The sequence below is a fragment of the Chionomys nivalis genome, chromosome 17, assembly GCF_950005125.1.
Source record: "Chionomys nivalis chromosome 17, mChiNiv1.1, whole genome shotgun sequence".
Lineage (NCBI taxonomy): Eukaryota > Metazoa > Chordata > Mammalia > Rodentia > Cricetidae > Chionomys > Chionomys nivalis.
Genome location: NC_080102.1, coordinates 60685881 through 60826808, shown reverse-complemented (window position 1 = coordinate 60826808; position 140928 = coordinate 60685881). Strand labels below are relative to the sequence as shown.

The following is a 140928-nucleotide window of genomic DNA, read 5'->3' as shown; positions in this document are numbered from 1 at the left end:
TTTTATTTATTATGTATACAATATTCTGTTTGTATGCCTGAAGGCCGGAAGAGGGCACCAGGCCTCTTTACAGATGGTTGTGAGCCACCATGTGGTTGCTGGGAATTGAACTCAGGACCTTTGGAAGAGCAGGCAATGCTCTTAACCGCTGAGCCATCTCTCCAGCCCCTATTTTCATTCTTCTACATGTTGATATCCAGTTATGCCAGCACCACTTGTTAAATAAGCTTTCTTTTTTTCTATTTGATAATTTTTGCTTCTTTGTCAAAAATCAGGTGTTCGAAGATGTGTGGATTGATATCCTGGTCTTCTATTCGGTTCCATTGGTCCTCCTGTCTGTTCTTATGCCAATATCAGGCTGTTTTCAGTACTGTAGCTCTGTAGTAGAGTTTAAAGTCAGGGATTGTGATGCCTCCAGAAGTTCTTTTATTTTACAGGATTGTTTTGGCTATTCTGTTTTTTTTGTTTGTTTGTTTTTCCATATGAAGTTGAGTACTGTTCTTTCGAGGTCTTTGAAGAATTTTGCTGGGATTTTGATGGGCATTGCATTGAATCTGTGCCCGGCTTAGTTTTTACAACAGTGTTTCTCACTGAACCTGCAGCTCAGAAATTTGGCTAGATTGGTGAGCCAGCGAACTCCAGGTACCCTCCTGACATGGCCTCCCCAGAGCTGGGATTACAGACATGCATATCCATGCCCAGCTTTTACAAGTGTGCTAGAAATCCAAACACAGGTCCCCATGTTTGTAAAGTAAGCCCTTCACTTCCCAGCCCACCTCTCTAGCTGCACATTGCACACTTTTAACTCCCAGGAATGTTTATGTGGGAAAAAAAGATCTAAGTCGGGATCAGAACTGAAACCTAGTAGTTAAAGCTTTGGGGTGATCTGTGCTAGTGCAATGTAGAAAGAGCTATCCAGGTATAGACACAGTCTGTGACCGACAGGGTTCCAGCTTGCAGCACATGTGTGGTACTTGGAGAGATTTAGCTTTCTTTCCCTTTTCCCCCTTTGAGCAGTCTTGCTATGTAACCAAGTTGCCCTCAAACTCGAGACAGTCCTGCATTAAACACAGCACAATTATAGTTGTGCATTCTTTCCTTAATAAAACTGCCCTTACCGCTCATCGCTGCAGCCAGGATACCCGCCCAGGCCAGGAGGTGTATTCAACACTACAGGTTATATTCCTGCAATGAATCCTGTTCACTGTGTCCCAAGCAAGAAGACAGTCAAGGTGGAGACTGTGCTCTGGGCTAATGGAACCGAGCTTAGTGGGTGGTAGCTGTACAAGGGAGGCTCTCTTTCTCTGATCTTCCCGTCCATGCTGAAGAAAGTCCGCAGAAACCGCTGCAGGGCACATCTTCCCCAAGCAGCTTCCATTCTGTAAACCGCCTGGAAACACAATGTCCACCAGATGGCGCTGGATCTCTGTGCTTCCTTTCTGACTTCCGGTTGAGTATTGAAAGTGCCAGCAAGATCACTGACCAAGGTGTGGAGGAACAGGATTTGCATCTACACACACACACACACACACACACACACACACACTACCACCACCACCAAACTTGGCAAGGAAAATGAAGAATGAGGATTTTTTGTTTTGTTTTTCAAGACAGGTTTTTTTTGGCTGTCCTGGAACTCACAGGCTGACTTCAAACTCAGAGACCTACCTGACTCTGCCTCCAAAGTGCTGGGATTAAAGGCATGTGCCAATACTGCCCAGCTCGGTTTTGCTTTTTGATAAAGGGTCTCACCATGTAACCATCTCATGGTCCTCCAGCCTCAGCGTTTTAGAGTGCTAACTGTTACAGGCATGGCATTCTTGCTGAGATCATTGTTTTTCTTTTCTTTCTTTTGAAACATGGTGTCACCATGTGGCTGAGGCTGACCTCCTGCCTCAGACTCTGGAAGGCGGGAATTTCATGTGTCAGTCACTATGCTCAACTCCTAGAGCCTTCATCCTCCTCTAAGGTGGGACAGGGTAAGGTACTGGGTGAGCACCAGGAGAGCGCTGGGGATGGAATGTGGGTTGGGTTGACAAGATGACCCTCCACGCGGCCCTTTTTTATCCCTAAATGCCTGTTTTGAGACAAGAAGAATTTTAAGTATTGAAATAAGAATAGAAAGATTCCCCACCCCCATCCCCCGGGAGGGACTAATCCAGAGCCTGTGTTTCTAGACGTTCTCCAGTCTACTGAGAGAGGGTGCAGACAGATGCCTGGGATTGTGGAGCTGAGACCTGGCCAAGGACCTGAGTGACAGCTTCATGAACTTGAGACCTTGGGTCACTCTAGGCTCCGGGTTTCATGATCTGTGGAAAACAGAGTAAGGGTACCTCTGCGTAGCGCTAAACCATGCAGATATTTCATGGAAGCATGAAATACCATGACGAGATCTATTATACTTTCTTACAAAGGGGAAAACAAACACCAACAGGTCAATTTGTTCAAAGTCAAAGGGCTAGTAAGTGATAAACTGTGGTTGGAGGGCAAAGTGTAACCAGAGCTGTTGCCAGCATTAAGGACTAACCACTACAGAACAGCTGCCTTGTTCCAGGGACCAGGCAAACTCCAAAAGTTCTTCCTGCTCAGCCCTTCCAGAATCTGAAGGTTTGGTCTACAAGGGCTAGTTCCAGGACAGGCTTCAAAGCTACAGAGAAACCCTGTCTTGAAAAAAAAAAAAAAAAAACAATAACCAAGATTCTGAAGGTTGGCAGCTCTCTGAAGGCTTGTAAAAGGGTCCACTTTTAACATTCAATTCAAAAGCTTCCTCAAAGTAGAAGAGAGCAACCACAGAGACTGCTGTTAGACATCAGAGTGACTTCCTAATCTTCGATTGCTGGGGGCTGGGGGAGGGGAAGATTTAGAGGACTCAGAGTCTGAAGACCAAAGGACTGAAATTTAGCAAGGAAACTAGCAGCTGTTTCACCCTTGGGGGGGCCCTCTGCGATCATATCCTCCCTTCCTAATTTCAATAAAGGCTGGGTTAGGAGAAAGAGAACAGAAAACAAGGCTTTCCTGAGGGTTTTCTCTTGGGGCACTCTTCGGATGAGAAGTCAGTGCCTGGATCCCCCCACTTCTATCTGTCAACCTCCCGCGCGAAGCCTCGCTCTATCCTGGCCTCTCTTTGTCCCTCTCCATCTGGGCGTCTCTCGGACAGACTGCAGTCTCAGGCCCGCCCGCGCGCCCGCCCGTCCCCGCCTCGCGCCTCCCCCACGGCCCCGCCCGCCTGCTCTCGCTCGCGCGCACACACTCTCTCTCCTTCGCTGTCTCTCGCAGGCAGATTTATGGTCAGCCCGGAGACTCTCATTGGCCGAGCGCTGACAGCTCTTGATTTAACGCCACCTCTCATTGGCTGTTCTTGACAGGTCGATTTACGAGTCGCGTTGCCATTGGCCCAGCGGCCTCGACCCTGATTTACAGCTTGGTGGGCGCCGAGGGGGGTGGGGCGCGCCTGGGAGCGAGGCCGCGCGCCCCTCCCCCGCGTCCTCGCGTGCCCGCCGCGCGTCCCCGCCGCGCCGCTTCGGAAGCCGCTCAACGAGGTACGAGAGCCGCTGGAGACCGGCGGGCCCGAGTTCGGCGGCGCGCAGCCCTGGGAGCTCTGTCGCGTTTGTTGCGCGGGACCCCTCCCACCCGCCTCCTAGATTTACGAGCTTAGACTCGGCCTTCAGGAATTAGGAATATTTATGCTTCTTTGGGAGTGAGGTTTGGAGGATGATAAATAAGGGGCCGCTGGAGTGCGATGGGGGCTCCTATTTCGGACACGGCCACTTTGCCAAGGACCCCAACAGCGGCTCCCTCTAATCTCAAGCCAGAGGGAGCTCCGGGGCTGTGGGTGGTGGGCTTTCGACACCTGCAAAAGAATTAGAATGGTTCGGCCCTTGAGAGCCCCCGCCGATGCCTGCTGAGTTTTGCAACTTATAGGATGGAAGGCAGATCAGGGAGGAACTTTGTGAGCATACTGTCGTTTTTGAAAGCCCTGGTGGGCAACTACATAAGACCGGGAGAAATCTGCCGTTACTTAACCTCTAAACTCAGTTGCCGAGAAATGAATGGGGGAGAGGAGCTAGCAAGCAGGTTTCTCGGGGTAGACATCTCCCTCATAGAAAAGGGATTTGAAATCTCCCACCGAGCCCACATCCTGGATCCTTGGGAAAGGAGGCTAGGAATGTGGCGCCCAATGCGTCTCCTAGGAGCCTCCGTCCCCAACCTATCCACCCCCATTGCTAGCTGAGAATTAAAAACACTCCTCGCCCTGGGCCTCCAGGAAATGGGCAGGGGGTGGGGTGGGGTGGGGGATCTGCCTAAGGATCCACATGCTTTCTCCAGTTCTCAACCCCTGGCCAGCAGCGTCTTGGCTCTAGGCGTGGGGAGGTAGCAGACAAAGGATAGGGGCCATGACATAAGGGGAGTCTACAGAGAACTGGGGAAGTCACCCTGTCCCCACCCATGACCGGGGTGACACTGGCCTCAGCAAGAATGGCCACAGCATGTATATGTATATATATATATATATATATATATATATATATATATATATATATATATATATATACCAACACCAACTTGCTGCCCCTGTCTTCCCGCAGTGAGATGGGGGAAAGAGGAGAAGGATGTAGACTGGCCCTTTAAGAGCTACTTAGGGTCAGAAAACCTGGCCTGCAGAGAGAGGAAGGAGCTGATGTCAGAAGACGGATGGGCAGCAAGATGGGGATTGATGCTAATGGGGGAGTTAAAGCTAAGTACCCAGACACTCAGAGGGCAAAACTGCAGATCTGTCTTCCTTATGCTCACCTCCCCCCAACACCAAGGTTGTAAATCTGCCTCCTCGATGGAGGGAAGTGGGGGGAGTAAGAAAAAAGACGGGATCTCCTCTCCTTTTTCCTGCCCCCTCCCAATTCTTTTGTTTTCTCCCATTCCATTACCCTTTCCAGTAAAATTTCCAAATTCTAGCTTTTCATCAGAAATAGACAATGATTGCTCCGTATAGAGGAGCTGGAGAGCAGAGCTCGAGTTTCCCCTCATTGGCTCTGGGTAGAAATGGGTTCCTGGGACTGAGGGGAGGCCAGTGCTCTTCCACTTTGCTCTCTGGTGTCTGTAAGGCAGGAAGCGGGGTGTTGGATTCCAGGAGCACCAAGAGTTTGGAGGGGTCTCCATGGGGAAAGTTAAGAATCCACCCACAGAAGATCAGCAGTCTGGATTCTCAGAACCCCTCATCACACTAGCCTCTCCTCCATACATCCTGTCTGCTGAGGAGACAATCCAAGGCCAACTGATGCTAACGGCAGCTTTTTCTGTGTGCCCTAAGAGGGAGGAACCCCAGGAGACAGAATGGTAAACCCTGAGCAGCCCTGCTCCCTTATCTTCAGCTGGAACCATGCCTTCTGTCTTTCAAGACCCCTACTTCCCTTCCTGCTGGTGACCTGACAGGCCTGCTCTGTGAGGGCCCTCTGTAAATTAGAAAGCATCCCTGATTTTCCTAACCTAAGAAACAACTAGAGGCCTGGTTGCCTCTGGTTTCCAGTCCTACTCAATACCCATAGGAGCATGACCCTGTGACATCTGTTTCCCTCTCAAAATTTCCTTTAGAGGCCAAAAAATGCCTCAGGGGCATCTTCTCTGTTTTCAGAGAAAAGGAAGCAGCAAGGTTGAGTTGAACACTAGGGTCATGGGCAGGAGCCAGAAAAGTCCAGGCTTCCAGCCTTTTCTAACAGCCCAGTGAACCCTCCCATGGCAGGGAGGTCAGTCCTTGCCTTCAGCCCTGCTCTGACTGCTTCTCTATACTGGTAATAAATCCTGTCTTTGTCTCCCCTTTGACCCAGGCCCCAGAGTCTGGGGGAGGGGACAGACGAGAAGAGTGGGAAGAGGAGATGGACAGGAGCGGCTGGTGGGCAGCCATGAGTGTGCAGTGAGGGCATGGGACCTTTTGATTGTTCTGCGGGTCCTGAACATTCCAGCAGGGTTGTATTCTAAGTGAGAAAGTTGGGGTTCCTGAAAAGGTGTGGAAGTACCTTCAGAATGGTCTCTGAAGCATCAAGAATACTGGGACATGGTGTGAGAAGCCTCAAAGAGAGAGGCTGCCGAAAGGATAATATTGTGGACACCATCCTTTTCAGCACCTCGGGCCCCCACATACATGTGTCATGTGCATATGTGCACACACGTGATTTATGACCTGCCAGCATAAAGCAGCCCAGGAGAGCTAGCTTGCCTTCTGGCCCCTCCCCAGCAGCCTCTTTGAGCTATCTTCTCTCTCCACCTCCATTCTTTCTCTGTTCTAGCCCTGCTTGCCTTCTTTGTACAGATTTCTCTCCCAGATTCCTGCTTTCACTTCTCTCCGCTTCTGCCTCTACTGCTTCTTTTTCCTTCTTATGTCCTTCTTCCCCTTTCCAGCCCCTGACACTGTCATCCTCCTGCCTCAGTTCCACCATGAACCCTGGTGCAACCCTGCAGAGAACTTTGGGTGTCAGGTTACAAGGATAGACGGGAGGAAAACAGACTGCATGGTTCCCAGCTTTAGTGGATGCTAGCGGGCTCTGCTCTGGGCAGGAAGTGGTAGAGCCAGGGTGCCTGGGAGGTAAGCAGAGAGAAGGAGGAGAGCTGAGAAGGACCTAGGGAGACCCAGGAAGACATAGGGAGAGGACACCAAAAGGGAAACACCAAAGAAAGAAGGCGGACCTGTGGGCTTATATGAAACACAGATGGAGACACGAGGCCTGGAGACCCAACCAGAGATGTGGAACTTCAAAGTCCACAACCCAGCTCCAGTCATGGTCTTTGGTCTACCTCAGCCCTCTGCATCTAGTTCTGGAACACAGGCTCCATTCTGTTAGTCTACTCCGTCCCGGTCCTCCCCTGCTGAGAATGACATCAGCTCTGGCTGACACACTCCTCAGTTCTGCTGCTGATTTCTTTCCCAGGGGTGTAGCAAGGGCGTCACCCTTTACCGATCCATCCCTTTTTCAGGCAGAGAGGGAGCCAGAGCTCCCCCAGCCCAGGGCCCTGCAGTCCTAGTGGGAGGAGGCTTCCTGGCTTTGGTGGAAAGAGGGGAGCATGGGCACCAGGCCTGAGAAGCCTGAAGGGGGCACTTGAGGAGGAGACTGTGGCAGTAAATCACCCTGTGGGGGGCTCCCTCTGCCTGGGCTCGGTGGGGTGCGGGCAGCGTGGGGAACCGCCACATCTGGCAGGCAGGTGTCTGGCACTGTTCAGACTGTAGTCTCTTTCCCAGCCAAAGGGGGAAAAGGGAGGAGGGCCTCCTAGAATTCCCTGGGGAAGGGGGAAAGGTTCACAAACAGGAGGGGGAGGCAAATCAGACAGTCCAGGCCCCTGCTGTGTCTGTTTTAGTCAGTGCTAAGGACGGGTTTGTAGAGCCCCAAAAGGAAGTTGCTGGCCAGAGGACTGGGTAGGCAGGGGCATCACAGCTCTTCCCCTGCGGCTTCCAGTACAGGGACCACACAGGGACAGCCCAGTACATCACTTTCTGTCTGTTGAGGGGCATCTTGGGCCCAGGTACTTCACAGTTGCAGAGCCCAAGTTCCAAGTTTTCATAGAGGAGGAAGGAATGTTCAAAGCACTGGCTTCATGCCCTGCAGAGAGGGTCTTCCCATTCTGCCTCCTTCCTCCTTCTCTTAGCCTCCACGGTCCAGGTTTGCAGGCCCATGTCAGAACAGTCGAGGTGACTGAGGAGACCCTTCAAATCTCAGTGGAGAGGAAGAGTCCCCACACTGCCTCCTCCTTAAAATCCTGCAGAGGAAGGGGGAAAGAAAACCAAAGCATTCTCGTGTCGCCGCAGCAACCATAAAACCCCCAGCTAAATCCATCTTGTGAGCTCACCGCCCCATTAAGATGCAGGGCCAGGCTCTACGCCAGCCCAGCCACATTCATTTGTGCGAATAAAGGTGGAAGAGGGGGAGGGGAGCGGGCTCTGGAGGGACGGGGAAATGGCGAGAAGAGGTTATTTACACCACCGTCCTGACCTTCTGGAGCAGCGCTGGCTCCGATAAATAACCCGCACAGTGCCTTTTCAGAGGAATGGGAGGTGCGGGAAGGGAGTAGGGGCTGGAGGAGAGCCCCCACGCAGGTGCGCGTCTCCGGGTTACTAATGGCTGAGGCGGGAGCAGGCAGCTGGCTTTGGGGGTGTGTGGGGAAGAACTCAGTTCCCCAAGTCTCCCACTGAGAAATTACCATCCCCACCCCACCCCTGGCGCCAATTTCCAGGCGAGGGGACCGAGAGATGCCAAGGAGGCAAACAGCCCCGTAAATTAGGGGCGGGAGTGCTGGGGAGTCTCTGAGGTAGGAAGAAATATTATAAGGAGAGGTGGAGGGGGGTTGGAGGTACAGGAATAGCTGCCAAAAAAGGGAGGAACAGAACCATCACACAAAGGCAGTTTGGAAGAGATTCGCTTTATTCCTCTGACGCACAGCAACGTACAAGGTGGACTTCGCCTGACTCCATTTCTTGCAGAGGCCGCCTCCAGTCTGCCCACTTCAGCCAAAGCACGGGGCAGAATGTTTGCAGGGGAACGTTTTTCTAAGACATTTTCACGGAGATGTGGGGTCAAGGGGCAACATTTCAACCAAGAACGGGAATCCAAGCCTTAGAAGAAAGGCAGGCACCAGCCCCTCGGTTGAGGGGAAGGCTGGGGCAGGGAGGGAGAGCTCAAGAGCAGACTGCAGAACCACGGCAGAGGAGTATGAGTGGGAGAGCTGAGAAGGAACATGGCAAGACCCAAGTCATGAAGGACTCTTTCTTCCTGGTTCTGTGTAGAAACTCTTCTGGTGGCCACCTCTGTTGTTTTAGTTCCAAGGTCTGGCTTTGCTCCAAGCTACCAGAGGCCACACCAGGCAAAGACCTCGAAGAGGTGTGGTACAGACCTAGAGTAGGCACAGCGGCCTTGTGAAGGGTAGATTATAGCAGAGACCGCACTGCCTGCACACTCACTCACGGACAGCGGTTAGATCACTGTCCCTTTGCAGCTCTGTTCCCAATCTCTTCAAGGCTGAGGGCAGGGCAGCAGGAAGGAGAGAAGCTGCGCAGCCCCTGCCACTCCAGACCCACTTGGGCTGAAGGAAGGAGTCCTCCCTTTGCTGGACATATGGGATGCTGGGATGAAGGCCCTTGGGGCACAGGGAGGGAAACACTCAGCACATTCTTTCTCCTGCTTTGATCTGAAGTACAGCTACAGAAAAGGGCCAGGAGAGAAAGTGGGGGTGGGAGAACCAGAGTAGTAGGAAGAGGGTGTCTCCCCTGCCTCATTCAGATCTGCCCTTGAGTGGGAAGGAAGTGGAGGACAAACAACTCCAGAAAGGATAGAGATGCAAGGGTCCATTGTGATCTCCAACATGACCCTAAGAGCATCTGCTGGGGGCCTGGATAAGAAGTCATAGCAGATGTGGGGTTTTGAGGCACAAGGAACTGGGCAAGAAACATCTTCATCGAAGGAGGGACCACTTGATCTGTTCTTTTGCTGACTGTAGCACCTGCAGAGACAAAGGCAGCACTGAGGAGGGCTTGCAAGCCACCGGGTGTGAGCAGGCTGAGGCTCTCCTTCCCCACACTTGCCTTCCCTCTCCTTAGAAGAACTGGGGATAGAAAACCCCAAGGGTGGAAGGACAGGAAGCTCTCTAAGGCCCTAGAGGATTGTCAGTTTGGGAAAGTCCCCCCGAATTCAAATCCACTGGGGGGATGAAGAGAGAAGAGGTATACCTGGGAGGAAAGAAGAAAAAGCTGGGGGTTATTGGACACAGTTATAAAAAGGAGATTACACATCCAGATGGTGAGGATTCCTACTGGGCAGACCCAGAACTCTTCCCTTGCAGCCCCAGGTAAGTAGACAGTCATCTGCAGTCAAGGCAGAAGGACGGGTCTGCAGTCTGCACAGGTAAGAATATGCATTTCCAGAACTCTCCCTTGCAGGCCCCAGGTCAGGTAGACAGTCTATCTGCAGTCAGTCTGCACAGTTCAGAATATGCATTTCCAGAACTCTTCCCTTGCAGCCCCCAGGTCAGTAGACAGTCATCTGCAGTCAAGGCAGAAGGACAGATCTGCAGTCTGCACAGTTCAGAATATGCATTTCCAGAACTCTTCTCTTGCAGCCCCCAGGTCAGGTAGACAGTCTATCTACAGTCAAGGCAGAAGGACGGGTCTGCAGTGTCTGCAGTCTGCACAGTTCAGAACATGCATTTCCAGCTCAGCCCTCATTAGAATAATAAGAGAAAGAGGAGTGTGTGCTCACAGGCACACAGACCATCTGCTTAAGGCAAGTCTCTGCCGGGGAATAAATCACTGCCTGAGGTATCTGGCAGGGAAGGTTTGAAGGGTACAGAAAGCGAGGCTGACAGACACGATCACAGTGAGAGAAGAGGGCACGGTTGAGGACACTGTGCTCCAGGACAAGAGGTAGCCAGGCCACCTCACTGATGTGAGGTCTCAATTCAGACTTGGCTGTTAGGCTCTGTAATAACATGTGGAAAGGAGGGAGGAAGAGAGTCATACCTGAGACACGGTCTGCTCTGTAAGGGGGACGTCCTCACCCTGTATGGAGATAAGCGTTTAGACTGGAGTCTGAAGCAAAAGCAAATACCCTAAACTTCTCAGCCCCTTCTTCCACAGACCGAGCCACACTTTTACTGGCCAGAGGGACTGTCAACACAAAGGGCCATTTTATCCATCCTCCACTGAGAGGCAGGGGACTTCTTAATAGGGTTAGTTCATTCCAAGTAATCAGCGGGATATCTGATCCTTACCTCCCTCAACTCTGGGGTGAGGACCTGCTTCCCAAGTCAGAGAAGACCTTCCATGAATATCAATATCAAAGGGGGGTGGGAATGAAGGGAGCCAGGGGTAGTTTAATGGATACCGCAAGGCCTCATGGGTAATGACGGCATGTTAATTTGAAGAAATAAACTGCTGCAACAGCAGCCTGAGAAGGGGAAGGGGGAGACAGTGTGTGTGGGGGGAACCCTCTCTCCTGCCACATAGAGACATATGTTAGAGGAGAAGATTAAACTATGCAAATAGAGCCCATGGCAGTTAAGGGAGAAGACTTCCCCTGGCAACTTTCACTCTGGAGGTCAGAGCTGGGACACTGGGAACTGGCAGTACTGCTCTGTTCAGACATTGCTGCACCAGTTCCCAGGTGGACTCTGTGCACACACACTATCGTCTCCCAGGTGGACTCTGTGCACACACACTATCGTCTCCCAGGTGGACTCTGTGTGCACTATCGTCTCCCAGGTGGACTCTGTGTGCACTATCGTCTCCCAGGTGGACTCTGTGCACATACACTATCGTCTCCCAGGTGGACTCTGTGTGCACTATCGTCTCCCTGAGCAGATAGGAAGCTTCCTGCCAGTATCTCAGATTCCTTTCTGCCGTCACGAGCGCCAAGGAGGGCTGAGGTGCTGGCAAATAAGAACTTCCTGGGGGTTCCATCAGACTAAGACAGGAAAGACACTCCAACGCCTTTGATGACTGGATCCATTCTCAAAGCCAACCTCATGCTCCTTTATAGTTTCAGAACTATGAATTTTAATGCTTCTTTTACTTTGTTCATTCGATATGTTTACATTAAAGTGGCCATCTTGTGCAAGACCATATAAAATGCTAGTTTCCATGTTAAAAAAACAAACAAGTTCCTTCGCTTCTCTGGTACACTGAGGTGGAAAGGCAGGAGAAGGATCCACACATGTGTAAGGATAGGAAAAGGTAGGATGTGTTTAGGAGCTGCACCCTCAGCTATACTCAGCAAGCTTAGCTTGAGAGAACCTGTGGAGAGAAGGGGTTGCACATTCCTGCTTACCCGCAAAGCCACCCGGTGCACCACTTGCTGGGGGTCGCTCTCTAGGATCACCCTACAAACACAGAGAAGATCACTGCTCGCTTGTCCTGTCCCAAAGGCAGGGATCACTGGCTGGTCAACCCACTTGACTTGGAACAGGGGCAGCCACTTCCCTTTCCCACTCTAAATCCAGGCAGGGCAGAGAACTCACCCTCCGTCTACAATTTCATCCACAGCCAAGAAGAGCCCCTCCATGTTCTCCAGCAGAGCTCTCTTTTCTACATTCTTCCTAAATCCCCAAAAGAGAAAAATCAGACTGTGTGTGAAAGGGATCCTGGGCCACTGTCTGAATATCAAGAAAGCGATTCCAAACAGCCAACTTCTGGCTCCTGGGCTGACTACCCAGAATGCTGCTGGTGGTGAGTATAGCTCAGTCTGGAGTGGGTGCAGAAGGTGGGAGGGGTAGGAAGCACTCAAGTGCTGACAAACTTGTGAAGTCTCTCTGCCTTCCCCCTCCCCCTAGGTCTGTTCAAGCCCTAAAACAAAGGCCAAAGAGGGTGAGGAACAGCCAGGGGCTGCATCCACCAGCCACAGATCCGGTGGTTTGTGCATGTGGCCTGTCACATCCGTCAGTGCGACTCTTTTCTCTAGATTACCCGAAATTAAGTCTATTCATCCACCTGGCTGGGAAATAAATCATCCCCCTTCCTGAGGAAACCTGAGCCTTTGGCCTGCTGGTTTGTGGGCTGAGAGCACCTGCTGTTCTCCTCCGGATGGATCTCTAAAATGCCTTCACTTAGGAGCTGCTGTGGGTGAGGTTCAGCACCTTGAATGTTTTCAGGGAAAGTATCTTACATTTCTTCTTGCTGTGTGCATGGGAACAGAAGGCTACTGGGGAGGTAAGTAGGGCCAAGAGAACAGTGGGGCCATTCTATGTACAGGGAGACTATAAAGGCAGTACTAATGGAGACTGGCAATGTTTCACCTGGGACACCTCCCTTGTCCTTCCCCGCCGGCAACTGCAGAGGACAAAGCCTAGAAAAGCACCTAGGGGCTCAGAACACTGTCAGAATCACTGGACATGTCAAGCGTAGACAAGGACACCATGGTGCATGCATGTACTCTCAACTACTCTGGAGACTGAAGCAGGCAATTACATGTTCAAGAGCTGCCTGGGGTACAGTGTTCTAAGATAACTTAGTAAAACCTTGTCTTAAATTAAAAGAAAACACAATAAAAGGTTTGGGTAAGTAGCCTCAGTGTAGAACAATTGCCTACCAAGTTCAATCATCAGTGAAGCCAAAGGAGAGACAGAGACTCCTCTCATTCCATAGGGGGATCGTGCTCACAAAGAGCAAGCACAGTTTCTCACACTGAACTAATTCCCCAGTGTGGCTCTCATTTCCCACGAATTCCAGGCCCTGAGGGAGAGGTACTTTCTCTTCCCAATGTAAACTGAGAACGCTGCTCACCTCAGCATCTGGCTCAAGGAGTCAAACAGGCAATTCAGAACAGCCATAAGCATCAACTGTTGAGAAAGGAGACAGAAGGTTCAAGGCCCTAAAACTGCTACCCCAAAGCAAACCCCTTCACTTGCTTCCTTAGCAACACACACAGGTTTTCACAACGACCAGAGACATAATGTGAGGTGCAAACACAACTGAATTAGCCTCTGGTTTCTCAGAGAAGTTAATTCTGCTAAACAATTCCACAAGTGGAGGTTTCTTTTCTTTTTTCATTCCTTCCTTCCTTCCTTTCTTTTTTTTGGGGGGGAGACAGGGTTTCTTTGTAAAGCCTTGGCTGTCCTGGAACTAGCTCTGTAGACCAGGCCAGCCTCAAAGTCACAGAGATCTGCCTGCCTGCTGGGATTAAAGGTATGCACCAACTGTGTTAAGTGAAGGTTTCTTTAAAACAGAAATTCAAACAGAACTTTGCTGACATAGTCCTCAATGTATCTTAGTTCTCTGTGTGTTTGCTTTTTATTAATTAAAGTTTTCTGTTTGTTTGTTTGTTTTATGAGACAGGGTTTCTCTGTAGCTTTGGAGCCTGTCTAGGAACTAGCTCTTGTAGGTAGACCAGGCTGGCCTCGAACTCACAGCGATCCGCCTGCCTCTGCCTCCTGAGTGCTGGGATTAAAAGCATGCCCAGCAAGATTTATTTTTATTTGTGTGTATGTGCCACAAATATACAGGTGCCCACAAAGACCAGAAGAGGGCACTGTACTCCACTTGAGCAGGAGTTACAGATGGTTGTCAGCTGCCCAACATAGAAACCAAATTCAGTTCTCTGAAAGAACAGCAAGCAATCTAACAGTAAGCAATATCTCCAGCTGTGTTTTCTTTTTGTGTAGTAGTGTCTCATATTGCTTAAGCTGGTCTTCAACTAGCTATATAACTGAGATGACCCTGAATTCCTGACTATACTTCCCAAGTATGTGCATTGTCATGCCTCTCAGCCTCTATGTCTCTTTGTTAGTTGATAGCATGGATGCTCATGTTTGTCTGCATCTGTATCTGTGTATCACACATGTGTAGGGCCCAAAGAGGCTAGAAGAAGGCACTGGATCCCCTGGTATTGGAGTCATAGGCAATGGTGAGTCACCATGTGGATGCTGGAAATCAAACCCAAGACCTCTGGAAGAACAGTCAGTGCTCTTAACAGTTGAGCCATCTCCTGCCCCTACCTCTATGTCTTTACTAAGCTACCCGATGGATCAGTAAGGAGAGAAATCATAAATCCAGCAAAAGCTGAAGCCAGAGGAAGGTGGTAGAAGGTCCTTTTAAAAAACTTATTTATTTATTCATATTTTATGTATGAGTGCCTTGCACATACACCTGCAGGCCAGAAGAGGGCACCAGACCTCATTATAGATGGTTATGAGCCACTATGTGGTTGCTGGGAATTGAACTCAGGACCTCTGGAAGAGCAGCCAGCACTCTTAACCACTGAGCCATCTCTCCAGTCTCCCACCTCACCCCAAGGTCCTTTTAAAAAATGATACTAGAAGCCGGGCGGTGGTGGCGCACGCCTTTAATCCCAGCACTTGGGAGGCAGAGGCAGGCGGATCTCTGTGAGTTCGAGACCAGCCTGGTCTACAAGAGCTAGTTCCAGGACAGGCTCCAAAACCACAGAGAAACCCTGTCTCGAAAAACAAACAAACAAAAAAAAATGATACTAGAGGCCGGGCGGTGGTGGCGCACGCCTTTAATCCCAGCACTTGGGAGGCAGAGGCAGGCGGATCTCTGTGAGTTCGAGACCAGCCTGGTCTACAGAGCTAGTTCCAGGACAGGCTCCAAAACCACAGAGAAACCCTGTCTCGAAAAACCAAAAAAAAATAAAAATAAAAATAAATAAATAAATAAATAAAAAATGATACTAGGGATCAAATTCAGGACTTCAAATTTGCTAAGCACATATTTCACTGCTAAACTGCATCTCCAGCCTCAACTTGGGCGCTTGAGTCAGAACTAGGTTTGAATCTCAGCTGATTCCACATCTGTTACCCAACAGAGTTTAAGCTCATAAAACAGCTACTTCTGTAGTTTGACAAATGCCAAATACAAGTAATTTTATGATTCGTTGTGATTTGCTTTTCTCATTGGTAAAACAAAAATAGTAATGCCTCCAACCCACAGAATGCTGCCAAGGTAAAACAATACACTTCCCAGAGTCTGTGCATAGCCCAGAGAGCTCAGCAGGACCTGGTTTCCCAAACTCTTTAACTATGATGGAAAATTACCTAGTGACTTACTTACCTGCCTACTCTCTCACCTGAAATAAACAGATTTCCTGCGCACAGGAAGGTTAGGACTGCACTCACAGTCCCTCTTAGAGTGTGAGACTTCATCCAATACGGCTTCACCGTGATCTAGAGTACACACACCCTTGACCACACCTTAAACAACACTGTGGGAACTTGACACACTGGCTCACGCCTGAATCTCAGCACTGGAGCTGAGACAGGAGAACTGCTGTGAGTCTGAAGTCAGTCTGAACTACAATGTGTGTCTCAAAACCAAACAAACAAAATCTAAAACAGTCACTGTGTAGGGAAGGATACTAAAAACATTCTAATTGGACATGGTGACTCATACCTATAATTCCAACACCTGGAAACAGATTTGAAAATAGCCTGTGTTAGACAGTAAGATTCTGCCCCCCCCCCCAAAAAAAAAGACCCGGGAAAACTCCCTTTCTGACTAATTCTTTGATTGGGTCACTTTGTATGCTGACATGGACCTCTAAAAGACTTCTTTTAAGTCTTTTAAAATGTCTCAAAGACCTTGCCAGACATCGGAGGAACGTGGCTCTACAAAGTCCAAAACTAATGGCTGTGTCCCATCTATGGTTTCAGAAGCAACATCAGAGGTAGCAAATGGGCAGGGATTCTCACCTCGTTTTCATAGGAGCTGCCAATCACATAGAAATAGAGATCGATGCTACTTTTATAGACCACTGTCAGCCCTTCCAACAGAGCAATTTCACCTTGGGAAGAAAGCAGAAACTGAATGGTGGGAGAAGAGGAGACAGAACAGGGTTCCCATGAACTCCTGGGGACAGCTGTGTGGGCCAAGGAAAGGTCAACTGTAATGACCTCCAGGCACTGAAGCTATCTATTGTTTATGGGGTTGGCAGAAGGGACACAGAAACTCAGGGGAGTCTAAACACATGTGCTCTAACTCTCCCTCCCTGTGTATGAGGCAGGGTACCAGCGATCCTTCGGAGGTGAAAATGCAGAGCGGTCACCTTTACAGGCTTCCATTTCCCTGCCCTAATGGATGCGGTACAATAAGCAGAGCTGCAGTTAAATTTGTCAGGTGAGGCTCATAAATCCAGGGACTAGACAGGTAGCTAACAGCCAAGCTTCTAGCACGGTATTCCCGCGTGAGGTACACTCACCTCCCCATTACATTTCCGAAGAGTTTATTATATGAGGGGAGGAAGAGAAAAGAAAGAGGAGAGGAGGCCGCATCATTTTATCTTTTTCTACAGTCCTGCTGACACCCCTTTCCCATGGTTCCCCCCAACACAGGGAATAGTGAAGGAGAATGACCTACTATCTGTCCGATGGGTCTTGTTGAAAATGTTCTTCTCAAAGGCCTTTTGCTCCTTGACACTGGGATAGGTGTCGTCATAGTACTGGTGGGAGGAAAGGAGACAGGGCTGGGTCAGCCCAGCTGCGCGCCCAGATGATTAGTGATTGTTCTGCTCGGGGTGGGAAAGGAATACTAAGAGAGAGGTCTGCAGAGGCAGGGAATGGGAGTGAGTGATGGAAGAAAAAGAGGGAGAGATGGAGGGAATGAGGGAGGAGGGAGAGAGAAGGGAGAGGGGGGGAAAAGGAAGAAAGGAAGGGAGAGAAAAGAAAAATGCTTGCTGCCAAGCTCCAACCTGAGTCTGATCTCCAGAGCCCACAGGTAGAGGAAGAGAGCTAACTCCTGAAAGACCTTCTCTGACTTTCTCTAATAAGCACACACCCCCACAAAAGAAACAAATGTGTAGGGGACTGTCCTGTAATCGGTCCCACTGTCCTAATGCCATCTCTAAGACCGAGGGCAAAGACCTAGCAGCTCTCCTAAGGACACGCCCATGACATACTTCCCAGGGGCTGCCCTGGTCAGGGCAGTGGAGGAATAAGCACACTAGATACAGGAGTGCATCCTCAGACTCCCCATCACTGCAGGAAGACCAGTCCTTTCTTTTGGGGGTGAATACAGGGGAGATGGTTTTGTTTTTCCAGACAGAGTAGAAACTCTGGCTGTCCTGGAACTAGCTTTGTACACCAGGCTGGGTTTGAACTCAGAGATCTGCCCATCTCTGTTTCCTGAGTACCCAAGTGCTAAGATTAAAGGTGTGTGCCACCACCACCTGTCTGGAGAAACCACTCTTTTACTGAGCAGCAGAGAAAGGTCATACAAATCTCTTCCACAGCAAGGCAAATCCATGCACTGTTCTCCTGCACATCTTGGCTGTTTCTGCCAGCTCAGAGAAGGGGGCAGTTAAGCACTTCACACAGCCCACTCCCAGGTACTCCTAGCAAGGGGCTGGAGATGCAGGCTGCTAAATCGCCTGCTCTTTCGGGGCTAATCCGTCGCAGTCAGCTGAAGACCTATGACAGGTCTGGCATTTAGTAACTGGATAACTGTTTCCAAAGGTGTCCTGCATAGTTACATCCAATTACAGAGAGGAACAGCTGGTGAATTCTAACTAATCTCCACCTGCTGATTGATTTATGCTCTGCTTGCCCAGAGTTAATACACCAGGGACAGAAGGTATTTCTACAGGAGGGGGAGAATGAAGGAGAGGGGTGTCCTTTCTCCTCTCAATCCATCCAAAGTTAGCAACACCTCACCGGGGCGTGCAGTGTGGTGAGGACACCACACCTAGGGCCACAAGTCAGAGACTGGAAGACTCCCGGGAAAAACTCAGGTTGCAAGACAAAGTAAGAGAGACAGGGACAGTCGGGACATAGACAGACAGCGCCTAACATTGAGAAACTGTTGTGTTTTAGAACTAAGGTACCAAAGTTCTTCCTGCTCTGATGAGGATGACAGAGGAAGGTCAAGGTCTGAGCACAGCTGGAAGCAAGCACTCCAAGGGATACAACATTGCCAACTTGGATTTATCTGGAATGGTCAAGGTAAGACGGAAGAATTCTCAAAATCATAATACTCTTGAAAGGAAATCTCACCTTAGCAAAGAGTCGATCTCCATCATTGTCCAGAATCAGGACGGCCTTGACAGTGTACAGGGAGGGCTCCTGAGGAAATATGAGCACAGCTTCAGTTTTGAGGGCTCCACCATTACTAGCAAGCCTAATAGCTTCCTTCCCTGGTCCCACTGGGGTCTATGCCCCCTACGGCCCCCGAGGATAACCAAGTGGAGGTAGACGAACTGAACTGAGGAAGGTGTCAATAGGAGGCTCCAAAGCCGACTCAGAGACAGCTCAGACTCACAGACTCACAGACAGCTCAGACTCGGAGACAGCTCAGACTCACAGACAGACAGCTCAGATTCACAGACAGCTCAGACTCACAGACAGCTCAGACTTGCAAGCTCTCATCAAGAAAGGTTACGCTGTTATTTCCAGGTCCTAAGGCCAAGTCACTTTCCAAATCACCCTCCTCCTTGCCTTCTGGGCACAGGTGGGCATGGAATGTGACCACGCCAACGAATGAGCACTGTTCATCTGAAAGAAGGTTGTGTACTTAGTCACTGCAGTCTCAAAGCAAGCCAAACACAGCAGAGAAAAGCATTTTGTACACACATGTGAATGCATGCACACACATACACACACCAGGTCTCCAAGACAGACATCATCCAAAAATTCACATATGTAACCTTTCCTCTGCTATATATGAACCATTACACTGAATCTGTTAGGATAAAAATCAACCTGAATCTTAAGTGTGGTAAACAGAAAAATATTTCAATGCCGGGTGGTGGTGGCACACGCCTTTAATCCCAGCACTCGGGAGGCAGAGGCAGGCGGATCTCTGTGAGTTCGAGACCAGTCTGGTCTACAAAAGCTAGTTCCAGGACAGGCTCCAAAGCCACAGAGAAACCCTGTCTTGAAAAACAAAACAAAAAAAAAAAAAAAAAAAGAAAAGAAAAAGAAAAATATTTCACAAGTCCAGGGTCCAGGAGGTAGCTATGGTAGCTAACAGGAGGGGAGTTTTCTCTCACTACCAAGAATAGAACTAAGGGCTTAGCGGTGTGGCTCAGTGCTACAGAGAATGTTTAGTATGCAGGGACCCCTGGGTTTAATCCTCAGCCCCTCCCCTCCAAAAAGAACAGCTGACACTGGCTCCCAGGGGCACCCCAGCCATAGCTGACACTGGCTCCCGCAGACACCCCAGCCGCAGCTGACACTGGCTCCCACGGGCACCCCAGCCGTAGCTGACACTGGCTCCCACGGGCACCCCAGCCGCAGCTGACACTGGCTCCCGCAGACACCCCAGCCGCAGCTGACACTGGCTCCCGCAGACACCCCAGCCGCAGCTGACACTGGCTCCCGCAGACACCCCAGCCGCAGCTGACACTGGCTCCCGCAGACACCCCAGCCGTGGCTGTGCCGACACTTCACACCTCTCTCAGCTGCAAACATGAAAGTCTGCTGCTCTCTCCTCTGTCCTCATAACTTTCAGAAGGGAAGAGTGAGAGGAGCTGGCACTGTTTACAGAAGGCCTCTGTCACTCACATTATTTGACAATCTCACCAATAAATACTACTTTCTGCTACTTCTTGTGCCAAGGCAAGACTGTCTGCTTTGCTTTCCTGATCGTCTAGACATGAGGCAGAAGAAGTATCCAGACACTGCAGCTCTGTAGAGGTAAAGTGAGGCTCTGGAGGGGTGGGGCTCCACAGAGAGACGCAACCTTAGCTTTAAGAGAATGGGAAGTAACCAGGCTTTTCTAACTTTTATTTATTATTATTATTATTATTATTATTATTATTATTATTATTGATAGGGTCTTTCAATGTGTAGCCCAGGCTGCCCTCGAGTCCACAAGATCCATCCGCCTCTGCATCCTAAGTGTCATCACTTATGTTATTATCTTATATGTACGTGTGTTTTCTACACGTATGTTTGTGCGCTATCTATAGGGCTGGTGACCTTGGAGGACAGAACAGGCCCTAAAACTGGGATTACAGGTGCCATGTGGGTGCTAGGAGTTGAACCCTGGTCCTCTAGAAAGGAAGCTAATGCCTTTTTAAAATTAATTAGTTAATTAATTTGATTTTTGGAGACAGTGCCTCACTATGTAGCCCTGGCTGTCCTGGAACTCTCTCTGTAGACCAGGCAGCTCTTAAACTCACAGAGACCCGCCTGCCTCCGCTCTGGAGTGCTGGGATTGAAGATGTGTGCTACCAGTGCCCAGCAGAAGCCAGTGCCTCTTAACTGCTGACCTCTCTCCAGCTCACTGACCTTGTCTTTTGAAAATGGGGTAAGAGGGCTGGAGAGATGGCTCAGTGGTTAAGAGCTCTAACCGTTCTTCTAGAGGATCGGGATTCAACTTCCGGCAACCACAGGGAAACTCACAACTGTTTGTAACTCTAAGAGCCAACACCCTCACACAGACCTACAATGCAGGCAAAACACTAATGAAAATAAATTTTTTTTTAATTTATTTATTTATTATGTGTACAACATTCTGCTTCCCACACACCAGAAGAGGGCACCAGATCTCATTACAGATGGTTGTGAGCCATCATGTGGTTGCTGGGAATTGAACTCAGGACCTCTGGAAGAGCAGTCAGTGCTCTTAACCTTTGAGCCATCTCTCCAGCCCCCTGAAAATAAATTTATAAAGAAAAAGAAAAGGAGATAAGAACTGGGCAGTGATGACACACACCTTTAGTCCAAGAAATCAGAAGAAACCCTATCAAAAATCAAAAGAAAGAGAATGACCTAAGAAATGAAATCTTTGTTTTCCTTTTTTTTTTTTTTGAGACAGGGTTTCTCTGTGTAACAGTCCTGGCTGGCTGTCCTGGAACTCACTCTGTAGACCAGACTGGCCTTGAACTCGAGATTTGCCTGTGTCTGCCTCTGGCCTGGATTAAAGGCGTGGGCCACCACTGCCTGGCCTGATTTAAACTCTTAAGGAGGCTAATTTTTATGAGGCCCTGTCTCAAAAAGCAAAAAGAAACAAAGCAAAGCATTCGCTGACCCTTGTGTTGTTCATCTCAAGTGTCCAGAGCAATACCTTGTATAGTCCTCAAAATTTGTTCAAGACTGAGAATAAAGTTTAAAAAGAAATCTCTTGGTGTGATGATGTACTATAGAACCAGATTTTACATCTAAGTGGATTTGTAGTGAGACCATTTGGGGTGCCATCACCAACTCATCCTCCCCTCTGACATACTTAAACCTGCTCACCCCATACATACTGCTCTCTGGAGTAATGGACAGGACACCTCCTCTGAACTGGGGAGCTGTGCTGCCTGGCAGAGGGAAGTCTCCTGAGTCTAGTCCGAGACGTCCGTCACAAACAGAAGTTGCTCTTCTAACTCCTAGTTCTACACAGAAAAAGCACCACACAGGGCAGGCTCTGTGCTATAGTAACTTAGCAGCTCAAGCACCAAAATTGAGCCCTCAATGGGAATGAGTTTCCTTAAGGACAAAAGTCCCAATAAAAGGAAATGGCTATGCCCCTCCATCCACACTCACGGCAACCATAGAGAGCTAGCTACCCACAAGTTGAAACTGGACCTTAATCTGGCACTGGTGACTGTTCTTGCAGCCAGAGTTTGGCATTTCAGGAAGAAATGGGAGCACACACCCCCACCCCAGCGCACGCCAAAATTCCTAATGGCCACCTGCCAAGTAGGAGAGCCAACGTTCTTGTGGCCAACACTGTCTAAGCACCTAAACAGCCATGCTGACAAATGAGAAACATAGCCCAGGGCTCTGCTCCCGGCTCTTGCCACTGGCTTCCTAGAAGATGTGATCAAAGAAACCTCAAAGCAGAAACCCAGAGTCTTCTTGGGCACAATAAAAGACAGGGTAAGGAGAAAGGAGAGACCAGCTTTCAGGCACCAACATTCTGGGAAGGGAGGGAAGGCAGGACAAAGGTCTGACCATTGCAGATTTGCAAAAGAAAAGTCACAAGGAAAGTTGAGGGCTTAGGCAGGAGCAATGCCAGCTCCTAACTTCTCCTGCCACCTCCTAACTCCAGCTGGGCCCTCTTCACCCTATGGCCTTTATCTCTTACAAGTGGGAAGCCTGAGAGTTCCCTTCATGTCATAAAGTCAGCCAGTTCAAAGGTGCCAGAAGCCATTGCTGATAATGTAATTTCACTCTAAGTTTTGCAAAGGGCACATTTATAAATAACTCCCAGATACTAAAAATGAGCTTCATTGGGCTGGAGAGACGGTTTATAGGTTAAAAGCACTGATTGCTCTTCCAGAGGTCCTGAGTTCAACTCCCAGCAACTGCATGGTGGCTCACAACCATCTGCAATGAGATCTGGTGCCCTCTTCTGGCCTGTGGGCATACATGTAGGCAGAACACTATATACACAATAAATAAAATCAAAAAAAAAAAAATGAGCTTACTCATGGACTGGGCTTTGACCTTGTAATACATTAAAATGCTGACTCCTGGAAAAGATCCTACAATTTTAGGATCATATTCAAAGGACTGAAAAGATCTATTTTTCCCTCTCACTTCCCAAATGGGCAGCTGCTAGAAAGCTTTCGAGACAAAGTTCTGTGATGCACTGACTTTCAGAGCCACAGCCTGAGTGTATAACAGAACTTCACCTCAAATGCTAATTGTGCTTGCAAATGATGGATGGGCAGACTGACTTGTGGGAGGAGTACCAAGGATAGATTTTCATATCTGCTTTTATTATCAAGAAAAATAGAAAGCTGTCCCCATCCCCAGGACAGCTGAAATGCCCTCCAACAAGCAACGAGGCTGCTGCAATAGCTCCCTGGTCTCAATCAAGGGCTCCAGAAACCTGATGGGAAAATGATGTCTGAGAGCCCCACAACCCACAGTGGGAAGGCTAGGGCGAGAGGAGCCCTTCCCAGTGCTGCCCTGACTTGCAGCTTCCTCGGGATTATAGCCCGAGCAAACAGTGCTGGAAAGGCAGCATTTTGCCTAAGGTGTGAGACCTTGTGTTTAACCACACACAAATCAAGAGACCTTGTGTTTAATTCACACACAAATCAAAACAAAGCAAAAAGGGGGGGGGGCAAAAAACAAAACAAAAAAACCCATCACCAAACTCTATTTGTGTGTATTTTGTATTTTAAGTAAAATTAATAGAAACAGGTTCAGAAAAGAAGACATGGGAAGCTGACTGACAGTAGTGGCTCATTCCTGTAGCCCTAGAACACAGGTGCTAGGAACAGGAGGAGCAAAAGTTTAAGGTCATCCACAGTTACTTAGCAAATTCTAGGACAGGCTGGGACAAATGACCTTGTCTCAAAACAAGTACAAAAACAACAAACTATGGAATTAAGTCTATTGAAAATATATACAGTAATAGTAAGGGAATACTTGAATAAGATCATTGTATTAACACCAAAAAATCTTGGAGGGACAATAGGTACGGCAGAGAAACAGAAAGTTTTAGAATTATGACTATTTGATGAATCAGAAGGAATGGCTCGGAGTTAAGAGCATTTGCTGCTCCTGCAGAGGGCTCAGATTCAGGTCTCAGCTCCCAGTTCCAGGGGTTTCTAACACCCTCTTCTGGCCTCTGAAGGTTACTGCATGCACATGATGTCCATATATGCATGAAGACAAAACATTTACACATATAAAATAAAACTTAGAACAAAATCTAGTTGCGATTCCTGGAAAGTTCTAAGTTCCCTATTTAACCAAGATATTCTTGGGGCCATGGTAAGGGGGAGAGCCTTGGCTCAGCAGTGGATCTGACCGGCTGAGAACTAGCCAAGTCGGACCATGGTGGAGCACATTTTCAGTCTCAGCACTCAAAAGGCAGAGGCAGGCCAATCTCTGTGAGTTCAAGACCAGTCTGGTCTACTGAGTTAGCTCCAGGACAGAGAAACCCTGTCTCTACAAAGCAAGTTCTAGGGCAGCCAGAAATGTTATACAGAGAAATCCTGTCTCGAAAAACAACAACAACAAAAACAAAAACAAACAGACAGAAGAAGAATCTTTTTAGGAACTGAGACTATAGCTTAGTGTAGTGTTTGCCTAGCACACATGAAGCCCTGGCTCATTCCCCAGCATGACATAAAACAAGGCATGGCACCACATCTGTTATCTCAGTGCTGCTCAAGGCGTGGAGGTAAGAAGATCACAAGTTCAAGATTATCAGCTATGGGGCTGGAGAGATGGCTCAGAGGTTAAGAGCATTGCCTGCTCTTCCAAAGGTCCTGAGTTCAATTCCCAGCAACCACATGGTGGCTCATAACCATCTGTAATGGGGTCTGGTGCTCTCTTCTGGCCAGCAGGCATATACACAGACAGAATATTAAATAATAAATAAATAAATATTTGTAAAAAAAAAAAAAGATTATCAGCTATAACAAGGTCACATGCCTCTAAGAAAACACTAAAATAAAAACAAAAAATGCGGCCGGGCGGTGGTGGCGCACGCCTTTAATCCCAGCACTCGGGAGGCAGAGGCAGGCGGATCTCTGTGAGTTCGAGACCAGCCTGGTCTACAAGAGCTAGTTCCAGGACAGGCTCCAAAACCACAGAGAAACCTTGTCTCGAAAAACCAAAAAAAAAAAAAAAAAAAAAAAAAAAAAAAAAAAAAAAATGCGGTCTGGGGTGGTAGCTCGGTTGGTGAAAATACTTGTCATGCAAGCATGGGGACACAAGCTTGAGCCCTAGGAGCCATATAAAAACCCAAGCACAGGGCTGGCAAAGATGAAAGGGTCCCCATTCACTAGCAAGCCAGCCTAGCCAAGCCAAAAAGGTCAGCAACAACAACAACCAGGTAGACAGCTGCTGAGGAATGGCCTCCTACATCCATGCACTCATATCTGTGTGTGCGCTCTCTCTCTCTCTCTCTCTCTCTCTCTCTCTCTCTCTCTCTCTCTCTCTCTCTCTCTCTCCTAGCCCAAGCCCATACAGACAGGAAGCACAGGCATGGGACAAAACTTCTGTGAAGAAGAGGAGCCAAAGTCTGAACTCTGAGTGAGAGTAACTGAGTTTCCCCCACCCTTCCTCAAAAGACTCAACTTCCTCAAAGAAGTGAAAGGCTGGGCCTAGATCAGCTAAGGTTAATGCCTTTTTTTCCATTAATTACACAGACCCTTGGATAAGCTGATAAAAATCTATGGACCTTGTTCTCATTGTAAAACCATGCCACACAGTTTATGATTTCAAGAAGTTCATAGACTAGGTTTAGAATTAAATGTTTTTTTTCCTCTGAAGACAAGATTATGTGAAGAGCCTAGTTTGGTGGCATACATCTTCAGTTCCAACATTCAGGTGGAAGAGGCAGTTTGAAGACAGCGTGGTCTACAGTGACCCGCCATAGCTACATAGGCAAAAAAGAAAGAAGTCGGGCGATGGTGGCGCACGCCTTTAATCCCAGCACTCGGGAGGCAGAGGCAGGCGGATCTCTGCGAGTTTGAGACCAGCCTGGTCTACAGAGCTAGTTCCAGGACAGGCTCCAAAGCCACAGAGAAACCCTGTCTCGAAAAACAAAAAACAAAAAACAAAAAAAAAAAAAAAGAAAGAAAGAAAAAAAAAAGACTGTGAAAAGGAAAAATTGAGAAAATGAGTGATTTCCCTTCAGCCAGTTAACAACTACAATAAAAATACGGGGGCCTTTCTAAGTTAATATGACCAAGGATCTCATTCAGCCTGCAGGGGATAAGTGAGGACCAGCACTATATAGCCTTCAATAGCCGGCTTCGATGTCTACACTGGGCAAGTTAATCAAGCCTTAAGCTCTTTGGGAATGCAGGGCACCAGGTCTTTGCTTTTCTTTCTTTTTCTTTCTTTTTTTTTTTTTAAATATTTATTTATTATGTATACAATATTTTGTCTGCGTGTATGCCTGAAGGCCAGAAGAGGGCACCAGACCTCATTACAGATGGTTGTGAGCCACCATGTGGTTGCTGGGAATTGAACTCAGGACCTTTGGAAGAGCAGACAATGCTCTTAACCACTGAGCCATCTCTCCAGCCCTTCTTTCTTTTTCTAAAAGACTGATTTATTTGACATGTCTGAGCAACAGCATTGTTAGAGAAGGCTGTGATCCACTGTCAGTGCTGGGAACCACGGTTCTCGGTATTATGGGTTCTCTGTAAAAGCAACCATGCTCTTAAGTGCTAAGCCATCTCTCTGAACTCCAGATATCATCTGAATGCTCAAAACAGCTGCAAAACTTCCTCCACAGGAGTCACAGTTCCTAACTCTTCACCATTACCAAGGCAAGAGTCACAAAAATGAGGTGGTCCCGTTGAACAGAGCAACAGGCCGGAGGACTACATCAGAACATCCTCCCACCCGAATTGGGCAATTCAGAAGCCCACACTTACATATTATTCAGCAAAGGAAAAATAATCAAATGGGGCATGAAACATCTTTTGTGTTCTTTCCAGTGCTAGGGATAGATGGAACCCAAGGCTGAGTATATGTTAGGAAAGTATTACATCATTGTACTATATCCCTAGGCCTTGGATAGTTTGAGACAGGGTCTCAGTGAATAGCCCAAGCTAGCCTGAATTTTGCAATCCTCCAGCTAAGCCTCCCAAGTAATAGAATAATGGGTATGTGTTCACGACTGGCTGGACATCTAAATTTAAGAGACTCTAAAGTCCTAAACTCTTTTTCTTTTCCTTCCTTCCTTTTTTGCTTGAGACAGAATTTCTCTGTATTAACAATCCTGGCTGTCCTAGAACTCTCTAGGTAGATCAGGCTATCCTCAACCTCTCAGAGATCCACCTGCCTCTGCTTTCTGAGTGCTGGGATTAAAAGTGTGCACCACCACCACCACCTGGCCAAGTCTTAACTTCTTAATGTGAATTTCTCTTCGCTTTCTTTTCTTTTCTTTCTTTTTTTTTTTTTTTTTTTTTTTGGTTTTTCGAGACAGGGTTTCTCTGTGGTTTTGGAGCCTGTCCCGGAACTAGCTCTTGTAGACAAGGCTGGTCTCGAACTCTCAGAGATCCGCCTGCCTCTGCCTCCCGAGTGCTGGGATTAAAGGCGTGCACCACCACCACCACCACCGCCTGGCTCTCTTCGTTTTCAAGGCAGGGCATCACTACAGCTTTCAGCCTGGCCGCAGACTCAGACCTGGGTCAGGAGTCCTTCTGTCTGGGCTTCGTTAGTGCCAGGAGTTACAAATCCATTTTTCGTGCATCCTTGGTTTATATCATGGTTAATCCTGCTACCCCCTTCCAGTTGCTCCTGGGAAAAGGGGTTAAGACTAGATGAGCAGCCTCTGAGTTCTTCAGTATAACACAACAGAAAAGATGGAAGCCAGGTTTGGTTGCACATATCCGTAACTCCTGCACGCAGAAGACCCCGCTCCCCAGCGCCCCACCATACACATACAACACAAGAGAGTGGAGGATAACTGGCTGACAGAACTTATTCAGACCAACTGGGTACAAATGGAATTATGTACACCGATTGTGAGGAAGAAGGGAAGGAAAAGCCAGTAAGAGACAGACTTTCTTTTCTTTGATTTATTTTGGGGTGAGGGTGGGTCTCATGTATTCCAGACTGCCTTCAAGTTCCTACATAGGTGAGAATGACCTTGACTTTCTCCCAATCTTCCTGTTCCTATCTACGGAGAATTAAGATTACAGGTGTGTACAGTCACGTCTATTTCAGGATGCTAGGTAAGCACTCTGCCAACTGAACCTACATCCCTAGCACCAAGACAAGTTTTTATCTGCAGCACATGAATTAAGTTCCACAAAAGGATTTCCTGAAGACACGACGGTGACAGAGGCCCATTTGGAGGCCCTCACAGTACACATAGATCTGGCCTCCCAGAGCACCTTCACGAGCTGTACTCCCTCTGTTATTCTAACATAAGTGCTTGTACAAGCACCGATGATGCCTGTTCCATCCTTATTGTCCCCTCTAGCTCCTCCTTCCTCTAGTTCTTCTGACAATACCCTGCCAATATCAAGCCAAGTCATACCAACGAATAAGAAACAGCAGGAAGAACCTAGACGAGAAGCCTAACCTGCCTTGAGGCTTCCTCACATAGATGGGCAGCTACACTCACAACCTCAGGCAGGACCTGGCTTTCCAGGGTCTGCTTTTCTTCGTGTAGAGGCCTCCTCCACCCCTTCTGACCACGTGATGGTTCCCCTAGACCTTTGATATAATTTATACCTTGCCAGGGACCAACTCTTTCCCACCACTGTGACGGAGAGGGAAAAAATATATAAATAAATATGTCGGAAATCTATAACGAGGTCTTCTTGGAGGGCAAGACATGGGGAGAGTTAGAAGCAGCGTCAATTACTCTTTAGGGGTTTTAGTTCAAGCCAAGGTCTGCTTCTAGCAATCAACCATTAAAACAAGCCGGCCAGAGTAACAGCACAGTTTATTCTGATCATTTAATTTGAAGTGTCAATAAATTAAACTTCAATCAATTAAACTAGGTGTGCAATAACCCAGATGGACACCCTGACACCAACATAATCACAATAAAAATTTTTATGGCTGCCAGGGACCTCACCGGGGGCAGTGCTGGCACTGCTCAAGCCCTGGCTGAGAAATATATCTCCACAGCACAGGAACAAGGAGATTGCTTCTCCTAACGAAATGGAGGGCCAACCACCAGCAAGGACACAGCTGGGAGAGGGGCACAGGGGACTGTCAGGAACGAGATGGGAGTGCTTTGGGGGCTTAATGTAATTGATACCTTTGCCCAAAGCAGGGGGAGGGGGCATTTAGGCCAAGTATCTCTGTTAGTGCCAAAAGAATTTAACAAAAGCCCCATTAAGATGATTCAGGAAGCAAGGGCCACGAGCCGGCATCGACCTGAGTCACTCCTGTGTTCCCAGCCCCTCCTCCAAACACAGGCACATGCCAGTGCACTCTGGTGGGCCTGATACTTGAATGGGACGTGGAAACCAGAATTTTGTCAGTTTTAGGATAAAATATTAAGGGGAGACAATGGACAGAATTGAAGTCTAATCTGTAAGACACTGGGCTGAAATTAAAACCTGGAAATAGGAAGAAAAAAATCGATGTACAAAGGTTTTAAGGATCTGAACTACTACAGTAATTCAGCTTTGAGGGTGAAAAAAAAGCAAAGGCCGAAGGAAAGCATAAGTTATTAACTTTAAGATTCCAAATTATAAATGGAGAATGGCAAGCAGACTCCTCTCCACTGAGAAGAGAGGGCAGAGATAGCAGCAGAGGAGGCTGAGGCCAGGACAGGCTGGGAGCTGAGAGACGAAGGACTGAAGGAAGATTAGACAAACTTGATCATGAGCTAAGGCAGAAATGACTCTTTTAAAAGATTTATTTTAGGGGGCTGGAGAGATGGCTCAGTGGTTAAGAGCATTGCCTGCTCTTCCAAAGGTCCTGAGTTCAATTCCCAGCAACCACATGGTGGCTCACAACCATCTGTAAAGAGGTCTGGCGCCCTCTTCTGGCCTTCAGGCATACACACAGACAGAATATTGTATACATAATAAATAAATAAATATTAAAAAAAAAAAAAGATTTATTTTATGTATATGGCTGGTTTTGCCTGCTGATGTGTGTATAACCCGCATGCCTGAAACCCAAAGTCAGAAGGTGTGTGTGTATGTATGTATGTATGTATATGTATGTGTGTATATATGTATGTGTATATGTATATATGTATGTGTATATGTATATATGTATGTGTATATGTGTATATGTATGTGTGTATGTATGTATGTATGTGTGTGTATGTATGTGTGTGTGTATACACACACATACACAGGAGGTTTGGGGGTTATTGTTTGGTTAGTTTTCTGAGACAAGATTTCTCTGTGTAGACCAGGATGGACTCAAACTCACAGAGATCCACCTGCTTGCCTCCCAAGTACTGGACCTAAAATAGGTACCCCCAAAGTACCAATAGGTATTTTATCCTCAACAAAAACTGTATACAACTGATCCTTAAAAGGAAATTCTGAAAAAGAAAAAAAAAAAAAAAAAAAAAAAAAAAAAAGGAAATTCTGCACAATGAAGAAGTCTAAGAACCTACAGAAACATCAGAGAGAAACTTGGTGAGAAACTAGGAGATTACAAATCCAAGCCCAGCTCTGGCTACATAATAAGAGTGTTTCAAAAAACAGAGATTTGTTCTGGGAGAACAAAGAAGCCAGAATAGAATGGAGCTTTTGTACCAGGCTGCACTGGAAAGTGCACTAGTGGCAAAGACTCAGTATGGTTTTCAAAGTAAAGGTAAGGACCAGGTGGTGGCACACACCTAGGCAGAGGCAGGCAGAGCTGTGAGTTCGAGGCCAGCCTGGTCTACTGAGTGAATTCCAGGACAGCCAAGGCTGTTATACAGAGAAACCCTGTCCCAGACAAAAAAAAAAAAAAAAAGTAAAGGTAAGGGGCATCCAAGCAAGTTAGCAAGGATCTGTTACTACATGTAGGGGTTAGTTCAGATAAAAGTGGAAGGATGAGAAAGAAGCAGGCTGAGAGACCACACAGCATAAGAGGGGCAGAGAAGGAAGAGAAATGACAGAGATTATCTGAATAACTTAACTCTCCCAGTGCTGGGGCCAAATATAGGGCCTTTTAAAGCCAGCTAGATCGCGTGCTCTGCCACTGCACTACACCCAGCCCAACAGAACCAACGGGAGTACCATCTTCCTTGCTCTTTTTGCTTGTTCTTCTTTTTCAAGATAGGATTTCTCTGTGTTTCTCTGTGTTGACCAAGCTGACCTGGAATTCGCTATGTAGACCAGGCTGTCTCAAACTCTAAGATCCACCTGCCTCTGCCTCCTGAGTGCTGAGTTAAAGGTGTGTGCCATCACCGCCCAGCACCTTCTTCATTCTTTAAGCTAGTTCTACTAAATTAATTTTGGTGGTTGGTTTTTGTTTGTTTGTTTTTTGAAACAGGGTTTCTATGTGTAATAGTCCTGGCTGCCCCAGAACTCACTCTGTAGACCAGGCTAACCGCAAACTCACAGACATCCTCCTGCTTCTACCTCCTGAATTAAAGGTGTGTGCCATCAATACCCGGCTAATTTTGGGTTTTGTTTGTTTGTTTGTTTGTTTGTTTGATTTTTCGAGACAGGGTTTCTCCATAGCTTTTTGGTTCCTGTCCTGGAACTAGCTCTTGTAGACCAGGCTGGCCTCGAACTCACAGAGATCCGCCTGCCTCTGCCTCCCGAGTGCTGGGATTAAAGGCGTGCGCCATCACTGCCCGGCTCTAATTTTGGTTTTATAAGACAAGATCTTATTCTGTAGCCCAGGCTGCCCTCAAACTAGCAGCAATACAGCCTCAGCCTCCTGAGTGCTGGGGTTATAGGTGTGAGCTACACACCTGATTTAAAAGGTTAAAAACATCCAAAGAGACCAATTCCACAGACTTTATCCACATCTGTTATCAGATTTAAAAATTCATTAACTGGGGCTGGAGAGATGGCTCAGCAGCTAAGAGCACTGGTTGCTCTTCCAAAGGTCCTGAGTTCAATTCCCGGCAACCACATGGTGGCTCACAACCATCTGTAATGAGGTCTGATGCCCTCTTCTGGCCTGCAGGCATACACATAAAAAGAATAGTGTATATATAATAAGCAAATAAATATTTTAAAAAAATTCATTAACTGACTGGTAGAGTAAGTACTTGAAGCTACTCAAGACAGTAAGCATTTTGCTTCGACTTGCCCAACTCACATAATGAGAGTAAATTTTCTTTGACATTTTAAAGAAGGGAAGTAAGAAAATACGTGCAGATGGGTCAGCGGTAAGTGCTTGCTGTACAAATGTGAAGGCAGACCCGGTGCTCTGCCTTAGTTGTGTGGCAAAGGTGATCCCAGCATGGTCTATATGAAACCCTCACTCACGTTGAGTGCTTGGAAAGTAGAGGGAGGTGAATCTCTGTGAGTTTGAGGCCAGTGAGGTCTACACAGTAAGTTCCAGAATAGCTGGGGTTCCAAGGAGGGAGGGAGAGCGAGAGAGAGACCCTGACTCACACAAAACAAAACAAACAAAATAAAAACCAATTTTTTTTTCTTTTAAAAAAGAAAGAAGGTAAAACTTGTTTTGTTTTCTTTTTCTGACAGGGTTTGACATGTATGCACACAAGGAATCTAAAGGAAAAGAGGAGCCAAGGAAGTCTCTATGGAAGCAATCCTGGAATTCAACTCAAGGAAAGACTCTGGAAGTTAAATTCCTACACTAACACACAGGCACAGGCAGGCAGACTAAGGCATCTCCAAACTGCCCACCAGTGCACGTGAAAGAAACGCTGTCTGATCCTATTTTAAAGGGGTTGTGTTCTATTTGTACGAGCAGAAAGATCAGACAAAGGAGCTAATGCTTTCCTGGAGCCACCACAATTCTCATGGAACCAGAGGAAGGTCCTACAGTTCCTAAAATCTGAAGGAGGAGGGAAAGGAGACAGAATAAGGAGTCAGAAAATATATTCCAAAATCAATACTAGCTAGCTCTAGCAGGCATTTCAGAACTTGGATGCAGTGCTGATTCTCAATCATGACAGAATTATATACTAAGGATTAACAAGAAGCAGAAAACATGAGGAAGATGACATGGAATTGTTAATTATCGTATCCTGACCACCACCAGGAGTATCTGAGGCTGAGAAAACATCTCTATTCTCTTGTTGCAACTTGAGGGGAATATGATGGTTTAGGGAAATTCAAGTAGGTGTGATTCACAATGCTAACCATCTGGGAGAACTTGAAAGAACCCATCCAGCACACTCAGAACTGTCCTAAGTCCCCGCCTGCTCTCTTCAACTTTGCCACCGACTCTGCCCTCTTCCCGGCAAGGCTTCCTCCTCCGAACCGTAGGCCACACTCGCATTCCTCGGGCAGCGGGAGCCTCGGCCCCCGAGGCCTGCCCGGAACTCCCCTCTCCCGGCCCCAACTGCTAAACCCCGCCTCCCGGACCCTCTGGACAGCGCGGCGGCGCCACCGGCCCTCCAGCTCCTACCAAAATCAGTGCCTCCATCTTGACCGCAGCTGCTGCCGACGTGGAGGCGCACAAGCGACGTCGCCTCTGATTGGCTCTCAGACTCACGCGGCCGCCCCAGAAAAGCAGCATTGGGTGAGGATGAACCAGGCTTCGCTTCATGACCAGTCGGCGTAGTCGCTCGTGTCCCGGACGCGAGCTGTCCAGCCAGAAGGAGCGGGTGTCTGATTGTCACCTGGAGTAGTCAATGAAAGGCCAAAACCTCACCACGGGAGAGGCGGGAGCACTGCGGGCGGCCTTGTTTCCATGGGGAACGGAGGAAGCGAGGGTTACTTTGCTATTGGTAGGAGGAGGCCACGTGATCCCGTCAGCCTCTAATCCGCACTCGCTGTAGGGGGTGCTATGGCTCTTTAGCCCTTAGCATCGGCCTTGCTGAAGAGTCCTTCCCTCCCGAACCCGGATTCTTAGCGCCTCCTTTAGGTCCTGCGGGATATCACAGCTGCTGTCGTTCCCTTGGGTCATCCCAACAACCTTCACCGTTGAGCTAATCAGCTATAGCCAGTCATTAACTCGACGAACCAAGGTCGACAGAATTATATCTGGATGTACACCGTGTCACATGCACACATAACCAATAAATATTTTAATGTAATATATATGTACATATATACATATATATATTAATTTCTGGGGCTTGGAAAAATGGCTCAGTAGTTAAGAGCTCATACTTTTTTTTTTTAAAGATTTATTTATTTATTATGTATACAACATTCCTTCGATATATACTTGCATGCCAGAAGAGGGCACCAGATCTCACTATAGATGTCTCTGAGCCACCATGTGGTTGCTGGGAATTGAACTCGTGCTCTTAACCTCTGAGCCATCTCTCCAACCCCAGCCCATACCCTTGTAGAAGATCTGAGTTTGTTTCCCAGCTCCCACTCAGTGCTCAGCTCCAGAGAATCTGCCGCCCACTTTCGGCCTGGAGGTGGAGGAGGGGATTGCATTTATATGTAAAATCCCAGCTACTCTTAATTTTTTTTCCAAATGAGAAATTAGGGAATTGGAGACCAGAGAGAATGGAAAGAATAAGGACCAAGGAAGAAAGAGATCTGAATGGAATATTCTGAGTGGGTAAACGAGAGGGGTTGTAGTTGGGCGTGGTGACACCACCTTTAATCCCAGGACTAGGGAGCCAGAGGCAGACAGATCTTTATGAGTTTGAAGATAGCCTGGTCTATCTACATAAAGAGTTCCAGATCAGACAGAACTACACAATGAGATAGTTGTTAAGAACACTGACTGGGCCGAGCAGTGGTGGCGCACGCCTTTAATCCCAGCACTTGGGAGGCAGAGGCAGCCAGATCTCTGTGAGTTCGAGGCCAGCCTGGTCTACAAGAGCTAGTTCCAGGACGGGCACCAAAGCTACAGAGAAACCCTGTCTCGGAAAAAAAAAAAAAAAAAAAAAAAAAGAACACTGACTGGTCTTCCAGAGGCCCTGGGTTCAATTCTCAGGTGTACATGGATTTGCGTGCTCGCTCAGAGAGAGAGCGACTGTGGTTTTCCAGTAGGGAAGAGCCCTTACAAAATAAGAAATATAAAAAGTTTTTTGAATGATGGGGATTTCATAAATAAAAGGAGTTGAAGAAATTTGGTTCTCCCATGCTTCAGTTCCCAGCCCTAGAAAAATCCAAAACCACTATTTTTTTTAAATATTCCTTTAGAAACTTCTAAAAGTGCATGCAAACTTACCAGAGCTTTTCTTTTTTTTCTTTTTCTATTATTTATTTATTTATTTATTTATTTATTTATTTATTTATTTATTGTTTTGAGACAGAGTTTCCCAGTAGCTATGGAGTCAGTCCTGGAACTCGCTCTGTAGACCAGGCTGGCCTCAAATTCACAGAGATCCACCTGCCTCTGCCTCCTGAGTGTTGGTTTTAAAAGCGTGTGCCACCATGCCCAACTTGTTTTTTTTACAGGGTCTCAGTAAGTAGCCCTTACTGACAGAATTTCCCCTTCCTCTGTCGCCCAAGGGTTGGGATCACAGGTGTGTGTCATCACAGCTTCACACTCAGCTAGGTTTAGCTTTTTCTACTGATGGACAGTTATCTAGTCTGAACACTAGCCTGTTGTGGATTGTTAGTTTAAAATGTGTTATGTTCATTTGTGCTGTGGAATCTTTGTTTAACGATGCAAAGATGTGCTGCACCCTTTCATGTCACATTTGTTTGACTCTGTAAAGCTGTGTAACTTTCTTTGCCTAAAATATGTGAGCCGTCTAATATAGAGATGAGTGGTCAATAGGTAGGCAGGAGAGAGAAATAGGTGGGGCTGGCATGCACAGAGAATGGGAGAAATCTAGGGACAAGGGAGGAACAAGAAAAGAGGGACAGGAGGATGCCAGGAACAAGTCAGCCATGGGGTGTAGTACAAATAATAAAAACCCAGAGACAAGCCGGGCGGTGGTGGCGCACGCCTTTAATCTCAGCACTCGGGAGGCAGAGGCAGGCGGATCTTTGTGAGTTCGAGACCAGCCTGGTCTACAGAGCTAGTTCCAGGACAGGCTCCAAAACCACAGAGAAACCCTGTCTCGAAAAAAAAAAAAAAAAAAAAAAACCAGAGACAGAAGTTTGGGTTCAACCTGAAGGTCAGAAAATCAAAACAGCCTGTTACTGGCTCTTATCTCTACCTCAGTCTGAAATGACGATCCTGTCTCCAGGAGTCTCAGAATGAGTCTGTGTCTGTGAGCTGTCTCCTCCCATTTTATAATCCTCTCTAGGGCTGGGATTAAAGGCTGCACCCCTGGGATTAAAGGCAAGCACCACCTGGTTTCTGTGGCAAACTAGTGTGGCTACTGGGATTAAAGGTGTGTGTCACCACTGCCTGGTCTGTACAGCTGTCCAGTAAGGCTGTTTTACTCTCTGATCTTCAGGCAAACTTTATTTATTAAAATGCAAATGAAATATCACTACTACTAGGAAAGAAATATGTATACAATAATGGTAAAAAGCCTACAGGAAAAACATAGTTAAAGAGAAATTGTGCCGTGGAATAATCCTTTTGCACACTGTGAATGTGCTGCTCTCGTAGTTAATAAACAGCTGATTGGCCCGTGGCTAGGCAGGGTTTTCAGGGCAGAGGAGACACCATGAGACATAGATTGGGCAGGATGGAAAGACATACATGAGATAAATGAGCCTTGGGACAGCTCATCGATGAACAGAAATGGGTTAATTTGAGTTAGAAGAGTTAGCTAAAAAGCAAGCCTAAGCTATCAGCCAAGCATTTATAAAAATTATTAAGTCTCTGTGTGACTATCTGGGGAGTGCTCAAGGGAATGCAGGGAAACTCTGCCTACAAAATAGGGTAATTTAAGTTAGAAAAGCTGGCTAGAAACAAACCAAGCTAATACCAGGCATTCATAAGTAAAACTAAGTCTGTGTATTTATTTGGGAGCTTGGTGGCAGGCCCTCAAGGAGTAAAAAAACCAACTATTTATTCTTATTATTCTATTGTTCTATTATTATTGTTGTTATTATATGGATTTTTGTCTAAATGCATGCTCATCTTATGTCAACTTGACACAAGCTAGAGTTATCTAAAATGAGAGAACCTCAGCAAATTGAGAAATTGCCAGTTTCAGCAACATGGCTAAAATGCACCAAGAAAGTCGTGATCATTGGGAAATATGGGGCCCACTCTGATCATTCCCTTCAGAAAAAATGGTGAAGAAAATTGAGATCAGCCAGCAAGCCAAGTACACTTGTTCCTTCTGTGGAAAGACCAAGATGAAGAGATGAGCCATCGGCATCTGTCTGTTCCCTGCATGGAAACTGTGCTGTCGGGCGTGGACCACAGCTCCTGCTGTCACAGTCAGGCTGAAGGAACTGAAGGACCAGTAGATGCACTGCCATTTCAGAGCTGCTTAGCCTGAAATAAATGGGTTAATTTACGAGAAGGGGGAAGGGAAGGAGAAAGGGAGGAAGGAGAGAGAGAGAGAGAGAGAGAGAGAGAGAGAGAGAGAGAGAGAGAGAGAGAGAGAGAGAGGAACCAGTTCATTGTGGGTGGTACCATCCCTGGGCTGGTGGTCCTGGGTTCTATAAGAAAGTAGGCTGAGCAAGCCATGCTGAGCAAGCCATAAAGCGGCACCCCTCCATGGCCTCTGCATCAGTTCCTGCCGCCAGGATCCTGCCCTATTTGAGTTCATGTCCTGACTTCCTTTGAACATCCTGCTGACCATAGATGTGGAAGTGAAAGCCAAATAAACCCTGTCCTCCCCAACTTGCCTTTTGGTCGTGGTGTTTCACTGCAGCAATAGTGACCCTAACTAAGACAGTATGTCTGTGCACCATTTGCATGCCCAGTGCCTGTGGTGGCCAGAAAAGGGTATCAGATCCCCTCAAACTCACAGAGATCTGCCTACCTCTGCCTCCCGAGTGTTGGGATTAAAGGCGTGCACCGCCACCACCAGGCTATTATTAGTTTTGAATGCTTGGCCTAGTTTAGGCTCATTTCTGGCTAGCTCTTTTAACTTAACCTGCTTCTCATTAGCTACTTTTTGCCTCAGGGCTTTTTACCTTTTTCTTTCTGTGTGTCTTACTTCCTCCAGTGTCTGTCTGTCTGGCAGCTGCCTGGCTTCTGGCCTTTGGTGTGTCCCTTTCTTTTTCTTCTTCTTCCTTTTTAAAAAATATTTATTTATTTATTATGTATACAATGTTCTGTCTGTGTATATATGCCTGCAGGCCAGAAGAGGGCACCAGACCCCATTACAGATGGTTGTGAGCCACCATGTGGTTGCCGGGAATTGAACTCAGGACCTTTGGAAGAGCAGGCAATGCTCTTAACCACCGAGTCATCTCTCCAGCCCTGTCCTGATGGAGGAAGGTCATTTGTCAATAAATAAACTGCCTTGGCCCATTTGATAGGCCATCCCTTAGGTGGGTGGAGTAGACAGAATAGAATGCTGGGAGGAAGAGGAAGTGAGCTCAGATGCAGGGCAGCTCCTCTCAGAGGCAGACGCGATGCAGCGAGCCGCCAGGTCAGACATGCTGAATCTTTCCCGGTAAGACTGGTGCTACACAGATTATTTGAGATGGGTTGATCGGGATATGAGAATTAGCCAGTAAGGGCTAGAGCTAAAGAGCCAAGCAGTGTTTGAAAGAATACAGTTTCCGTGTAATTATTTTGTATATAAAGCCAGCCGTGCAGGAGCCGGGCAGGACGAAAAGCAGGCCCGCAGCTCACACCACGCTGTCCCTCTCTTTTCTCTCATTTTCTTTCTTCTCTCTCCCGGGCCTAGAGTCCTCCTCCTATTTATTCTTTCTGCCCAACAGCCCCACTCATCCCTCTCCTTCCTAGCTGGCCAATCAGCTTTCTAATAAGACCAATCAGGTGCCTTAGGCAGGCAAGGTGAAACAGAAACACATCTTTACATAATTAAACACATGCAGCATAAACAAATATAACACAGCTTTACATGGTTTAAGTAATATTCCTTAGCATAAACAACCATAACACATCTTCACATAGTTAAATATTCTGCAATACTATTGTAAAAACTGTATAAGGAATATTTAAGAGAACACTGGGCTTTATGGTGCATGCTTATAATCCCAGTACTAGAGAGGCAGAGACTGGAGAATCATTGCAAGTTCAAGACCATCCAAGTCTATATAATGTTGTATAATATTATTTTAACTGTATAAAGGTGTGTTACATTTGTTTATGCTGCTTTAGTTTTATCATGTAAGGATGTAGTAAGGATGTAAAGATGTACTGCATTTGTTTTACCGTGCCTGCCTAAGGTCCAATAAAGAGCTGAATGGCTAATAGGTAGAGAAAGGATAGATATGGCTAAAAGGGGGAGAGAATAAATAGGAGGAAAAATCTAGGATCACAAAGAAGAGAAAGAACAACAAGAAAAGAAGGAGGTGGGAATGAGGGACATGCCCGGGATAGGAAGTCAGACAGACATAGAGAAGCAGTGAAAGTAAGGTGTGCAGAAGTAAGAAGGGCAATGACTTTGAGGCAAAAGGTAGATGAAGAGAAATGGGTTAATTTAGCCGGGCGGTGGTGGCGCACGCCTTTAATCCCAGCACTCGGGAGGCAGAGGCAGGCGGATCTCTGTGAGTTCGAGGCCAGCCTGGTCTACAAAGGGAGTTCCAGGACAGGCTCCAAAGCTACAGAGAAACCCTGTCTCGAAAAACCAAAAAAAAAAAAAAAAAAGAAAAAAAAAGAAATGGGTTAATTTAAGCTAAAAGAGCTAGCCAGAAATGAGCCTAAACTAAGCCAAGCAATCAAAACTAATAAATCTCTGTGTCATGATTTGGGAGCTAGTTGGTGGCCCAAAAGAAAAAGTCTGGTATAACATAATGGCAAGCCACAGCCTGTTTTTAAAAAAAAGGGAAAGAAAGAGGGTTGGGTGGCAGCTCAATTGGTAGAGAACTGGCCTAGCAGGGTGGAAGTCTTGGGTTTTTCCCCAGCATCACCTAAACAAGGAGTAATCCCATCACTCAGAGGAGTCAAGAGGATTAGAAGTTCAAGGTTATGCTCTATTATATAGTGATCTTGAGGCCATCCTCATCTACAGAATAAACTAACAGGACAGCTGGCTAGCTCAGTAGATAATGTAGATAATGGCATTTGAAACTAAGCCTGAAGACTTTGGTTTCAGTCTGAGAACCTATGAGGAGAATGAGAGGAACAAAGGAACAGAAAGAGGAAGGAAGAGTGAAAGGGAAAAAAGGAAGAAAGAAAACTTGGAGAAAGCCAGGAGTGATAGTGTCTCCTATAATCCTAGTACACAGGATGCTGAGGCAGGAGGAGCAAAACTTTAATGCTGTTCCTCTCCGAAAGGAAACAAAGTTTAAAAAAAAAATAATGTTGAGGAATTGATTTTATAGTACAGAAGATTCAAATAAAGAAATTGGAAAGATCCAAGCATTGGTATGAAGACCTGTGATCTCAGTACTTAGAGGAGCGTTGAAAGCTCAAGGCCAGCCTAGTCTTTGTATCCAGAGCTCCATAGCCAGACCCTTGGAAGGGGGGATGAGTTAGCTCAGTGTAGAGTACTTACCTAGCAAAGGCAAGGCGAGATCCCTAGATGTTGACAGATAGGTAATAGGTAGGTAGGGAGGTAGGTAGATGATAGATAGATAGATAGATAGATAGATAGATAGATAGATAGATAGATAGATAGATAGATAGATAGATAGATGGATGGATGGATGGATGGATGGATGGATGGATGGATGGATGGATGGACGGACAGACAGATAGGAAGATAGAGAGACAGATAAAGACAGCCAGGTAGAAGGAGAGACAAGAGGGGCCGATGTGTGTGAATATGTTCAAAAGTTCATTACATGGAACCAAAGAGAGTTCAGTGATTGAGATCACTTATTGCTCTTACAAAAGACCTGGGTTCAATTTTTAGAACCCACATGGCGTCTTATAACCTCTGTAACTCCAGTTCCAGGGGATCCTGGCATCCAAAGCCACCGCATACACACACACACACAATTGTGTTAACATTTGTGATAATTAGTTATATAATTGTCTACATGGTTTCACTGAATTACTTATATAATAAAATTTAGAAACTAAACAATAAGGAGGAAGAAGGGAAGCCTGTTGACCCAAATTCTATCCTCTGGTCCCACATAATGGAAAGAAAGAACCAACTCTTGAAAGTTGTCTTCTAAATTCCATATGTACACACATACACATGCATCATGCACATAACAAAGAAAAATGTAAACTGTGTAGTGGCTCATGCCTTTGCTGCCAGCACTCGAGAGTTCAAGGCCAGCCTGGTCTACATAATGTGTTCCAGGGCATCCAGAGCACAGGCTAGTAAGACCTTTGTCTGAAATATAAATAAATGTAATAAAAAAACAAAAGATTCTAGCAGTATCTTGTGAAGTTAACCGTGACTAGGGTTGGATGGCTCAGCAGTTAACAATATGTAATAGGGGTTGGGGAAATGACTCAACGGTTAAGAGCACTTACTATTCTTTCAGAGGACCCAAGTTCTGTTCCTAGTACCACGTGACTTCTCACAACTGGTTACTCCAGGAGGATCCCGTGCCCTCTGCCCTGGTACACACCTGGTACACATATATACAGGGAAAATACTCGTACATATAAGATGAAAATAAATAAACAGATAAAAGGGGGAAGTGAGTGTTGCTCTTCTAGAGGACTAGAGTTCTGTTCTCAACATTGTAAGGCAGTTGAGGACTGACTTTAACTCCAGATCCAGGGCTGTTCAGTATCAGATTCTTCCAGGAATAAAACCTTGGAAAGGTATTCACAATCGGTAGAGGTAAGAGGCAGAAAGTTCAATGGACAGTAGAAGAAAACCTCACCAAGAAAGAGAACTCAGTGGTACGGTACTTGCATCCCACACTTAAGGAGGACCTGGATTCATTCCCCAGGAAGGATGTGGAGCCAAGATAGACAGGGGATGCAAAGGGAAGAATAAATTATGAATAGTTTCACATACATGGTTTTGTTTAATTTTATTGCAGCCTTGTACTTAGAGTTTAGAAAATTTTAAAGAAAAAGATTAAAAATGAGATTGGTGGTGGCACACGCCTTTTATCCCAGCACCTGGGAGGTAGAGTAGGTGGATCTCTGTGAGTTTGAGGCCAGCCTGGTTTACAGACTGAGTTCCACAGCTAAAAAAATTATATCTTGTCTCACAAAAGCCAGAGAGAAAGAGAGAGAGAGAGAGAGAGAGAGAGAGAGAGAGAGAGCTCACAAGAGATGGGGGAGGGAGCAAAACAGTTCCCTGAGTAAAGGTAATTGTGGCTCAGCCTTATGACCTTTGTTTACTCCCTAGGACTCCCAAGAAGAAGAGAGCTGACTCCAGAAGTTTAGCATCTGACTTACACACACATGAACACACATGAATTCACACACTTCTTTGGAGAAAAGGTCTTTGTAGCACAGACTGTCTTGGAATTTGCTATGACAAGACAGGCTGGTCTTGAACTCACAGAGATCAACCTGACTCTGCTTCCTAAGTGCTGGGATTAAAGATGTACACCACCAAAATAAGTACACACACAAAAGATGTACACACAAAAAATAATGAGAGAAATAAAATAAAGTTATTGGGATAAATTTTTAAATATTGGCAAAATCCACATTAAAATTAACCAATTTAGGGGCTGGAGAAGGCTCAACAGTTAACAGCCCTGGCTGCTGTAGAGATGAATACTTTGCATTGGTATGGATCTTGGTTTATTGATGCAAATTTTTTTTTTTTTTTTTTTTTTTTTTGGTTTTTCGAGACAGGGTTTCTTTGTAGCTTTGGAGCCTGTCCTGGAATTCCCTTTGTAGGCCAGGCTGGCCTCAAACTCACAGAGATCCGCCTGCCTCTGCCTCCCGAGTGCTGGGATTAAAGGCGTGCGCCACCACCGTCCGGCTTATTGATGCAAATTTAAGGTCAATTTTGTTGTATATATATTTCTGCTCTTGATTAAGGTATTGTGTTTGTGCAGCTCATTTAAAAATGTAATGTAAGCTGGGTGGTGGTGGTGCACGCCTTTAATCCCAGCTTCATAAAAGAGTCTGCCAGACATTCTGCGGGACACAGAAGAAAGCAATCGATGGACTTTGCCATTACAAAGAAGAACAGATCTTTAAATTTCCTGCTTCATGGAAAAGTCTGCCAGATACTATGGGCCTGTAGGCTGAAGACAGGTGCCCCAATGTTACAGAAGAACTTTGGGGGACTGTCCAGGCAACGAGATGTTTCTGTCATTTCTAGAGTTTTGGAAGTTGCTTACAATGCACTTCCTGTTAACTCAGGTAATATTATATCCTTCTGGGGTCTTTGGTGATGTTGAAGAATAGATAAATAAGCCGGGCGGTGGTGGCGCACGCCTTTAATCCCAGCACTTGGGAGGCAGAGGCAGGCGGATCTCTGTGAGTTCGAGACCAGCCTGGTCTACAAGAGCTAGTTCCAGGACAGGCTCCAAAACCACAGAGAAACCCTGTCTCGAAAAAAAAAAAAAAATCAAAAAAAAAAAAAAAGGGCTGGAGAGATGGCTCAGTGGTTAAGAGAATTGCCCGCTCTTCCAAAGGTCCTGAGTTCAATTCCCAGCAACCATATGCCATATGGTGGTTCATAACCATCTGTAATGAGATCTGGTGCCCTCTTCTGGCCTGCAGGCATACACACAGATAGACTATTGTATACATAATAAGTAAATAAATAAATATTTTTAAAAAACAAAAAAAAGAATAGATAGATAATTATAGTTTTTCTTAATTATGATAAAAGATAAAGTAGAGTCGCCGGGCGGTGGTGGCGCACGCCTTTAATCCCAGCACTCAGGAGGCAGAGGCAGAGGCAGATGGATCTCTGGGAGTTCGAGGCCAGCCTGGTCTACAAGAGCTAGTTCCGGGACGGGCACCAAAGCTACAGAGAAACCCTGTCTCGAAAAACAAAAACAAAACAAAAAAAAGGATAAAGTAGATATAAATATTGTAACTGTAATTCTTGCTTGCTACCTGTTTTGTTATATGTAATATTACTATGCTAAAGTTAAAACCTTCCTTTTTATTTAAATACAAAAGGGAAATGGTATGGGAAGTCCTTTTGTCTATGTGTTGCTTTTATTACTTAATGAATAAAGAAGCTTCTTTTGGCCAATGGCTTAACAGAATATAGCCAGGCTGGAAAAGATATATATATAGAGAGAGTAGGCAGAGTCAGGGAGAAGTCATGGAGCCACCAGAAGAGAAAGATGCAAGCCGTCAGCTGGAACCTTGCTGGTAAGCCACGATCCTCATGGTAAAATATAAAATAATAGAAATTGGTTAATTTAAGATATAAGAACCAGCTAGCAATATGCTTAAGTGATTGACCAAGCAGTAATTTAAATAATAAGGTTTGTGAGTGATTACTTCGAGTCAGGGTAGGCAGAAAAGGATCTAGCGGCTTCTGTCAAAACTCCAGCACTCAGAGGGCAGAGGTAGACAGGTCTCTGATGTGGGATTCTCTCTGTATGCTGTGAATATGTTTTATTATCATTGGTTAATAAAGAAGCTGATTTGGCCTATGGCAGGGCAGAATATAGCAAGGCGGGAAACCCAAGCAGAGACAGAGGAAGAAAGAAGGCAGAGTCAGGTAAACACCCTCTAGCTGCCAAAGGAGAAATTTGTCAAAACCTTACCAGTAAACCACAGCCTCGTGGCAATACGCAGATTAACAGAAATGGGTTAATTTAAGATGTAAGAGCTAGCTAGGAATATGCCTGAGCCATTGGCCAAACAGTGTTGTAATTAATATAGGTTTTGTGTGATTATTCGGGTATGGGCAGCTGTAAGTCTTTGCTTACAGATCTCTGTGAGACTGAGGCCAGCCTGGTCTACAGAGCCGTTCTAGGACAGTCAGGGTTACACAGAGAAATCCTGTCTTGAAAAACCAAACCAAGAAACAAACAAACCCAAACTTTCTTTTACTTTTTTTTTTTTTTTTTTTTTTGGCTTTTCCAGATAGTGTTTCTCTGTGTCGCCTCTGCTGTCCTGGAACTCACTCTTAGACCAGGCTGGCCTCAAACTCAAAAGTGATCCACCTGCATTTGTCTCTCAAGTACTGGGATTAAAGGACCCTCACTCCTTCTTAGCACTATGTCTGCTTTCATGCCACCAATCCCACCATGATGATAATGGACTACAAGATACCCCAGTTAAATATTTTCCTTTATTAAGAGTTGCTGTGTTAGCCGGGCGGTGGTGGCACACGCCTTTAATCCCATCACTCAGGAGGCAGAGGCCGGCGGATATCTGTGAGTTCGAGGCCAGTCTGGTCCACAAGAGCTAGTTCCAGGACAGGCTCCAAAGCTACAGAGAAACCCTGTCTCGAAAAAACAAAACAAACAAAAAAGAGTTGCTGTGGTTGCTGGGCAGTGGTGACACAGGCCTTTAATTCTACCACTTGGGAGGCAGAGGCAGGCGGATCTCTTTGATTTTGAGGTCAGCCTGGAACTACAAAGTGAGTTCCAGGACAGCCAGTGCTGTTACACAGAAACCCTGTCTTAGAAAAACAAACAACACACAAACAAACAAATAAAAAAATAGTTGCTGTGGTCATAGTATCTATTCACAGCAATAGAAACCCTAACACAGACAAGAGGGAAGGGCTTATCTGGCTTACATATCTGAGGTCACAGTTCATTTAGAGATGTTAAGACAGGAACTCAGGGCAGGAATCTAAAGGCAGGAACTGAAGTAGACCACGGAGGACTGTTGCTTTCTAGTTTTCTCAGTCTGCTTTTTTATACAATGCAGGATCACCTCTTCTAGGGTACCATCACCCGTAATGGACTGGGCCCTCCTACATCAATCATCAATTAACAAAATGTCCTACAGGGACTGGAGAAATGGCTCACCAAGACAGGTTGTCTGTATATCTCTTACTATCCTAGAACTTGCTTTGTAGATCAAGATGGCCTGGAACTGAAAGGTCTGCCTGCTTTTGCCTGCTGAGTGCTGGGAATAAAGGCTGTGGTGCCACCATGCCTGGCTGAGCACTTGCTACTCTTACGAAGGACCCATGTAGCACAACTAATAAAAACCCATAGACAGATATAGGGGTTCAACCTGAAGGTCAGAAAAGCAAAACTGTCACCTCTACCTCAGTCCAAAATGGCTATCCTGACTCCCTCACTCCAGGAATCTCAAAATGAGACTGTACCTGAGAGCTGTCTCCTCCCGTCTTTTTTTTTTTTTTTTTTTTTTTTTTGTCGGGGAGTGTTTCGAGACAGGGTTTCTCTGTAGTTTTAGAGCCTGTCCTGGAACTAGCTCTTGTAGACAAGGCTGGCCTCGAACTCACAGAGATTCTCCTGCCTCTGCCTCCCAAGTACTGGGATTAAAGGCACGTGCCACCACTGCCTGGGAGACAGAGGCTGGGGGATCTCTGAGTTCAAGGCCGGCCTGGTCTACAGCGTGAGTTCCAGGACAGCCAGGGCTACACAGAGAAACCCTGTCTCAAAACAAACAAACAAAATAATCCTCCCATTTTATATTCCTCTCTAGTGCTGGGATTAAAGGCATGCACCACAGCCACCCAGTGTCTATGGCAAACTAGTGTGTGGCTACTGGGATTAAAGGTGTGTGTCAACAGCCTGGTCTGTAAGACTGATCAGTGTGGCTATTTTACTCTCTGATCTTCAGGCAAGCTTTATTTATTAAAATACAAATGAAATATTACCACATTTCCCTTTTTTGTCGAAAATAAAAAAGAAGGCTGTAACTATTATAAGAAAAATTATATACAATAAGTACAATGACTATGTACAATATATACAGGCAATAAATACATCAACAATGTGTAGTCCATTTGCATTTGATACATTCAGAGAAAATACTCCATATCTGTCCTATCTTATGAGTCCAAAGTCTTGTACCTAATTTACTTTCTGTCATAACTTGCTTTAGGTATCAGGTAAACAAGGAGAAGTAGAACTGTCTAGTGTTTAGGCAAGTTTTATTTATTAAAACACAAATAAAATATTACTACAGACCCAGGGTCAGTTCTTTTTATCCGTTCACCAATTGATAAACACTTGTGTTTATTGTACTTTTTGTTTTTGTTTTTCGAGACAGGGTTTCTCTGTAGCTTTGGTTCCTGTCCTGGAACTCGCCCTGTAGACCGGGCTGGCCTCGAACTCACAGAGATCCGCCTGCCTCTGCCTCCCGAGTCCTGGGCTTAAAGGCATGCGCCACCACTGCCCAGCTCGTGTTTATTGTACTTTTAATGTTTTTGAATAGTACCACTATGAACAATCATTATGAATCACAAGTATTTGCTTGTGCTCAGGGAAACAGCTCAGTGGTGGACTATTTACCCAGCGTGTGTAAATTCCTGGGCTTCAGTCCCAGACTTTAAAAAAAAAAAAATGAGAACATGATTTCAATAGATTGGGGGGCTGGGTGGTGGAGTGGCGCACGCCTTTAGTCCTGTTACTTAGGAGGCAAAGGCAGGCAGATCTCTGTGAGTTCAAGGCTAGCATGGTCTACAGAAGGAGTCTCAGGACCGTTACACAGAGAAACCCTGTCTTGGGGAAAGAGAGTCAATTTCCCAGCTCTTGGGGGCTAGAAGACAAGGCTCAGAGGTTATGAGATCTTCCAGAAGTCTTGAGTTCAATTCCCAGCAACCACATGGTTGCTCATATCCATATGTAATGAGATCTGGTGCCCTCTTCTGGTGAGTGTATAAATAATAAAGAAAGAAATCTTTCAAAAAATAAAAATAGATTTGGATCTATATTTAAAGGTAGTAATTCTGTATTCATCTTGGAAGATTTGTCAGAGTATTTTCCTATTGCCTGCACTATTTATTTATTTGTTTGTTTATTTATTTATTTACTTTATGTGTATATGTATGCCTTAGTGTATGTCTGTACCATGTGCATACCAGACCCTACAGAGGTCAGAAGAGGACACTGGATCCTTTGGAAATGGAATTACCAATAGTTGTGAACAGTCATGTGGGTGCTAAAAACTAAATTCAGGTCCTCTGCAAGAACTATAAGAACTCTCAATCACTAAACTGTCTCTCCAACTGCAATATTTATTTACTTGTTTATTTATAGATTATCCTGAACTAGTCTTGAATTAACTCTGTAGCTCAGGTTGGCTTTTGAATTTGTGACTTTTTTTTTATTTTTATTTTTGGTTTTTCGAGACAGGGTTTCTCTGTGGCTTTGGAGCCTGTCCTGGAACTAGCTCTGTAGACCAGGCTGGTCTCGAACTCACAGAGATCCGCCTGCCTCTGCCTCCCGAGTGCTGGGATTAAAGGCGTGCGCCACCACCGCCCGTCTATTTTTTGGTTTTTTTGAGACAGGGTTTCTCTGTAGCTTTGGAGCCTCTCCTGGAACTAGCTCTTGTAGACCAAGTTGGCCTCGAACTCACAAAGTCCGCCTGCCTTAACAGGGAGTACAGTTCAGATGATAGAATCCTTGTCTAACATGTGTGGTGCCCTGAGTTTGATGACAGAGACAGAGAGAGAAAGAGAGAGAGAGAAATCCTTCTGTCTCAGTCTCCCAAGAGCTGAAAGTACAATATGTAGTTCAAGGTTGACCATTTTACATCCCGTAGGAGAAGTTACGTGAGGTTTCCTGGTTTCTCCACATCTTCACCAACACTTGTCTCTGAGTTTTTGTTGTTTGTTTCTGCATTTTGTGCGCCCATCCTCATGGGGGATGAAGTGGTCTCTCATTTCCCACATGATAAATGCTTTAGCATCTTGTCTGCATTCTTGTTGTCTATCTGCATATCTTCCAGAAGAAATATCTGTACAAGTCTTTAGCCCATTTTTAGGTTATGTTGTATTTTTTTTTTTTTTTTTTTTGAGACTGGCTTTCTCTGTGTAACATCCCTGGCTGTCCTGGAACTCACTTTGTAGACCATGCTGGCCTTGGACTAACAGAGATTTGCCTCCTTCTGCCTCCTGAGTATTGGTATTAACCTTTTTTTAGTTTGTTTTGAAACAGGATTGACCTTGAACTCACAGAGATCTTTATCTCTCCTGTGCTGAGGTTGTAAGCATGCACCAGCAAGACCAGAAACTTATAGGAGATATTTATGTATTCCATATTTTAGATACTGAATCTTTGCCTGACATGTGAACTGCAAGTATTTTCTCCTATTTTATAGAGGCTATTATTATTTTGCTATGAGGTTTGCTATATTGCCCAGACAAGTTTCTAATTTCCAGTTTTTCTGCCAGCCTCTTGAACAGCTGGACTACACAGCAGGCGGTCGTAAGGTGGTGATTATGACCTCTGTGGGCAGAAAGGGTTGTCAGAGATGGGAAAGACAAAAAGACCATAGTGCTTCATCTCAGAGTCAGAGCAGTACAGTCAGGAAATACACAATACAAACAACAGAGTCAGAAAATGCTCCCTGAGGACATTTTCATGCAGAGTGCTCTGGATGGACTGAGGTCGGCCGTTTGTGGATGTGGAAGGTGATCTAACATGGTTCCAGGAAAGCATAATTCTGCCAATGTATCTGCAGCCCTAGCAACCTAATCTCTTAAAGGAAAATAGCTGGAGCCTAAATGCAACCAAGCTCTAACAAAATCAATTACATTAACATGACTGACGAGGATATAAACAGAAGCAATTACATTAAACTTGACAAGAACTGTAACCCAATCAACTGAACTGGGCCTAGTCTTCATAGAAAGGGGAGGCACGGTCTTCAAAGAGGCTTCCCCACCTTCATCTACTTTTCCAGTGATGTTTTGGGGAAAAGGCTCCCTGCGTGGCCAACATGAATGAATGTCTGATATCTTTACTAAAGTAACAGATGCAGGTCTATTACTCATGAAAATTAGAGCAAATTCTACCTGTTCACCAAGCAACCTTCTAATTACCGTATTTGCCTTCTGAAGTAGCCACCTATTATAATTAGACACTAGAATGTCCAGGACACTCACACTCTGAGTTTTATGTAGAAACATGTAAATCAACCATACGGCTTATACATCATGCTCTTTTAAGTTAGGTCAACATAAGTGAATTCTTCCAAGATGAATTAATTGACCCAAATTGGACTAAAATACTAAAATAGAATTTCTAAGTGAGATATTTATATAGTGTAAAGATATATTGCTGTAGGCTGGGCGATGGTGGCGCACGCCTTTAATCCCAGCACTTGGGAGGCAGAGGCAGGTGGATCTCTGTGAGTTCGAGACCAGCCTGGTCTACAGAGCTAGTTCCAGGACAGGCTCCAAAGCCACAGAGAAACCCTGTCTCGAAAAACCAAAAAAAAAAAAAAGATATATTGCTGTGATTGGTTCAATAAAGGACTGAACAAGTTGGGTGGTGGTGGTGCACACCTTAATCCTAGCACTTGGGAGGCAGAGGCAGGTGGATCTCTGTGAGTTTGAGGCCAGCCTGGTCTACATAGTGAGTTCCAGAACAGGCTCCAAAGCTACAGAGAAACCCTGTCATGAAAGCAAAAAAAAAAAAAAAAAAAAGCCTTTGGAATAAGCCTAAACTAAGGTAAGCTTTCATAATTAATAATAACTCTCTGTGTAGTTATTTGGGAGCTGACTGCCCAAAGAAAACTCCAGCTACAAATCAGTGTACTTCTGTCCACCCTGAGGGTGGAAGAGGTCTATTTCTTGTGTTCCAAGAGACAGTGAGAGATTTTTTTTTCTCACAATGGAGACTCAAAAAAGTAATTAGCAATGTCTGAACTACACAGTCACCTGGATGGGGCTCTACATAGTCAAATTTCACCTGCGCTTGCTCTGCCTCTGGAGATGGCCATCATGGACTGATCCCAAAGTCATGGCAAAATAGGGAGCAGCACAGTAATCACCAGTAATGCCAAGGGAGTGGACAGCTCCAGCTACTGCCATGGAGATGTGGGCATGCACCTTCCACAATGAGTGAGGCCATCTGAGCCTTGGGCTCCAGCAAGCTTCGCTGCCAAAGAAGCTGGCTTTGAGAAGTTAGTATAGTTAGCATCTTTCTTCTTAAAAAAAATATTTACTGGGGCTGAGAGATGGCTCAGAGGTTAAGAGCAGTGATTGTTCTTCCAGAGGTGCTGTGTTCAGTTCCCAGCAACCACATGGTGGCTCACAACCATCCATAATGAGATCTGGTGCCCTCTTCTGGCCTGCAGGGATACATGCAGGCAGGTGCTGTATACATAATTAATAAATAAATCTTAAAAAATAAAATAAAAAAATATGTATTTCCTTGCTTGTGTGTGTGTGATATGTACCACTCCAGCGCCATGGCGAGCATGTGAAGGTGGGAGGACGGTTTCCTGGCAGCAGCCTCCTTACTGGGCTGAGCCATCTCGCTAACCCTGACCTGAGGACTTTGTACATTTTCTCTGAGTTGTGGTAGTTGTCTCTTCAACACAGGGCTATTATGAAACTCAAGACCACAAAAAAGGAAGATTCCTCTGGTGCCTTAACCTGCTGAACCATCTTACTGGTCTCCCAACCTCCACTTAAAGGAAAGTTTATGGGGCCTGGAGAGATCACTCAGAAGTTAAGTGTGAAAGACTCTAACTTGAAAGTCAATGTTGGGGCTGGAGAGATGGCTCAGAGGTTAGGAGCATTGTTTGCTGTTCCAGAGGTCCTCAGTTCAATTCCCAGCAACCACATGGTAGCTCACAACCATCCATAATGACATCTGGTACCCCCCTCTGGCCTGCAAGTATACAGACAGGCAGAACACTGTATATGTAATTACAGTGTTATATATACACCATACATATAATTATATATACAGGACACTGTATATGTAAAAAATCTTAATAAAAAGAAAAAAGAAAGGAAAGAAAGTTGATGTAGTAGTTCACACCTTTAATCCCAGCATTCTATAGGCAGAGACAGTCCAGAGATCTGGACTACAGAGCAAGCTCCAGGATACACAGAGGAACCCTGTCTCGAAAAAGAGAAAATAAAAAACTACCCCCAAACCCTAGCTGGAGTCCCAGAACCATCATCAAGTTGCTCACAAACTGCCTATGACTCTAGCTCCAGGAGATCAGACCTCTCTGCCACACACCTGAACACACCCACACAGAGACCTCACACATACACAAGAAAATCTTTTAAATAAATAAATCTTTTAGACCGGGCAGTGGTGGTGCACACCTTTAATCCCAGCACTCGGGAGGCAGAGGCAGGTAGATCTCTGTGAGTTCGAGGTCAGCCTGGTCTACAAGAGCTAATTTACAGGCTCCAAAAGCTACAGAGAAACCCTGTCTTGAAAAACCAATAAATAATAAATAAATAAACAAATCTTTTAAAGTATTTCACATAGTGAATCACTGAATTTAACATAATGTGTGTGTTGTGGGTTGTGGTGGTGCACGCCTTTAATCCCAGCACTTGGGAGGCAGAGACAGAAGGATCTCTGTGAGTTTGAGGCCAGCCTGGTTCACAGAGTGAGTTTCAGGAGATCCAGAGCAGTTATACAAAGAAACCCTGTCTCAAAAACAAAAACAAAATCTGAAAAACCAAACAAAATGTGTGTGCGCGCGCACACGTGCGTGTGCATGTGTGTGTGCATGTGTATGGGTGTGTGTGTACATGCATTTGCGTGTGTGTGCGTGTGTGTGTGTGGTAGTACTAGGCAAGCATGCTGCCACTGAGTCACTCCCAAGCCCTCTTTTTACTGTTTATTTTAAGACAAGTTCTGCCCAGGCTAGCCTTACACCCAAACTATAGTCTAAGCAGACCTTGAACTTTCAGAATGACAGATGAATATATATACTGAAGCAGTCAGAAAATGTGTTGTGGAACTGGCACTTGACATGGGCTTTGGAGAGTAGATTAGGGGACCAACATTACTAGAATTTCCAGTAATAAACAATTTACATTGTCTCATCTGATCCCACACATCCTGTGACGGAAGTTCACAAGGAGAAACTGAAACTCAGGGAAGTTAAAATATCTGCCCAGGTTCACACTGCTGGGAGGTAAGCTGAGGCTCAAAGGCAAGGAGGGCATTCTGGGTTAGAGAAGCAGTAGGGGCAAAAATGGGAGGCTGGGATGCAGGATGCCTCTGAGAGGAATAAGTAAATAACTTGGCATCCAGTCATCCTTCCTGAGGGTGGCTCTCCCTAGGCAGTCCCACCCCCTGCAGAGGACTACAGCAGTGGGATATGGTAGCTCTGGGGTTCCTGGAAGGTGACTGAAGCCCATAACACCGGCCCTGTGCCCACTCTGTGGCTAGCATGAGCCCCTCCCAAAAGTGCTGGTATGGAAGAGCCATGGCCTGAGGCTAGTTCCTGGAAGTCTAGCTGCCAACGCTGTATCTGTGTTTCATCCAGAATCAGGCCACCTCTTAACTTCAGCTGTCCCGACAGTTCTTCACCAATGTGACCTCCAGATAGAGTGTTCTAAATTCCTGAAGCCCCAAAAGGATATGGCCTCCTGACAGCTAAGCATTCATTTCCTAATAGTAATAAACTGTTTGTTTGTTTGTTCGTTCATTCATTTTGGTTTTTCAACACAGAGTTTCTCAGTAGCTATTGAGCCAGTCCTGGAAATCATTCTGTAGACCAGGTTGGCCTCGAACGCAGAGATCTGCCTGCCTCCTAAGTGCTGGGATCAAAGGTATGTGCCACCACCACTCAGTCTAAAGTAGACTTTAATGACATCATCTGCATTTTTTCAGGTATGGAAGTGAGGCTCAGAAAAGTTGTGTTACCCAGGGCCATGCAGTCAATACTAAAAGCCAGGACTGAAACATAGGTAGTAAGACTCAAGATCCTAGGAGAAAAGCAAAGAGAAAGAAAAAAAAAATTAAGATGTCCTCCGCTGGGTGTGGGGACTGAAGTCTGCAGTCCTACCACCCAGGCAGCTGAGGCAGGTAAGGCCAGCTTAGGTTACAGAGTGAGTTCCAGGTCAGTCAGGGCTACACAGAGAAACCCTGTCTAGAAAATTAAGGGGGGAAAAGAAGAAAAAAAAAAAAAACAAGGGCTGGAGAGATGGCTCAGCGGTTAAGAGCACTGCCTGTTCTTCCAGAGGTCCTGAGTTCAATTCCCAGCAACTACATGGTGGCTCAAAACCATCTGAGATGGGGTCTGGTGCCCTCTTCTGGCCTGCAGGCATACATACAGACAGAATATTGGATACATAATAAATAAATATTTTTTTTTTAAATAAAGAAAGAAAACAAAAAGAAAAGAAAACTTGATCCTCATTACACTAGGCACTCTATTTCTCCTAGGTTTAGTTAGAATCAAGCTCCAACAACTATTTTTTTAAATGACTTACTTTTATTTTGTGAATATTGCTGTTTTGATTGCACATATGTTTGTGTGATGGGTTTGATCCCCTGCAACTGGAGTTACAGACAGTTGTGAGCTCTAATGGATGCTGGGAATAGAACCTGGGTCCTCTGAAAGAGCAGCCAGTACTTAACTGCTGAGCCATCTCTTCAGCCTCTCCTAGGGTTAGTTTTTTCTGGGATATTCTAACTCTAGGCTCTGCCAACAAGACACAGCCCTTAGATTCCAGAATCCGGGGAAACAGGAGTCCCGCTCAGATCCCTGCGAAGCTTCCGTTTCTTTTAGCCTCAGAGTAGCCCCCTTCCTCCTCCAGAGTCAGTCCTGAGAACTCTCTAAAATATGGGAAAATCCTATCGCCGTTCCAACTGGAACACAAGGAAAATGAGTCATGGCTCTGGATATCGGACTGCACTATGTAGCTTTAGTTTATACTACCCCCACTCCCGACTTTAGCGAGGGGAGCTGCAGTATTCCCTGGTCTCAGGCGTCCTCCACCACCTCCCCCATCCGGGGCAACCGCCCATCTCTGCTGTTTAGGATAACACCCAGTCCTCCCCTTGGCCCCCTGTGGCTGCCTCCCCTTTCCGTCTGTTGAGAGAGGAAGCCAGGGGGTAGCGGGTGCAATGCTGCCGGGCACTGATAAAAGGCCAGTCCTATCCCCGCCCTCTGGGGCCACTGCGGTCACACCAGTAGGCAAGCCTGGCGAGGCAGCCAGTTCCCTGTGGGACCCATGGCCCTCCCCTGGTTCCACCTCTACCCACCCCGCCCTGCTCACCCTTCTCGGGAAACTGGTTGCATAAGCCGGTGGTGTGTTTGGCAACATTGCTTGTGGCTTGACCTGATGCTGATGGTGGTGTGCACATACGTAGTGGGGGTGGGTTGGCCAGGAGTGACAAGTTAACCATTTAGGGGTGTGTGAACAACAAAAGTGAAAAATAGGAACATGGTACAGTTATACAGCCACTATTCTGTGTATTCTGTCTCTGCTTCCTTTGTTGAAGTGGAAGAATTTTGGAGACAGGAAAATCTTTTTTTTTTTCTTTTTTAAATAACTTATTTAAGTCTATGTACATTGGTATGAGAATGTCAGAGCCCCTGGAGCTGGAGTTACAGATAGTTGTGAGCTACCATTTGAGTGCTAGGAATTGAACCCTGATTATCTGGAAAGGCAGCCAGCTCTTGACCATTGAGCCATCTCTCCAGCCCCCTTGTTTTGTTTTTCAAAATAGGGTTTCTCCAAGTAGCCATGGCTGACCTGGAACTCACTCTGTAAACAAGGCTGGTCTCTAACTCACGGAGATCCTCCTGCTGCTGCCTCCTGAATGCAGGATTAAAATCATACATCATCACTGCCAGGCACGACAGGAGAATCTTCGTTATTCTTACTTAGAGAAGTCTATGCAGTCCACTCAGGTGGCACTCCCCAACACCTGCAGATTGTGAGTCTATGCAGTCCACTCAGGTGGCACTCCCCAACACCTGCAGATTGTGAGTCAGGCAAAAGAGACTTGGTGTAGCAGGCAGGACACTGATTGTGGACCAAGCAATCTGAGAGGAGAGGGCTTCCTGGGGTGACCTGGAGACGTAACACAACCCAGAAACCACAGAACAAGGCTCTGTCTAGAGAGGGTGTGAAATGAAGTGGAGGCTAGTGCTCAGTGGAGGCTCACTTAGCTCATTATAGCTGGCCACACTGCAACAAACAGATATTTCTAGGAGTCCCTACTGCCTGCAGGAGAGAATATACCCTCCCAAGTATTTTTTGTTTTTGTTTTTGTTTGTTTGTTTGGTTGGTTGGTTGGTTTTTCGAGACAGGGTTTCTCTGTGAAACATTCTTGGCTGTCCTGGAACTCACTCTGTAGATTAGGTTAGCCTCAAACTCACAGAGATCCACCTGCCTCTGCCTCCTAAGTGCTAGGATTAAAGGTGTGCGCCACCACAACCCCCTGACTCACCTTCCCAAATTTGATTCTCAGAGTGCCTTGCCCTTCAGTGAAAGTTCACAGGCTTCCTTATCCCAGACTCCAGGACCTAGGAAAATGCTTCCCACCAGGTAACCCCCCAGCCCCTAGGGTCTTCCCACCAGGTAACCCCCCAGCCCCTAGGGTCTTCCCACCAGGTAACCCCCCAGCCCCTAGGGTCTTCCCACCAGGTAACTCCCCAGCCCCTAGGGTCTTCAGGCTTCTCGTCTGATTGTCACCTGATGCCCACCCCAGAAAGCTCCAAGTATCTGTATGTTACGCCTCACTGCACCCACAACTTTGCCAGACACTCTTCCCCTTTCTCCACAGCCCAGACCCACTGGGAAAGCCTTCCCTAAATTTTACCAGAGAGAATTTATTTATTCTGTAGTGCTTCATATAGACTTTTTGTTTTGTGTTTGAGACAGGGTCTTGCTATGTAGTCCTGGCTGGCTTGGAACTCACTGTATAGATCAGGCTGGTCTGGAAACTGGCAACACCTCTCTGCCTTTGTTCCATGACTGCTGGGCATATAAACCCATGCCACCACACCCAGCAGTTTTTTCTTTAAACAGTCTTTCATTACGTGTTACATGCTGACCACTACTACGTAGCCCAGGTTGGCCTGGAAATCTGTCCTCCTGCCCCTGCCCCCGAGTGCTGGGTTTTAGGCATGTGCCATTGTATCCACTGGCTATAGATCTGTGTGAGAACATGGACCATGTTGGTCAATTTGTGCTTCTGGAGTAGAAAATAAATATTCATGAATGAATGAATGAAGGCTAAGGTTTATGTTGCCTATAGAGGTATCTAAAATGCCACCCTGCATTCACAGACTATCTGTGACCCAATATCATTATATAATCAACTGCATATTTGACCGTCACTACCTCTTATTTCCTATGAGGACTCAAATAAGTATGCATGTATGTGACCTAGATTCAGTCCCATACCAGTTCCTGAGCCCACATCCAGCACGCAGTGAAGTCATCGGTTTGCCTCCTGTTCCACAGGCCTGAATGCCCGCCGTCAGGGTGGAATGCAGATCCCTCAGCCTTGGGTCTGACTGGGCATGGACAATCTCAGCCATACTTGATGGGAGGCTCTTGTGAGAACAACATTGCCTCCTGACTTGCTTGACTGTGTTGCCAGATTGTGGAGGATTCTTGGGAGAAATGGAGTGGCCAAAAAAGAGGTGTTTGTAAAGGAAAAGAATTAAAGGGCTCCTAGCAGCTGCTGATGCTCCAGGTCAGAATAGTCTCATTATTCTAATAGCAAGCACAATCCTTTCAGAAGGAGCGGAGATAGCACTGTCTTGAGGTACACTCATCTGTTCCCTAATTATTTATTATTATTGTGTGTGTGTGTTTTTAGAGACAGGGTCCCATGCAGCCAAGGGTGGCCTTTAACTGCTGATCTCCTTCCTTCCATCTCCTAAGTACTAGGGTTATAGATCTTTTGTCAAACAACCAGCTTACTTCTGCTCTGTAAATGTTTCTAAATTAACTTGAATATCAGCGAGGAAAACGATTGATAAAAAGTGTAAACTGCACCAATCAGAACTGAAGTTAGACCAAAAAGGCGTGTTCCTTTGAGCGAAAGTCACTGAAGTGGGCACAGCGAGCATGCCTATAATTCCAGTACTTTGGACGTGAAGGCAGAACAATTAGGAGAGCAAAGTCCATTTTGTCCACAAAGCCAGTTTTGGGCTGGCCTTGGCTACCCCAGCTCAAAGACCCTATCACAGAACAGCTGAAAACTACTAACCCTGGGAGGAAGGCAGACTTTCCTTCTAGAGAGAACTACTTGTCTTATGACTTGGAGGCAGAAGGACGAGAGAATTTGGGGAGGATACACAAGCCTGAGACAAAGCTGTTGTGGATTTGGAGATGGATTTGATGTGTCCTGGACTGGAAGAAAGAAGGATCCCTTTTAGGGAGACTAATGATCACCCAACAGGACAGCCTCCCGCCTAAGGACCCCTCCCCCAAAACCTCCACAAACATTGGCATTAAATAAATAAATAAATGTGGCTGAAAAAGAAGCCTTTGTCCGAGAGCATCTGCGGCTCGGGAGAGGCAGGCTGCACATTAAAGGGTCCCTCTAGGGAGCCAGCAGTCCCTCATCCCCAAAATAACTCTCTTAGAGCCCAGGCTTTCTAGAAGTGAAGGTTGTTGCCCTAAGCAAACTGGACTCAGACACTTGGATCCTCACTGTCTGCTGCCCTCTGCCTTACTCAGTTTCCCTATCTGTCATTAAGAGCCACCACCTGGGAAAAGGAGGAGACTGATGACTGTATTAAACTTAGGGGTCACTTGTGAGTGGAGCCATCGGCTGGGAAGTCAGCCCGGACAGGGAGCGCTCAGTCCTAGACCTGTCGGAGACAGCCGGGAGTCTGTGAGCCCCGGGTGCCCCCGTGGCCCTAGAGAGGCGGAGGCGAGGGTGGGGGGGGGGCGGGGTGCAGGCAGAAACCACACCGGGCTCAAGTTTCCTCTCTTGGCCAGGAGGGGCAGAAGGAGAGGAGGGCCACGGGGAAAGGGAAGGGTTGGGGGAAGAACTGGAAGAACTGCTAACTCAGGCCGAGGGCTTCGGAGAGACCGCCGGTGTACCAGCTTCTACCGGGGCTAACCGGTGTTCCTTGCTCAGCCATGGCCCGGGGGCGGGGCTCGGCCCCTGGCGGCGCTCAGAGGCAGCGCTCAGCGCCCTGGAGGTGTCAGCTCTGACCCAGCCTCCCAGGGACAGTACCCGCAGCCTCACCTCCCTCCTGCCCGGCTTGGAATCCGCCACAGGTGCCTGAAAGGCGAGTAGGGGGAGGGAGCCCTCAGTGGCATCTGAGGAGGGAGGCTGGGCAGGTGGAGAAGATACAAGGCGGAACACTTAACTTTCTGTCTGAACGTTCCTAAGACATCTTCCTAGATTGGCGCTGGTGTAGGAAACTGATGATAACTTTGGATGGCTTTCTGTCTGTTTGGGATCCTTGAGGTGGGAGGTTGAGGTTAGGTCGAGGCACCCTGGAGGAGCAGCGGAGTAACTAGAAGGAATTCTTCCTCTGGCCTGTTGTCTGTCGAGGGGAGCTAGTAGGCTTCAGTAATATGGTGCCACCATGTCCCCCTCCCCACTGCATTCTGTAGCTCCAGCCATCTGAGATTTGCATTTGCGGCAAACATAGGAACTGTAGATATTGGATATGTGAACTTCTGAGAAGCCTTGCTACAGCAGAGGTGGGGTGGTTGCCTGAGAGGAGCTGAGTTCTTGCTGGTTGCTTCCCTTCCTCTCCAGTCCTGGGTCAGTGGAGGTAAGCTGGATCTGCCAAGAGGAGAGTGTCCAACCGAGTGTAGAAGCTTCTGTGGGAAGTCTTGGCTGTTTGTAGCTGCAGGTTGAGATGCTGTGGGAGACAGAGCTACCAGATCTGCTGGATGCAGCCTTTATCCATTGCTTCTAAAGAGCCAGAGTTTGAGTTCTAGGGATAAAGTCACAGGAGAGCAGAAATTTGTTCCCAGAATCATGTGAGCCATGTACGTGTCCAGGGGACTAAGCTTGCTTGGCTCAAATCGGTTTTTTCTTCGCTCCTCATTCTATTGATTTCTCGCTTTCACCTGTGTGCCTCTCCCTTTTGGGAAATATCCTCTAATCTTTGTAACTAGGTTGCTTACCTGCTAATTTACACACCAAATTTTACTCGTATCTCTCCAATCCTTGCATTGTGTTGTCATGAGGAGAGGAGGAGTAACATAAGAAGCCTCCATAAAGCACCCTGGGGCAAGCTCCCTATCAAAGAAGTGAAAAGTCCGGGGCTAGCAGTGAAAGGTAAAATGTCTTCCCCCCCCTCCTTCTCCAAATGATCCTGAATCCTTCATCAGAAAGTTTATATTCTGTGAAGTCCTAGGGATCATGATCTGGAGAATTCTAGGGATGTATCTTAGTGGTAGAGTGATGGCTGGGCATAGTCAAGATTCTGGAGTGATCTGGAGAGAGGCCAGGAGGAAGGGAAAGAGGAGGGGGAAGAAAGAGGAAGGTGGGTAGGACCACCAGGATGAAAGGGGAAGGATGGATGGAGGTTAGTTTCTGAGGTTGGTTCAAATTCTACCTGACCCACACTGCTGAAGACTAAAGAGATTAACCAGCCCAGTGGATTCAGTTATTGTACGACCTGAAGATGAGGGCTAAACTGTAAAACAAGAGCTGCTTTTGCTAAAAACAAGGGCCCCTTAAAGCCTAGCCCACATTCCTTGTCTCTTTTCAGTACCCTCTTTGCTGTTCTATTTGAACATGTTTGACTCCTGGTCTCTCCTAGTGGCTGCAAGTTTGCTGGTCCTCTGAAGGGCAGGCTTCCAAGACCCAAAGGGCCTGTGCCTGGTGCAAGTGATGGCCCAGTGATTTCCTCCAGCCTCTTCCTGCCCCCTCTACCCTCTCTCTGTTTTAGAAGCTCAAGTACAACTGGGCAGTGGTGGTGCACACCTTTAATCCCAGCACTCGGGAGGCAGAGGCAGGCAGATCTCTGGGAGTTTGAGGCCAGCCTGGTCTACAAGAGCTAGTTCCAGGACGGGCACCAAAGCTACAGAGAAACCCTGTCTCGAAAAAAAACAAAAAACAAAAAAAAAGAAGAAGAAGCCCAAGTACAGAGAGGAGAGCCACCTCCAGGTCTTCGTGGGAAAGGACTGATAGCTAGGTGCCCCCTGGAGTCTAGCCTTGTCTGGGGTCTGCAGTTAGGTGGAGACTATAGGGCATTTGCAGTTCCCTTCTAACTTTGTGTTCTCGCTTGCAAATTCTGTGTTTCTTGAGGCAAGATTGGCCTTTGTGTGAAAATGTCATGGACATTTGTTGAAATGCTTGTTCTTAGGTGTCTGCACATGAATTCAATTCCTGGATGACCTTCAGGAATGTTTCCACATACCCCAGGTGAATGTGCTGCACAGTAAGGTTTACGGCTTCGCTCGTATAGCAGCAAGTTTTCTAGTCCTGCCTTCATTTACCTGGACACTGTGACACAATTTGTCCAGGGTCATGCATCTTGGAGAGTAGAGAACCTTGCCTTCTGGGGCAAGATCTTTGTGTTGCTCCTCAGATTCAGACCCAGGCAGAAAGGAGAGACAGAGGGGTAGAGTGGGTGAGGAACTGTGAGGCCATAGTCGTGGTCCCTGCCCACCCCAAAGTCCTTCTTCATTCACCCTGTCTTTGGGCAATTTCCGCCAGAACCTGGGTGGGGAGGGTGGAGTTCCGGTGTTGAAATGGCATCCTGGCCTGGACAGACATAAACACCCCACCCATTCTACCCATTGGTCAAAGGCCTGTGCCTATACCAACTCCCATTTCTGAGGATGGCATTCTGGCAAGAGGGTGGAGGCTGAGCCTCAGGCAGATCAGCTGTGAAAAAGACACTTGGTAGTACCTCTATACATTTTGTGGTAGGTCAAGAGGGGTTTCTATAATGAAAAGCAGGAATGGGCTATTTATTCTTGTGGCGGGTGATGTAAAATTATACAACTCGAAGTCATCCAGCCCCAGCCTCTGTTCTTTATTTATACGGTGTGTAGTGTGGATGTGCATGCGTGGACATGCTGTGCCCTGAGAGATCAGGAGAACCTTGCCAAGTCTACTTGGAATCTACTGTTGGACACAGAAGGAATGGATTCAGAGAGAGATGGGTAATGGGGAGTATGGAGGTGGGGTGAAGAGAGGCGTGGACCAAGAGCAGATGATGAAAGCCAGGGTAAGAGTCGGAGGAGAACTGCCCCAGCAGCAAGGAATTCTTCCAGTTGTCTGACTCCCTGGCTTTACAATTGGGAGAACCGACCAGGAGCAGTAAGGTGACTTGCCCAACTACCACACTACTGCTTTGTAGCAGAACTGAAGCTAGAGCCCAGATTAAAAGAAGAGGGACTGAAGAATTGGCAGTACGTGAGAGCCCAAAAGGGTCTGAGATACCATGGGAACTTGCTGAGGTAGACTGCCCATAGAGGTATGGGTTGTGGACAGCTTGCATCTAGGGAACTAAAGGGGCCTAGAAAGCAGCAAGGGATATGATCAGGTTCTAACCTGCCACCTATCAGCTTAGGCCTCAGAGCCTGCCTCCTACCTCTTGCAAGGTCTTTGTGAAGCCCAGTTTGATATACTGTGCTTATAAAATGCCAACACAATTCTTGACAAGTGCTTGCTAAGTCTTTGCTGTGTGTTGACCTTGGAAGAGAAAGGAACCACGGTCATAAGGGGTGGGGCATGGTCAAATGACCTGGTTGGGATACAGGGTAGAGGTCTAGTTTCTCCTGGAGCCCATTCCTCCTCTGCCTCTGCTGCCCACTGCTGCCTGCTGCTGATAAACCTCTTATCTGGCCCAGGCAGGGGAGCCAAGAGTAAGGATGGGAGTAGAGGGCAGGGCTGCTATCACCAGCAGGCCTGGGCCTATCTAAGACAAGGGGAGGGGCTGTCTGCCTGTGCTTCCCACAACACAGGCCTTGGGGATCCCCAAGGCCTTGCTCACATCTTGGGAAGAAAGGAAAGGACTGAAATGCTTGGTATGGTTCCTCACTCTTCTACTCCCAGCACTCAGAAGGCAGAGACAGGTGGGTCTCTGTGAATTGGAGGCCAGCCTGGACTACAGAGCGAGTTCCAGGACAGCCAGGGTTACATAGTGAGACCCTGTTTCAAACAACAAAACTGAAGACCCAAAAGGAAGGCATGGGTGACTCTTGATGTTTTCGTCCAGAATGGAGAACTAAACCTCAGTCTCAAAACCTCAGAAGACTGGATCTTTATCTCTGAACAAGAACACCGTTTCTAGGGAGTAAGAGAAGGCATCATGTCTGAGAAAAAGTAAAGATGCCTACTGTGTACCCAGAGGGCTCTGGCCAGAGCAGGTGAGGTGGAGAGTATGCCACAGAAAAGAACTTTACAGTTGGGTGGTGGTAGCGCTGCCTTTAATCCCAGCACTCGGGAGGCTGTGAGTTCGAGGCTAGGATTCACTACAAAGTGAATTCCAGTAGAGTCAGGACTGTTTCACAGAGAAACTCTGTCTCAGAAAAAAAAAAAACAAAAAACACTTTGCAGTTTGTGGGATGGCTGATGGGCCTGCAGGAGTGGACTACTGACATTGCTGCTTTCTTTCGGAAATTCTGCACAGGGATAGAACAAACTTTTATTCTTTTTTTTTTTTTTTTTTTTTTTTTTTTGGTTTTTCGAGACAGGGTTTCTCTGTGGTTTTGGAGCCTGTCCTGGAACTAGCTCTGTAGACCAGGCTGGTCTCGAACTCACAGAGATCCACCTGCCTCTGCCTCCCAAGTGCTGGGATTAAAGGCATGCGCCACCACCGCCCGGCTAGAACAAACTTTTGATCTGGCAGAAGCAGCTCTAACTCTTTCTTCCTTCCACACAGGTTGCTGGAGCTCTTTGAACTTTGGGGGAACCAGGGCCAGCAGCTGGCACAGTAGGATGCCCCCGTGTCCTCCCCAGCAGAACAGGAACAGGTTGTCACAGCTGCCTGTTGGGGAGCTGGGTGAGATGGAATTGACTTGGCAAGAGATCATGTCCATTACTGAGCTGCAGGTGAGGATGGGGCAGGCAGTGCAGAAACAGAGAGTAGAGGGGGACAATGAGGAACATGGGGTGGGGTGTGAAGGGAAGGATCTGGCTGGGGGTGTGGGCTCATGCCCAGCGGCACTGTTCACCCTTCTACGCCGCCCTCTTCTCTGCCCCCCTCTCTATTTTCTTCTCGTCTGATCTGCCTCTCTTCCAGCACTGCCTGTCTTCCCTCGCTATCACCCCTCACCCTTAGCAACGAGCTCTTTTCCTCCAGGTAGCAGAACTTTAGTTAAAGGGCCTCAGAAAGGGGACTCAGACTATGCTGGGGTCCTCTCCTGAATGCTGGACAAAGGGATGTCTGTTGGTCTAACAACGACGCCTTTGTCCTCAGCTGGGCTTGGGGATAGCTCTCCTCCATAAGCTGGGGGCCTTGTTTGTAACATGTGTTCTTCTCACTGCACCTGGGCCTGGACAGAGGGCTAACCCCAACCTGGGCTCTGTGCCTGCCCCCACCTCCGGCCTGGTGTCCTCAGAATCTGCCCTAGACCCTCCTCCCACACACCAGCTCCCTCTGCTGGTCACCCAGAGAATGGTGCGGCCCTGAACTTGACCCTTTGACCCTAGATAACCACAGCAGAAAAGGGTTCTGAGGGTACATCCTGGATAACAATGGTTTCAACTTTCTGAAGAGAGTAAAGGACCAGGAGCTTTTTGGCCCAGTGAGGAGGCTCTGTAACACGCAGAGGTCTCTTCTGAGGTCTCACCACAGAGACTTTTATTCCTGCTGAAACTGCTCTTCCTCCTCACCCTCCCTACTTTTTCTTTTTTCTTTTTCTTTTTCCTGAGACTGGGTTTCTCTGTGTAACCCTTACTGTCCAGGAACTCATTCTGTAGAGCAGCATGGCCCTGAACTCGAGAGCTGGCTGCCTCTGCCTCTCTAAGTACTGAGATTAAAGATGTGTGCCACCATGCCTCGCTTCTTTTTCCCAGACAGGGACTCACTAGGTAGCCCTGGAGTTTGCTGTATATATATACCAGGATGGCCTTGAACTAAAGAGCTACACCTGCTCCTGCCCTCTGAGTGCTTGGATTAGGACCTCTTGATTTTATTTATTTTTATTTCATATGCATTTGTTTTGCATGCATGTGTGTCTGTGTGAAGGTGTTGGATCTCCTGAAAATGGAGTTATAGACGGGTATAAGCTGCCACCTCTTGCGGAGAAGCTACTGCTCTTAACCAATTAGCCAGCCCTTCAGCCCCACTCTTAATTTTTTTGAAACGGGGTCTTCACACAGCCCAGCCTGGTCTTGTACTTGCTATGTAGCCAAGACTGACCTTAACTCCTGACCCTCCTGTTTCCACATCTCAAATGGTGGTTTTCTAAGCCTGTGCCTCCATGCCAGCAAAGCTGTCCTGGAACTTGCTTTGTAGACCAGGGTATCCTGGGATTTGGAAGATTGACCTGCCTCTGCCTGAGTGCTGGGATTAACGGTGTGCACGACCACTACCATCACCCATCATCTCAGTTCATTTTCTAACCTTTTTTGTATCTTTCTTTGCAGGGTCTAAATGTTCCAAGTGAGCCATCCTTTGAGCCCCAAGTACCCACCCCATACTCTGGACCACTGCCACCTCCAACATACTGCCCCTGTTCAGTTCACCCAGATACAGGCTTCTCCCTACCCCCACCACCTTACGAGCTCCCAACATCCACTCCCCCTGTCCCAGACCTCCCATACTCATATGGCAACATGGCTATCCCAGTGTCAAAGCCCCTCACTCTTTCAGGCCTGCTGAACGAGCCCCTCCCAGACCCCTTAGCTCTTCTAGACATTGGGCTGCCAGTGGGGCCACCCAAGCCTCAAGAAGACCCAGAATCTGACTCGGGATTATCCCTCAACTACAGTGATGCAGAATCTCTTGAGCTAGAGGGCGCAGAGGCTGGCAGACGGAGGAATGAGTATGTGGACATGTACCCAGTGGAGTACCCTTACTCCCATATGCCCAGCTCCTTGGCCCACCCAAACTATACTTTGCCACCCACGGAGATACCCTTGGCCTTAGAGTCATCCTCTGGCCCTGTGCGGGCTAAGCCTACTGTCAGGGGGGAGGCGGGGAGTCGGGATGAGCGGCGGGCACTGGCCATGAAGATTCCCTTCCCTACGGACAAGATCGTTAACTTGCCTGTAGATGACTTTAATGAATTGTTGGCACAGTATCCGTTAACGGAGAGCCAGCTGGCTCTAGTACGGGACATTCGACGGCGGGGCAAGAACAAGGTGGCAGCCCAGAACTGTCGCAAGAGAAAACTGGAAACCATTGTGCAGTTAGAGCGGGAGCTGGAGCGGCTGGGCAGCGAGAGAGAGCGGCTTCTTAGAGCACGAGGAGAAGCCGACCGTACTCTGGAGGTCATGCGGCAACAGCTGGCAGAGCTGTACCACGACATTTTCCAGCATCTTCGGGATGAATCTGGCAACAGCTATTCACCGGAGGAATATGTACTCCAACAGGCTGCTGATGGGGCCATCTTTCTGGTACCCCGTGGGACAAAGACAGAGACTTCAGACTGAGTGGGCCTAGAGAAGACAACAATGGTGCTAGGCCCTCCCCTAGGTATTTCCCAACCTCAGGACCAGGAAGAGTTCTCCAGACCAAGAGGGCAGGTGTAACCTTAGCATTTGGATGTTCCAAGGTATGTTTGGTGAGGTTTACTTGGAAGCCAGGGAGTGTTGGCTTCCCAGGTCCCACCATGCCTCTACCTCTTGTCTAAGCTTTGGTCCATAAAAGAGCTGTGTGGAGATAAGGTTTCCATTGTGTCTTCCTTGAGGCCGCCAGAGCTATTAAGGAATCCTGAGCTCATTTGAAGCACAGAATGTGGGCATGAGCCACGAGACAATCTATCCACCCCCATTCACGCCTCCAACCAGACGCCATGGATGTTTTGAGGAACTCAGTCCTTGGTGGCCTCCAATTTACAAATGACAAGAGCTATCAAACAGGGCTGCATCTTCTGTGTAAAGGCTGTGCACTGAGCCTCCAGAATGCTAGGCAAGTGATGAGGTAATGCTTGGTGGAAACAAGAGCTATCCAACTCATGCCAGGGGCTCATTTCCACCCTTCTACATTTGAAACAGGGTCTCATTATGTAGACCAGGACAGCTACCAACTCTAAGTTCAATTTGCCTGTCTCCAAAGTGCTGAGATTGTGTACCATACCCAGCCCACCCCACCTTTTTAAAACATTGTGTATGATTGAATGCATGCATTGTATTCATGCAGAAACTTATGGAGGTCAGCAGAATTGGAGTGCTGGGAACTGTACAGGGTTAATTCTAACATGGGCAAGGTCCCACGAACACCTGTTTTGTGGAAAATGACCTTGAGCTCCCAATCTTCTTCGACCTTACAAGCTGCTGGCGTGCTACACAACTCCAGCTCAAGATCCACTTTGTCTTTCTTTTGGAAAAACTGTGCTCTCAGGATAAAGGCAGGGGGAGACTCTAGGCCAGGCAAAGATATTGTCTTAAACAAAGCTGGGCACTAGTGGCACACCTTTAATCCCAGCACTAGAAAGGTAGAGGCAGGCAGATGTATGCCTATCAAATCTAAAAGCACAATTTCTTTGGCTGTTTTCCCAATCACATTATTGGGATTATACTTGGAGGATTTTAGCCGTAGCCTGTTCATTTACTGCCTCTATCCTAAGAGGAAAAACAGAGAATGAGACCCAAGTGATGAAGGATACAGAAACCTTCGTGCTTGTAGACCTTAATGTGTTTCTAATCTGGGATTTTTGTGTCAACTTTTGGCCTAGCAATACTTCCTACGGAAGCTCACAAAAAGCAGTATATGAATGAGAATAGTGGCCCAAGCATATTATGCTCCCAGTCCTAGGAGGTAAAGGACTGCCATAAATCTCTACATGCATCTACATGTAATTATCTGTGAGTATGACTAAGGCCAGCCAAGGACAGTCTCCAGAAGTGCCCCCCCCAAGAAAAACCAAAATCCTATATGGATCTCTGGCTGCACATCAACTTCTATATCTACCACTGAGCACAACTATTATCTCTGCATTTCCCTTCATGCTTTGAGTTCTTCACAACAGAACTCCCTTACCCCACCCAAGCAGAGATGGGTCAATTTGTTCTTCTAGGTTCTCAGGGACATTTGGTGACCAGTCTACTCCCTCATACATGAACTCACAATGCATCAATACACATGCATCCAAAATGTAACTTAAGGGCCAAAGAAACCTGAGTTAGAAATGATTCAGACTTGTCCTGCTAAAAATTCAAGCTTATTTGGAATTTGCATAGAATACAGATCAAGCAACCCACCATAAATGCCACAGGGAAACAAAAAACAGTACCAAGGTAATTAACTGCTGTTTATTTAAAAACCAGAGGCATTCACAAAACTGAATGATTAGCAGCATAGTTAAAGTCCCAACTGCACGGCAGTGAAAATGAAGCACAGCGGCCCAGAGTAAAGGCTGTTCCTGTAAAGGAGGAGAGGTTATGTAGCTCAACACAACAGTGCTGGATTCCACTCATCTACCCACCCCCAGTCGATACTCTGTTGGTCTAATAACTGCCAGCCAAAGTAACCAGGTATCTCTTGGTTTTTAACTGCAGCTTGACTTAAGTTTTAGGTAGTAAATCACCAACCATAAAAACCTACCTTTTACGTAGGAACTTGAAGTCTTTCTAAAAATTTTACAACAGTGGTTAAACCTTGTAGCAGATTCCTTCCTAGAAAAGTAAACAAACTTTAGAACTAGTTTTTGTGAGGCCGATTCCCATCCTTAAGCTATTCCCCACCCCCTCCCCTTAATGATCCACCCATCCTCCCACCATTTTGGGGAAAAGGTGTCTAATATTACTTTGAGCCATTGCTTTAAGAAAATGGGTCAAAGGAAGGTTAAATAAAATTAAAGGGCCAAAATGTATTCACAAGAGAAATAAATGTGTTCATTTCCTCCAAGTAGGAGTAATATGGGCATTAATTAAAACAATTCATCTCCAGAAAAACCAAGTGCAGCTTAACTGGACTAGTTTGGCTCAATACATTAAGAAAAATCCAACAGAAAATTGGACTTTTACAACTATATGGATGTAAGTAAAATCTGTTCTTACCTACCAGCATAGCAATAAAACCTTTCCTTCTGGTTCTGCCTGCTAGTCCTAAGAGTCAGGTGTGTGCCTTACTCTCGTCTGCCTCCTTCCTTGCGATGATCACTCAAACTTCACTCCCTCCTAGCTTTCATGGAGGTGCCGTGGCCTGCCCCTGGCTTATCTGTACTCCACATACCACAAGTGTCTACTCTCAGCTGTAGATTTTCTGAGCTCGAAGCCATTCGCGCTATACTTGCTAGCAGTTCCTAGTAGCTGAACATCTCCTGGATCTTTAAAGGCATTGTCACGATTCCTGAGGTATCTGCAAACTCCCTCAATAGTTAAGGTTCCACCTGCTATTGCAAACTCAACCAGTATCATGGAACTACCACCCATGCTCCCCACCCCCACCCACCCCCTCCCCCCCCCAAATAATACACCATGAGATGGAATATACAAGTCCTATGGCAAACAAATCATCTATGCTGCCAGGTACAATGGCACTTAAAAGGGCACCAAATGGTAAGCTTGAAATAATCTATGCACAAATAACAATTTTTGGGCAATAACTGTTTTGAATTCATTTTCTATACAAATAGAAAACATTTCAGGATAACAGTGTGAAGGAAAACTGCTGTTAATACAAAAATACACAGAAATAACACCAATTATGTATTTCTAATTCAAATTTAAGTAACTAAAATTACCCATAGAAGACCTTGAGGCACACCCACCCACAACCCAATTGAACTGCAGTTTTCCTTCACTATATATAGCCTGCTCTTAAGGCAGTTAATAGCCCTTACTATAATCAGTTTTAAGATGCCCCAACACTTCTAATCTGTGGCCTTAACCAGCAATTGGTTTCTACTCTGGCAGAGCTTTGAACTTGCACTGTGATAACAAACAATCAACATTTACCAGGGGTATTGTGGGTAGGGAAAGTCCAAATCTCTGCCAGTCTCAAATCCATACAGTTGTCATTCCATTCAAGAGAATTAAATTCGTTTATTGATTACACATGATAACGGATGATACACAAGCTTCATTCCCATCTGTTATTTTATCTGATACCATTATTCAATTTTGATATTGCATAGGGTGTGCCAATAACCATTTTATAACCAAATTGTAACGTTGCTTGGATGATGATCCTTTTAATGGTGAAACTCAAAGTCACAATAACTGGCAGTTTAACCACACCAAGGTTTTTGAAGACAATGGCTTCCACACCCAAGCAATCATAAATAAATTCCAAATAGAATTTGGCACCACCCTGAAAGGAATTCTAACTTCACACTGTTGGGGAAGTTTACCAAGATGGCTTCAGAGTAGACTAACTTTACACAGCACATTTAAAAAAGAAAAAAAAAAAAAAAAAGAAAAAAAAAAAGAAAAAAAAAGACATTTATTCAGTGTCATGATCAGACTATTACATTTAGCAATCAACAGCATGGGTGAGAAGAGGTCTACAGTAAAACCCTTTGTTGGAATGCTTTACACTTTCCACAGAACAGAAACTAAAATAACCTGTTATACAATTAGTCACAAATACAGTCCTCGAGTTTGTTTGCCCATACACATGAGTATTGTCTAAAACATGTCTTCTTTGTAGCAGCTAGGCCCTGCCACCACTGTGCTTGGCTGAGTTCACAAATCTGTTGTAACCTGTAGCTTCCCTGTCACTTCTCTGGCTCTCCTCTCCTGCTAAGCTTTGTTTCCTGTTGAACAATATGGAATAAAGTTGTTAATCTAAAACACATTAAGACTTAAGGCTACAATCCAATAGAGCAAGTTGTTTCCCACAAATTCCGCTGAACTGTATATTAACTTAACATCCACCATTTTACTGCCAATTATAATGTTAACTATTTGCACTGCACAGCTACATTAGGCTACTGGGCTCAATAAAATTAAGTCAACACACACAAAATAGGCACTTACCTGGCTGTAATTAGAACCTCCTGCCACTGCCATAGCTGCTGCTGCTGCTGGAACCACCATAGCCACCTGGAAGTGTAAAAACAATATTGTTGCAATAGCAATGATTTTGCACTAACAGCATAGATGAACTCAGTAAAGATCTGGTAATAAAAGATCCAATAAGGTTTACAGGATTTCTCCTGGTTGATAGGAAGGGCAAATTTAATTACCCATCTGTTGCCGTATCATTTATACTATACCTTGATTTCGTGGTTTAGCGAAGTACTGGCCTCCACCACCATAAGGGCCAGAGCTTCTGCCTCCAAAGTTTCCTCCTTTCATTGGTCCAAAATTTGAAGACTGATTGTTGTAATTGCCAAAATCATTGTAGCTTCCACCACCTCCGAAATTGCTTCCTGGAAACGAGAAGAAGGTCTTCATTGATGACCCAAGGAGAGAGCCATTTCTATTTAGAGTCCTGAAATATTATGCCTTCCTTCTTCCAACACTGCTAACTCCAAACCCTCAACAGTTCATTCTGAGTAAGGCATTCAGTTAATAATCCAGTATTTAAAGGAACCTAACTAATGGCAAACAGATTTTCTTAGTGGTACTTACATCACATTAGACTTGAAGGCCTTCATGTATTCATAGCCAATGCAGAGATTTCTTGGATATATCAACTAAGTTCCTGAAGTCCCAAAGGGATTGAGATGCTAAATCCAACTATGGTGTTAATCTAATTATTTTAAATTAAAGACACCACTAACCACTCATCCACCTACTTATTTTTGGGGAGGCGGCCCCAGCTTAAAGCCAGGAGGAGGTAGCACAGCAAGCCTACTTTAACGTGTCATGCAGTGTTCCTACAATGCTTTAAGAGCGCTCAAGTCCAACACGGGTCTAAACTCTAAGGCTAATCTAGCTATCACACCAAGTACCTGCAGCACTGGATACCTACCACTACCACCGCCAAAGCCGCCTCCGCCTCCTCCGTTGTTATAGCTGTCATAGCTGCCACTCCCGCCATAGCCACTGCCCTGGTTTCCATAACCCTGTCCACCACTTCCATAGCCTCTGCTTCCTCCAGAGTAACCAGGGCCGCCTCCTCCATAACCACCTACAAGAATACAAGCCTTCTCAATAAGACAAAAGTATTTAACAATAAAAACCTACGCAAGTGTAACGGCCTGCTCACAGCATGCACATTATGGGGCTGGTTGAACTTTGTCATGCACTAGGTTTAGTCTCTACTAGCCTAGACTAAAGGTATAGCTTGCCAAAAAATTTTACTTACAGAATCCTCAAGAAACTTACCATCATTACCAAATCCATTATAGCCATCCCCACTGCCACCATATCCACCACCACCACGGCTGCCACCGAAGCCACCTGAAAGAAACCAAACCCTTAAACTACTCCGTACTCCAAAACAATTAAGAAATTAAAAACAATTAGGGCGACGCACGCCTTTAATCCCAGCACCCAGGAGGCAGAGGCAGGTGTATCTGGGAGTTCATGATCAGCCTGGGCTACAGAGAAAACCTGTGTGCACGTATGGGGATTAAAAATATTCAAATACATACCACGACCACTGAAGTTTCCCCCTCGACCAAAATTGTCATTGCCGCCAAAACCGCCTCCACGACCACCACCAAAGTTTCCAGAACCACTTCGACCTTAAGAGACGTTTATATCACCACATTAAGCCAACTTGCAACTCAATTAGCATCTGTAAATTTAACTAAGCAACTACATACCTCTTTGGCTGGACGAAGCACTAGCCATCTCCTGCTTGGATAGGGCTTTTCTTACTTCACAGTTGTGCCCGTTCACAGTATGGTATTTCTGAACTTTAATAGAGGAAAAATATTCAGGGCTCAAAATACAGTCAAATTCCCCAATTATTAGAAAGATCTAATTTGACACTTACTAACAATCTTGTCCACAGAGTCATGGTCATCAAAGGTGACAAAAGCAAAACCTCTCTTTTTCCCACTGCCTCTGTCAGTCATGATTTCAATCACTTCAATTTTCCCATACTGCTCAAAATAATCTCTCAGGTGATGTTCTTCCGTGTCTTCTTTAATACCACCAACAAAGATCTTTTTCACGGTTAAGTGGGCACCTGGTCTCTGAGAATCCTAAGAGGGAAGAAAAACTACTTCAGCCACTTAGAACACTCCAACGGCCTTAAGCCATCAGCAGAGGCAAATCTCCAAATGACTGGCAGCTGTGGTGGCCCACGCCTTTAATCCCAGCAACCCAGAGGGGGAAAATCTCCCTGCTTTGAGGTATACAGTTCCGATTTGAAATGTAAACCTCACCTCTCTTGACACAGCTCTCTTAGGTTCCACAACTCTTCCATCCACCTTATGGGGCCTTGCATTCATAGCGGCATCCACTTCCTCCACAGTGGCGTACGTAACAAACCCAAAGCCCCTGGATCGTTTGGTGTTTGGATCTCTCATGACCTGATTTGGAGTTAATTCAAACAACAATCAACATACCGCCTGATCTCGGGACCTGATGCCATTCCTACTGTGAATAGCCTGCATAAAACTTCATCTAGACGCATATACAAAGGCCCCAAACTAAAGTTTTTTAAACTATACCATTAATTAGGTAATTAACAAAGCATCTAGAAAATGCAGCAAGATTAAACATTAAAGTTAAATCAGCTCTGCCTTCCCTTCCTTTTATTCTTACCACGCAGTCCGTGAGTGTTCCCCATTGCTCAAAATGGCTCCTCAGACTCTCGTCGGTTGTTTCGAAGCTCAGCCCTCCGATGAAGAGCTTCCGCAGCTGTTCCGGCTCCTTGGGAGACTAAAGTGAGGAAAGGGGAGCGGGTAGTGAAGGGGTTGCAACTTGGGCGAATGAATCGACTCCACGCACCAACCCAGGCGGCACTTTTTTATTGTTCTCCATCACTGCGCAGGACCACGTGCTCCTCCCTGAGCCAGGAGGTGCTGGAGAACCAGCAGGCAGCGCATGCGTCCCTACTCTGTACGCACGCGCAACAAAAGACATGGGGCCGTTAACACTTAATGGCAATTAGACAAAGCCAAAAGAAAGAGGAGGAAAAAAGAGCCACAACCCTCAAGATCTATGGACTCTGCTACAAGCACGGCATACGAAAACTAGTGACTAGCGGACGGCAGCCTCATGGCGATTACGAGGACAAAATGGCGACCTACACTTTTGTGAGTAGGCCTCGGTAACGAGCGATCAAACACCGAGAGACGGCGCCAACGACAAAGACAGGTCGCATCCCACCACATTCATTAAGTATGGAAGAAAACGAAGCGGCAGAGCGCGCACAGCTCACCTCTGACTTAGACATGACGGCAGGGAAATGGGAGCCCTCAGCGATGCTTCCTCGGCCGCGTCAATAGCAGAAAGGAGTAAGTCAACGCACGTATCCGCCAGCCTACCTTCTGCTCTCCCTTTTATCCCGCCTCCTCGCTTTCGGCATTGGTAGACTCCGCCCTTGCCTCCCTTTGATTGGACATTTGAAATTATTCCCTCCCACTATTGGCCTGTGTTACCGCCCTGCTAAGAGGCTGCATCCGTTTGGGCGTTCTACGCAGTCTCCGCCCCTCCGGATCTCATTTTTAACCAGAGCGATTGGCTAGGTAACCAGTCATTTATATTTGAATGTGCCCAGGTCTTTAAATGCTTTTTATAACTTCCCAGCGACTTAACATTACAAACTCAACTGGCAAAACACGATACGTTAATAAAGTAGTTCGCTACCGCTTTTTCGGCCACCACCCATAGAGCGCATGTGTAATAAAATGGCGCGTTTCCGCCGGCGCACTAAGAAGTTCCGCTTGCCTACTGGGACACGTGAAATGGCGGGCGGGAGAGCCTTGTGAACCTGAGGCGCCTGCGTAGTGGCGGGAGACGCGTCCCTGATTTGCGCAGGCGTCTTGGGCGGAGAAAAAAAAAAAAAAAAAAAGATTAGTTGCGCAGGCGCAGGGAGGGATCCGTTTTGGCGGGCGGTTGGCGTTGCGCAGAAGGCGGCGGTAGCGGTGGCTTGTGGTGCAGCTTTCCCATAGAGGAACCGTGCAGGCCTTAGTGTGAGTGATCACTGTAGATCCCGGGTAAGTGCCAGAGAGTCTCGATTACACGTACGAGGTCTTGGACCCGCTCCAATTGCACTCGTTATGTACGAAATGAATGGATCGCCGGCCTGGGGCGGGAGGGAGCGACAGGGAAGGGGCCGCGGAGGGTCGGGACAGCCAATCGGAGGACTGGGGGCGGGATGTTCTAATCCTTGCGGGTTCTTTCGAGCTGCGCCACCGGAGCGTTAGACTGGCGAGTGTCGAGGCCAATCGGGTCTTCCATAGCTGCCTACCGAGCGGCTCGTGGGCCTCGGAATGTCGGAGGCGGGTTTTTCCCTCCTGAGTTGCGTCTCTCTGAGCCTATGAGCCCTGAGCGCGCGATAGGCCGGTCTTCTCCAACAGGCAGTCTGGAGTCTGCAGGTTTAATCCATGGACCAACCCTGCATCCTGTATGTGGACTGTCTCCCTGAAAGAGAGAGCTCTTACCCCTGGAAGGAGTCATGGGGGCGCATATTTCATCTACAGTGACTCCTATAATGGAGGCATTCATTCCATAAATCACCTTAACAAAAGCATATGTTTCCTTGTGCCCCTCGAGTTTGTCATTTTCCTTACTCTTCGGTACGTCCCACTCATCACTTGATATTTTGAAGAACTTAGAGGGGAGGCTTTTGTTTTTGAAAACTTTTAAAGTGGGATATTTAAAATTTATGCGTGAAATGGATACGTAAGTACTGTAATGGACAGCATTAAAAAAAAAGACTTAACACTACCACCGCTTAGGAGGGACACATCTGTATTTCTGTGGCCACAGAGAAGGTTTTTGAGGGATGCAAATCAAAGTGTTGTTTCTATGGGCACAGTGGTGTAGAGGCCTGTTGTATGTCTGATATTTGAGGGGTTAATGAAATAATGAAAAGATTAATAAAAAAATGGACTCATTTGTTTTTTGTTTCCAGTCATTGACTTCTCACCATCAGCCATGTCTCCAATTCTTTAACCAGAGTCTCTTCGATGGCTTTTTTATTATTTTTTTTTGTTTTTCGAGACAGGGTTTCTCTGGAACTCACTCGGTAAACCAGGCTGGCCTCGAACTTGCAGAGATCCACTTGCCTCTGCCTCCCAAGTGCTGAGATTAAAGGTGTGAACCACCACCACCCGGCTATTTATTTGAAGTTTCTTGAGACAGGATTTCTCTGTGTAACCGCAGTGGCCGAGCTGGAACTCACTTAGTAGACTAGGCCAGCCTCGAACTCACGGACATCCGCCTGCTTCTGTCTTCTGAGAGCTGGGATTGAAGGTGTCCACTGCCACCACCATTCAGTTCTGAGGAACAGTTTCTTCTCCTAATGATCTTTTAACATTCAAGGTCTCCTAAGCCTCTCTTTCTGCTGTTCACTTGACGATGTCCTGCTGCTTTAGTTGGGAAATATTTAGGGTATTGGTGACAGGAGGCTCCCCTGTCTCTTAGGTCATTATTTGTTGCTTTTTATTTTATCTGAAGTCTCTCAGGTGTTGATAATGCTCACACTTCCCAGAGGATCTGAACAGGTTTGTAATTTTCATTTACTAACTATTGATTTATTTTGAGTCAAGAGGAAATATTAAAATACCGGACTTAATCCCAGCACTCGGGAGGCAGAGGCAGGCGGATCTCCGAGTTTGAGGCCAGCCTGCTCTACAAGAGCTAGTTCTAGGACAGGCTCTAAAACTACCGAGAAACCCTGTCTCCAAAAACCAAAACAACACAATGAATAACTTTTGAGGTACACTTGTTATTTTTTTTTTTAAAAAAAATACTTTTCAGCCTGGCTTAGTTTGAACACCTTTAATTCCAGCACTTGAGAGGCAGAAGCAGGCAGATCTCCGTGAGCTTCAGGCCAACCTTGGTCTACAGAGTAAATTCCAGGACAGCCAGAACTACATAGTGAGATTTTGTCTTGAAAACCCTTTAAAAGCCGGACGGTGGTGGCGCACGCCTTTAATCCCAGCACTCGGGAGGCAGAGGCAGGCGGATCTCTGTTAGTTCGAGACCAGCCTGGTCTACAAGTGCTAGTTCCAGGGCTGGAGAGATGGCTCAGAGGTTAAGAGCACTGACTGTTCTTTCAGAGGTCCTGAGTTCAATTCCCAGCAACCACATGGTGGCTCACAGCCATCTAGAATGAGATCTGGTGCCCTCTTCTGGCATGCAAGCATACATGGAAGGAATGTTGTATAAATAATAAATAAATGATTCTAAAAAAAAAAAAAGAGCTAGTTCCAGGATAGGCTCCAAAACCACAGAGAAACCCTGTCTCGAAACCCCCCCCCCCAAAAAAAAAAAGCAAGGGAAATGAAAATACTTTCCAATTTTGTATGTGAGACTGATGATTTCAGCTTAGTTTTGTGTTTTGTTTTTTTAGAATCTATGTATCCCAGGCTGGCTTCAAATGAAGAGATCTTCCTGTTCCCCACCTGGAGTGCTGGGTTAAAAGCCTATGCTATGAGGCCTGCCAGATTGTGGTAAATTTGTAATGAATAGAGATTTCCACACTAACAGGTACTTTGACAAACATTTTATAACTGGTTACCTCCTTATGCTAATAATGCAGCTGCAGACTTCAGCTCCAGAGTGATAGCCTTCTCAGGCATCCCTCTTCATATGGGTTAGGTCTGGGGAGCAGCCCTGCTCAGAGAGGTTTCTCTGTCCGTCCTGGAACTTGCTTTGTGTGGAGTAGGCCATACTGGCCTTGAACTCAGAGACAACCCCTGCCTCTGCCTCCCAGGTGCTGGACTAGAGGTGAGCATCACTGCTGCTCTGCTTTTTTAATGTTTCAGTTTTAAAACAATACCAAAAGTGACAACTAAAGTCTCGCTCTAGAGCTTATTTCCAGATGTTGTAGCAGGTTGATAGCTCACCGTGTGGAAGAGGTGAGATCTTTATTTTTTATTTTATTTTGATTTTTCAAGACAGGGTTTCTCTGTGGCTTTGGAGCCTGTCCTGGAACTAGCTCTTGTAGACCAGGCTGGTCTCGAACTCACAGATCCGCCTGCCTCTGCCTCCCGAGTGCTGGGATTAAAGGCGTGCGCCACCACCGCCCGGCGAGGTAAGGTCTTTGATAGGTGGATCCCAGTCCTGTTTTTCCTCTGGCGTAGATTAGCCTTTCTGTCTTTGGATAAAAAGGAAAATTTTACTAAGGTTTTTACTATTTTTTTGGAGTTTAAATGTAGGATTCTGCCACCTGTGGTGGCAGTGGCAGGCTGAGTTTTGAATTCAAGATTAGCCTTGTCTACTTTGTGAATTTCAGATCTGCAAGGGCTATACAGTTAGGCCATATCTAAATAAATAGGATTGATTACACCTTGCATTTGTATGGCTTGCTAAAGAAATTAAAAATAAGGGGCTAGAGAGGTAGCCCTGCCTTGGATAACTCTTTATTTTTTTATCAGATATGAGCTCCTTCCTGACATTTTTTTCTGTTTTCTCTTTACTTTGTCTAACAGTCCTGGGTGTGTGTGAACAGTTCTGGATGCCCTGGAACTCTGTAGACCAGGCTGGCCTCAAACTTGTGCTGGAAGTGATAACATAAACCACTATGCCCAGTGTTGGCATTCTTTGGGGTTTTTGTTTGTTTGTTTGTTTTTGTTTTTTGAGAATTCTCTGTGTATATTTGGTGCCCGTCCTGGAACTCACTTTGTAGACCAGGCTGGCCTCGAACTCACAGAGATCCTCCTGTCTCTGCTTCCTGAGTGCTGGTATTAAAGGCTTGTGCCACCACCGCCCGGTTCAGTGTTGACATTCTTTTAGAATATTTCAGACTCCTTTTTTTGTTTGTTTTTGGAGACAGCGTTTCTCTTTAACATTGGAGCCTGTCCTGGAACTAGCGTTGTAGACCAGGCTGGTCTCAGACTCACAGAGATCCGCCTGCCTCTGTCTCATGAATTGCTAGGATTATTTCCTGCCACCACCTGCTTATTTCAATTTCTTAATAATTAGGTCAGTTTCAAGATTGTAGATATAGCCCAGTTGGTAGACCACTGGTCTACCTTGCATGGAGTCCTGGATTCTCTCCCCATCAAAGGATAAACCTGTTATAGTGGTGCTGGCCTATAATCCCAGTAGCAGAGGAGTAATAGGAAGAGGACCAGGTCAAAACCATCCTCAGCTGGCGAGTTAAAGGCCACTCCAGGCTTTGTGAGACTCAGCCTCAAGTTTGTGATCCTCCACCCTCAGATTGCCATGGTGCTGGGGATTAAACAGTAGGCCATCATGCATGCTTATCCTGAGATCTGCCATCAAACTACAGTACAGCCCTAACTACTGCTTTCTGGCTTTTTCTTAGGTGTTTTATGTAAGCACTTAGCTTGGTTTTAGTTGTAATTTTTCGGGACAGTTTCTTTGTGTAGTCCTGACTGTCCTGAAACTCACTGTGTAGACCAGGCCTTGAACTCAGAGATCAGTCTGCCTCTGCCTCCAGAGTACTAAGATTAAAGGTGCCACTATACTCTGCATAACTTTTTTTTTTTTTTTTAATTTTTTTCAGGACAGGGTTTCTCCGTAGCTTTTGGTTCCTGTCCTGGAACTAGCTCTTGTAGACCAGGCTGAGTCTGCATAACATTTTTAAATAAGATTACATAACTCCACTTTGTAAAGAGCACTTTTGCTATTTTTTTCTTTGTTTTGATTTTTTTTTTTTTTTTTTGAGTCAGGGTTTCTCTGTGTAACAGCCCTAGCTAGCCTGAAACTAGCTCTTGTAGACCACGCTGGCCTCGAACTCAAAGAGATCTCTCTGCCTCCCAAGTGCTGGGATTAAAGGTGTGTGCTACCACCCCCCAGCTCTTTTGATAACTTTTGTATACATTCGCTTTTCTCAAAATTCTGCCAGTGCTACACTCTATTGAGTTTAAAACAATGTAGCTATCATTTATACAGTATAACTGTTACACATTGTATTCTTGACTTTTGACTGACCAATCATCTTTTTTATTAGACATGAACTTTTACTTTCTTTCCTTGCATATAGAAGATGACTTTAGGACTGGAGAGATGGCTCAGAGGTTAAGAGCACAAACTGCTCTTCCAGAGGTCCTGAGTTCAAGTCCCAGCAACCCCATGGTGGCGCATAACCATCTGTAATGAGATCTGGTGCCCTCTTCCGACCTTCAGGGATACATGCAGACAGAACACTGTATAGATAACAAATAAATCTTTTTTAAAAAAAAAAAAAGAAGAAAATGACTTTAACTCATTGTTGGGGTAGGGTTGACTTCCGACCTAGGCGCCCCACCCCTCACCTCAGGGTCTGAGCTGTCCCTGCCGCAACTGCCACCATCCACAAGGCAGGCGAGAGAGGGAAGAGTGCAGCACGGGGGCCGAGGAGGGACCCAGATAATGGAGCTGCGGGAAGAAGCTTGGTTTCCGGGGCTGCTGGATTCTGAGGATCAGTCCATCATGGCGTGAAGTCACGGGCAGCAGCCTGAAACATCTAGTCACAGCACATCCGCAGTCAGCAGCTGAGAGATAAATGCATGTTTGCTTGCGCGGGGGAAAAAAAAGTGTAGGGGCTTGAGATGGCTAAGCATTTAAAAACATTTGATGCTCTTATAAAGGATCTAAGGTCAGATGACTTACAACCACCGTAACTTCAGCTCCACAGGTTCAACCCCTGCCCTTAGGTACTTCACTTACGAGTACAAACACACAGGCATATAGGATCTTTAAAATCCTTTTAAAAAAGGAACCTGGGTTACTGTGAGAAGAGTTGGCTTGTATGCAGTGAAAGCTATGAATTTGTTGCATTCTGTAAGCCACTTGAAGCCACATACTCATTTCTGGTGACTACACTTGTGCTGTCAGAACACCCACAATGACAACTGTGCCTATGTTAGTCTATCCAGGAGCTCAACCTCCTTTCCATTTGTGGAAAAACCTACCCTGTTGTTAGCAGCTATGTAAATATTAGCCCTCTTAGGTCTGTCGGTTTATTTTGAACAAAGTGTATCGTGTTTTTTTGAGACAAGGTCTCATTATGTCGTCTTGGCTCATCTGGAATTTACAAAGATCAGCCTGCTTCTGCCTCCCAAATGCTAGGATTAAAGGCATGTGCCACTGCACCTGGCTGTAGACTTGGTTTTTTTTTGTTGTTGTTGTTGTTTTTAAATTTACCCATTGAAATGAGGGATTAAAGGTTCATTGCAATAGTACGACACTTGGAAGGCAGATGGATATTTGACTTTGAGACCAAGGAAGCTAACCTGGTCAACATAGTGAGCCCCTGTCTCAAAAAAAATTAGGTTGGGTGTGGTGACATGTGCTTTTTTTTTTTTTTTTTAATACAATTTTACTTTTTTTTTTAATATTTATTATGTATACAATATTCTGTCTGTGTTATGCCTGAAGGCCAGAAGAGGGCACCAGACCTCATTACAGATGGTTGTGAGCCACCATGTGGTTGCTGGGAATTGAACTCAGGACCTTTGGAAGAGTAGGAAATGCTCTTAACCTCTGAGCCATCTCTCCAGCCCCGTGACATGTGCTTTTAATCACAGAACTCAGTATTAATAAGGCACACAGCTCTCTAAGTTTGAGACAAGCCTGGTCTATGTAGTGTGTTTCAGAGCTCTATAGTGAAACCCTGTGTCAAAAATAAAAGAAACAGCTGGGCGGTGGCAGCGCACATTTTCACCCCAGCACTGGGAGGCAGTTATATGGATCTCTGAGTTTGAGGCCAGTATGGTCTATAGAACAAGTTCTGGGACAGGCAGGACTATGCAGAGAAACCCTGTGTCAAAAAACAAAAAATGAAGACACTAAGGTGGAGGATGGTTAGTATAGCATCAACTTCCCTATCTCAAAAACAAAAACAAAAAACAAGTCAGGCTGAGCATGGTGGCACAGTCAGATCTCGTGAGATGAAGGCCAGCCTGGTCTACACAGATTCTTTCTAAACACAAAACATGGAGGAAGAAGTCTTAGACATTCTTTGGGTTATGTGAAGCACAGTTCTTTATTTTTTGATTGGGTACTGGAGGCTGACTGAACCCAGAGCTTTGAACATGCTAACTCCATTCCATTTCCACTGTGCCATGTCATTCCCCCTGCTGTTGATCTTTTTTTTTTATTTTATTTTTTATTTTTTTTATTTTTTTTGGTTTTTCGAGACAGGGTTTCTCTGTGGTTTTGGAGCCTGTCCTGGAACTAGCTCTTGTAGACCAGGCTGGTTTCGAACTCACAGAGATCCGCCTGTCTCTGCCTCCCAAGTGCTGGGATTAAAGGCGTGCGCCACCACCGCCCGGCTGCTGTTGATCTTGAAAAATTTTATCTCCTCTGCTCATTCCATAGCAGCATACTGCAGACAATTCTAGGGGCTGGAAATCTACATTAAAAGTCTTTTTTGGGGGGAGGGGGTTGGGAAAGGGTTTCTCTGTGGCTTTGAAGCCTGTCCTGGAACTAACTCTTGTAGACCAGGCTGATCTCGAACTCACAGAGATCCGCCTGCCTCGGCTTCCCAAATGCTGGGATTAAAGGCGTGTACCACCACCACCCAGTTTAAGTCTTGAAGCTCTTGTACAGGCTTTAGCAAGAAGATGTTGCTTTTTTTGCTTCTGGTGGTCATCATCCCCTGGCTTATAGCATGAGATCCCTTTGCTGTTTTTGGTTTTTCGAGACAGGATTTCTTTGTAGCTTTGGAGCCTGTCCTGGAACTATTTCTGAAGACCAGGCTGGCCTCGAACTCACAGAGATCCACCTGCCTCTGCCTCCCGAGTGCTGTGATTAAAGGTGTGCACCACCACTGCCTGACCCCTTTGTTATTTTCATTCTGTTCTTTGTATGCCTGTCTGGGAATTCTGTCTCATAAATACGATTATACTTAAGACCCACTGGGGTGACTCAGGATCAGTTTCTCTACTCTTTTTTGTTTTGTTTGTTTGTTTTTTGAGAATGGGTTTTTTTTTTTTTTTCTGTGTAGCTCTGGCTGTCCATAAACTTGCTTGGTAGACCAGGGTGTCCTAGATTTTTTTTTTTAATGCTGATAATTAAAAATGCAAAACAAGCCAAACCTGATGCTATATGCCATTAATTCTTGTACTTGGGAGGCAGAAAGATCTCTCAGCTTGCGGCCAGCCTGGTCTATATACCCATTTTTAGGCCAGCCAAAGCTATGTAGTAAGACCCTTTCTCAATAATAATTTATTCTAACACTTTGACCAGTGTAGTACTGTAGCATTTTTGTCTAGAACTTGAGAGGCATAAAATTGATTTATTGGTTGATTCTAAACTCCTTGAAGTATTAACATAGACAGACAAAACTGTAGGTGGAATAAAGAGCACATGCGGGGCCTGGGGTTTTGATTTTTTTTCCCCCTGAGACAGGGTTTCACTGTAGCTTTTAGAGCCTGTCCTGGAACTAGCTCTTGTAGACCAGGCTGGCCTCGAACTCACAGAGATCCACCCGCCTCTGCCTCCTGAGTGCTGGGATTAAAGGCATGTGTGGCCACCACCTGGCTCTTCACATGAAGTTTTAATATAGAGATTTGCTGAGTGTGTGTTATGTTTCATAGCTAGGAAGGATACTAGAATTTATGAAATAGATAAGGTGTCCTTGAAAAGATTGTTTCAAGGTCAGTCATAGCAAATAGTCCACCCATCTTTTTCCATAAAGCCAAGGAAGCACATTGAATTCAAGTCTCCCTGATGGTAATCTACAGTCCTCAGAGTCCAGCTCTTTGTATCTGAGCCAACGGATATAATTATGTTGGAATAAAATGCTCTGTACTACAGAGGTCAGCTAACAAGCTGGGAAATCTAAAGTTTGGTTTCTGAAGGAAATCCTTGAACTTGGTGTGCCTTATTTCATCCCTAAATCATTAAGACTCACTTCACAGAGAGTTGTGGAGGGTGAAATACTGCTAATTTGTTCAGTATCTTACAACAATAAATTATGTCTAAAGATCTGATAAAACATAGTAAGCCTCATTTATATGAGTAGCTGGAGACAGCATAGATAAACTTAGAGATAATTCAGAAAATTCATTAAAATTATTTTTTTAAATTTCCTTTATTGTCAAATTTTTGCCTCTGTTTCCAACGTGCTTTCTTGTTCTTTTTCCATAACAGACCTATGAGATAGGTTGGACAAATAACAGCAGGTTGGTTAATTAAGGAATCAGTTCATCAAGAGGACATAATAATCTTAAATGTTTATACAGCTAATAATAAAAGCTTCGGGGGCTGGGAATAAAGCTCAGTGAGAGAGTTTTAGGCCCAGGGTTTGATTCTCAGCCTCATGGGGGAGGGGGGCGGTGCTCACAATTCACGAAGGCAAAAAAGATAAAAAGGAAAATAGCAGATATCTGTGATTATGTTTGGAAATTTAACTATTTGATAAAAACGTGTAGAAAAGCATGGAAATAGAAGAGAACATTATCAACTAGTCTGACGTAATTGACACCTGTAGAATAGCTCACATAACAGGGAAATGTTTTAAAATATTATGGAATATTTAAGTCCATTCAAAAGGATGCTATCATATAAAGTATTTCTCCTTTTTCTCCACCCCCTCCCCCCAGAGTGTCTCTGTGTAACAGTCCTACTGTCCTGGAACTAGCTCTTGTAGACCAGGCTGACCTCAAACTCACTAAGATCCGCCTGCCTCTGCCTCCTGAGTGCTGGGACTAAAGGCTCATATGAAGTATTTGTGACCTTAATGCAGTTGTCTTAGAAATTAGTTACATGTTAGTAAGTCTCCAAATATTTGGAATACTATATAGCACCAAAGCTACTGGGAATGTAGCTCAAAGCTTTTGTTTATGCAAGGTGCTGGCTCAGTATATTCCCAGCACCACCCCAGCAAGAAAGAATTTGAGAGGCTGAGGTAGGAGGATCACATGAGGTCAAGGACAACCTGGGCTATATAGTGAGATCCTATTTCAGAAGACAGGAACAGAAAAACCAAACTGAAAGTTACTTGAGAATTGATAAATCAAGAAAAATAGAACACATAAATAACCATTATTTGGTACAAAAGATTGATGCTACTGTTGATCCTTTAGACTTTTCAAAGAGCACTAAACATTAGAAAGCTTGGGATGGTGCTTCTCATCCTAGGAGGACTAGGCAGCAGGACTGTTGCTACAAAGTGAGACCCCCATCCCATGTTTTCATGTCTGATGAAAACCTGTGGAATTGCTTTGTTCCACCCCTCATTCCCCACAGCAGACCAGAGCAGTGATGACATTTAAAGTTAGCTGTTCAGTTTCATCTTTAATTTACTTATTACAGTCTTCATCTTTCCAGTATTAGGAAGTGGCCTTTGGGTTGGGCATGGTGAAAAGGCATTTAATTCTGGAGGCAGAGGCTAGTCTGGTTTATCTAGTAGTGGTAGACACCTTGTTGTTTAGTTGCCTTTGGACTTGGCGATAAGGTTTAGTAGATAACGGCACTTACCCAATGCCAATCCTGATGGTCTGCGGTCCATCCCAAGACCCACATGGTGAAAAGAGAAACTAACTTTACAAATTGCCCTTTGACCTCCACAGAAATGTTGTGGCACAAACCACAAAAACATACCTGTAAGCTGAGACTGCTTGTTCGTTTCCTGGCTGCCCGGGCCTGAATAATCACACAGAAAATATATTAATTACAACACTGTTTGACCTGTTAGCTCAGGCTTATTAACTAACTCTTACATCTTAAATTAACCCATTTCTTTTTTTTTTAATATTTATTTATTTATTTATTTATTATGTATACAATATTCTGTCTGCGTGTATGTCTGCAGGCCAGAAGAGGGCACCAGACCTCATTACAGATGGTTGCCGGGAATTGAACTCAGGACCTTTGGAAGAGCAGGCAATGCTCTTAACCACTGAGCCATCTCTCCAGCCCCTAACCCATTTCTTTTAATGTATGTATCACTATGAAGTTGTGGTCTACCAGTAAGGTTCCAGCATCTGTTTCCTTTGGCAACTACTTGGTGTCTCCTGACTCCACCTTCTTTACTCCTCTACTTCTGCTTGGAATTTCTGCCTTGCTATATTCTGCCCTGCCATAGGCCAAAGCAGCTTCTTTGTTAACCAATGGTAATAAAACATATTCATAGCATACAAGGAGAATCCCATATATACAAGGATAGACAAATAAATGTTTTAAAAATGAGACTTATTTATTTTATGTATATGAGTATCTTTGTACCAATGTATGTATATGTGCCACGTGCTTGTCTGGTGCCTGCAAAGATGTGATGTGGATGTGAGTGGGCCTGGAACTATAGTTATCAAGACACTGTTGCTATATTCTAGCTATCTTCATCTGTGGGCTGCTGAGTGCTGGGAACCTAAACTATTCCTCTGAGACCAGCAACTGCTCTTAACAGCCGAGCTATGCTCCAGCCCCCAGTTTTAAAAAAATGTTAAATTACTTTCTTTTTGTTTCGTTTTAATTTTTTTGAGGAAGCAAGGTTTCTCTGTGTAGCCTTGGCTGACCTGGAACCTGGTTGACCTCTAACTCACAGAGATTCACTCTGTCTCTCAAGTAAGTACTGTAAAGTCACCTTTTAAGAACTTTTCCTTTTCCTTCTGAGACAGTTACACTGTAGTTGAAGGCTGTGGTGGAGCTCACTATGTAGCCTTGGCTGGCCTTGAACATTCAATGATCCTTTTGCTTCAGCCTCGGGATTGCTACTAGTTTGACAAACATGTTGCCTTTCTGCTCTTTTGGTTTGGCTTGGTGGTACCTGGGGGTTGAATACTCAGCCTTGTGCACGTCTCACATGCGCTGCACCTTAGCACCTGAGGTGCTGCTTCCAAAACCTGTGTAGTCTTTTGGGGGGCTGCGGTGGAAGCACTGACTTAACCAAGAAGAAACTCTAATGTTTTTAGCCTACAAGTTGAAGACAGTAGATTTAGTGCCCATGCAGTACTTGATACTTATTAGGCCCTTAATAATATCCCCAGCCAGCTAAAGTTTTCGAAAAGGAACAGAATGACTATATTAATCATCTCTTTGGCACAGGATTTAAATTGGGAATGTGGTTGGAAACTGGACAAAAGCCGGGCGGTGGTGGCACACGCCTTTAATCCCAGCACTCGGGAGGCAGAGGCAGGCGGATCTCTGTGAGTTCGAGTCCAGCCTGGTCTACAAGAGCTAGTTCCAGGACAGGAACCAAAAGCTAAGGAGAAACCCTGTCTCGAAAAATCCAAAGGAAAAAAAAAAAAAAAAAAAAAGAGGAAACTGGACAAAAAGAAAAAAATCTTACTTGGCTTAAATAACACATCAAAACACTTGAAGAGCTAGGTGGTCTGATATCAGCCATCCTCTTGGTCATTTATCTGATGGTAGCCTCTCTTTGTATTTAACTATCAATATATTTGAAGTGTAGAGCACACTTTTATTATATTGTGCCATAGTAACTCACACTTAAATGTCAATATTGCAAAGCCCTGCAAGGTTCAGTAACTTCTGGTGTGGTTTGCTCCTCCTATCATCACCTATTATTGTGTGTGTTTTAACAGCTTTAAAATTGACACAAAGCAAAATTGGTCAGGATCATAATTGATGGCCCAGGATCTGCCACTGATACGCTTGTATGGGATGAAAGAAATTCAATACTGGCTTGGTTTTATTTATCTAAAATGTAGGGCATGACTTCAATATAATTCATTTTGCAAATACACCAAGGTGATGGCCAAGCACCGTATTGTGCCCTATTTGAAGGAATGCTCTCTTTATTCATGGAAGTTTTACAGTCTGAGGTGTTTCCTACTTTAATCATGTAAAGATTCCTTTCTTGTCAGCGTGTATTAATCAAATTATAGTATATCGACTTATAAATATTCTCAACAGTTAAAGTAGAAACATTTTAGATTATGGTTATGTAAGTTAATTTTTATGTCTTTGCTAAACAGATTAATGAGCAAATCTAAATTGCCTTAGTATATATAGGCTCTTCCTTAAAAATAGATGATTAGGCCGGGCGGTGGTGGCGCACGCCTTTAATCCCAGCACTTGGGAGGCAGAGGCAGGCAGATCTCTGTGAGTTCGAGACCAGCCTGGTCTACAAGAGCTAGTTCCAGGAGAGGCTCCACAGCCACAGAGAAACCCTGTCTCGAAAAACCAAACCAAAACAAAACAAAAATAGATGATTAGTTGAGATGACCTGAAGGGGTCTTTGTAAGCCCTAAGCTATTCAAGTCTAAAAACTGTAGACAACACCAGGATAGAAGACTGAGCTTCATGACTGGTGTTTTGTTTGGTTTTTGGTTTTTTTGATAGGATTTCTCTGTGTATTCCTTGCTGTTCCAGAGCTGGCTTTGAACTCACAGATTTTCACCTGTCTCTGCCTCCCTAGTGCTGACATTAAAGGCGTGCACACCACTGCCCCAAGGTTGGATGATTGCAAAGTGTTTTATGCATGCTCATAGTTTATTTAGACAGAGGGCTGTTTGTTTGCTTTTGGAAACAGGGTCTGCTGTGTAACTCTGGCTGACTTGGAACTCACTGAATAGACCAGGATGACCTCAAACTCAAAAAGATGTATCTGCCTCTGTCTTCAGAGTGCTGGGGTTATATGTGTACCACTACACCTGGCCTCAGATGATCTGTCAAAGTGATATGCATAAATTCATGGTAATCTACCCAAACATTTTTGTTGCCCATTTTTCTTAAGATTTATTTATGATGAAATCGCAGGATGTGGTGTGTGTGTGTGTGTGTGTGTGGTGGCAGGTTTATTAATTCATGTTTCATCACATTAAAAGAGGAGTGAGTATGAAATTAACACCCCCTTGAGAGTGGGGCTTTAAGATAAGGACATTCCTGAGTTAGAATTGTTAAGAACCATTTGTAAAACAAATAAATCTTGGAGCAGTTGAGGATACAGTATCTACCCAAGGATTGATTTCCCAGTACCCTAACCAAACTCATTACAGCTTACACTTAAGAGGAGAAATTCAGTAGATTTTAATAATAGGGAACAAAAGTTCAAATAACCTTTATTTGAGATAAGAATTTGTGTGTTGTTGCTAAAAATACCAGTTTATCAGACTGATGTGTCAAGCTGTTCTGAGAATTGAGATTGTAGTCCACGTTCATCATAAAATAATTATGGTCAGGGTCAGTGTCCGCTGAGGACCCAAACCCAGTCTTGATTATGCCTTATTCACCCCCAACCCCCACCATGTGCTTCTTAAAGCTGTCTTTCTTTTCTCTGTGCTTAAGTCTATATTAATATATCTTTTTATGGGGGGTTCTTTGTGTAGTCTTGGCTGCCCTGGAACACACTCTGTAGACCAGACTGGCCTTGAACACACAGAGATCTGTCTGCCTGCCTCTGCCTCCCAAGTGCTGGGATTGAAAGTGTGTGCCACCACTACCAGGCTTACTATATCTTTAACCCCCAAGGTCAGATTTGGGGAAGAGGCACATACATCCCCAGTGGAATTACAGAATGGCCTTTAACAGGTGGTCTATGTCTTAATCTGAAAGAAAAAAAGAAGGAAACTGGGTAATACCTGTAACCCCAGCGCTCTGGAAACATAAACAGGATTGTTGTTCATCTAAAGGATGAGACAAAATGAGACCTTGTCTCAAAAACAAAAGCCAAATAAAGATCTTTCCTCCTTTGTTCATTGTAGCAGGATGCTTATATAACCAGTAGTTATGTAGTATAGTTGTATGGTTGGTTGAAACAATGCCTTTAGCGTCTCATTGTTGGGATGTTCTAGGGATTGTGCTCAGAGCTTTGCACATGTTGAGCATTCCCTTTACTACTAGACTTCAGTCTCAGCCACTCAGTCTGATTTTAAAGGGGTGAGCTGTAACTGCTAGCCACAGGGAGGACACTTCATCTGTAGTTGCTCTTTCCTCTACTGTAATAACATTTGTGTTGTTTGTATGTGTTTGTTAATGATAGGGCTCTTTGCAAATCCAGTCTCTAACATAGACATTTTAAAAGCTTTTGACTCTTCTTAAATTGGGTGTTCATCTGCTTCTGGTATAGATAGAATGATAGTTATCCCTGTAACAAAACCTGAGCCAACCTGGACAATTGTAGTGTGCAGCTCTGCCATGTTTTTGTTAAAGTGCCATATGACCAGTAGTTTAGAAATCATAAATCCAGTGCAAGATAAAATATTTTTATGCTGTATGTGTTTCATACCTAAGACCATTGGTACTTCAAGATCCATAAAGAGCAAAAAAACATAAGCAGTTTTTGGCTTGTTTGCGTGTCTGTTCATTACTTAAGACTGTGCATAGAGCGCTTTAGAAGTTAGGACTGTAACCAACAATTGAAGCTTTACATCAGCTGCAAAATTGGTTTTACTTGTAGTTTCTTGAGACAAGATCTTAGACAATAGCCCAGGTTAGCCTCTTACTTATGCTGATTTTTCCACTTGAGCCTCCCAAGTATACTACCATGCCCAGCTACCCTGAACTGCTAACTTTCCCAAGTACTGGGGGACTAAAGGCATATCCTACCATGCCCAGCTACCCCGAACTGCTATATCTCCCCAAGGATCTTAGAGAAGAAATTGAAGTTTCTCTTTGAGTAGAGTGTTGTATTGCCAGAACTAGGCAGGCAGAGGCAGGAGGATTACTGTAAATTGAAGGGCAACATAGTTGGTATATATACAGAGAGAACCTGTCAGGGGGGAAGAGGAGATAGAGGGGAGGAAGCCTGTGCCATGCGAAGCCACTGGTCAATAGCATATTGTATGATAAAGGTGAGCTTTGTATGTGTTTTCTCTTCCTCTGCCTTTTAGTTGGGGCTTGCTGTCTGGAAAAATTTTGCTACTTTTTTTGTTTTTCGAGACAGGGCTTCTCTGTGTAATAGCCCTGGCTGTCCGAGAAATTGCTTTGTAGACCAGGCTGGGCTCAAACTTACAGAGATTCTCCTTCCTCTGCATCCCAAGTCATCCTGAGCTGGCTTACAGAATTCTTACTGTGATTCAAAAATGGAGAATTCATTGATAATCCATCTGGATACCACTTCCGAATAATTTGGTGAGTGATGCAGTGAAGAATTTTATCAGTTAGTTATCATCTCTATCACTTTTGTTTTTTAATTGATAATGGAAAAAATGCACATGATGTCTCATGATCCAGGACAGCCGGTATCGAAAAGTAGCAAGCATGGTGGAGGGGGGCTGGAGCAGACTCTTGACACCAGGGACTTGTGGGTGGCTTTAGTTCCGTGATTAGTTAATACTGACTGCTGGCCATTATACCTACTGTTTTGAATTGACAAGGACCAACGGATTTTAAGTGTTTTTTTTTAAAAATATTTGTTTGTTTATTTATTATGTATGCAGTTAGCCAGAAGAGGGCACCAGACTCCATTACAGATGGTTGTGAGCCACCATGTGGTTGCTGGGAATTGAACTCAGGACCTTTGGAAGAGCAGGCAATGCTCTTAACCACTGAGCCATCTCTCCAGCCCCGGTTTTAAGTGTTTTTTTTTTTGTTTTGTTTTGTTTTGTTTTGTTGCTTTAATCTTAAGTAGAATTGTATTCCTTCTCTTCTTTCTGCATGTCCCCTCCCCCACACCTTTTTGTTTGTGTGTGGGGGGCAGTTTCGAGACAGAGTTTCCCTGTGTTGCCCAGGCTGACCTCAAACTTACAGAGATCCATTTCCGTCTGCCCTTTGAGTATTGGGTTTAAAGGTGTGTGCTACCACCACCATGATTTTTAAAGATTTCATCCGTTAAAGAATCCCTTGTCACCAGGCGGTAGTGGCGCACACCTTTACTCTCAGCACTTGGTAGGGAGAGGCAGATGACCTCTGTGAGTTCAAGGCCAACCTGGTCTACAGAGTGAGTTCCGGGATAGCAAGGGCTGTTACACAGAGAAACCTTGTCTTGAAAAACAAAACAACAAAAAAAAGAATCCCTTGTCAATGGTTTGGAATCAGTGTGACTCTGCTTGACCATGAAATTCTTTCATGTTTTTCCAGGACTGACTTCTGTCCACATCCCTTGTTGAGGAACCTATAATGTGAATTTGCCTGGGAAGGTCTGTTGGAGCTCTTCTTTTGCTCCTATGGTTCTAGTTGCTGCAGTCTATGGTGTATAAGCCTTTACTAGAAATAAATAACAGAAAGCTGCTTCCCTTTAAAAGGCTCTGCTTCCCTTTAAAAGGCTCTCCAGAAATTTGAGAGTTCTCACCCCTTCCCGTGAAGATTTCCATAAGGATAAGGCTCGTTCTCTCTTGTTCTGCCATAGTATCAGGATTCTGCTTTAATCACTCCTCATCCTGCCAGCCATATCTAATTTCTCATACCAGAATGCTCCTCCCTTCCAGGCTCAGCTTGAACCACCAGCCTTGATGCTTTATCTGGTCCAGGCTCTAGCCTTAAATTGTCCGATTGGCTTTGTGTTTCATTTGACCCTAATACACTGGGTTGCACTGTCTAAAAGAGAATTATGTCCCCTCCCATGTCTGGTTGCAGTTCTCATTTCTTACTGCTGGTCCTGAGCAGATCTTTAACTTCAAGGTTAAGATAAGACGCATTCCATCAGAACTGTGTCGTCATCCTTGCCAGCTTCTGATCTGAGTCTGTTCAGGAGATTTACAAGACAGTTGCACACCATTCTTTAAAGAATATTATGGTTGGACTCTGACTCCTGGCATCAGGCCAATTTGATTTGTCAGCTGTTACAAAACCCATTTCCCATAGAGAGAAGGGCCTTGACTCACGTGTCCTTCAGCCTGTTCTTTAAATGAATGGGAGTTAGTAGATCTGAATCTTTTATTTCCTGGTGTTTTATAAAGGTAAAGGTAGATAACAAGAATATTTTGTACACTGTTGTGTGTTTGTGTGTGCATGTACACATGTGTGTCTACTGTGTAGCTAGGGATGCACACCATGGCAAATGTGTAAAGTCAGAAGACAACTTTGTAGTGTCAATGCTCTCCTCCCACCTTTGGGATCTGGAGATCACACTTGGCAGCTGAGCCATCTTAATGGCTGCTTAGGATAGAGCTCTTTCAATATGAGCGCAATTCTTATTGGGTAGGCTGTGGGGATTTATTACTCAAGGTTTTTCTTTTCAAGATTTATTTTTATTTTATATGTATCAATGTTTTGCTTATGTGTATGTCTGTGGACCCCTTGTGCTGGCAGAGGTCAAAAGAGGATATCAGACCCCTGGGTCTGGAGTTAGAGATATTGTAAAGCCACTATGTGGGTGCTCTTCACTGCTGAGCTATCTCCAATCCTGGATTTTCTTTTCTTTTCTGTTTTCTTTTTTCTTCTGTATCTCTGACTGGCCTGGAATTCACTCTGTAAACAAGGCTGGCTTTTAACAATGAACCCACCTGGCCCTGACTCTGCTCTCCAGGTGCTGGGATCGCAGGCCTTTGCTGCTGCTCCCAGCTGTTTGTGCTGTTTCAGTGGTACTGAGATTGGGTAGAAAGCTTAGTTGTTTAAGATCAGTTGTGCCTAGCAAGTTACTAACTTGACCCTGTTTTAATTTCTCTGGTGATATTTTCACATTTCTTAAATACAAGAGGTGAGGACAGGCATGACAGTGCACATATTTAGTCCCAGCACTGGGGTGGCAGGTGGCAGAGGGAAGTGGAGCTCTGTGAATTTGAGGACAGCCAGAGCTACACAGACCCTGTTCTCGAAAAGGAAAAGAAAAGAAAAGAAAAGAAAGAGTTGGTTAAAAAAAGTATTTTTGCTTTTGTGTGTGTGCTTGGGGTGCTCATGGAAGCTAGAAGAGGACATCAGATCCCCTGGAGCTGGAATTACAGGTAGTTATGGGTGCTGAGAATTTAGCCTCTGAAGAGCAGCAGCAAGCCCTTAACTGCTGAACCATTGTCTCAAGACCTCTTTAGTTTTTATGGCAATCATTGTAGCCCTGATGGGTCTCACACTTGTGAGCTAGTGGTGGTTTTCTTTCCGCCTTTTGAATGATGGCAGTCCCGCAGAACACTGCCACACTGTCTGGGGAAATAGCTCTGGGTAAAGGAGTCTGCTGCTCAGTCTGATAAGCTTCATTCAATGTCTGGAACTCACATAGTAGGAGGAGAAAATCAGCTCCATAGGCACACCATGGCATGGCAGGCATCCATCTGGATATAGATGGTGCTCGAGATAGCGGTACAAACCTCTAATCCCAGCACCTAGGAGGCAGAGGCAGACAGACAGAGATGTGTGAGTTCAAGGCCAGTTTGGTTTAAATAGTGAGTTCCAAGACAGCCAGGGAAACAGATGCCCTCTTTTGGGTGGGACACGAACACACACAGACAGAATAAATAAATATATGTGTAAAGGCACGTGCCACTGTTGCCCAGCCCCGAATACTTCTGTGTGGTGGCCAAAATTACCACCATTTTCTACTTTCGAAGCTCCCCCACCCATTGGGCTTAAACTGAGAGATCTTGGTACTGTGAGTGAAGGTGTGCACCACCTGGTAAGGCAGGCCTTCATTTCCTAGGTTTTTTATACAGGTATGTGTGATATATTGTCCTCCCATTTCTCTCCCCTCTTTTTTAGTGCCTTTTCTCCCCTTATACAGGTTTAGTTCTACATACATGATTTTATATGTTTCTGTTAGAACTAGGAGCCACCATTGAGAGAACATACTATATTTATCTTTCTGAGACTGGCTTGTTTTTATATGATTATCTTCAGTTACATCCATTTTCCTGAAAATGATATAACTTTATTCTTCGTATCTGAAAAAGATTTCATTGTGTATATATGCATTTTATTTACCCACGCCTCTGTTGCTGGATGCCTAGGTTCTATATTTTAGCTGTTATGGATAGCATTGCCATAAACATGGTTGTAGTGTATCTCTATGGTATGGTGACTTGTTCTTGTTTTTTTAATTTTATGTGTATGAGTGTTTGCTTGCATATATGTCTGTATACCACATACATGCCTGTTGCCCTCAGATGCTAGACGAGGGTGTCAGATCCCATGGGGTGGTTGTGAGGTACTCTGGGTGCTGGGAGCTGAACCCTGGTCCTCTCCACAAGAGCAGTAAGTGCTTAAAATCATTGATTTATCCATCTCTCTAGCCCCTGACAAAGTAAAGCCCACCTCCTTTTTCGTACTCTCCCGTGGAAGCAGCCTTAGCATGCATAAGGAGGGTCTGGCACCATAAAATTTTAAATTTCTGTATGTTAAGCAAACACAGTTTTGGATCTCTAAGATGTTTGTTGCAGTCAGGTGAAAGAACACCATGTATTATAATCTGGTGTCATGTGACACAGGCTGGCCATGAACCGGCTATGTGGTTCGTCTGCTTCCTGTTATTATTATGTCCTCCTTTCCTTAGGTTTTAGGATTACTAATATATTAGGGGTAATAGTTGCTAAAAGTCTATTTTATAGCATTACAAGAAAAACCAACAGGCATAACTAACAAAATATTTCAATTTAACCACAACGGCTGTGGCCAACTTGCTCACCCTATTTTTTTTTTCTTTTTTCTTTTTTTTAAACTAAAGAACTAATTTTTCTCACCTGTAAATTCAGTTGAAGGGTTCTTTTGTGAGTTGGGATGTAGCTCAGTAGTCTGTATAAGGCCCTGGAGCCATACCCAGCTATTGTTTGAAGTCTTTGGGTTCTAGTTCTGTTGTAATTCTCTCGAACAAGAAAAGTGACATAGTATCATTAAAATACTTCCCCTCTCCCTTTTCCTGTTGCTTCTTTCCCTCAAGCAATTTTAATTAACTGTACAGTGATAGGCGGTGGGAAAAGCTTTGTCCAGAGTGCTTCTAGAGGAGGGTGGTTGTAAGAACCTACTCTTGCCCCTCCCCCTCTGCCAGTGAACTGGGATCCTGTTAGGTGGTCCTAAAATGCTATTGATTAATTCACAGTTTTTAGAGGAATAAGCCTAAATTTTGGACTTTAAATCAAAGAACTAACTCCCTTGAGCTCTGAAAGCCTTGGCCTTGGGGCCAAGGGAGGTACCTTCCAACTTCTCCACCCAGTCTGCAGTGAAAAGGAAAGTTAGGCCTTTTAACTTTTTCATTTGCCTCTCCCTCTTAGTCTAGTAAGGCTGCCAGTTGCCATGGCAACGGACTGGGACAGCTGCGCAGTGGCGCCCAGGCAGCTGCGTGGGGGCGGGGGAGCTGCCAGCCCGCCAAGCCCCAGACCTGGGAGGGGAGGCCCCTCCTGTTAGCCCAGAGGGAAAGAACGAACTGGGGCGATCCGGTAGGTAAGGGACGGAACCCCTATTGATCTACTTAGGGCTTTTCTTCAGCATGAAGGTATAAAGAAAAAAAAAATTCTCTTCCTCCCTCAAACTGTAGAACACATATGTAAATCCCTTGTTTTTTTTTTTTCCTGGTGAGGCAGGGAAGGCCATAGCCACAATGCTTAGCTGCATGCTTCCAACATGGGGCTGGTTTTAACCCAGCGCTCTGACCTAAACTGCTCAGCTCACGGAAATTCCAAGGTGAGTGGGGGTGGAGGTGGGGTACTCTCACTGGAATATGACATTTCCTGTCTGTGGTGAGGTCGGTGGCTGCTCATTTTAAATAAACCATATATATATATATACATATATATATATATATAATTTTTTTGATGCCTGGAGTCTTCTAAATTAATGGAAAGATTATTTGAAAACCTTATACCTACATTCCCCCATGCCTTCTCAAATAAAGTTATTATAGGTCAAAAATTAATACAAGCAATTTCTGAGGCTGGCCTACCTAGTGCTAATAAGTTCTGTAGGTAGGATTGTTAACACTATATTCCTGTAATGGTTTCTTAAATTACTAATTCAAAATAAATTGATAAATACAACTTCTGCTTCTTTGACTTGAAAATTGTGAAATTAGTTGACTTTCTGGCCAGGATGGGAATGTTCTGAAAAACATGTTTAGAGATTTATAGCAAAATAACAATGGAGTCAACTAAAATATCAATTCCTGCTATTTGCTAATCCAGACTATAGCACTATGGTTCAGCAGTGTGGGAATTTTAAAAACTAGATTCTCTGTTGAGCACCCCTGACATGCATATTTCTGAGCTGCATTGCCCTGGCTTTCCTGGGCGATGAATAGTCCTGTGTTCTGAGGAGCTGCATGTTGATGCAGAGGCTGGGGCCAGACTTTTCCCCCTCCTCTTTCTTTGGCCCGAAGTCAGCTTCAGTTAAGAGGCAAGGTCCCTCCATAACTATTTGGATTAGTTGAGCCCTGGAAATCACAGGCTAGTCCAGTAACTAATTTTGAACTTTTTCTCTGCCCTTCTTCCTTTTTTTTTTTTTTTTTTTTTGTTGTTGTTGTTGTTGGTTGGTTGGATTTTCGAGACAGGGTTTCTCTGTGACTTTGGAGCCTGTCCTGGAATTAGTTCTTGTAGACCAGGCTGGCCTTGAACTCACAAAGGTCCGCCTGCCTCTGCCTCCCGAGTGCTGGGATTAAAGGCGTGCGCCACCACCGCCTGGCTCTTCCTTTCTATTCCCAAATGAGCTTGCTAAAAAGGAGGCTTAGTGTGTCTGAGCTGTCGGCCTTGCTTCTGTGAGCGGATGGACGCGCTGAAAGGACAGGCGAGATGGCCTAGGTGTGTGCGCTGCGTGTGTGTGCTCTGTGTGTGTGCGCTGTGTGTGTGTGCTGCGCGTGTGTGCTGCGCGTGTGTGCGCTGTGTGTGTGCTGCGCGTGTGTGCGCTGTGTGTGTGCTGCGCGTGTGTGCTGCGCGTGTGTGCGCTGTGTGTGTGCTGCGCGTGTGTGCTCTGTGTGTGTGCGCTGTGTGTGCTACGCGTGTGTGCTCTGTGTGTGTGCGCTGCGTGTGTCTGTGTGTGCTGCTAAGAGACTGCTCAGAGAACAGAGAAGTTACTTTTCAGTGTTTTGAGGGGGAATATTTCTTCTTTTTCTTCATTTTTTTTATAAAGACCTTTAGTCACCTTGGAGGAAAAGATTTTTATTTTGTCTTGGTTCCTTTAATTGAAGGTTTCCCATATTTCTCTTTGAGTTCCTGGCTCACAAGTAGATGCAGAAACAGTGAAGAGTAACATACCATGCTATTTGCCTTTTTAGAATATGAAATTAAGGGAGTTAAACAATTATGCCATCTGATAATTTTTGGTCTTTTCATCTGAAGAGAAGTTGTTGTTAGGGAAATGCACAGATTGACCCATTTACAAAATAAATTTGTAGCCCTGTCTTAGAATAATTGTATACCCAAAAAGAAGGGTATGCGGTTGACATGTGCCCTCTATCCCATCAAGAAGTGACAATTTTAACCCTCGTGGATTGTAACCATTTTGTCTTCCCCTTCTCAGGAACCTGGTGGCCTTAGTCCTTCAGGTGAATCAGCGTGCGACATGGGAAAGAAAACCAAGAGGACAGCTGACAGTTCTTCCTCAGAGGATGAGGAGGAGTACGTGGTGGAGAAGGTGTTAGACAGGCGCACGGTCAAGGGGCAAGTGGAATACCTGTTGAAGTGGAAAGGCTTTTCTGAGTAAGTGCTTTCTTTTCCAGGCGTTAGAACTCTGTAGAGGTAGAAACCTTTGGTTTACTTGCCCATGAGCCAGTGTCTACCTTTTTCCCATTTACACCCAAAATAAGACTCAAGAGAAGCAGCAGACCACAGAGTCTCCCCACCATGGAGCTGATGTTTAATGATCTTATTTTGAGGGAAAATGTAAGGAATGCTTGGGAGCACAGACTTGGGAGCCAGATTTTCTGGATCAGATTCTTACTCCACCCTTTAAGATACAGGTGGATGAGCTCACCTAATTTCTTTTATTATTGTTATTTAAGAAATTCTTTTCTTGCCAGGTAGTGATGGTATACACCTTTATTCCCAGCATAGGAGCGGGGTAAAGGGGGGGGCAGAGGCAGGAGGATGTCTGTGACTTCAAGGCCAGCCTGGTCTATAAAGCAAGTTCCAGGACAGCCAGGACTCAAAGAGAAACCCTGTCTTGAAAAACCAAAAAAAAAAAACAAAAAAAACAAAACAACAACAACCTCTTGTTATTTTGTGTGTGAGTGGCTGGCCTGCATTTGTGTCGTCTGGTGCCCACCGTCCAGAGAGGGCATTGCAGCAGTTAGAGCAGGGGTCACAGATGCATGTGAGTGCTGGGAACCAAACCATGGTTCTTTGGGAAAGCAGGCAGTGCTCTCAAACACTGAGCCATTTCTGCAGTCCATTGACTAATTTCATAATCATTTTTTTCTCCTTTAATAAAATAGGAATAAGCCGGGCAATGGTGGCACATGCTTTTAATCCCAGCACTTGGGAGGCAGAGACAGTCCTCTGTGAGTTTGGGGCCAGTTGGGTCTACAGAGTAAGCTTCAGGACAGGCTTCAAAGCTACTACAGAGAAACCCTGTCTTGAAAAACCAAATAAAATAAAATAGGGATAAGAGGTGAGTATAGCTTAGTAGTAAAGTGCTTTCACCTGGCATACTCGGGTTTGAACCTGAATTTGATCCTCACACATGCCAGGAAAAGAAAAGAAAAAAGATAAAGCCAGGGTTAAGGATATAGTACTTAGAGGTCTCACTAAGTGTGAGTAGACAGCTTGTCATTGCAAGTGTGAACATTTGAATATAGATCACGAGAACCCATACAGAGTCATCTCTCCCTGAGAGATATGAGACAGACAAGAGAATCCCTGGAGACCTGAGGGACAACTAACTTGGCATACTAGGCAGTGAATAAGGGAACTTGTTCAAACAAGGTAGAAGGCGAGGACCCTTGACAGGAGAGGAAGCTAAGTTGGGGCAGTAGGAGTTAGGAGCACTAGTTTTTCCTCTGAATCCAGGTGGCTAGGTTTGGGTCTAGCTCTGGCCTGTGCCAGTAGCTAAAAAGCCTCAGGCAAGCAGCTTTTATGTGAATTCATACCCCAAATGTTGGGTGCCAATTGTAGCACGATTAATAAAAACTCAGAGACAGATATTGGGGTTTGACCTAAAGTTCAGAGAGTATAAGATCAGCCTTACAGATCAGGCATTGGTGACACACACCTTTAATCCCAGTAGCCACAGTAGTTTGCCATAGAAACCAGGTGGTAGTGCACGCCTTTAATCCCAGCACTCAGGAGGCAAAGAGAAGACAGGTAGATCTCTGTGAGTTCAAGGCCAGCCTGGTCTTGTTCCAGGACAGGCTCCAAAACTCCACAGAGAAACACTGTCTCTCAAAACAAAACAAAAAAAGACTTATTGTATGAATTCTTTGCCTGAATGTCTATATGTATAGCTTATATATTGTACATGCCTCGTCAGAGGAAGGAACGGGGCTGGGGAGATGGCTCCGTGGTTAAAGAGCACTGACTGCTCTTCCAGCTTCAAATCCCGGCACCCACATGGCAGCTCACAGCTGTCTGTAACTCCAAGACCTGAGACCCTAACTCAGACATACATGTAGGCAAAATTCAATGCACATAAGATAATAAAAATAATTGATTGTAAGCTACCATGTAGGCATTGGGAATCACATCCAGGTCCTCTACAAGAACAAGTGCTCTAAATCACTGAGCCTCTTCTCCAGACAGGGTTTCTCTGTGGCTTTGGAGCCTGTCCTGGAACTAGCTCAGACCAGGCTGACCTCGAATTCACAGAGATCCGCCTGCCTCTGCCTCCCTGGTGCTGGGATTAAAGACGTGTGTCACCACTGCCCAGCCACTTCTGCAAATTCTTAATCTAAAATGTCACACAAACTGCCCCAGTAGAATCTGTCACTAGCTAGCACCACTCAACCTTTGAATCCAAGGTTTCTTTTTAGCAACTTTTGTCAAGCTAAGTGCGGGTTACAGATGCTGCTTGTGTGGCTTACAGACTTATTGTTTGCTTCTGTGATTCATTACAGGCTACAGGTGTGTCTCAGATAAAAACAAACTTGTATTTCCTGTCTAACCAAAGAATTTTGCCTCTGGGTGGGGAAAGGGGTAATAGTTTTCTTGCTGTAATTTCACAAGATTGTTGTAGTTTTAACTTTCTAGAACCCATGCTATAAATAGAAAATACAGAGGACAGCCTTGAATATCAAAATTGAAACACACATGTTGGTTCTTACCTATAATCTATTTGGAAGGCTGAGTCAAGAGAACTGCCGAGAGTTCAAGACCATCTTGGGCTACATTGTAAGACTTTAAAAATTCTTTAAAAATTTAGGGAATAGGTGCATGTGGCAGTGTACTCCTAATCTCAGCAGAGACAGTCGAATCTATTAGAGGCCATCCTGGTCTACCTGGCAAGTTCCAAGGCAGCCAGAGACCCTGGGTTAGATGAAATAACAAAAACAAAATAAATAGAAACCCATAGAGAAGGCTGGGAATATGTCTCAGTAGAGTGTTCGCTTGAGATAGCTAGAGCCCTGAGCTGGGCCCGGTACCACATAGAGGAGGTGTGGTGCCGTGTGCCTGTGAACCCAGTGTTCAGGAGGGAGAGAAGTTCAAAGTATCCTTGACCACATAGTTTGAGGCCAGCCTGGGCTACATGAGGCCCTCTTCCCCCAAAAACTCTTTTCTACACCATAGGGCTTCCTGTTTTGTCTGATCGTACTGTTTCAGATTGTGTGTGTGTGTATATGCACCCTCACGTGCGCCTGCGCGCGCACACACACACACACACACACACAACTTATGTATCACATTTGAATTAATGCATTCCACCTCTTACTTGCTAGAGTTTGGTTACAAATAACATCTACCGCAATAGAAATTGGAGGTATGTAACTTGTAGGCCCATATTTCTATATGGTGTGGCAGCTGGGCTCTGAAGCCATAGGCCCCACCTGAGGTGGTCACGTAGTGCAGACAGGCTGTCACTGCCCTAACAATAGCCAGGATGTGCTGCTCCTTTCTCCTTTGTTAGAAATGTAGATCGCCTGGGGAGAGGTGTTTGCTGAAGCTGAGGACTAAGTTGCAGGTGTTTCCCTAGCCCTGCGTCCCCTGGAAAGAGAATGTTAATGAGGTATCCACCTTGGGTTACAGGGGGGGCGGGGATAAGAGATGTTTTGTATACTTGAGGATGGGGAGAAGCCTGAGATGCCCTTCCGTGATGATGGTGTGAACTGTGTCTGGTTATTTCTCGCACCTCGGTACCGGTCCAGATAGGGAAAGATAGTGTGTATGTTGGGGCCTTTGGTCCCTGACAGTAACTTCATTAAGTTAACCTCTTTCTGCAGGCTACTGATGTGTGTATAAAACCACACTCTTTTGGCACTTAATTAAGCAGTTAAATTTGGGTTTTTTTGTTGGGAAGCTGTGCGATGGATTGAACCCATGAGCTTGACTTATGACTGGAACAAACATGCTTACCACTGAGCTATTTGCCCACTTTATAGACTGGGTTTGCTTATTGTTGTTTTTGTTTTATTTTTCAATTGTGTGTGTACCTGCATGCCTGCTTGCCTGCCTGTCTGTGAGGGGTGTGAATGCTGTGCAGGTGCCTCAGAAGGCACTAGATTCCCTATAACTGGAGTCACAGATGTTCAGGCCTCTGCAAGAGTAACAAGCACTTTTAACCACTCAGCCATCTATCTCTCCAGCCCCAAAACTGGGAGTTTTAAAAAGGTTTATTATGGTGTAATTTATGTATCATAAGAGTACCACTCACACCTGGCAGTAGTGGTGCGCACCTTTAGTCCCAGCACTAAGGAGGCAGAAGCAGGCAGTTCTCTGAGTTTGATGCCAGCCTGGTCAACAGAGTTCCATGACAACCCCCAAAAAGAAAAGTCACCCACTGAAATTGTACAATTTGATGTTTTCTGTTTTATTTTTGAGATAAGTAAGACAGGGTTTCTCTGTTAACCCTGGCCTCAAACTCCTGAGTGCTGGAGTTAAATGTGTCTACCCTGTACCTGGCTCAGTTGTTTTTGTTGTTTGTTTTTGTTCTTTTGGTCAACATTTGTAGATCTGTGAGACTGTTACAACATTCTCATTGTAGAGCATTTCCTCAGTCGAATCTACTGCGTGTCTCTAAAATATATAGCATATGTCAGAAAACCCAAAAGAAAGCATATCTTTTCTTGTGTCTTGTTCTTTTCTTTTTTAAACTTAGTATATGGTGTTTGATATTTTCTTAGGTTGTATTTTGTTTGTTTCTGTTGCTGGATATTGTTCTCTTATATAGTTGTTTCTTTCTGTTGTTGGATTCTGTTCTTTTTTTTTTTTTTTTTTGGTTTTTCGAGACAGGGTTTCTTTGTAGCTTTGGTGCCTGTCCCGGAACTAGCTCTTGTAGACCAGGCTGGCCTCGAACTCCCAGAGATCCGCCTGCCTCTGCCTCCCGAGTGCTGGGATTAAAGGCGTGCGCCACCACCGCCCGGCCGGATTCTGTTCTCTTATAGTTGCACTACATCTTGTTTATTATCAGTTGATGAGCATTTGGGGTTTTTTGTTTGGACTATTAAAATGTTGCTACAGGGTTACAGATTTACATAAAATTCAGGTTTAAGTTTGATTCCCCAGCCCTAAAAATAACACTGCTTCTGTAATAATTTAATAATTATTCCCCTGGACCACAAAAAAGGGTTTCTCTGTGTAGCCCTGGTTGTCCTGAAACTCACTTTATAGACCAGGCCTGGCCTCGAACTCTGGGATCTGCCTGCCTCAGCCTTCCAAGTGCTGGGATTAAAGGTGGGTGCCACCAATCCCAGCAGCCATGATTCTTTACACAACTTTGTGTGAACATATTTTCCCCAAGTTTCTTCAGTGAAATAAGATTAAATTTGTTGGATTTTTTTTTTCTCTGCAGAGCTGGGGATTGGCATTACATGTGCTAGGCGAGTACCTTACAACTGAACTATATGCATATACCCCAAGCCTCTTGTTAAATATTTATTACATGTCCTCTTTAAAATAAGCTTAGCATTGAAAAGGGCTGAGGCTGTAACTTGCTATCACTTATCAGTCTTAAGTTCTGCAGAGGTGGTAAGTGTGTAAAAATAGGGCAGGAGACAGACAGACAGACAGACAAACGGGGGGTGGGGTGGGGGGGAAGCTGGGTGGTGGTGGTGCACACCTTTAATCCCAGCACTTGGGAGGCAGAGGGCAATGATCTCAGTGAGTTCAAGGCCAGCCTGGTTTACAAAGTGAGTTCCAGGACACCTAGGACTATTACACAGAGAGATTCTGTCTTAAAAAACCAAAATAGATAGATAGATAGATAGATAGATAGATAGATAGATAGATAGATAGATAGATAGATAGATAGATAAAATAGAGCATTATCATCATCTCTCAGTCGTTTTCTTTTGTCTTTATTGTTATTGTTCAGGGAGCACAATACTTGGGAACCCGAAAAGAACTTGGATTGTCCTGAACTAATTTCTGAGTTTATGAAAAAGTATAAGAAGATGAAGGAGGGTGAAAACAACAAGCCCAGAGAGAAGTCAGAAGGAAACAAGAGGAAATCCAGTTTCTCTAACAGTGCTGATGATATAAAATCTAAAAAAAAGAGAGAGGTAAGTTTTCCACACCTCTCACTACTATCCTTCTGCTCCTGCTGTGCAAGGGGGTTAGGTTTGTTTTCTTTCAAGGACAGACCTGCAAGGTATGTTGAACAAAAACTTCCAGGGAAGTATACTGGTTTACTACAGTGACCCCTTCTGGCAAGGGAGAGCTAGCTGGTGTAGTACTGATTCTGACTAAAGTGTCAAAACTAATGTAAAACTGCCTCCTTGGTGAATAGCAATGTTTGTGTGTGTGTGTATCTGTGGGTGCTGAGGAGCCCAGAGGAAGGTATTGCAGCTAGAGTTACAGGCAGTTGCGAGCTCCCTGAAGTGAGTGTTGGGAACCAAACTTCTGAGTCTAGAAGAACAACAAACTCTCTTAGCAACTCTTTTAACACCAAAAGGAAGACTCTTAATTTTCTTAATTTTTTTTTTTCTTCTTAAAGAAGGAAAAGTAAGGGGGGAGGGCAATATTTGGGAGGAGGGGAGGGAAATGGGAAATGGGGAGCAGGTGGAAATTTTAATTAAAAAAGAATAAAAATAAATAAATAAGTAAAAAAAAAAAAAAGGAAGGAAAAGTAACTAAGGAGATGGCTCAGGAGTAAAGGTGCCTGTTCCAAACCTGACAGCCTGCGTTCAAATCCTCATGTTTAGAAGGAGAAAATTGACTCCTAAAAAGTTTGTCTTTGACCTCCATGTGCATCTGCCTACCTGAACACACCAATAATAACAAGAGTAGTAAATTTTTACTTTATTAAAAAAACAAACAGAACTGGGCAGTGATGGCCCATGCCTTTAATCCCCAACTCAGGAGGCCGAGGCAGGCAGATCTCACTGAGTTTGATGTCAGCCTGGTCTATAGAGTGAGTTCCACAACAAAAACCCTGTCTCAAAAATCAAAAAAAAAAAAAATCTTCTTTTGTGTCTGTTTGCGGTGCGGTTTAGTTTAGTTGAAAATTAGTTCTGAAGTTTGGCTTCACTCAGTTGCTTTTTTATCTTTCTATAGTAACATAAACACCATATTGCCTCTTTTTGTTTCTGTTGTATCTTTGCTGTGTGGGTATAACACATTTGTTATACCACTCTACCCATCCAGCTTTGCCTCTTTACGTTTTATTTCAAAGTTAGGAAGAATATATCATACGCTTAAAATCTACTATAATAGAAGTATAAGTCTGTAGCACCCTACATCAGGTTCCTGTTTGTCTGCATTATACTTGGACGCTCATCTGTCTGCACTGTTACTCTTGACTCTGACTACACCTTAGAGACAGCCAGTGGGTATTTAAAAAGTCTCCAGTATCCAAGATGAACCTTACACCAGTTAAACTGAGAGTTCTGTGGGCAGACTGAGGCTTTGGGGTTCTGTAAAGGTTTGTATATAATTCTTGGCCTCAGATTAGGGGCTTTTTCTGTCTGGCTCCTTTCTCTGGTTAATTTTATTTTCATAACCATTTCCTTGTTTATTTGAGACAGGGTCTCTCTGTAGACCAGGCTGACGTATAACTCAGATCCTCCTAAGCACTGGGGTTAAAGGGGTGGGGTAGCGTGCCTGGCTGGAGCCTTATGCCAGATTCTGGAAAGGTCTAAATATTGTTATGATAAACTATATTGATAAAGATTTTTTTAAAAACATTTATTTATTTATTTATTTATTTATTTATTTATTATGTATACAATATTCTGTCTGTGTATATGCCTGCAGGCAAGAGGAGGGCCCCAGACCCCATTACAGATGGTTGTGAGCCACCATGTGATTGCTGGGAATTGAACTCAGGACCTTTGGAAGAGCAGGCAATGCTCTTAACTTCTGAGCCATCTCTCTAGCCCATTGATAAAGAATTTTAACATTTTCCATTTTCTAAGGGAATAAGACTTGATGTTTTCGGTTCTTTAAATTTTATTTATTTTGTTTTTTGAGGTAGGGGCTCACTATGTAGTCCTGACCTAAAACTCACTGTGCAGACCATGCTGGCCTCAGTCTCTGTCTACCTTTGCCTCTCAAATCTCCCTGTGCCCTTTTTAAATTTTATTTACATATTTTAATACATTTTATTTTTTGCGCTGGGCGTTGGTGGCGCATGCCTTTAATCCTAGCACTCAGGAGGCAGAGGCAAGTGGATCCCTGTGAGTTTGAGGCCAGCCTGGTCTACAAGAGCTAGTTCCAGAACAGGCTCCAAAACTACAGGGAAATCCTGTCTTGGAAAAAAAAAAAAAAAAAAAAATTATTTTTTGCATGTGTGTGTGCATGTATACCACTGCACATGTGTGGTGGGTAGAGAAAAACTTGGGAAAGTCAGTTAACTTGTTTTCACCAGATTAGTCTGGTCTGCAGGCTTGGAGCAGGCACCTTTATTGACTAAGCCATTCATTAATTCATTCGTTAGCCCTGTATTCTGGCTTTTGTCGTTCGGGTCTTTTCTAGTTAGGTTGATATAGCAGAATAACACAACCAAAGACTTTCAACTGTGTATTTGTGAGAGTCAGTAAACAGCTCTTCAATTCAGGGTCTTTGTTCTATTAAAGGCAATAATCTGGCTTAGAGTCCCGGCCACTTCAGAGGACTTCATGTCTGTCTAGTTCTGGAGCTGCTGACCTTGAAAACATCCTCCACACATCCTTTACATCAGTTGTCTGGGGCCCCTGATAGCATTCTCAGCCATCCTAGCAGCTGTCAGGTAGACAGCTGGCATGATAGGTAGTAGCCAAGTGTTTTTAAGGTATGGAGGAGATTACATTTCTTTAGACCACTGCAGAAGAGATTTCCTAGTCGGTTTTATGCCTGATTTAAGATTACTGCCTGTGATGATTTCTGTGTTTGCCTTGCCTTGGCTCCTTTCAGGCGGCTTGGACATTCTTTCTCCATTTCCCTCCCTCTGTAACAGGCTGTTTCCAGCCGCCAGTAATGATGGATGACTTAGTCCCTGTGCCAGCATTCCAGCTGTGAGCAGCTGTGTTTGCATCTGGGAACCTGTCCCCCTTGAGTGCCCCAAAGAGTCTGTCTTAAAAAGTCAGCATCCACATTACAGTACCCATTGGTCCATGACTAGAATTTCTTTCCTGTTGTGGCTTCTGGTATCTTTGGGGACCACCAGGACTGTGCGAACTTTCTGTGCTTCTATTTTAAAATTTTCATTTATTTGTTCAATGGGTTAGGGAGCATCATGTACCAGGAGGTCCAGGAACATGTGGGAGTTGGTACTTTCCATCCACCATGTGACTCCCCGAGATCAAACTCAGGTTGTCAGACTTGCCTGCAAGCCCCTTTGCCCACTGAGTCATCTTTTGATGGCTGCTTTTGATCTCAAAGGAAAGTAAGACGATCAGAGAGATGTTAGGAAATCACACACCCAAGATTTGGTTCGTTTGAAATATCTTAAGTGTGTGTGTGTGTGTGTGTGTGTGTGTTGCTGATGAATGAGTTTACAGTATCTCAAGTCCAAGTCCAATCCCAGTTAATGCTAACAGTGTGTCTGTGGTACAAGGGACTCTCCTACCAAGTATATGCAAACTAGTGTTTATGACCTTTAAAATTTTCCCTTTTCAGAGTATTGGTCTTGTATTCTTCTTGCCTCTGTTTTTTCTATAATATAGAGAACTGGAATATGAAAACCGTTTGTCACTATTAAGATAAATTAAAAGTCTAAAAGGTTATGGTTGAGAAAGCATATCTGAAGTTAAGAGAGTGAGAATGGGCTTGGATGTCTCAGGAACAAGAACAGAGAGGTCAGCCTGCGGTACTGAAGAGCTCGTAAGGGTTAGGATGACAGGACTGACCAGATGGTTCTCCAGAGACTCTAGGACTTTCTAGACTTCCAGGCCCTTTTTGGTCATGGCAAGGAATCCCAGGAAAGGCACTGCATCTTCTTGCAGAAGTATCTTTTGACATTGTTGCTACTGGTTGATCTAGTATTATGTTTCTTGAGTTCTAAGAATTTTTCTGAATTGATGGTATCAGGTGATGCTAAAAAAGGCTATGACTTCTTGTTCTGAGAAACCCTTTTTTGTTTTTATTCTTTCTACAAGCTCTAATCTCTCCTGTTCTATTTATAGCAGAGCAATGATATCGCTCGGGGCTTTGAGAGAGGACTGGAACCAGAAAAGATCATTGGGGCGACAGACTCCTGTGGTGACTTAATGTTCTTAATGAAATGGTGAGAAGACGACCTCACTCTACAGTTGTTCCTTTGCCGTGGAGAAAGGGTGTAAAACCGGGAACCCCTAAGTCTAATTCTTAACACCGCTGTCACGGTCGATGTTAAGTGGGGATTGTGGTTCAGAATGGGTTTGTGACATTGTCAGGCTTTGTTATTTTTGTATCATAGTAACCTGCATAATAGAAAAATAAATTTGGGGTAAAATATTTGTAGCCATTTCCTAAACATCTGTTTGCATAGAACTGAATCATGTCCATGGGATAAGGGGCTGGGTAAAGCTTATTCCCATCCTGAGGGCTAGGATCACAGAGAGATGGCTAAAAGAGAAATTAATTTCAACAAAGGACATTAAGATTAATGGCTGAAGAAAGCACAAATTACTTTATCAGTGATAGTAACTTCTAGAAGAAAGTGGAGTACTTCTCTTCCTTTCCCCCTCCTTTTCTGACAGGGTCTAATGTTAGCTCAGGCTGACCTTGACCTCAGTGTATAGTCTAGGAGGTTGAACTTGTTCTCCTGTCTCTATCTCCCCAGGGTTGAAGTTAGAGGATTACAGGCACATGTTCACCATGCCTGACTGGCTTTTTTCCTCTCCACTGTTCTTTTCCTTTCTCCTCCTCCCCTTTTCTTTTTAAAATTTTGGTTCATTTTATTTTATGTGTATGTGTGTTTTGTTTAAATATGTATGTATGTGTACCATCTGTGTATAGTGCCTACAGAAGCCAGAAAAGGGCTCCGGAAGCCCTGGGACTGACATTAGAGTCCATTGTGAGCTGCCATGTAGTTGATGGGAACTGGGAACTGAGCCTGGGTCCTTCACAGTAAACCTAACTGGCTTCAAACTCAGAGATCCATCTGCCTCTGCCTCCCGAGTGAACAGTAGTATGTATTCTTAAATGCTGAGCCAACTCTAGCCTCTAGGGTGTTGGATCCTCTAGAGCTAAAGGGAGAGACAGTCGTGAGCCACTATGTGAGTGCTAGGCACTGAACCTGGGTCCTGTAAGAGCAGCTGTCTCTTCAGCTTTTTCTTTCTTGTTTACTTTTTGATGTTAAAGATCAAATACAGAGACTCCGCCACTGTTATAGCTCCAGCCCTGTAAAGATCCCTTTTACCTTTAGATCAAAGTGTAAGGAGGAGATCAAGCCAGCTAAATTCAAATAATGACATTCAGACATATTTTCAGTCTCACTTCTTCTAAGTCTTATGTCCTTTCTTTCTAGGAAAGACACAGATGAAGCTGACCTGGTTCTTGCAAAAGAAGCTAATGTGAAGTGCCCACAAATTGTGATAGCGTTTTATGAAGAGAGACTGACGTGGCATGCGTATCCAGAAGATGCGGAAAACAAAGAGAAAGAAAGCTCAAAGAGCTAAAGGAGGATGGTCTCTGCCATTTCTCTTTGTATATACCACATTCACCTTCCTGCCTCCTCTCCCTTCACCTTCCCTTTCCATCCTAAACACATCCATAAAAGTATGTGCTCGCCACTGTGCTTCATGGAGAGGTGTTGGTATTGGTTCTCTTGTAATATAGCTGACGGTTGGACCCATAAGTGTAACTGTGAAAACCAAGCATTTACATGCTGTGTGTAATTCCCAGTTTTTTCTTTACCCTCATCTTTTCCTTCTGTTCCCATATTACTTTTTAATCACCTTAGAGTCACGAATTTTTGAGGCCAGTTACTTTTTAGACTGGGGGATTTTGTTACAGTGGTGATGACTTCAGTTTCTTGATTATTATTGGAATATATTGATGACCAGCTGGCCTTTATTTTGACGTACTAGGGTGGAAAGGATGTTGTCCTTCTTTTAGAAAGTCAATAGCAGTGGCCTACTTGTATCTTTTCCAGTTTCATTTAGCTCTGCCAGGACAATAATAGGGTTCTTGGTGTGGTCTTCTGGACCGCCCCTGTCCGTCCTCACTTACCCTATTGTAACAACACTGTCTTTCTGAGAACTTGAAACTTTACATTTAAATCTGTCAAGGCACTCTCTTTAGCCCTCAAACGTTTTCGGCCTTGTTATTGTTCCTGATTCTGCTCCTTTTTGGTGGCATCAGTTTGTCATCAAGTGACAAGATGACTGTGGGGTCTGTAAGCTGTAGTACAGGAAGATAGTGGGTGGGGCCAGAGAGAGTTGTCTTCAGTATCGCATGGTTTGTATGTATTCTTTCCTTTCACCCCTCATATGCAGACTCTATTTATGTAGGTGTGAGTGATTGCCTGGTGCTTGCTTGTGCCAAGGTGCTGGGCACCCTCTAACCCTGCCAACTTCTATGGCCTCCCAAAGCTTCCTGTTACCAAAGCGGCGTCAGCAAATTCACCTCTCAATGGACTCACATTCCCTTCCGTGCCCTTATTTTCAGTTGGGAATTCATAGAGAGAAGCTACTAGCCGTAGTATCAGTCTTTAAATGCTCACAGTAGTACTGATCTGTAATTTTACCATCTCATGACAAAGTATTAATGCTACTCGCCTTCTCTGCTCTCAGGCTTTTAGTTATGTCTTACTTTTAAAACTGTCTTTTCATAGAAGACTATCATCTCAGAAAGTGTCAGGTCTTAATACTAGCTTTTTGACACAACCTTCTCTCAAAACAAACTTTCCTTTTTGGTTTACTCTTGCTATTCTATTGAGAAAATTTTCTGGTTCTACTTTGCTTTTCTGTCATTTGAGAAATGTTCACGTCCTCTTCATTCGTGTGGTAATTGAGGAGGCTGGAGAATCAGGACTGGAAGTAAGGAAGGATTTGGAGCTCAGTACTCTTGTCCTAGCTCCAAGATGAGGAAAAAAGAATAAGTGCTGACTTCATCAGCTACTGAGACTGCTCCTGTTGTTGCTTCTGACTCTTAAAACATAGCTGTCTAGGCTGGAGCATCTAGCCATTTCTGGATTGTTCATAGTCGTGAGAGAAGTGGATGGAGAACTCCAGGCCACAGATGAGCCAAGTGATAAGCAAATCGTAGACCCAGTCATAGCTTTTTTTTTTTTTTTTTTTGTTTTGTTTTGTTTTTTGGTTTTTTGAGACAGGGTTTCTCTTTGGCTTTGGAGCCTGTCCTGGAACTAGCTCTGTAGACCAGGCTGGTCTCGAACTCACAGAGATCCTCCTGCCTCTGCCTCCCGAGTGCTGGGATTAAAGGCGTGCGCCACCACCGCCCGGCCAGTCATAGCTTTTGTTAACATTGCTTTCCTGCCTAGCTGATGATTGAATTCTGTGTGCTTGTATAAATTATGTCAACTGCGCAGTTGAGAAGGCAGCTGAAGCTTTGCTGTAAGTCAGCCTGGAAGACCCTGTGAATGGTGATGTGGTTGGGGAATGGCACCTGACCCATACCTCGGTTTCTCGCTACAGTCCATGTTCTCTGAAGGTGTTAGAGGCTAGATCAAGTGCTGCATCAGTGACTTTGTACTGTGGTTGAGAAAGGGGGTGGTGGTTAGAAAGGTTTGTCATGCAGGCATCCCAGGATGCCTTGGGGTGGATGAAAATCGGACAGAGGTGATCTGAGTCTCTTGATTGAAGGAAAGGACAGCCTGGGACAGCCTGTCTGGGTAGTCAGTAGGTAGTAGAATTGGAGTGGCCAAATTTTTTTTTTTTTTTTTTTGGTTTTTCGAGACAGGGTTTCTCTGTGGTTTTGGAGCCTGTCCTGGAACTAGCTCTTGTAGACCAGGCTGGTCTCGAACTCACAGAAATCCGCCTGCCTCTGCCTCCCAAGTGCTGGGATTAAAGGCGTGTGCCACCACCGCCCGGCCCAAATTTTTTTAAAGCAAAGTCTTAGCCTGTGGGCCAAACAACGATGATATTTGGTACTAAGGTTGCTCCTAAGCCAGGCCTGGTGGCTTAAGCACAGCCCCAGACTGATATAGGGGTATTGTATGTTCAAGGCCTGCTGGGAACCTTTGATGAGACCCTGTCTCAAAAAGTAAAAAGAACCAAGGCTATCGTTGAGAGTTCAATCCCTTGTAATTCAAAAAAGTCAAGAGGAGGCCCTGAGAAACCTAGGGTGCATAATTGCTAAGACAACAGATGTGTCTAACAGAACCAAGCACTGTTGACACACTTTACCCTGCTTTCTGTCCTCAGTTCATGGTTTTCTGCTAAATATTACCAAAATATTCTTGTTTTCTTCTTAATACTTTTGCTGGTTATATCTAGAAATAAAGAACTGTATTGTCTTCAGCCCTCGGTGTGAAGAAGCCAGACACCTGCCTGTGCCTCTAGCATTTGTTGGTGCCAAGTAGCTTGCTTGTTTCTGCTGGAGAATGTGACAGCCTTGGGCAGAAGAATTTCCTATAGATTTCTTTTCTTTAAAGAGTGAGCAGCCAAAGGTGAAACACTCCAAAACACCTAAGTATATTCCTGTGTTAAATCCTTTCAGAACTAGTTTTATGATACTAGGAACTGAACCTGGGGCTAGCTTAGACATGCCAAGCAGATGCTGTACCACTGAACTGGTATCTTTATATGCCCCATGCCCCGACACACTCCATTTTGTTGTTATGGTGTTTGGTTTTGGTTGGTTGTTTTTTGTTTTTTTTGTTTTGTTTTGTTTTGTTTTTTGTTTTTTTTAAATACAGGGTCTCTGTAGCCCTGGCTGTCCTGGAACTCTATAGAGCAGTTGGCCTAACCTCACGATCCATTTACCTCTGCCTCCTACGTCCTGGGATTTAAAAGTTACCTTGGCCTATTGTTGTCCTAGCTGTCCTGGAGCTAGCTAGCTCTTGTCTGGCTTGGAACTCAGAGAGATCTGCCTGCCTCTGCCTCCCAAGTGCTGGGATTAAAGGTGTGTGCCAGCACCACCCGGCGGTGGTGTTTTAAAGACAAGTCTCATATACCAGGCTAGCCCCAACTTGTGAATTCTTTTGCTTGTTTGTTTATTTGTTTTTTGTTTTGTGCCACCACCTCCAGGCCTGACCTTGAATTCTTGATCCTTCTGCCTCCACCTCCCAATTTCTAGGTACGTACCTTTAATCCCAGCATTTAGGGTTGGATCTCTGAGTTGGAAGCCAGCCTGGTCTGTATAGTGAGTTCTAGGCCAGCCAGAGCTGCATAGACCCTATCTCAAAAGGAATATAAAGAAAAGGTTACTTAGACCAGCTTTGAATTTAGGGGTTTTTTTTGGTTTGGTTTGATTTGGTTTGGTATCAGTTGTGTGGCACCATGCCTAGCTCAAAAAAAAATTTTTTTAAGTTACTTATTTTATGTATATTAGATTTCTGTCTGCAGATGTGCTGGTTCCCCAGGAGAGTTCCGTATCCCCTGGGATAGGAGCGAGCCACTCTGGGGGTTGACTGCGGAGTCATCTCCTCCCCAGCTCCTCAAATCATGTTTTTTATTTGTTTGTTTGGTTTTGTTTTTTGAGACAGAGTTTCTTTGTTTAGCTCTGGGTGTCCTGGAAGTCACTTTGTAGACCAGGCTGGCCTCTCACAGAGATTTACATCTGCCTCCTTAGTGAGGAGATCAAAGGCATCGTGCACCACCACCACCTGGCTCTAAACACCTTTCTAATGCTGGATTTCTTTTCTCTTTTCCTTTTCCCTTCTTCTCTTTCTGTGTAGTCCTGGATGTTTCTTACTGGGTCTGCCCTCTAATAAGCATGTTGCCAAGTGTATTTTGCCAGGCTTACACAGAAGCAGGAGTGAACTGGGTGACTGACCAACTTGACATTGTCCAGTTCACGTTCCACATTACATACATCAGTATTGATTGCATTCAACAAACACCCTTGCCCCTCAGAGAACCTTGGCAATGGTGGTGTGGGATGAGTTGATCATTACAGTTTTGTATAATAAATACTACACATGCATATTAATTTCTGATCGGGGCAGAAACAAGCATGTATATAAGGACACATCTTGAGTGGGCAATTTAGTGTAGAGTGCTGATGGGGCATTCATGAAGCCTGGGTTCCCACAGGAAAACCCTGGAGTAGTAGGGCCATTAACTGGTTCATCTATGAGAAAAAACTATGGTCTTGGATAAACTGAGTTAACTGGCCATGGGAGCATTGCAGAAAATAAAACTAAGTAATAGAAATGCTATCATTACCAAGAGGACACAGATGAGTGGACATTGAGAACCTTCAGCTCGTTTGGACTCTGCCAAAACATTCATGACCGTGCTCACTTTGCTGTGCACAGCATCACCTGCATATTATGTGCTGTGTTATGGGTCTTTCTGGATATTTCTTCTTCGTGGGCATTTTAGCAAGTTGTTCATACTCCTCAATTTTTCATCCCTTTTGGAGAAATCAACATAGGGTTGGCTTTAAAGCCCAAAGCAAGAGGCTTTGTTAGAAGGAAGCTTAGGGGATGGGATGTCCACTTCTGGGCCAAGGGGCTTTGTTAAAAGAAAGCGTAGGGGATCACCTCGGGGCCAAGCAGTGCCAGAGTCAGTCCTAAGCAGCACCTGTGTCACCCACGTAAAAACCTCCCCAGAAATGTGTGTCCTAGCTCCTCAGACGATCTGTCCAGGGGGTGCACCAGGAGGCCTTCCTACTTGATGGACTCATAACGTGAGAGCAGAAGGGAAGGATCTTGGCTCTGCCTCGATAACTGACCTTGGGGGTCAGAATTCCCAGGAATTCAACTAACTTGTACAAGTTAAAAGGTGAAGTTTCTTGTTTCTTTTTGCTTATGCTGAAGTTTATGAATTTTAATCTACCTCATCTTATTTTTGTGTTGCCACTTGAGCATCAAGCTTGACTTTGATCTAAGATGGTATCTCTTTTGTTCATTGATAGTTCATTCTCTTGCCTTTTCTCTTGACCCTCATTTTACCTAACATTATCTCTTAGTGCTCCTGTCAGAAATCTGTTTTAAATCTTTTTATGGGAAGAAGGCAATCCACCAATGCTGTTTGTCTCTGAGTCAGCAAGAGAAGGATTTAACACAGTGGTGGAGGAAGGGCAGATCTTGCACTGGAGGCAAAAGCTGACAAGAAAGGAGCCATTAATTAAAGACAATTTCAAAGTCAACTGATTGTGATCATTAATGTCATAATAGATCAAAACCTAATTATCACAGCCTAGGTAAGAGCCATCAGTATTAATCGGAAAGTCTAATAGGAAACTATTATCAAGAAATTAGGCCAAATGGAATGCAATGAATTTTTTATCCTTTTCTTTCCTCTCTCCCTCTCCCTCTCTCCCTCCCCCTCCCTCCCTCTCTCCCTCTCCCTCCCCCTCCCTCCCTCTCTCCCTCTCCCTCCCCCTCCCCCCTCTCTCCCTCCCCCTCCCCCCCTCCCTCTCTCCCTCTCTGTCTCTCCCTCTCCTGTAATGTCCCTTGGCATTGGCAACTGTGACACTAATAGTTGGTCCAAGCTCAAATTGATGCTTTCACTTTTAAAGACCTATTTTTTTTCTTTTTAGTAGCCCAGACTGGCCACAGTGCTTACAGTTCTGCCTCAGCCTCCAGAGCACTGGGATTATGAGGCGGTGTGTGTATTCGGGCTTGTGTGTGTGTTGGGAGGGGGTTGTTGAACTCAGGGCCTTCCACATTCTAGACAAGTGCTCTACCACTTAGCGATATTCTTAGCTCAGAGGGTTTTGTCTGTCAGGGGAGTTTCCAGTCAAGCTGAATCTGAGCTGTCATTGCTGAAACACAGCCCTTGAATTTCCATCATCTGAACTTGTCCAGTACAGTCAGCCCTAGTGGGAAATCTCCACTGTCGTCAAGTCTTAGCGTGCCCATGGTGAAACATTGTGCTGCTGTGCCATCCTTCAAGTCCTTGACCAGTGTAGAGGCTGTGGGAGGAAGGGGATGTCCTGCTTTGAAATTCTCCAAGAACTCTTAAAAAAAAAAGTTTCCTTGTGTGGCAGCATTCTCAAATTCCAGGAACGTTAGGATCTGATTCTCAGCCAGCTCTGGCAGTGGTTCCCCCTCCCATAGTTTTAAGATAGGAACATATGCTTTCCCACTAGAATTTTAAGGGTTGGGGAAGACCTCAGCTGGTTTCTGTTCACCTTGGTGGTTTATTTCTGTTTTCCTTCTGTGTTAGAAGTTAAATCTCTGGCAGCAGGAGGAGCCATCACTACCTGACAGCTGTTTGTGAAGACGCCACTCTCTTGGGTGAGAGGAGGTAGACTGGAGTGCTGTTCAGCTTTGGGCGTCACAGGAAGAGAGCAGACAGTAGAGCCATGACAGGTGTTGCCTGCTGCACTTCAGCTGATCCTGCTTAGGGGCCATGCTGCTTGCTGGATTTTTAGAACCTGAATTACTCAGTAGAAGACTGAGAAATCAATGTCTTAATCCTTCACTTAACTGAATTTTTGTGTTTAAAATGCAACCTAATTTTCAAAATAGCACTAGGGTGATCTTCAGAAGCAAGGCTCTTCAAGTTACTCCAGGTGAATAACAGCCCGGCTGGGCCAAGTGAGGTTTTAATGGATACTGACCTTGCCAACGTCCCTACTGTGGCTTAGTGGCTGACCTTGGGCAAGTCTTTCCTTCCAATGCCTCAGTTCCCCATCTGTCAAATGGGGTGATAATATTGACCTACCTCATGGGATGTCGTGAGGCATTACAGATCAGAACTGACGACTCCTTTGGGGTTGCCTGTGGAGGATGCCTCGACATTTTTTATCCTCACTGAGCTGTTTCCAGGTTCGGAAGTACTTAGTGACCTTGGCGAGTTTCTGTCTCCCACCCTCATCAAAGCTGCTAGTTGAGATGTTGACAATGCTTTGTGAATGTTGGAGTCTCGACAGTTCTGACTGCCTTGGGATGGTAGGGGGTAGGACTAGGGTGTGTGTGTGTCTTGCATTCACGAAGAGGCTGTTTGAAACCCAAGAGTCTTTGGTTAGGAAATCATGAAGCATGAATGTTTACTGCATGTCTTTCTCTGTAGGTTGGGTTAAGGTCCTGTTCCTATGGACTTACAACCACTACTGAGTGTCTCATGAGCAAAGCATTTTGTTGTATTTTCCAGACTGATCCCAGGACAGTGAGATCACTGCTCCTCCATGCTCCTAATCCTCTGCTGTTCACATAAAACAGATGGTTTTCAGTCAGTATAACCTGCCATTGGACACCAAAAAAGAGCTACTTTGGAATTTTTTTTTTGAAACAGGTGTTAACATTTAAAATTGAGCATTGGTTCTCAAGGCTTCATCCAGTTCAATGTGTGTGGAGTCTGTCACCTCTTTCCCAGTGTCCAGTCCAACTCTGATTGAGGGCATCTTGGACACTTGTTTGCACACTTATGGGTTCAAGAGCCTTACCCTTTCCGTCTCATTTAGGGGTAAGGCAGCCAGCCCGCAGCTTTTCCCAACAGGGCTCTTTGCCATCCCCCTCCTTGACTCTGGATTGGTGACTCATGAAAAGCACAAGGTCCTGGTATCCTGAAGGCCCACACTCCAGTTCTGTTCCATGTTCTCTGCTCCTAATAGGGGTCCTGGGCACGGGGAGCAATCTCATGACCTGCCAAGTAGTAACAAGCAGTTGCCTTGCCCCTGCCTGCTGGCCGTGTTCCCACTTTCTCACAGAATGAGCTTCCAGAGACCCTAGAGACTGGGTTTCCTCAGCAGTGTGCCATTCTGAGTAGGAAGCAGGCCATACCTTGTTGCTGGATGTCTGATTAGAAGTGAGACATTGAATTCTCAATGAACTTTTGGTTGTGGGGGAGTTTGGGTTGTTTCTTGGTTTTATTTCAGCCAAACTTTTCTGCTTTTGATTTCTTTAAAGTATAAGTGGTCTATATATATATATATGTATGTCTGCATTTTAAGTGTAAATGGTTTAAAAAACACATGTCTTTTTACAACTGACATTCAATTCAGACGCCATTCTTTCCCTTCCCCCCATTTTCATACTCTTGTATTGGTTCTAATAAACGATTGCTTTTCAAATACGGATCTTGAGTGGTGGTTTCAGGATCTGGGTCGTCAGTTTCAGTTTGGGTTCTGGAGTGTTTGCCAATAGTCATATATTTTTGCTGTCGTCTATTTTCTCGGTGCTGAGCATCAAACCCAGGGCCTTGTGTGTGCTAAGTAAGCACCCACTCATGGAGCTGAGCCCCAACCCATCTGTACATCTTTTTTCTGAAGCGTTATAAAAGAGAACTTTCCTTAAGGGTTTGTTGGTTCTGCAAACAACCACCAGGTGGCGCCAACCCTGAAGACCATGCTGTGACCCTGACTCCGTTTATCTGTTCTCTTCAGAGCTCAGGGTGCTCTGTGGGTTTGTTCCTCACTGAAGCATACCAAGCACAGTCTAAGGTTTACAAAACCCAGTATGGTTTTGCTATAACTGTCTCATCTTTGGTTTGCTTCACAGAGGCCAAAGAAACTTGTGTCCTAAGGATTAACACGGGTGAACCAGAAATGGGGTCGCAGTAGTTAATTGGGTCAGGAGATGAAAGTGAGGTTATCTAGGGTTTATTGGGCCACATAAGTGATGTGGCCCTGAACCTGGTGGGGCAGGGCAGAAATTTGCAGGGCTAAGTGATGGTGGACAGACCCTGGAGCAGCCCTGATTGCTACCAGCTTGTCTTTGCAGTTCCCCCTGCTTGTTTTCCTCTCTGGCTGCTGAGTTATAGGGTCTCTGCAGTCTAATCTCGTAAAAGTCTTATGAAGACATCTGTAGGTTGGCTGGCTTAATGGTCCATGACCCCATAAACATGGTGCAGGAGAGCCATTTGGTCCACCTCAGAGATGGGCCTTTCTGGACATTATTTATTTCCGACTTCTGAGGACTGGATCTGCTTCCTTCCTTTTCTAGTTGTCTTTTCCCATGGGCAGTTTGTCTGCCTTGGGCCCGTTGAGACTCAGGACTAACTCCGGGGTTGGAGGGGGTTTGATCCTGTACTCCACCCTTAGACAACTATCTTGGTGTGTGTCTCCCCTCAGTAAGGGAAGGGGTTTGTCTGCTTGGCACTCAGTTTAGATGAGTTCTGTGTTGCCATAACTCATCCCCTTGTAAACTTTCAGTTTTCTGAAAAAGTCCAGAAGCCACCGAACTAACGAAATGGATGCAGCTGGAGGCAAGTGGAGACTCACTGTGGGGATCCGTGCTCTCCCGACTCACTGTGGGGGTCCGTGCTCTTCTGGCTCACTGTGGGGATCCGTGCTCTCCTGGCTCACTGTGGGGATCCGTGCTCTCCTGGCTCACTGTGGGGGTCCGTGCTCTCCTGGCTCACTGTGGGGGTCCCTGCTCTCCTGGCTCACTGTGGGGGTCCGTGCTCTCCTGGCTCACTGGGGGTCCGTGCTCTCCTGGCTCACTGTGGGGATCCCTGCTCTCCTGGCTCACTGTGGGGATCCCTGCTCTCCTGGCTCACTGTGGGGATCCCTGCTCTCCTGGCTCACTGGGGATCTGTAGCTCTGCACTGCCCCAGCCCAGGCTCTCCCTGCTTTTTGGAAGTGTAAGCTGAACCAGGTGTTCACAGTAGTCAGAGCTGACCCTGAACAGGGGAAGCCATGCCAGAGCTGCTGCCCAAGCCTGGAGTGACCTGTGTGTGTGCTTGAGAGGAATGTGTGACACTGCAGTCCCTGGAAGAGATCCGGAGGAAATCCACTCCATAAGCGGACTTCCCTGTGTGTGGTGTTTAAAAAGATCTTTAAAAAAGCATGGTGGCACACTTTTAACTCCAGCACTCAGGATGGTGGATCTCTTAGTTCCAAGCCAGCCTTCACAGAGACCCTATCGGAAGGGGGGAAAGGAGACAAGGTGAAGGCTGGGGTCAGAGTGTGGGCATGTGGCATAGGCACTGTGTGGCTCAGGGCAAACTATGAGCCCACCTGGTGTGTTAGGTGGAAGGATCATCTGGGTAGTTCTCCTTTGCATCCTGAATTGTGTCTATTGTCCTTTTCTCCTATTTCCTATGTCTCCACTCCTCCCATTCCCAAAGCGACCTTAATTTGGATATTTCATTTCAGCCCATCAAATTATCTTTCTTGCAACAATCTGGGACTCTTTACAAGCTCGTTCTGGTCCATGCTGTGATTGGAAGCAGGTGCAGGTCTTTCTGTGCGAGACTAGGAGAAGATGCCTGCCCACTAGCCGCCAACTCCATCACCAAGGTCTTGTTCAATATTTGGTTATAAGCCAGGGAAGAAGAGATGCTGATAATTTTAATTGGGAGCTGCTGAGACGAAAGGTTTGGATTATTACTTCACCCTTTACCCCTGCTGCCCTTTGTGCCTTTGGAGAGGGAAGGAAGTGTGTAGGGAGCCTTGGAAGCAGGTGAACAGGACTTCCTCCACATCTCCAGAGGCAGCCTGCCTCCCTGCCTCATTCAGGTCTGTGTAGGAAGCTGGAGATGGAGAGAGTGACCCTGCCCTGCTGTGGAGCTGCGGCCACAGCCTCGCTATTAGTAGCCTTGCTACACAGTAGTCTTGCTCGAGGGCTTCTTTCTTCCCTCTTCACCTCTTCCTGCTTATGGCCCTTTCTTGGTTCCTGGTTGTTCTTTTTCCTTTCTGTGTTAGAGAACTAATAAAGGGAATTAAGAAAAAGGGATCCAAGGAGGAAGAACACTTCCTTTCTTTTTCAGAGTTCTAGTGAAGGGGAAGTGCTTCTGGGAATCAGAGTCTCCATCTCCATCTCCATCTCCATCTCTCCTCATTTAGCAGTGGTGTGTAAAACAGGTATTCCTGGGGCCGCGTGTGCCTAAGCCAAGCATGCACCCCACCCCAAATAATGATCACTTTAAAATAATTATTTAACCTGGGCAGTGGTGGCATACACCTTTAATCCCAGCACTCGGTAGGCAGAGGCAGGCTGATTTCTGTGAGCTCGAGGCCAGCCTGGTCTATAGCGTGAGTTCCAACACAGAGAAACAGTGTTTACAAAGACAGAAAGCAAGTGTTCTTAATCACTGATGCATTTCTCCAGTCTAATAATGGCCACTTTTAAGAATTTCATAACCTGGGGGCTGGAGAGATGGCTCAGAGGTTAAGAGCATTACCTGTTCTTCCAAAGGTCCTGAGTTCAATTCCCTGCAACCACATGGTGGCTCACAACCATCTGTAATGAGATCTGGTACCCTCTTCTGGCCTGCAGGCATACACACAGACAGGATATTGTTTACATAATAAATAAATATTTAAAAAAAGAATTTCGTAACCTTTGTGGTGTTGATGCCACCTCAGGGCAGGGGTTGCCATGAGATGAAGTTTTTGCACTCTTCAGGCAGCAGGTTTTGAGGCGGGTCTCACTATGCCTAGGGCGGATCTGCACTCCTTTTCTTTGGCCTTAGCCTCCTGAATGCTGGGAATACAGGCATGTACCACCGTGCCTAGTTTCTTTCTGAAATACGTGTTCCGTTTATCATATACATAAAAATGTCCCATTCATCAGCCTTGGGGAGCATGTAGGCAACTGGGAACCTGATGCCGGGGGGCGGGTTCAAGCTCACTGTATAGGCAAGAGTGATCTTGAATGTCTGATCTCTCTGTTTCTGCCTCCCAAGTGCTGGAATTCCCAGTGTGTACCACTGTACCTGGTTCCATGCTGGGGCCTCGTGCCAACTAGGCAAAAGCAAGTCCTCTAATTCTGTACCCCACCCTGCCCTTCACTTCTCAAACCTCAAGCCGGATGAGTCTGTGGTGTGGATTAAAGAGCTGGGTTGAGGGAGGGAAACTGGTGGGTATGTAAAATAAATGAAAAAAAAATAATAAAGGAAAAAACCAAAAAGCTGGATTAGTGTAGTTTGGGGACCAAAGTCCAAGCCTGGGGAGGAGGAGGGAGAGAGAAGCAGATTTACGGATTATCCCTGTGAAAATTAGCAGATGAATAAAAGGGGAAAGGCAGAGGTGAGAAACTTAGTGTTGTGTGTCAAACAGATTCAAGGGCTGAGGAAACTCATGGAAGGTGCATGCCTGGGCGTCTGTGGCTTTACCCTCTGCCTCCAGACAGCACCCTCACTCCCTACAAACAGCAGGCTAGACTCACCTCCAGAGAGCTGCAAGTGGTGAGTGACCTCAGCATTTACCCACCGGTGTTCTGAGACAGGACAGGGTTCCCTCTCAGCTCCATGAGCTTCCTAGAAACCTGAAGAATACATGGGTAATTTTAGGAACCCTGTGCATCTTTAATGGCTTTAATTTGTTCCTACTGTGGGAAGATTGGGGAGCCTGAATCCTTTCAACCTCCAAGCCTGCTTTAGGTTTCCCAGAAAGGGAATAAGGGGAGGGGCAAGTACTTGGCCCTTCAAGTGGCCACAGGTAAAGATACCTAGTCCTTAGTAGTTGGGGTTATTCCCAACAACTCTGGGTCCCTCACAAGGGAATGGAGCATCTGGGTGTGGGTGAGTTGGAGGAAGGGTTCATTTGAAAATGTTTGTGCTCATTTGATTACTTAAGACCCCACCTTGTCTAGGTCGCCATTCAGGGGACATGGCTGGGAAGTGGAAAAGAGCACAAGAGCTGCATGCAGGTCCTTTGTGAGAATGAGCGAACAGCGCGTGGGTTGCTGTTTGGGAGGGGCTTCTCTCCCAGCCAAGGTCACCTCAGCTCCGTAATGCAGACCCTCAGATATTCTGTTCTGAGAGAGGCCTGGGAGGAAAGAGAAAACTGGGGATGTGGTTCAATTGGTATAATACTTTCCCCAACAAGTACAAGGCCCTGGGTTTGGTCCCCCAATGCCACATAAAATTAACTGTGGCACCCAGAAGCAGGAAACTGCGAACAGGAGGCCTTAGAGACAGCACCGTCCGGAAGGACAGCAAGCGTGTGAGGAGTCCGGGCACACACAATGGCAGGATAAGCAAATTGAGAGAATGGGCAATAGAAACAGGTGACCTCTTCTGTCAGCCCCCAACCCCTCAACAGCTTAGGCCCTGGGCAGGACAAATACGTGTTGAGGTTGGGCTAAGTGGCAGAACCATTCAGCACTGAGGCTAGGCTGTGCCCCAGCACCACTGAGACACGGATGTGTTGGCTTTGCTGTTGCATGGCTGTATGGCACCACCAGCCTCTCGGTTTCCTGGGCCATGCTTTCGTTTTCCCCACGGTGCTTTTTTTTTTTTTTTTAATTTTTTATTTATTTATTTTTGGGTGTTTCGAGACAGGGTTCCTCTGTAGCTTTTGGAATCTGTCCTGGTACTAGCTCTGTAGACCAGGTTAGCCTTGAACTCACAGAGATCCTCCTGCCTCAGCCTCCAGAGTGCTGGGATTAAAGGCATGCACCACCACCACCTGGCTGCTTTATTTTTTAAAAAAAGATTTATTTATTGTATGTATGAGTGTGAGTGCTTTATCTGCATGTACACCTTCATGCCAGAATAGAGCATCAGATCCCACTAGAATTGGTTGTGAGCCACCATGTGGTTACTGGGAATTGAACTCAGGACCTCTGGAAGAGCAGTCAGTGCTCTTAACCACTGAGCCATCTCTCTAGTCTGCTTTATTATTTTTATTACAAACAGAATCTAAGAACTAACAAAAGAAAAAACCTTACTTTTTTTTTTTTTTTTGGCTTTTCAAGACAAGGTTTCTCTGTAGCTTTGGAGCCTGTCCTGGAACTTGCTCTGTAGATCAGGCTGGCCTCGAACTCACAGAGATCTGCCTGTCTCTGTCTCCCAAATGCTGGGATTAAAGGCGTGCACCACTACCGCCCAGCCCAATCCCATAATCCTATCTTGGCAATATACTACACATCTTTTCATTTCTTTTTTTTTTTTTTTGGTTTTTTGAGACAGGGTTTCTCTGTGGTTTTGGAGCCTGTCCTGGAACTAGCTCTTGTAGACCAGGCTGGTCTCGAACTCACAGAGATCCACCTGCCTCTGCCTCCCGAGTGCTGGGATTAAAGGCGTGCGCCACCACCGCCCGGCCACATCTTTTCATTTCTGTACTTGACCTTGTTTTTTGTTCATAAGAGAAAAATCCCTATTTTTACATTGTGGATAAATGTCTATTTTGTGTTTTTTTTTTTTTCCACGTGACATTCAGAATAGTTCTTGAGGCTAAAGAGATGTCCCAGTAGTTAAGAGAACTCTGTTTAGTCCCCTGCACCCACAGCTGCCTGTAATGCCCTTTCCAGGGGATCTGATGACTTCAGGCTTCCCACCTGAGGCCGAGGCCGGGGGAACCGCCCTTTCGTACACTCAGGAAGTGTTTCATTCTCTGGCTGAGTGGGGCCTACCAGGGTAACTCCAGTTTTGTAGTCCAGGGTCAGCTTCAGAGGAGGAGGCTTTGCTTCGGGGTGCAGCCGTTCGGGAGTTGGCCCCCTGATCTAGTCTGTGAACAGACATGGTCCCTGTAGAGCTCACAACCTGGAGAGTGGAGTGACCAAATACCTCTGCAGAGTCAGAGAGGGAGTCCTCAGGGAGGATGGCAGCTCATTTTCTTTTATCCCCATGTGTGTGTGAGATCGTTGCTGTGGAATGAATCCAGGGCTTTTCATATGTTAGGCAAGTGCCCTACACTGAACTACATCCCCAGCCTTTAAGAAGAAGCTGCATTGTCGTTGTTGTTGTTATTTCTGACAGGATTTGGCTATGTAGCTCTGACTAGCCTGGAATTTGCCATGTAGCCCAGACTGAACTGGAACTCAAGGTAATCCTCCTGCTTCAAACCTCCAGAGTGCTAGTATTACAAGTGTCAGCTAAAGTCTGAGGGAGGTGTCCCCCCCCCCTTCGTTTAACAGCCCTGGTTGTCCTGGAACTCACTCTGTAGACCAAGCTGGCCTCGAACTCACAGAGATGCAACTGCCTCTGCCTCCGCACAGCCCGGCCTGAGATAGTTCTAAAACATATATTTGATTTTTTCGAGATAGGGTTTCTCGGTGTATGCCTGGCTGTCCTAGAACTTGTTCAAAAAATATAGAATGGCCGGGCGGTGGTGGCGCACGCCTTTAATCCCAGCACTCGGGAGGCAGAGGCAGGCGGATCTCTGTGAGTTCGAGACCAGCCTGGTCTACAAGAGCTAGTTCCAGGACAGGCTCCAAAGCCACAGAGAAACCCTGTCTCAAAAAACAAAAAAAAAAAATATATATATATATATATATATATATATATATATATATAATGGTTCACAATTTTCATTCCATCCTCGTGCAGGGCTAATCTTCTCTGTATCATTCCAATCTTAGTATATGTGCTGCTGGAGCGAACACAAATTGTTTTTAATAGTGTCTTTCTACGTTGCCCGGGCTTGCTTTGAATCTGTGGTCCTTTTGTTTCAGTCCCTAAGCAGCTGGGATTACAGGCCTATGCCTCCAACTCTGTCCAGGAGTCAAGAGGGCAGTCCAGGTGGGCGGCAGCTCACGAGCTGAGAAAGGCAGGCAGCCTGAGAGCGATCCCGGGAGTGTAGGGAGTCTGCGGTCCTCTGACATCAGCGGGCGCCAGAGATGAAGCTGCACCGGGCTACTGGCAGGGGGCGTAGGATGTCTTCGGGCAGAACAGACATCACAATCTCTGTTCGAAATTCTCCAGTCCCTGGAGTTTTGGGTCCCCCGATCGCACATTCCCCATCTTGGTAGGATAACCGTCTAGGAGACTGCACCTGTCCTTCAGGAAGGTCGGGCCGGGAGGGAGCTCAGGCTGTCCTGGAAGTCTCAGCGGTGGCGTCTAAGCTCGTCTGGGTGAGGCGGACGGATGCCCAGAGGTGGCGCGAGCCGGCGGCGGCGGCCGGGCACAGATGGAGCCCACGCCGCGGAGCCACCCGCCTGCCACGAACTGTGGCCCGCAGCCGAGGGCAGCTGCGCGCAGCTGGGTGTGCAAATGTATGCAAACGACTCGGCGACAGGGCTGTCAAAGGTGTCGTCGCGGTCGCGGAGAAGTTAGGGTGGGGTGTGCTGGGTCCCCGTGACCGGTTTCCTTATAAAGGTGCGGGCGAAGGGCTGAGGAGGCCTTGGAGGACTGTCGCCCCCCGCCTGCTAGCTGCGTGTTCCTGAGCACGCGGGGTACGGTAGGCCAGGCTACAATCCCGTGCAATCCCGCGCTCATCCCAGCCCCAGAACTCCCTCTTTCCAGGACCAGGCGATGCCCGGGTCTGAAGGTCTGTCCTCCCCCACCCTTCTTGAGACCTGTCTCCTGCCTCCCTTGCTGAAGTCCTTCCGGAAGTCTAACCACAATCACACTTGCTGTTCGTACTTTATTTTTCCTGGTGGTTTGGTGAGATCCAGGTTGTTGTGTTTTGGGTGTGTGTAAACAGGCCGAAGTCTTCCAGGGCACAGTGAACAGCCAAGGATTGTCTGGCGCTTGGAGGGTCTCCATCGCCTGCGCCTCCCGCGGCGGCCACACGGGGTCTTCCTTGCGCCAAGAATGGGGACTCGCGTGCCCCGCGCCCGCCGCACCCCGTGCCCTCCCACCCCGCCCCCGCTGCTGCTCCCAGCCGCCCACGACCTTCAGCTCCCCTACTCGGCGTCTTGGGATCTGCGCGTTCCCCGAGCCAAGGGCGCGAGAGGAAGCCACGGGGAAACTGAGGCCATCCGCCGGCTCAGCTCTGTGGTGCTCGGGTGCTGGCGCTGCTGAGGAAGGGGGCGATCAGAGCAGAGTTGGGTGGCCCGGATGACAAAAGGCAAACGGGATGCAAGATGGGGAGGAGGAGGGCTTTTCCAGGAGGGGAACGGAGCTGTGAGCATAGGAAAGGGAGCGTGGGAAGAAAATCGAGGCACCCACTTTCTCCAGTGAGGCTATAGCTTGTAAGATTTGATTGCGGTGGTAAGACACCAGGAAGAACTTCCCCAATAGAGTCAACCCTGGATGCTCAGGGTGGAGGGCTTGAAGATGAGATTCCCGAGGACTTTAACCTGAAAGCCCCTCCTACTGGAAACTGGTGGAGGGGGGAGTGGTGGGAGGACGCCCAAGTGGAGTGGGTCGCCCTTCCCCCGCGGGAGCAGTCAGACCAGGTGCTCGCACGGTGGCCGCCCACTGGGACGCCCAGGTGGCCCCGCGCTCCGCCCCCGCCCCGGGCTGGCGGCCCGCAGGAGTCGCCCTGGGTGGCCGTACTTCGGAAGCACATGGTAGGGGCTGCAAGCTCCGCGCGCGACCCCTCGGGCGGCGACACCGCGCTGTGGACGCCCGCGAGTGGGACGCCCGGTCCTGGGCAGCGAGTCTCCCGCGCGCCCTCTGCTGGCCGCAGTGCCGCCTCCATTGCGGCCGCCAGGGCACCCGGCCTGGCTCCTCTCCATCACTCAGGGGTGTGGGAAGATTTAAGAGCAGAGCTCCCACCCAGTTCTTCAGTCTCTGGAGACCAGGAGAGTGGGGATCCCCAGCAGCCCGACGCCAAAGCATCTTCCTGTCCACTGTGGAGGCTTTGGAATCCAGCCAATTCCCAGCGTCTCCCAGTGTGGCCCAATGTACCAGCTCTCTTTCCCGTTTGCCAGAGATGCCTTCCGAATACACAAACCAGTGTGGGCCCCTCTCCCACCTCCACACTGCGCACAGGAAAGGACACCCCTGTGGCCACCTCGGTCTTGCCTGAGTCCATCTGGCCGCCTCTCACACATACTTTCTTACTTGTCCTCAACAACTTTCCTGCTCATTCCTTAAAGCCCACTTCAAATGCCCACTCCTAAGTTTTTCCTTCCTGTGGAGTTCAGCGTGGCCTCTAACTTGTAGCCCAGTCTGGACTTGAACTGATCCCCTGCCTCCAGCTTCCTGGTGCTGGATGGCAGTTGTGCACCGTTATCCTAGGCTGCACGAATTTTAGAAGCATCTCTCTAAAAAGAGCTATTTATTTCTATTTTATGTACGATTGCGCTGCATGTACACCTGCAGGCCAGAAGAGGGCACCAGATCTCATTACAGACGGTTGTGAACCACCATGTGGGTGCTGGGAATCGAACTCAGATCCTCTGGAAGAGCAGCCAGTGCTCTTAACTGTTAAGCCATCTCTCCAGTGTCTCTCTTTGGGAGGCTTTTGTCCTAGGTATGAGCTATTTATTATTCTGATTTTCCTGCTTCCATCTATAACAAGATAAAGTTCTTATCCACTCTTAGCGTTACTGAGAGCCCACCTAAGCTCTCTCACTGAAGCACCCAAGGGGACCACATGGCTCATGTATGGTCCCTAGGCCTAAAGTGTGAGCTCTACCTGCCTATAAGACAAAGGGACAAGTAACTGAAGTAGGTTCTGCCTCCATCTTTCCCTCCCAAAATGTTGGCTGTCCAATATATATATATATTTGGTTTTTTCGAGACAGGGTTTCTCTGTGGTTTTGGAGCCTGTCCTGGAACTAGCTCTTGTAGACCAGGCTGGTCTCGAACTCACAGAGATCCGCCTGCCTCTGCCTCCCAAGTGCTGGGATTAAAGGCGTGCACCACCACCGCCAGGCTGGCACCAGATCTCATAACAGATGGTTGTGAGCCACCATGTGGTTGCTCGGATTTGAACTCAGGACCTCTGGAAAAGCAGCCGGTGCTTTTAACCTTTTAACCATTTCTCCAGGCCCTGGCTGTCCTATTTCTTTGGGGTTTTGTTTTGTTTGTTTGTTTGTTTTGTTTTGTTTTGTTTTTCGAGACAGGGTTTCTCTGTAGCTTTGGAGCCTCTGCTGAGATTAAAGGTGTGCACCACCACTGCCTGACTTTATTTCTCTGGTTTTACTGGGAACCCAAGTCTAATGGTGCTGCAGAGCCTAGCTGCAGATGGGCAGGGGAAAGGGGCCTTGCTTCCTGCAGAGTTCAGGAGGCAGAGCTTAGCTGCAGATGGGGGGGTTCCTGCTAGGTTTTGGGTCCCACCTAGTCCTCACTTATCTAGGCTGAGGCTTGCGGGCAAAATCATAAATTTGGGAGATAAGAAGAGCGATAAAGATCATTTGTTGAAAATGGTGTCATCAATCACGTGCTAGAGAGAATGCATACAAGAATTCCCCAAACCTGGGTGCTCAGATGCAGAGCTCACCGGCTAGTCAACTCCTCCCTCTGCTGGAGGTTGCTGGAGGTTCACTCTATCAGAGTCCTAAAGCCCTTTCCTCTTCCACCTGCCAAGAGCCTTGTGGTGGGGTGGGACACCCCCGCCCACTACCCACCCTGTTAAAGATTACGTTTTTTTGAAAGAGCCTGGAGGGGAGATTCCCAAACTCCTAGTTTCTGAGTTTCAGGTTGAGGACAGCCAGATAAATAATGGCTTGCCAAATTAATTAATTATTTTATTAGCCTGAGTAATTATTAATCAGGCCATTAATCACCCAGCTGTGTCCCATGAATAGCGATTAGTCGGGGGATGGGTCAGTAGAGAAGCGGTCATGGCTGTGCGGTCTGCCAGGCTATGCTTTCCTCAGTCCTCGGAGAGACCCTACACCCAGGCTTGGATGTGGGTCTGTCTGGATCCCTTTGCCCTTTCCCTTCGCTGTCTGAGGTCACATGGGAGAGGACCACATCCACAGGTGACAGGAAGTGAAAACGGTATGGAGATAGGGCTGGAGGTGTCAACATGAGCCAGCTGTCTCCACAGCAGCAGTCCTGACTGATCACGGACATATGAAATGGCTCCGAGTTTTGCCCATAAAATAATGTTTTGATGGAATGGAGCAATAGCTTGGTAGATAAGAACATATGCTGTTTTCTAGAGGATTCAGGTTCAATTCCCATCATATAGCAGCTCTCAACTGTCTGTAAGTTCATTTCTGTAACTCCAGTTCCAGGGAATCCAGTGCCCTCTTCTGGCTTCCAAGAGCAGCAGGTGTGATGCAGTCCACAGGCATGCATGCAGGTGAAAACACAGACACAGAAAGTAGTAATAAAATACATGCAGGGGGCTGGAGAGATATCTCAGAGGTTAAGAGCATCGCCTCCTCTTCCAAAGGTCCTGAGTTCAATTCCCAGCAACCACATGGTGGCTCACAACCATCTGTAATGGGATCTGGTACCCTCTCTGGCCTGCAGGCATACACACAGACAGAATATTGTATACATAATAAATAAATAAATATTTTTAAAAAATAAATAAAATACATGCATGCAGGTGAAACACACAGGCACAGAAAGTAGTAGTGAAATAGCTTTTAAAGAACCCAATGTGGAGGAAGCATGGAGATCCAGCCACACATGAAGGAGGATGGAGGGCACAGCAGGCACAGAAGGCTAGAGCAGCAGGACTGAGATACTGAAGACAGACTGGCTCTTCACCTTGGAGTTGGGAACTTGCCCCTCCTCAACCGACGCCTGGGGACTCCCTTCTGCTTCCAGGACCTCTGTCCCAACATCAGCAATGGACCCAGCTCTTGACTCTAAGTCCCTTGAATTTCCTGGGACTCTGTCACTGCCCATGGGGTTGGTAGAGCTGGTGAGGTGGTGGCCTGCATGGTCCACCTCTTTCTCATCTCCATCCCTCACTTCAGGCCCAATGGTGCCTTCTTTTCCTGGACCAGGTGCCTCTGCTGGAGCCCTCCCCTGTTTATGTAGGTCCCTGCTTTGTATTTATAGTAGATTGGTTTACAACCTGCCCAGGGCAGCTGCACTTGGGGGGCTCAGGCTCTGTCCCTTGGGCTGTGTTTACTTAGGAGTGAGGGAGGCTGTTCTGACAGGCCAGACTACAACTGAGGGAGGTGGGTGGGCTGGGGGGGGGAGCAGCCAGGGCATAGGCACCCTGGGAAGCAGAGGGACACCTCCATCCTGCTTGCTCCCAAGTCTACTGGAAAAGAGGCTTCCCATGCCAGGTCCACCTGCTTGGGGCTCAGGATAAAAATGGAGAAAGAGTTTTCCTCTCGTCTCAGACAGGGAGGGCCTGTTTGCTCATCCCTGCTCAATGTTTCTTCCAGCAGAGCTCTGGGGGTAGGGCTGAGGGTCAGAGGTGGGCAGCTTCTGGCAGGACAGAGCTTGCCGTGACATAAACAGGGCCTGGATCCCAGCCTCTTGTTTGGAATTCTCAGTGGCTGGAGTGGTAGTGCGGGCGGTTGGTGGGAAAGGGAGTGGAGAAGGCAGGGTGGACATCAGGGAGGGTGGGGGCGGGGCACAGCACCATAGACTGTGACATCACTGAAGGATATATGGACCTTGGCTTTCAAGAAAGGTCTACTGCCCAAAGTCCCTTGAGCTTGCATGGCACCCTGTCTTCTGGAATCACCCAGGGCGTCCTCTGAGCTGACACATGCAGGCCTGTGTGGGAAGCAGGGAGAAAGAGGGGGCTGCAAGGCTCAGGGTCTGGGGCCACAGCCTACTGGCTTGCAGCGTAGGCCAGAAGGCAGAGAGTGACCAGTGTTAAGGCCAGGTTGCCTGCTCTGGCATTCACTCTGTCTGGGAATTGCTGTCTTCAGCAGACACTGAGCAGTAGCTCCAGACTCTGAGATGTTAGCGCTGCTAGAGTCCTGCCTTTGCCGGCAGGAAGAGCTTCTCCTCTGACCCGTCCCTAACCTACTGTGTGTGTGTGTGTGTGTGTGTGTGTGTGTGTGTGCGCGCGCTTGGTGGTGGGGACTGGGGTGGGGGATTGAGGGGTTGGGGTGTACAGAAGGGTAGGGTTTCCTCCACATCTCTGATGGCCCTGTCCCCAGATCTTCAGGTCTCCAGTGGTATCACAGACCTTCCTATAGCTATGATTGTCCACCTTCCCGGTTCTTCCTCAGTCGGGGGACATCTCAGGAAAAGGCCATGGAGTTCTTTCTCTTGCTCCCACTGCGGAGCCAACGAACTGCTTGGTGCCCTCCACCTGCCCAAGATTTCTCATAGAGCCTGATTCCTACACCCAAACCTTGCTAGTCTGCACTTCTGTGACTCTTTTGCAGATTCCAGTCCACCTTAGGTAACATGGAGAGGAGCCCCTTCCAGTCACGGGCTCCCAGACTGTCCCTGGCAGAGAGTGCAGTTCTCTGCACTGCCAGCAGAGGGCAACACGCACGCAAGTGCCGCGGAAGGGTGCATAGGGGAGCTAGAGGTCCACCTCAGGAGTTGTAGGGCTGCTGATCACAGAGGAAATCTCTGGTTCTTTCCCTTATTTACAGACTCCATAAAGCTAATCGTATCAGCTATAATTTGAGGCAGGAAGTTTGTACCCGACCTGTCACATTCTCAAAAGAACTGTGAGGAGCTATGATTTCCATTCTTCCTGGGAGAATGAACTAAAGCTGGGGAAAGTTAAACCACACAACCCAAGGTCACACAGCTAGCAGGGGCACTCAGGTGGTGCTAGGTGGCTCTGCATGGGGGGTCCTGCTGCTCCAGCTCAGTGTGCTGCCTGCAGGCCCCATGTCCCAGCCTCTTCCTTCCGGTGCCCAGCGGGGTTCAAAGGACAACTGGGCGGGGAGCCCCCCTCCCACCGCCCCTCCCACCGCAAGCCTCCTAGCCTGGCCAGATGCCTTTGGGGCCTGGAGACAGGACCGGAGAATGGGGCAGCCATAAACAGCGTCCTGGCTGCGGGTGGCTGTAAAACTAGCCTGGGCCCAGGCTGGAATGCACAGGAATCCTGGAAGGATTTTCCGCGGGGTCTGGCTGATAACACCTTTGGGGCCCTGGGGTCAAAGGGGAATCCGCCCCCCTTCCCTCCCACAGCCCGCGGTTCTGCAGGCGTCCAGACAGTAGTCTGGAGATGTCGGTCAAATGTCTGCCTCCCAGACTCTCCCTGCTCTTTCCCAGAAGTAAAGGTCCTCATCTGAGTCTGCTGGCTGTGTAACTTGGGGCTTCTCCGCCTTTCTCCCCTTCCCACTGTGAACACATCCCTCAGGTCTGAGAAGCACGGAATACAGGGCCTTGCTCACAATAGTACTGTGTTCCGAATTTCTTTTCTGTAGAGAGATCAGGGTCAGCGGAGGAGTGTCCTTCTTGTTCTTTTCACAGACCTTCCTAGGATCCAGAAAGGAATCTGTTTGATCAGGTGAAGCTGCTCAACCTACCTTCCTGAGCAGGCCGGACCCCCTAGCCTGCTCCGCAGGAGAGGCTGCCATGCTGCACTTGGCCAGCAGGGGGCAGCAGACGCCCGGCCTGTGGCATTCAGAAGTGGTGTGCCAGCCGACTTGGCAGTGCATAGCAGGATTGAGGAGAGCAAAGGGGAGACCGGGCATGCGAATAGCAAGGTCAGGTCAATGCCCTTACCTCTGAACCTGTGTGTGCACGAGTGAGGTAGGAAAGTGCTTTTATTCACTGTGACCTAGGCGACAGGCACAGAGGTCGTGTGTGTCTTAGAACGCACCCCACCACCAAGTTATCATCCTGTTATGGTCAGAGTGTACTCGGTTGTCTGATGGTCCAGTCCCTTCGTCTTCAGATGAAGTAACTGAGACTGGGAGAGGTCAAGCTGCTCACCCAGGCTTCCAGCAATTCGTCCATTTCCACTGAGGTCTCTCGTGTGGTTGGCGCATCAGTAAGAAGAGGTACCCACCTTCCCTGTGCAGCTCAAACTGGGAGCCCACTCCAGGGTGCTGAGGGTGCTCCTGCTGTCCTACCAGCTCGAACAAACGCTCCTGCCTCTGCCTTATGGCCCAGATGAACCGTGTGAAGGCAAAGCACCTTTTCCCTTAGACTCCAGGTGTTTGGAGCCGGGTAGGACATCTGGTGATAAAAATACAAACCTCATCGGGGGTGATGGCGCACACCTTTAATCCCAGCACTTGGGAGGCAGAGGCAGGCGGATCTCTGTGAGTTTGAGGGCAGCCTGATCTGCATGGTAAGTTCCAGGACAGCCAGAGGTATATAATGAGACCCTGTCTTGAAAAAACCAAAAAAGAATATAAACTTTTTTTTTTTTTAATCGGAAGCTCATGATCCAATCTGGTTCAAATTCACCATGTAGCTGAAGATGACCTTTGACACTGCTGGTCCTTCTGCTTCCAGGTTGCCTGCCTTCACACCCTGTGTGTTGGTCTTACCTATGTTTCCCACTATGCCTAGGATAGAACTTAGGAACCATACATGCTAGGCAAGCTCCTATCCTCAGCCTAAAAGCCACTATTATTCCCACCATCATTACCGCTGACATTTGTACAGAGTTTATTCCCACACACATCAGATCATTTAATGGCTCTGTCTCTCAACAGCCCCACAAGGGAGGCATTTTGACCCTTCACCCACTATACACGAGACATCAAGGTTCAGAGGGTCAAAGGTCTAGTCTGAAATCACACAGTCAGCCAGTAACCAGACAGTCCTGACTGAGCGCCAACTTCCAACCATAGTGTGTCTGACCCAACAGCACCAGCCGCGTAACAACTGGATACCCTCAGATGATGCCAACCTCTTCGCACTCCTCATTGTCAGGAATCCATAGCTAAAGCCTGGGGGGATTTTGAAGAGGGGTAAATGGAAGCTTCAACCAGCAGAGGGGATGGAGTCGGGGCAGGGAGTCCAAACCTCCCAACCTGGTTGTCTGGCTCCAAGCTACTCCACAGTTTGTCTTGACCAAAGTCACAGGCCACAGTGAAGTAGATTCAGAAACAAAACCTGGACTCCTAGAACTGCTCTTCTAGAGGACTCAGGTTCAATTCTCAGTGCCCACAAGGCTGCTCACACCCATCTGCAATTCCAGCAGGTACCCTGGAGTGGACTCCAGTTTGAGCTGACACCCTTTTCTGGCCCCCATAGGTGGCTCACAGAATCACATTAAGGCCACCCACAGTCAGTCAGTCAGTCAGTCAGTCAAACGCACGCATGCGTGTGGGACTCAGCCCAGTTCTCTGCATTGCTCTTGGGAGGGCCATGGTGTTCTGGGAACACCAGGCTCTTAGGCGAGGTTGGACAATGAGGTAATTGGAAGCACGTTGTCCTTCCATCTTCTTGGGTCTTGGTTTCTTACTCTGCTTCTTTCACCTTTCTGCTGCTTATTGTCTGTCCTCTCTCAGCCCAGGCATCTTCTCTTGTCCCTCTGCTTCCCAGCGGAACTAGGTCACTTGTTCCCAGCCTGCCTGGACCAGCTGGTAGGTGTGACTTTGAACAGCACTGGGCAGTCTTCTCTGCAGCATCGCCTCCGCTGCTTGGGCTTTCTTGCTGATCCTGGCAGAATGACGCCGCCTGCACCAGCTTCCTGCAGGGCTGCAGAGCTGCCAGACTGAGGAGGCACCGCTCAGGGAGGGAGGGGCACCCAGGCTGGGAAGGGAATGCAGCAGCCTGGCCCTATTGACTGCCCCCTGACTCATGCCCCAATGTTCACCCTGCCCTGCCCCCAGTGCAGCTTCAGGATCCGTCATGCCCTGGCCTCTTATGCAGCTGGGCAGCTACAGTACAGAACTAGCCAGCCCAAATGAGGGAGAGCTGGGGCCCTGAAAACCAACAGATCTCCCCTGGTTTTTCCAGATCCTGATGATATTCTACTCCAGGGTCTGGGAGTCCTTCCTGCACTGCAGATGCTGGCTGGGCTCAGAAGGCCAAGCCTCTGGTTCAGGAGATTAAAGGGACAGGGGCCCCATGATCAGAACTAGGAGCAAGATCAGGGTCTTTGGAGTGGGACACTGGAAAGCAGGACAGTGCATGTCCCCTTTTTGGCGGGTGGAGACCAGCTTACAGCTTGGTGGGGACCTGGCCATGTTTCCCTTCGTGTGTCAGCACAAGTCCACATGAGTGGATCTGGGGTGACATAATCAGGTGTGGAGCACTAAGGGTCAGAGGTCTCTACCTCCCTGTGCTACCCCTCTAAACCCCAGAATCGGGGTCTTAGTGCTCAACATCTTCAGCACTGATGCTGCAGTCAGTCCACGAGGGGAGGCCAGTGCGAGCGCTGCGGTCAGTCCACGAGGGGAGGCCAGTGCGGGCGCTGCGGTCAGTCCACGAGGGGAGGCCAGTGCGGGCGCTGCGGTCAGTCCACGAGGGGAGGCCAGTGCGGGCGCTGCGGTCAGTCCACGAGGGGAGGCCAGTGCGGGCGCTGCGGTCAGTCCACGAGGGGAGGCCAGTGCGGGTGCTGCGGTCAGTCCACGAGGGGTGGCCAGTGCGGGCGCTGCGGTCAGTCCACGTGGAGAGGCCAGTGCGGGTGCTGTGGTCAGTCCACATGAGAAAGACAATGTGGATGCTGTGGTCAGTCCACGAGGGGAGGCCAGTGCGGGTACTGAGGTCAGTCCACAAGGGGAGGCCAGTGTGGGTGCTGCAGTCAGTCCACGTGGGGAGGCCAGTGCAGGTGCTTTGCTCGGTCCACGTGGGGAGGCCAGTGCGGGTGCTGTGGTCAGTCCACGTGGGGAGGCCAGTGCAGGTGCTGTGCTCGGTCCACCCGTGGGGAGGCCAGTGCGGGTGCTGTGATCAGTCCACGTGAGAAAGACAATGTGGATGCGTGGTCAGTCCACGTGGGGAAGCCAGTGTTGGTGCTCTTAGGCTGCATCCCCTCAGGGCAGTCGGGGACCATCCCTAGCCGTTTCCTTCTGAGGTCCAGTCATGTCTTGTCTGGCCTTCGCTGCTGTGGGTATCCATTCCTCCTTTTCTGATGGACACAACTGTCCCTTTCTTATCTGCTGTCTCTTTCTCACTGTCGCTTTGGTTTTTAATTAGCTAATGTATTTTCAGAGAATGTCATCATGAACCCTTTCTGGGAAGTCTTCCCTGTGGTCTGTCTCAAGTCTCTCCTCCAAAGCAGCCTGCATCTGGATTCATCTCTCAAAGAAGAAGATAGCCACAGATGTCCCCCTGACTGTCACAGCTTTCTGGTGCCATCCTTTCTCCCGCCCTCTCCTCGTGTTTACCTCTCTTTCCTCTTCAGAGTTCCAAAACTGTTTCTATGGTTTAAAACAGCTAAAAAAACAAAAATAATCCCATAGTGAAACCCTTTAGGTTAGATATCTGGAAGGACTTCCAAACAGCCCAGGAGAGGAGTCCTGAAGAGGGAAGAGGTCTGGGTTAAATCCCCCCCCCCGTCCCTTCTTTCCATCCACTTTCTACACTGTGAGGGTCCTTCACCTCCATCATGAGTGCTGGCAAGGGTACAAGGCTCCCGGTCTCTTCAGGGCCCCACCAGTGCTGCAGGTCCCCTGCCTTTGCCCTTTGTCGCTGTTCTAGAATGTGTGCCTCAGCCATCACCTCAGGGCCAGTCTCTGGGTGCCTGGGAGGTGTGGGGATACGCCCGTGGATTCAGTGGTGTGGGAGGCTGGGCATGCCTGAGAGGATCTCACCCATGGGGCAGCTCTTGTGACCTCGGGGCAGCCTGACTGACCGCCAGCACACCCACACGGTGCTGAGCAGACACTCACAGACCACACTGTCTTGAAGGCATAGCAGGAGGGTTTGAGTCTTCAGGGTCTGTTTGTGATTCCCTCTGAGGGCTCCTGGGACACACACGCACACACACATAACACACACACACACACATACAAGGTCTAGCAGAGAGAGGTTTAGAAGGGTAAAGCCCATTGCACCCCTGTGGCCAGTACCTGAGTCTTTACTCTCATTACATGCCAAACAGCCCTGGTTGTCCTGGAAGTCACTCTGTAGACCAGACTGACCTCGAGTTCACAGAGGTCCTCCTGCTGCTGTCTTCCGAGTGCCGGGATTAAAGAGTGCACCTCCACACTAGACTTTCGTGCTGAAGTCTTAACACAGTAGGCCAGATATGGTAGTTTCACCCGCTAATCTCAGCACTTGACAGAAACAGGAGGATTGGAGCCAGCAGATGCCCTCACCCTCGGTCTCTCCCCTCAGGGCTGGGATCACAGGTGTGCCCGCCCTACTATGCAAGAAATCATCCAAAATCAATTTGATCTATTTGTATGGAAGAGGAAATTGAAGCCCAAGGGGAAGTGAGCCAAGGTCTGGTAGCTATGAGAACCGAAGGCGTTAGGCTGTGTCCCCCACTCGGGGCTGGGGCTGACCAGCCGGGGGCTCACACCGCAGCAGCCTCCATAGCAGCTGTCCAGGCCTCACAGCCAGCCAGTCTGGGTGCAAGGCGGCGCCACCCGTCCTGTCCTGAGTGGCCACAAGGGGGCTCCGGGGCCAGGCTTTTTCCTCCTCTTGGCTGGAGCTGTGAGGAGCCCAGCGACGCCCGCCAGCACGCAGCACCTCTGGTTACTCCGGCTCTAGCCCCTACAGCTGCCGCCGAGGGGCCCGTACCAGCCCTGATGCTTCCAGACCCATACAGACTTCGACTTCACTTTCCTATCCCAAAATTCCTTCCATGTCTCAGTCAGTAAGTCCTTCCAGTTGTCTACCCTCCATTTCAGCTTCAACTGAGGAAGACAGGAGGAGGTGGACGCTGCTGCTTCCTCCTCACCACCCTCCTGATGCTCCCCCCTCGCCCTCAGCCAGGTCCTCCTTTTCTTCTCTTTATCTCTTCCCGCTTCCACCCCCCCTCCATCCAAGAGGAGAAGCTATTCTTCTCTGGCTCTGTTTTGTCATTGCTGAACCCTGAAAATAGAGTATCAGGAAAGATGTAAATTAGGTACCAGGAAGGACTTCCTAGGGTTTGACGAACTGAAGGAGACTGAACGGCAGGCAAGGGGCTGTGACTCAGCTGGGTCAGGGAGAGTATTGTGACTCACAGGTCTCTGCCAGCAGAGGGGCAGTGGGCTGCGGGGTCAGGGAGAGTATTGTGACCCACAGGTCCCCACCTACATTCTCTCGGGAAGCAGAGGGGCAGCGTCGCTTCATGGGGTCTGGAACAACCACGGACACACCTGAGCCCTCTGCCAGGGTCAAAAGACAGAAACAGCTTCCGCAGTCACTGGTGTGCCCTGGAGGCCCAGGTGGCCAGAGAGAGGCCTCCTACGCTGGAGTGAGCAGGCCTGCCTGAGCCGGAGGACTACAATGCCACACAACCGGCCTGTGCACCACCCAACTGTTCCAGCGGGGAGGTGACAACCCTCTGCCTCCCCTTCTTTCCGAGGCCAGGGATAGAGCAGGAGGGAGATGCATCCAGTTCTCAGGCAGAAAAACTGGCTAGGTCTGTGTGGTGGTTCGCGCCAGGAGGATCGCTGCAAGTCCCAGGACAGCTGAGCCACACTGGCCAACTCCCAAACCAAACCGAAAAATCAGGGTAAGAGTGGCCAGGCCCAGCTGGATCTACGCCAGTCAGGGTCAAGGCTCTCTCCTTCCTGACTCCGCCCTCCACCGACCCAGCCCCCAGAGCTCGGTCCCGAGCTCGGTCCCCCGCCCGGCTCCGCCTCTTCTCTTTGCTTTGGGTTCTCTGCTCCTCTTTTTTTCTCGCCTCCCCATCCACGCTCCCGCGCAACCCTAGTTTCTCTTTTTTCCCCCTTACTCCTGACCCTGTCCTTTCACGCTTCCTTGTGAGAAGGGGCCATTCAGGAAACCAGAAAGTGCCCCTCGTGCTCCTGGGACCCCAGCCTGGTTCTGATTGGGTTGGTTGCTATCCCTCCCTGACCTTCTCAGGGGTGCTCCCCTTCTTGATGACTAGGAACGCTAAGGAGGTGTGAGCCGCGTCTCCCAATGGTGTGTTCCAGGAAAGTTGCACTCTGTGAGACCCCTGCCTGGTGCTGGGTGCTGGTGTGGAGGAGGAACATCAGGGAAGCCTTCCCAGGGGAGGTGACTGTCGAATGGGTTTTGAGGGATGCGCTGGAGTTTACCAGGTTCATAGGAGGCGTGCGGGGTTAGGCAGTTCTACTCGAGAGACCAGACCATCATGTGTTGGTCTGTAAGCTGCCCAAGCCCTGTGCCGTCCCCTGGTGACAGGCTAGATGAGGACACTTTTAGAAGGGCCTCTCGGCACGGACAGGCCAGCGCTTGAGGCTTGCGTAGCCAGAGAAAGCTTCCTGGAAGAGGCTGGCTGCGCTTGGGTTAAACCGAGGACCTGAGACTGCAGCTCGGCTCCTGGGCTTGGCAGGGGCTCCTGGTGTCTGGATGACTTTAATCTGCTCAGGGGGGACTTGGGCTGCGGTGAGCAGTGACTCCCCAGGCTCCATTGGGCGTCTTTCTCCCGCCCGGCCCTTCCTCAGCTCTCCTCTGGCCTTGCTTGAAGTCCAAGGCAGGGGTGGACCGCAGAGTCCGAGGGGGAGAAAGGGATCTCGGACACTCAAATGAGATGCAAACGACGTGCCGGCCACACCCACCCTCTGGGCCTAGCCGAGCCACTCCGGCGCGTCCCAGCCCTGAGCCTGGAAGGACCTGGGCACAGCCAGGCTGTCCTGGGCCTTTTCCTACGCTAGCCGAGTCTTGGCGTCCCGGGTGGTGTCTGATTCCCAGGGCCCGGGCGCAGGGCAGGCCAGGAGGCGCAGGGGCTGGGCCAGGGTCACAGATAAGGGAGACAGGAGGGCGGAGAGCTCGAAGGCTGGGGAAGGACCCGCGAGAGGATGACAGCGCCGAGAGTCGCTGCACACCAGGGACCCCAGCCACATTCCTGCAGAGCCTTGAGTGACACGGGCAGGCGGACGGGCTCGCTCACGTGCGCCGCCGGGACGTGCAGCTGTCTCTACTACTCGGCTGTCTGCTTGTCCCCAGCCACAGAACTTTCGCCTGTCCAGCGCTTTGTGTTTCTCTTTGTCTGCCAGTCTCTCTCCCATCCCCCTTTCTTCCTCTGCCCGCTGTCTGTTGATCCAAACCTCGCTGTCAGGACCCTGCCTGTGTCCTGGCCTCCTTTCTTGCTGAGTCTGGGGCTCCATTTCCTCCTTTCTAGGGTGGCCCAGCTGTCTGCCTTCCATCACGTTTGTAAAGCTCAAGGGTGTGGGCAGGCTGTATGTGAACTACTCGGGCTTTATAACAAAGGATGGAATGTATGTGAGAGACCACATGGTTCTCTTATCTTCCAGGACAAAACAAGAAGATGCAGCATGAGGCACAATGGGTAGATATTCAGAAGGACGTCCCAGAAGGGAGGTCCACAGCAAGGGTAAACGACCACCATTATACTCTCCATCAGTAGGATGAGCAACAAAACCTAGCCGCCCTAAAAGAAGGCAGCAGGGACTTGTACAGGGCACACCCCCTGCTAGACTGCCACCTGCACACGCTCTCAGGTGGGGAAGAGGCGTGCGGGCAGCGCCGGCTCCCCACCTCCACCGCCTTTCTCACATC

The 140928-nt window shown here is 46.6% G+C and overlaps 4 protein-coding genes and 1 pseudogene across 15 annotated transcripts; 2 read left to right on the top strand and 3 right to left on the bottom strand.

Moving 5' to 3' along the window:
- Positions 1–8392: 8392 nt before the first annotated feature.
- Positions 8393–33507, bottom strand: Copz1 (COPI coat complex subunit zeta 1). 2 transcript variants are annotated; one of them, XR_009058479.1, is made up of 10 exons: positions 33352–33507; positions 18466–18534; positions 16835–16916; positions 16171–16262; positions 13250–13305; positions 11989–12066; positions 11799–11850; positions 10493–10531; positions 9560–9703; positions 8393–9477 (listed from the first exon to the last, which is right to left on the bottom strand). XR_009058479.1 is itself a non-coding variant. In XM_057792295.1 (9 exons), the coding sequence occupies exons 1-9, from the start codon at positions 33490–33492 to the stop codon at positions 9430–9432; spliced, it is 657 nt and encodes a 218-aa protein (XP_057648278.1). In that variant the 5' UTR covers positions 33493–33507; the 3' UTR covers positions 8393–9429. The 2 variants fall into 2 exon arrangements, 1 of the variants encoding a protein (XP_057648278.1); XM_057792295.1 differs by lacking the exon at positions 9560–9703.
- A 25133-nt stretch (positions 33508–58640) lies between these two features.
- On the top strand, positions 58641–66388 carry Nfe2 (nuclear factor, erythroid 2). 3 transcript variants are annotated; one of them, XM_057792397.1, is made up of 3 exons: positions 58641–58873; positions 63454–63623; positions 65163–66388. In XM_057792397.1, exons 2-3 carry the CDS (start codon positions 63510–63512, stop codon positions 66168–66170), a joined length of 1122 nt encoding a protein of 373 aa, XP_057648380.1. In that variant the 5' UTR covers positions 58641–58873; positions 63454–63509; the 3' UTR covers positions 66171–66388. The 3 variants fall into 3 exon arrangements, with proteins under 3 accessions (XP_057648380.1, XP_057648382.1, XP_057648381.1); XM_057792399.1 differs by having other exon boundaries at positions 58720–58884; XM_057792398.1 differs by lacking the exon at positions 58641–58873 and adding an exon at positions 62846–62938.
- Positions 66389–67972: 1584 nt separating this feature from the next.
- On the bottom strand, positions 67973–74124 carry Hnrnpa1 (heterogeneous nuclear ribonucleoprotein A1). Of its 4 annotated transcripts, XR_009058481.1 has the most exons (12): positions 73969–74124; positions 73350–73466; positions 72968–73114; positions 72574–72784; positions 72401–72493; positions 72227–72319; positions 71958–72032; positions 71602–71760; positions 70901–71056; positions 70662–70727; positions 68284–68354; positions 67973–68101 (listed from the first exon to the last, which is right to left on the bottom strand). XR_009058481.1 is itself a non-coding variant. In XM_057792351.1 (11 exons), exons 1-10 carry the CDS (start codon positions 73981–73983, stop codon positions 70672–70674), a joined length of 1122 nt encoding a protein of 373 aa, XP_057648334.1. In that variant the 5' UTR covers positions 73984–74124; the 3' UTR covers positions 69178–70438; positions 70662–70671. The 4 variants fall into 4 exon arrangements, 3 of the variants coding, with proteins under 3 accessions (XP_057648334.1, XP_057648336.1, XP_057648337.1); XM_057792351.1 differs by lacking the exons at positions 67973–68101; positions 68284–68354 and adding an exon at positions 69178–70438; XM_057792353.1 differs by lacking the exons at positions 67973–68101; positions 68284–68354 and adding an exon at positions 69178–70057.
- A 503-nt stretch (positions 74125–74627) lies between these two features.
- Positions 74628–117987, top strand: Cbx5 (chromobox 5). Of its 6 annotated transcripts, none has more exons than XM_057791709.1 (6): positions 77221–77246; positions 95995–96098; positions 97926–98104; positions 103866–104052; positions 108094–108194; positions 109419–117987. In XM_057791709.1, the coding sequence occupies exons 2-6, from the start codon at positions 96039–96041 to the stop codon at positions 109567–109569; spliced, it is 678 nt and encodes a 225-aa protein (XP_057647692.1). In that variant the 5' UTR covers positions 77221–77246; positions 95995–96038; the 3' UTR covers positions 109570–117987. The 6 variants fall into 6 exon arrangements, with proteins under 6 accessions (XP_057647693.1, XP_057647695.1, XP_057647692.1 ...); XM_057791708.1 differs by lacking the exon at positions 77221–77246 and adding an exon at positions 95824–95854 and having other exon boundaries at positions 95999–96098; XM_057791710.1 differs by lacking the exons at positions 77221–77246; positions 95995–96098 and adding an exon at positions 74628–74746.
- Positions 117988–125140: 7153 nt separating this feature from the next.
- LOC130889250 (U6 spliceosomal RNA) lies at positions 125141–125240 on the bottom strand (annotated as a pseudogene).
- Positions 125241–140928: the final 15688 nt, after the last annotated feature.

Coding starts and splice junctions, on each gene's coding strand:
- Copz1 (XM_057792295.1), bottom strand. CDS start 33,492: ATGAAGCGAAGCCTGGTTCATCCTCACCCAATGCTGCTTTTCTGGGGC. Junction 16,917..18,465: donor GAGATCGACTCTTTGCTAAG/GTGAGATTTCCT, acceptor TCCTCCCACCAG/TACTATGACGACACCTATCC. Junction 11,851..11,988: donor GATGAAATTGTAGACGGAGG/GTGAGTTCTCTG, acceptor CTGTGTTTGTAG/GGTGATCCTAGAGAGCGACC.
- Nfe2 (XM_057792397.1), top strand. CDS start 63,510: ATGCCCCCGTGTCCTCCCCAGCAGAACAGGAACAGGTTGTCACAGCTG. Junction 63,624..65,162: donor TGTCCATTACTGAGCTGCAG/GTGAGGATGGGG, acceptor CTTTCTTTGCAG/GGTCTAAATGTTCCAAGTGA.
- Hnrnpa1 (XM_057792351.1), bottom strand. Junction 71,057..71,601: donor CGGCTTTGGCGGTGGTAGTG/GTAGGTATCCAG, acceptor TCTCGTTTCCAG/GAAGCAATTTCGGAGGTGGT. Junction 70,728..70,900: donor CGCTAAACCACGAAATCAAG/GTATAGTATAAA, acceptor TTACACTTCCAG/GTGGCTATGGTGGTTCCAGC.
- Cbx5 (XM_057791709.1), top strand. CDS start 96,039: ATGGGGCTGGTTTTAACCCAGCGCTCTGACCTAAACTGCTCAGCTCAC. Junction 98,105..103,865: donor AAGTGGAAAGGCTTTTCTGA/GTAAGTGCTTTC, acceptor GTTATTGTTCAG/GGAGCACAATACTTGGGAAC. Junction 104,053..108,093: donor AATCTAAAAAAAAGAGAGAG/GTAAGTTTTCCA, acceptor TTCTATTTATAG/CAGAGCAATGATATCGCTCG.